General features: G+C 52.2%; 4 protein-coding genes across 8 annotated transcripts; 2 read left to right on the forward strand and 2 right to left on the reverse strand.

Annotated features, from left to right (window-relative positions):
• The first annotated feature begins 5869 nt into the window (after positions 1 to 5869).
• On the forward strand, positions 5870 to 22476 carry TMED6 (transmembrane p24 trafficking protein 6). The gene is made up of 4 exons (XM_063946241.1): positions 5870 to 6073; positions 21170 to 21296; positions 21732 to 21880; positions 22243 to 22476. Exons 1-4 carry the CDS (start codon positions 5873 to 5875, stop codon positions 22474 to 22476), a joined length of 711 nt encoding a protein of 236 aa, XP_063802311.1. The 5' UTR covers positions 5870 to 5872.
• Positions 22477 to 24363: 1887 nt separating this feature from the next.
• Positions 24364 to 38687, reverse strand: NIP7 (nucleolar pre-rRNA processing protein NIP7). Its single transcript, XM_063945916.1, has 5 exons — positions 38535 to 38687; positions 36259 to 36345; positions 30024 to 30162; positions 29721 to 29861; positions 24364 to 24962 (listed from the first exon to the last, which is right to left on the reverse strand). Exons 1-5 carry the CDS (start codon positions 38588 to 38590, stop codon positions 24843 to 24845), a joined length of 543 nt encoding a protein of 180 aa, XP_063801986.1. The 5' UTR covers positions 38591 to 38687; the 3' UTR covers positions 24364 to 24842.
• A 37-nt stretch (positions 38688 to 38724) lies between these two features.
• On the forward strand, positions 38725 to 71982 carry COG8 (component of oligomeric golgi complex 8). Of its 5 annotated transcripts, none has more exons than XM_063945915.1 (5): positions 38725 to 39108; positions 40373 to 40580; positions 45913 to 46743; positions 47165 to 47333; positions 71682 to 71982. In XM_063945915.1, the coding sequence occupies exons 1-5, from the start codon at positions 38744 to 38746 to the stop codon at positions 71837 to 71839; spliced, it is 1731 nt and encodes a 576-aa protein (XP_063801985.1). In that variant the 5' UTR covers positions 38725 to 38743; the 3' UTR covers positions 71840 to 71982. The 5 variants fall into 5 exon arrangements, with proteins under 5 accessions (XP_063801985.1, XP_063801981.1, XP_063801982.1 ...); XM_063945911.1 differs by lacking the exon at positions 71682 to 71982 and adding an exon at positions 47677 to 50275; XM_063945912.1 differs by lacking the exons at positions 38725 to 39108; positions 40373 to 40580; positions 45913 to 46743; positions 47165 to 47333 and adding exons at positions 60838 to 61041; positions 62790 to 63359.
• A 15697-nt stretch (positions 71983 to 87679) lies between these two features.
• On the reverse strand, positions 87680 to 133377 carry VPS4A (vacuolar protein sorting 4 homolog A). The gene is made up of 11 exons (XM_063945917.1): positions 133265 to 133377; positions 120113 to 120224; positions 113262 to 113406; positions 103333 to 103394; positions 90731 to 90850; positions 89526 to 89682; positions 89292 to 89440; positions 88995 to 89076; positions 88585 to 88804; positions 88351 to 88491; positions 87680 to 88255 (listed from the first exon to the last, which is right to left on the reverse strand). Exons 1-11 carry the CDS (start codon positions 133283 to 133285, stop codon positions 88154 to 88156), a joined length of 1311 nt encoding a protein of 436 aa, XP_063801987.1. The 5' UTR covers positions 133286 to 133377; the 3' UTR covers positions 87680 to 88153.
• Between the last annotated feature and the right edge of the window lie 9775 nt (positions 133378 to 143152).

Raw genomic sequence — 143152 nt, forward strand, 5'->3', positions numbered from 1 at the left:
ACATAGTGAATGGGAGTATGTGATAATTCGTACAGGCGGCACATAGTGAATGGGGGTATGTGATAATTCGTGCAGGCGGCACATAGTGAATGGGGGTATGTGATAATTCGTGCAGGCGGCACATAGTGAATGGGGGTATGTGATAATTCGTGCAGGCGGCACATAGTGAATGGGGGTATGTGATAATTAGTGCAGGCGGCACATAGTGAATGGGGATATGTGATAATAAGCGCAGGCAGCACATAGTGAATAGGGATATGTTATGAGCGCAGGCGGCACATAGTGAATGGGGGTATGTGATAATTAGTGCAGGCGGCACATAGTGAATGGAAGTATGTGATAATTATTGCAGGCAGCACAAAGTGAATGGGAGTATGTGATAATTAGTGCAGGCGGCACATAGTGAATGGGAGTATGTGATAATTCGTGCAGGCGGCACATAGTGAATGGGAGTATGTGATAATTAGTGCAGGCGGCACATAGTGAATGGGAGTATGTGATAATTCGTACAGGCGGCACATAGTGAATGGGAGTATGTGATAATTAGTGCAGGCGGCACATAGTGAATGGGGGTATGTGATAATTCGTGCAGGCGGCACATAGTGAATGGGGGTATGTGATAATTCGCGCAGGCGGCACATAGTGAATGGGAGTATGTGATAATTCGTGCAGGCGGCACATAGTGAATGGGGGTATGTGATAATTCGTGCAGGCGGCACATAGTGAATGGGGGTATGTGATAATTCGTGCAGGCGGCACATAGTGAATGGGGGTATGTGATAATTCGTGCAGGCGGCACATAGTGAATGGGGGTATGTGATAATTCGTGCAGACGGCACATAGTGAATGGGGGTATGTGATAATTCGTGCAGGCGGCACATAGTGAATGGGGGTATGTGATAATTCGTGCAGGCGGCACATAGTGAACGGGGGATATGTGATAATAAGCGCAGGCGGTACATAGTGAATGGGGGGTATGTGATAATTAGCACAGGCAGCACATAGTGAATAGAGATATGTGATAATGAGCGCAGGCGGCACATAGTGAATGGGAGTATGTGATAATTAGTGCAGGCGGCACATAGTGAATGGGAGTATGTGATAATTCGTGCAGGCGGCACATAGTGAATGGGAGTATGTGATAATTAGTGCAGGCGGCACATAGTGAATGGGAGTATGTGATAATTCGTACAGGCGGCACATAGTGAATGGGAGTATGTGATAATTAGTGCAGGCGGCACATAGTGAATGGGGGTATGTAATAATTCGTGCAGGCGGCACATAGTGAATGGGGTTATGTGATAATTCGTGCAGGCGGCACATAGTGAATGGGGGTATGTGATAATAAGCGCAGGCGGCACATAGTGAATGGGGGTATGTGATAATTCGTGCAGGCGGCACATAGTGAATGGGGGTATGTGATAATTCGTGCAGGCGGCACATAGTGAATGGAAGTATGTGATAATTCGTGCAGGCGGCACACAGTGAATGGGGGTATGTGATAATTCGTGCAGGCAGCACATAGTGAATGGGGGTATGTGATCATTCGTGCAGGCGGCACATAGTGAACGGGGGATATGTGATAATAAGCGCAGGTGGTACATAATGAATGGGGGGTATGTGATAATTAGCACAGGCAGCACATAGTGAATAGAGATATGTGATAATGAGCGCAGGCGGCACATAGTAAATGGAGGGTATGTGATAATAAGAGCAGGCGGCATATAGTGAATTGGGGGTATGTGATGATGAGTGCAGGCGGCACATAGTGAATGGGAGTATGTGATAATTAGTGCAGGCGGCACATAGTGAATGGGAGTATGTGATAATTAGTGCAGGCGGCACATAGTGAATGGGGGTATGTGATAATTCGTGCAGGCGGCACATAGTGAATGGGGGTATGTGATAATTCGTGCAGGCGGCACATAGTGAATGGGGGTATGTGATAATAAGCGCAGGCGGCACATAGTGAATGGGGGTATGTGATAATTCGTGCAGGCGGCACATAGTGAATGGAAGTATGTGATAATTCGTGCAGGCGGCACATAGTGAATGGGGGTATGTGATAATTCGTGCAGGCGGCACATAGTGAACGGGGGATATGTGATAATAAGCGCAGGCGGTACATAATGAATGGGGGGTATGTGATAATTAGCACAGGCAGCACATAGTGAATAGAGATATGTGATAATGAGCGCAGGCGGCACATAGTGAATGGAGGGTATGTGATAATTAGAGCAGGCGGCATATAGTGAATTGGGGGTATGTGATGATGAGTGCAGGTGGCACATAGTGAACGGCTGTGTGACCAGTGTAGGGTGTAGGCGCTGGCTCAGGGCGCCCCTCACAGCGCCGCACAATGTACCGCTGAGCCTCCAGGAGCGCAGTTAATACTGCGCTCCTACCCTGATGCCGCCATCTTCACACCGGCCCCCGCTTGCTAGGGTAATCGGTGTCTGACTCGCCACAATCTTCAGCTCTGCAAGGGGGTGGCGGTATGCTGCTGGGGTGAGCGATCCCCTGTGGCGGGGAACGATCTATCCCCTCAGGAGCTCAGTGTCCTGTCAGCGGAGATAGTGGCTTAGACCCAGCAGGGCGGACACTGCTCCCCTCCTAAGTCCCTCGCTGCAGGGAGGCTGTTGCCAGCAGCCTCCCTGTAAAACAATAAACTCTAAAAAATAACTTTTACATAAGGAAACTCTGGAGAGCTCCCCTAGCTGTGACCGGCTCCTCCGGGCACATTTTCTAAACTGAGTCTGGTAGGAGGGGCATAGAGGGAGGAGCCAGCACACACTATCAAACTCGGGGCAGTACGGATGGTGTAATGGTTAGCATTACTGCCTCACAGCACTGAGGTCATGGGTTCAATTCCCACCATGGCCCTAACTGTGGGGAGTTTGTATATTCTCCCCGTACTTGCGTGGGTTTCCTCCGGGTACTCCGGTTTCCTCCCACAATCCAAAAATATACTGGTAGGTTAATTGGCTCCCAACAAAATTAACCCTAGCATGAATGTGTGTGCGTGTACATGTGATAGGGAATATAGATTGTAAGCTCCACTGGGGCAGGGACTGATGTGAATGACTGAATATTCTCTGTAAAGCGCTGCGGAATATGTGTGCGCTATATAAATAACTGGTAATAAATAAATAAAATAAATAAATAACTCTTAAAGTGCCAATGGCTCCTGGTGGACCCGTCTATACCCCATGGTACTAATGTGGACCCCAGCATCCTCTAGGACGTAAGAGAAATAAAGAAGTCCGTATTTACCCTGCACAGACACAATATAACCCACCCAAATCTAACTCTCTCTGCACATGATCCATCTGCCCTACCTGCACTGCAACATGGTTTTGCCCAATTGCTAACTTTTTTGGTCCGCTAACAAACCTGAATAACCCCCATAAGATGCTATTATCCCAAATTCTGGGACTTATTGAACCCTCATTGTGGAATTTCATATACGGGGGGTGATTCAGATCTGATCATAGATGTGCGAAAAATAATACATCTATGATCAGAGTCTCTGACATGCGGGGGACGCCCAGCACAGGGCAAATTTGCCCCGCATGCCAAGCCCTCCCCCCCTCCCCGCAGAGGTGCGTAAGCATCACACGGTGGCGATGCTTTCACACCCGGCGAGTAGCTTCCTGCCTGCGCAGCCTAGCTGCGGAAGTAGGCAGATACCCACCATGTTTTGTGTCGCAGTGGCTGTGTGTGATGTCATGCAGCTGCCGCGGCCCGCCCCACAATGGTCCGGACACACTTGTGTTGTCAGACTGCGCTCCCCCAATGGCATTCAAACGCCGCTGGAACGCCCCCTCCCACCGCGCAACTGCCTCTGCCTCTCTATCAGGCAGAGGTGATAGCACCAGTGAGATGCTTCTGCGCATGTCCATACCACATAGGCAGTGCTTAAAGTGGTCCTAGAGAGGTGGTGGAACTCACCCCCCCCCTTCCCCGGCGCCCATGCAATAAAGGTAATATAGGCGTATGCACGCGCCCCAAAAAAGGGTACGTGGTCTCAAAAAGAAAGGGGTGTGGTCAAACAATATCAATAATGCCCACAGTAGTAGCACCCCGTAATACACATAATGCCCACAGCAGTAACGCCCCATAATACACATAATGCCCACAGTAGTAGTGCTCCTTATGCAATGTCCACTGTACTGGTAGTGCCCACAGTGGTAGTGCCCCTTATATAGAGCCCATAGTAGTGGTGCCCCTTATGCAATGCCCCCAGTAGTAGTGCCCCTTATGTCCCCAGGAGTGATGCCCCTTATGAAGTGCCCCCTTTACACTGCCCTCATTAGTAGTGCCAACATTAGTAATGCCCTTAATGGTAATGCCCCCAGTAGTTTAGCCCCTGTAGTTATGCCCCCAGTAGTAATGCGCCCCTGTAGTTTATCCCCATGTAATTTGCCCCAAGTAGTAATGCCCCCAGTAGCTTGCTCCCTTGTAGCTTGCCCCCTTGTAGTTTGCCCCCAGTAGTTAGCCCCATGTAGTTTGCCCCCAGTAGTTTAGCCTCCCTGTAGTTTAGTCCCCTGTAGTTATGCCCCCAGTAGCTTGCCCCCTTGTAGTTAGCCCCCCAGTAGCTTGCCCCCTTGTAGTTAGCCCCCCTGTAGTTATGCCCCCAGTAGTTTAGCCCCCCTGTAGTTTGCCCCCAGTAGTTTAGCCCCCCTGTAGTTATGCCCCCAGTAGTAGTCACACATGTTTAAAAACAAAACAAAAAATACACCATACTTACCAAGCCCCGCTCCCGCGTCTGTCCGCTGTGATCCTCCCAGTGTCCGGCTCCCCAGCACTATGAGAGACACGTCATGACATCTCTCCCATAGCGCGCACTGACAGAGGCGGGAGCCGGAGCTCAGTAGTGAGCTCCTTCCGCCGGCTGCCGCTGTGCAGGGAGAGCCGGGCGCCGCTGGTAACACAATCTCACCGGGTGTCCGGCATCTCCCTGTGGCGCCGGCACACATCGGGTGAGGTGGAACTGCGTTCCGTCTCCAAGTGGAACTGACTGAACGCAGTTTCGCCCTGTTCCGGCTCACTTTGACCCCTGCACATAGGGCTTCAGGGTGTGATCGCTGCTGTTGCTCAGCTCCCCCCCCCCCCCATCCCTTTATCCTTGTTTGTGCAAAAAAAAAATAATGGATGTGGTAAGGAGGGTCAATAGCAACTAGGTCGAAAGTGTCTAGGTCGACCTCTATTAGTCGACAGTAACTAGGTCGACAGGATCTGTAGGTCGACAGGGTCTAGGTCGACAGGTCAAAAGGTCAACATGAGTTTTTAACGGTTTTTTAGGTGCCGTTTTCTCCGTACAGTGACCGGGAACCCCAATTAATACACCATGTCCCGTCGCATGGCTCGGGCTTCAGGCAAGGTGCCTCGTTGCACTCAACACAGGTTACCATTCCCAATCGTAGTCCGTGTGGATCGGTAAGTATGAAAAAAAAAATGAAAAAAATTGTGAAAAACTCATGTCGACCGTTTGACCTGTCGACCTAGAACATGTTGATCTAGAGACCCTGTCGACCTACTTACTGTCAACCTAGAGACCGGATCCCAAAAAATAGCCAATATTTTATCATCAGAATGAAACATGTGCATAGCGTATTGCTATGTGGAAACCGGCATTAGCATAAGGTAGTAAATCAGGTTCCTGCAGCTGCGCCCCTCAATCAGCCCCAGTGCGAGCAGGCTGGCCCCGTTGCGCAGAGGGGATGTGAGTGTGATGTCACACAGCGCTGTCACGCTCCTCTCAGCCTGGGCTGCTCCTGTGTCAGTGCCACTCAGAGGGCTGGACAGGTTAATGATTGCTGAGGTGTACACCAGCTGCAGTGCTCAGTCCCTGCCTGTACCCGGGCACACCATGCTCTCCGTCGCCGTGCTCCTCCTGGTGCTGCTGTGCCCAGGCTTGCCGCAGAAGTCCGAGCCACTCAGCGGCCCCAACTCGCAGCCGGTATTCCGCGGAGCCGATCGCTACGACTTCGCCGTCTTGGTGGGACCTGCGGGGACGGAATGCGTCTGGCACTTTGCACATCAGAGTGGCAATTTCTACTTTGGCTACGAGGTAAGGGAACATTGCCACAACATATATGTCCTGTACGTCCAATGACTGCCCAGTCTCTGTATGTGCCAGCTGCTGGCTGAGACACGGCAGACGGGCACATGTAAACGCTGCTGGTGCCCCGCCATTCCAATACTTCATCCCTGCATTTATATTCCTGCATTTATCCCGGCGGCATTAGGGATTTGTGTACAAAATGCTGCGTTATACTAGAGATGTGCGGGTTCGGAATTACTTGGTTCTTAACGCCAAATTAGCGCCAGTTCGGATTTATCCGGATTTTCTTATTGGCTATCCAAAACACGTGACAGACGGATAGCCAAAGATCTACCTCCATCTGTTGCAATGGTTGTCAGGACATATTGGGACTTGTAGTTCCACAACAGCTGGCGAGATACAGGTCTACAGTCAATGTTACATGCCACTTAGACGTTACATGTGTTCCCCATAAGAGATGGTTTGTGTGCTGCACATATGGGTGACATGTTGCCTGTGAAGTCACTATGACGGGTCATGATTACAGGGATCTATAGCGTCCTCTTAGAGATCCAGTTATTAGGTCTCAGACAATGGATCTGTAGGACTACACGGTGCTTTCCTGTAGTAGCTCGTGCTGATGCAACGACTGAAGCCGCAACATCTGCTGCCAGCCAAAAACGTTCTCAGGAGCACCTTATCACTCCCAGCAAGGTGACCCCTCGCTTTCCCCAGCCCGCTGTGTGTGAGAACACCGTCCCTGAGCACAGATATTCTCTCACCTGCAAATAAGGTGTTTCTACAGCACCGAATACGTTATATTGTGTATCAATGGGAACAACGCAGATTTGTTCTGTTCTATGCGCCTGATTATGAGGTGGCAGTAAAGTAAAACAGAGCAAGTAACCCAAGTAACCATGCTGTAATGCAAGGGGGGCAAATACATTTGCTGCTTAATACTGGCGGCTTCTGCAGGCAAGGTAAATACTGGCGGCTTCTGCGTGCAGGGTAAATACTGGCGGCTTCTGCGTGCAGGGCAAATACTGGCGGCTTCTGCTCGCAGGGTAAATACTGGCGGCTTCTGCATGCAGGGTAAATACTGGCGGCTTTGCGTGCAGGGTAAATACTGGCGGCTTCTGCGTGCAGGGTAAATACTGGAGGATTCTGCATGCATGGTAAATACTAGCGGCTTCTGCGTGCAGGGTAAATACTGGCGGCTTCTGCGTGCAGGGTAAATACTGGCGGCTTCTGCGTGCAGGGTAAATACTGGCAGCTTCTGCACGCAGGGTGAATATGGCGGCTTCTGCACGCAGGGTGAATACTGGCAGCTTCTGCGTGCAGGGTAAATACTGGCGCTTTCTGCGTGCATGGTGAATACTGACGCTTTCTGTGTGCAGGGTGAATACTGTCGCTTTCTGCGTGCAGGGTGAATACTGGCGGCTTCTGCACGCAGGGTGAATACTGGCAGCTTCTGCACGCAGGGTAAATACTGGCAGCTTCTGCACGCAGGGTAAATACTGGTGGCTTCTGCACGCAGGGTGAATACTGGCAGCTTCTGCACGCAGGGTAAATACTGGCAGCTTCTGCACGCAGGGTAAATACTGTCAGCTTCTGCACGCAGGGTAAATACTGGTGGCTTCTGCACGCAGGGTAAATACTGGTGGCTTCTGCACGCAGGGTGAATACTGGCAGCTTCTGCGTGCAGGGTAAATACTGGCAGCTTCTGCACACAGGGTGAATACTGGCGGGTTCTGCATGCAGGGTAGATACTGGCGGTTTCTGCGTACAGGGTAAATACTGGCGGCTTCTGCACACAGGGTAGATACTGGAGGTTTCTGTATACAGGGTAAATACTGGCGGCTTCTGCATGCAGGGTAAACACTGGTGGCTTCTGCATGCAGGGTAAATACTGGCGGTTTGTAAATGCTGGCGGTTTCTGCATGCAGGGTAAATACTGGCGGCTTCTGCGTGCAGGGTAAATACTGGCGGCTTCTGCGTGCAGGGTAAATACTGGAGGATTCTGCGTGCATGGTAAATACTGGCGGCTTCTGCGTGCAGGGTAAATACTGGCGGCTTCTGCGTGCAGGGTAAATACTGGCGGCGTCTGCGTGCAGGGTAAATACTGGCGGCTTCTGCGTGCAGGGTGAATATGGCGGCTTCTGCACGCAGGGTGAATACTGGCAGCTTCTGCGTGCATGGTAAATACTGGCGCTTTCTGCGTGCAGGGTGAATACTGACGCTTTCTGCGTGCAGGGTGAATACTGGTGCTTTGTGCGTGCAGGGTGAATACTGGCGGCTTCTGCACGCAGGGTAAATACTGGCGGTTTCTGCACGCAGGGTTAATACTGGTGGCTTCTGCACGCAGGGTAAATACTGGTGGCTTCTGCACGCAGGGTGAATACTGGCAGCTTCTGCGTGCAGGGTAAATACTGGCAGCTTCTGCACACAGGGTGAATACTGGCGGGTTCTGCATGCAGGGTAGATACTGGCGGGTTCTGCGTACAGGGTAAATACTGGCGGCTTCTGCACACAGGGTAGATACTGGAGGTTGCTGTATACAGGGTAAATACTGGCGGCTTCTGCATGCAGAGTAAACACTGGCGGCTTCTGCATGCAGGGTAAATACTGGCGGTTTATAAATGCTGGCGGTTTCTGAATGCAGGGTAAATACTGGCGGCTTCTGCATGCAGGGTAAATACTGGCGGTTTCTGCATGCAGGGTAAATACTGGCGGTTTCTGCATACAGGGTAAATACTGGCGGTTTCTGCATGCAGGGTAAATACTGGAGGCTTCTGCATGCAGGGTAAATACTGGCGGCTTCTGCATGCAGGGTAAATGCTGGAGGCTTCTAGGAACATACTATACAACAATTAGGCCGATTTGGCAATAACCGGGTGTTCGGCCTGTTGTAGCGTGTAGGCTAGAGCGTATGGCAAATGGCAATAAAATGGTTTAGAGACGCTCGCCTTATCAAATCGGTCAGACCTGCCAGAAGATATCAGCCAAACAGTCCCGATATCCTGCAGTGTAAGTGTGGGCGTTCTCGGGAACCTGTCCGTATTTCCTACGGTTTATCCTGATGACCTCATCCTCCTTGTGGGCGGGCATATGCAAATGCAGCGTCGTGTGTCAGAAAACAGGTAACTTTAAAAAAAAATCACTTAAGCTGGGTACACGATATCATACGATATATTGTTCTGCCGCAGATCGCAAGATATATTGTACGCATTGTATAGTGTGCTAACCCCGTTGCTCGTTCATCGCATGTGCTGCACGTCAGATGGGAAGATGGGTGTTTACACCATGGCCCTCATTCCGAGTTGTTCGCTCGTTATTTTTTTTTCGCTACGGAGCGATTAGTCACAAACTGCGCATGCGCAATGTTCGCAGTGTGCCTGCGCCAAGTAAATTTGCACAAAAGTAAGTTTTACTCACGGCATAACAAGGTTTTTTCATCGTTCTGCTGATCGTAGTGTGATTGACAGGAAGTGGGTGTTTCTGGGCGGAAACTGACCGTTTTCTGGGAGTGTGCGAAAAAACGCATGCGTGTCAGGGAAAAACGCGTGAGTGTCTGGAGAAACGGGGGAGTGGCTGGGCGAACGCTGGGTGTGTTTGTGACGTCAAACCAGGAACGAAACTGACTGAACTGATCGCAGTGTAGGAGTAAGTCTCGAGCTACTCAGAAACTGCTAAGAAATTTCTATTCGCAATTCTGCTAAGCTAAGATACACTCCCAGAGGGCGGCGGCCTAGCGTGTGCAATGCTGCTAAAAGCAGCTAGCGAGCGAACAACTCGGAATGAGGGCCCATATCAAGTTGACGGCTGGTCAGTCCCACATCAGTAAAACAGAATGCAAGTTGCTCATATCAATTTTACAATATACTTCAGGTGATTGAAAGGGAGGGGTAATTCTAAGCAAGAGACAGAATGGGGATTAACCCCGGTGCCCCCAGCCCACCAAACTATACTATATACTGTATAATAGAAATGCAGAGGTCTTAGGGGTCTATTTACTAAGCCGTGGATGGAGATAAAGTTGCTGGAGATAAAGTACCAGCCAATCAGCTAATAACTGTTATTTTTCAAACACAGCATATGACATGACAGTTAGGAGCTGATTGACTGGTACTTTATCTCCATCCAAGGCCTAGTCAATAGACCCCTTAGTTACATATATCTGCAGAAATATGGAAAAGCCACCAGGCCCTGACAAAGCTCCTCTGATGCTGGTGGTTCCTAATACTATATCTGAGCCTGGGGTGCAGAACCCCACAAACAGACACAGGCCAGCCACCCCAGGGCAGCACCCCTGAGAGAGGGTAAAGTGTTAGTATGTGGCAAATGGAAAGCAAAATCTCTATACAAAAAGTGATACACTAGTGATGGTGTCATTAAAAGACCTATAGGATTAATTAAAGGGGGGGCTAAATAAATATTATAGTGTGCACAGCAGCCCGACCACTCCAATCCAGGGGGACCGCACCCCAGACCCATCCTCAGTACTAATAATAATAATAATAACAGCACTTCTGGGTCATATAAGATATGACAATGCCACATGATAATGGCACCTAACAAATATATCCAAATTGAGAGCTAACTTACCTGGAGCCACCCCTAGGATCTCCATATGGCACTGTAAGAACCAGCATGCCCTCCAAACACTGGTCCCATCTATGCCTCTTACACTAGCAAATCAGAATGCACGTTGCTCATATCAATTTTACAATCACATATCTGGCAATAGCGGCCAGTCCCATATCGGGCAATAGCGGCCAGTCCCATATCGGGCAATAGCGGCCAGTCCCATATCGGGCAATAGCGGTCAGTCCCATATCGGGCAATAGTGGCCAGTCTCATATCGAGCAATAGCGGTCAGTCCCATATCGGGCAATAGCGGTCAGTCCCATATCGGGCAATAGTGGCCAGTCTCATATCGGGCAATAGCGGCCAGTCTCATATCGAGCAATAGCGGGCAGTCTCATATCGGGCAATAGTGGCCAGTCTCATATCGAGCAATAGCGGCCAGTCTCATATCGGGCAATAGCGGCCAGTCCCATATCGAGCAATAGCGGCCAGTCCCATATCGAGCAATAGCGGCCAGTCCCATATCGAGCAATAGCGGCCAGTCCCATATCTGGCAATAGTGGTCAGTCCCATATCGGGCAATAGCGGTCAGTCCCATATCGGGCAATAGCGGTCAGTCCCATATCGGGCAATAGTGGTCAGTCCCATATCGGGCAATAGCGGTCAGTCCCATATCGGGCAATAGCGGTCAGTCCCATATCGAGCAATAGCGGTCAGTCCCATATCGGGCAATAGCGGCCAGTCTCATATCGGGCAATAGTGGTCACTCCCATATCGGGCAATAGTGGTCAGTCCCATATCGGGCAATAGCGGCCAGTCCCATATCGGGCAATAGCGGCCAGTCTCATATCGGGCAATAGCGGTCAGTCCCATATCGGGCAATAGCGGTCAGTCCCATATCTGGCAATAGCGGTCAGTCCCATATCCGGCAATAGCGGCCAGTCCCATATCGAGCAATAGCGGCCAGTCTCTTATCAGGCAATAGCGGCCAGTCCCATATCGAGCAATAGCGGCCAGTCCCATATCGAGCAATAGCGGCCAGTCCCATATCGAGCAACAGCGGCCAGTCCCATATCTGGCAATAGTGGCCAGTCCCATATCGAGCAATAGCGGCCAGTCTCATATCAGGCAATAGCGGCCAGTCCCATATCGAGCAATAGCGGCCAGTCCCATATGGAGCAATAGCGGCCAGTCCCATATCTGGCAATAGTGGTCAGTCCCATATCTGGCAATAGCGGTCAGTCCCATATCGGGCAATATCGGTCAGTCCCATATCGGGCAATAGCGGTCAGTCCCATATCAGGCAATATTGGCCAGTCCCATATCGGGCAATAGTGGCCAGTCTCATATCGGGCAATAGTGGTCAGTCCCATATCTGGCAATAGCGGCCACTCCCATATCGAGCAATAGCGGCCAGCCTTATATCGGACAATAGTGGCCAGTCCCATATCGGGCAATAGTGGCCAGTCCCATAGCTGGCAATAGCGGCCAGTCCCATATCTGGCAATAGTGGCCAGTCCCATAACGGGGAATAGTGGTCAGTCCCATATCTGGCAATAGTGGCCAGTCCCATATCTGGCAATAGCGGCCAGTCCCATATCTGGCAATAGTGGCCAGTCCCATAACGGGGAATAGTGGCCAGTCTCATATCGGGCAATAGTGGTCAGTCCCATATCTGGCAATAGTGGTCAGTCCCATATCGGGGAATAGCGGTCAGTCTCATATCGGGCAATAGCGGCCAGTCTCATATCAGGCAATAGCGGCCAGTCCCATATCGGTCAATAGCGGCCAGTCCCATATCGGGTAATAGCGGCCAGTCCCATATCGGTCAATAGTGGCCAGTCCCATATCGGTCAATAGTGGCCAGTCCCATATCGGTCAATAGTGGCCAGTCCCATATCTGGCAATAGTGGCCAGTCCCATATCTGGCAATAGTGGCCAGTCCCATATCTGGCAATAGTGGCCAGTCCCATATCTGGCAATAGTGGTCAGTCCCATATCGGGCAATAGCAGTCAGTCCCATATCCGGCAATAGCAGTCAGTGTCATACCGGATAATAGCAGTCAGTGTCATACCGGATAATAGCAGTCAGTGTCATATAGGGGAATAGCAGTCAGTCCCATGTCAGGCAATAGCGGTCAGTGTCATATTGGGTAATAGCAGTCAGTCTCATCGGGCAATAGTGGTCGGTCTCATATCGGAGTAAGCAATGTATTCTCTCACTGGTGCTGGATGTAAATTATTATTATTATTATCCTTTATATGGCGCCACAAGGGTTCCGCAGCGCCCAATTACAGAGTACATATGCACATAATCAAAACAGGAAAACAGTGACTTACAGTTGAAGACAATATAGGACAAGTACGGGGTAACTAAGCATAACTACACTAGTAAACGACATAGAGCTAAATTCCAAGGTGGCCAAAAAATAAGAATTTACTCACCGGTAATTCTATTTCTCGTAGTCCGTAGTGGATGCTGGGAACTCCGTAAGGACCATGGGGAATAGACGGGCTCCGCAGGAGACTGGGCACTCTATAAGAAAGATTTGGTACTATCTGGTGTGCACTGGCTCCTCCCTCTATGCCCCTCCTCCAGACCTCAGTTAGGATACTGTGCCCGGAAGAGCTGACACAATAAGGAAGGATTTTGAATCCCGGGTAAGACTCATACCAGCCACACCAATCACACCGTATAACTCGTGATATGAAACCCAGTTAACAGTATGAAATACAACTGAGCCTCTCAACAGATGGCTCAACAATAACCCTTTAGTTAGGCAATAACTATATACAAGTATTGCAGACAATCCGGACTTGGGATGGGCGCCCAGCATCCACTACGGACTACGAGAAATAGAATTACCAGTGAGTAAATTCTTATTTTCTCTAACGTCCTAGTAGATGCTGGGAACTCCGTAAGGACCATGGGGATTATACCAAAGCTCCCAAACGGGCGGGAGAGTGCGGATGACTCTGCAGCACCGAATGAGAGAACTCCAGGTCCTCCTCAGCCAGGGTATCAAACTTATAGAATTTAGCAAACGTGTTTGCCCCTGACCAAGTTGCAGCTTGGCAAAGTTGTAAAGCCGAGACCCCTCGGGCAGCCGCCCAAGATGAGCCCACCTTCCTCGTGGAATGGGCTTTCACTGATTTAGGATGCGGCAATCCAGCCGCAGAATGCGCCAGCTGAATTGTGCTACAAATCCAGCGAGCAATAGTCTGCTTAGAAGCAGGAGCACCTATCTTGTTGGGTGCATACAGGATAAAAAGCGAGTCAGTTTTTCTGACTACAGCCGTCCTGGAAACATAAATTTTCAAGGCCCTGACTACGTCCAGTAACTTGGCATCCTCCAAGTCCCTAGTAGCCGCAGGCACCACAATAGGTTGGTTCAAGTGAAAAGCTGATACCACCTTAGGGAGAAGCTGGGGACGAGTCCTCAATTCTGCCCTATCCATATGGAAAATCAGATAAGGGCTCTTACACGACAAAGCCGCCAATTCTGACACACGCCTGGCCGAAGCCAAGGCCAATAACATGACCACTTTCCACGTGAGATACTTCAGATCCACGGTTTTAAGTGGTTCAAACCAATGTGATTTTAGGAAACTCAATACCACATTGAGATCCCAAGGTGCCACAGGAGGCACAAAAGGGGGCTGAATATGAAGCACTCCCTTTACAAAAGTCTGAACTTCAGGCAGTGAAGCCAGTTCTTTCTGGAAGAAAATCGACAGAGCCGAAATCTGGACCTTAATGGAACCCAATTTTAGGCCTATAGTCACTCCTGACTGTAGGAAGTGCAGAAAACGACCCAGCTGAAATTCCTCTGTAGGGGCCTTCCTGGCCTCACACCACGCAACATATTTTCGCCAAATGCGGTGATAATGGTTTGCGGTTACTTCTTTCCTGGCTTTTATCAGCGTAGGAATGACTTCCTCCGGAATGCCCTTTTCCTTTAGGATCCGTAATTCAACCGCCATGCCGTCAAACGCAGCCGCGGTAAGTCTTGGAACAGACCGGGCCCCTGCTGTAGCAGATCCTGTCTGAGCGGTAGAGGCCATGGGTCCTCTGATAACATTTCTTGAAGTTCCGGGTACCAAGCTCTTCTTGGCCAATCCGGAACCACGAGTATCGTTCTTACTCCTCGCCTTCTTATTATTCTCAGTACCTTTGGTATGAGAGGCAGAGGAGGGAACACATAAACCGACTGGTACACCCACGGTGTTACTAGAGCGTCCACAGCTATCGCCTGAGGGTCCCTTGACCTGGCGCAATATCTCTTTAGCTTTTTGTTGAGGCGGGACGCCATCATGTCCACCTGTGGCCTTTTCCAACGGTTTACCAACAGTTGGAAGACTTCTGGATGAAGTCCCCACTCTCCCGGGTGTAGGTCGTGTCTGCTGAGGAAGTCTGCTTCCCAGTTGTCCACTCCCGGAATGAACACTGCTGACAGTGCTAGTATGTGATTTTCCGCCCATCGGAGAATCCTTGTGGCTTCTGCCATCGCCACCCTGCTTCTTGTGCCGCCCTGTCGGTTTACATGGGCGACTGCCGTGATGTTGTCTGATTGGATCAGAACTGGCTGGTTTTGAAGCAGAGGCCTTGCCTGACTTAGGGCATTGTAAATGGCCCTTAGTTCTAGAATGTTTATGTGTAGGGACGACTCCTGACTGGACCAAAGTCCCTGGAAATTTCTTCCCTGTGTGACTGCGCCCCAGCCCCGAAGGCTGGCATCCGTGGTCACCAGGACCCAGTCCTGTATGCCGAATCTGCGGCCCTCTAGAAGATGAGCACTCTGCAGCCACCACAGTAGAGACACCCTGGTCCTTGGAGACAGGGTTATCAGTTGATGCATCTGAAGATGCGATCCTGACCACTTGTCCAAGAGGTCCCACTGGAAGGTCCTTGCATGGAACCTGCCGAATGGAATTGCTTCGTATGAAGCCACCATTTTTCCCAGGACTCGTGTGCAGTGATGCACCGATACCCGTTTTGGTTTTAGGAGGTCTCTGACTAGAGATGACAGCTCCTTGGCTTTCTCCTGCGGGAGAAACACTTTTTTCTGTTCTGTATCCAGAATCATCCCCAGGAACAGTAAACGTGTGGAAGGAACCAGTTGTGACTTTGGAATGTTTAGAATCCAGCCATGTTGTTGTAGCACTTCCCGAGATAACGCTACTCCGACCAGTAACTGTTCCCTGGACCTCGCCTTTATTAGGAGATCGTCCAAGTACGGGATAATTAAAACTCCCTTTTTTCGAAGGAGTATCATCATCTCTGTCATTACCTTGGTAAACACCCTCGGTGCCGTGGACAGTCCAAACGGTAGTGTCTGGAATTGGTAATGGCAGTCCTGTACCACAAATCTGAGGTACTCCTGGTGAGGAAGGTAAATTGGGACATGCAGGTAAGCACCCTTGATGTCCAGGGATACCATGTAATCCCCCTCGTCTACGCTTGCAATAACCGCCCTGAGCGATTCCATCTTGAACTTGAATCTTTTTATGTATGTGTTCAAGGATTTTAAATTTAAAATGGGTCTTACCGAACCGTCCGGTTTCGGTACCACAAACAGTGTGGAATAGTAACCCCGTCCTTGTTGAAGTAGGGGTACTTTGACTATCACTTGCTGGGAATACAGCTTGTGAATTGCCTCTAGTACAGCCTCCCTGCCTGAGGGAGTTGTCGGTAAGGCCGATTTGAGGAAACGGCGGGGGGGAGGCGCCTCGAATTCCAGCTTGTACCCCTGAGATACTACTTGAAGGATCCAGGGATCCACCCGTGAGCGAACCCACTGATCGCTGAAATTTTTGAGGCGGCCCCCCACCCACCGTACCTGGCTCCGCCTGTGGAGCCCCACCGTCATGCGGTGGATTTGGATGAAGCGGGGGAGGACTTTTGTTCCTGGGAACCTGCTGCGTGGTGCAGCTTTTTTCCCCTTCCTCTGCCTCTAGACAGAAAGGACCCGCCTTTTCCCCGCCTGTTTTTCTGGGGTCGAAAGGACTGTACCTGATAATACGGCGCTTTCTTAGGCTGTGAGGGGACATGGGGCAAAAATGCTGACTTCCCAGCTGTTGCTGTGGAAACAAGGTCTGAGAGACCATCCCCGAATAACTCCTCACCCTTATAAGGCAAAACTTCCATGTGCCTTTTAGAATCTGCATCCCCTGTCCACTGCCGAGTCCATAAGCCTCTCCTAGCAGAAATGGACAATGCACTTATTCTAGATGCCAGCCGGCAGATCTCCCTCTGTGCATCTCTCATGTATAAGACTGAGTCTTTTATATGCTCTACGGTTAGCAATATAGTGTCCCTGTCTAGGGTGTCAATATTTTCTGACAGGGAATCTGACCAAGCAGCAGCAGCACTGCACATCCACGCTGAAGCAATAGCTGGTCTCAGTATAACACCAGTGTGTGTATATATAGACTTTAGGATAGCCTCCTGCTTTCTATCAGCAGGTTCCTTTAGGGCGGCCGTATCCGGAGACGGTAGTGCCACCTTCTTAGACAAACGTGTGAGCGCTTTATCCACCCTAGGGGGAGTTTCCCAACGTGACCTATCCTCTGGCGAGAAAGGGAACGCCATTAGTAATTTTTTTGAAATCACCAATTTTTTATCGGGGGAAGCCCACGCTTCTTCACACACTTCTTTTAATTCTTCAGATGGGGGAAAAACTATTGGTAGTTTTTTCTCCCCAAACATAATACCCTTTTTTGAGGTACCTGGGTTTATATCAGAAATGTGTAATACCTCTTTCATTGCCTCAATCATGCAACGAATGGCCCTAGTGGACATTAAACTTGACTCATCGTCGTCGACACTGGTATCAGTATCCGTGTCGACATCTGTGTCTGCCATCTGAGGTAGTGGGCGTTTTAGAGCCCCTGATGGCCTTTGAATTATCTGGGCAGGCACGAGCTGAGAAGCCGGCTGTCCCGTATTTGGCATGTCATCAAATTTTTTATGTAAGGAGTCGACACTTGCACGTAATTCCTTCCATAAGTCCATCCACTCAGGTGTCTGCCCCGCAGGGGGTGACATCACATTTATAGGTATCTGCTCCGCCTCCACATAAGCCTCCTCATCAAACATGTCGACACAGCCGTACCGACACACCGCACACACACAGGGAATGCTCTTAAAGGAGACAGGACCCCACAAAAGCCCTTTGGGGAGACAGAGAGAGAGTATGCCAGCACACACCAGAGCGCTATATAATGCAGGGACTAACTGAATTATGTCCCCTATAGCTGCTATAATATTTACTGCGCCTAAATTTAGTGCCCCCCCTCTCTTTTTTACCCTTTTCTATAGTGTAGACTGCAGGGGAGAGAGTCAGGGAGCTTCCTTCCAGCGGAACTGTGAGGGAAAAATGGCGCCAGTGTGCTGAAGGAGATGGCTCCGCCCCTTTTTCGGCTGACTTTTCTCCCGCTTTTTTCTGTATTCTGGCAGGGGTAATTATCACATATATAGCCTCTGGGGCTATATATTGTGATTATTTTGCCAGCCAAGGTGATTTTATTGCTGCTCAGGGCGCCCCCCCCCCAGCGCCCTGCACCCTCAGTGACCGGAGTGTGAAGTGTGTATGAGGAGCAATGGCGCACAGCTGCAGTGCTGTGCGCTACCTTGGTGAAGACTGAAGTCTTCTGCCGCCGATTTTCCGGACCATCTTCTTGCTTCTGGCTCTGTAAGGGGGGCGGCGGCGGCGCGGCTCCGGGAACGAACACCAAGGACGGGTCCTGCGGTCGATCCCTCTAGAGCTAATGGTGTCCAGTAGCCTAAGAAGCCCAAGCTAGCTGCAAGCAGGTAGGTTCGCTTCTTCTCCCCTTAGTCCCTCGATGCAGTGAGCCTGTTGCCAGCAGGTCTCACTGTAAAATAAAAAACCTAAATATATACTTTCTTTCTAGGAGCTCAGGAGAGCCCCTAGTGTGCATCCAGCTCGGCCGGGAACAGAAATCTAACTGAGGTCTGGAGGAGGGGCATAGAGGGAGGAGCCAGTGCACACCAGATAGTACCAAATCTTTCTTATAGAGTGCCCAGTCTCCTGCGGAGCCCGTCTATTCCCCATGGTCCTTACGGAGTTCCCAGCATCCACTAGGACGTTAGAGAAAACTGCGGGATCTGGGCAGTTGAGGATTATTAAAGTAAGAAAAGGATAAGCACATGAGGGAAGAGGGTCCTACTCGTGAGAGCTTACATTCTAAGGGGAGGGGTGGACAGATAGGGGTGACACAGATGGGGTACATAGAGAGCGTGGAACAAAGGGTTAGGATGAGATTTGGCTGGGTTTGGTGAAGAAGTGGGTCTTAAGAGCCCATTTGAAGTTTTGTAGAGAGGTGGAGAGTCTGAGGGGGAGAGGTAAAGAATTCCAGAGAAAGGGAGCAGCACGTGAAAAATCTTGGAGATAGGAGTGGGAGGAAGTAATCAGAAGACAGGAGAGTCGGCGTGCATTAGCAGAGCGAGGAGGACGGGTGGGAGTGTAAAGGGAGATAAGGTCAGAGATGTAGATGGGAGAGGAGTGGGTGAGGGCTTTGTAAGTGAGTGTGAGAAGTTTGAATTGGATTCTGAAAGGGAAGGGAAGCCAGTGAAGGACTTGTAGGAGAGGGGAGGTGGACGTAGTGCGTTTGGGGAGGAAGATGAGCCGGGCAGCAGCATTGAGGATTGATTGGAGTGGAGAGAAGTAATTGTCAGGGAGGCCAGTTAGGAGATTACAGTAGTCCAGTCTGGAAATAATCAGTGAGTGAATAATGATCTTAGTGGCATCCGGGGTGAGAAAAGGTCTGATAGTGGAAATGTTTTTGATATGAAAATTACAGGTTTGTGAGAGGTGCTGAATGTGTGGTTTGAAGGAGAGGGAGGAGTCAAGGATTACACCAAGACAGCGTATCTGGGGGCTAGAGGAGATAGTCGTGCCATCAATGGATAATGAGATTGTGGGAGGTGAGGCTGTGCGGGAGGGTGGGAAGATGATCAGCTCAGTCTTAGACATGTTGAGTTTAAAGGCCAGTACTCACGGGCCGATGTGGAAGAGATGTGTGCTGAGCGAACCGCTCAGCACACATCTCTCCCGCCGTTCAGCACAGCGCAATCTGTGCTGAGCGTGCGGGGGGAGACATGGGGGGGGGGGGAGGCGCTCATTTCACCCAGCGGGTGAAATGAGCGACCTGCTAGATTGGCCTGCATGCAGGCCAATCTAGCACCAGCTATAGCGATGCGCGGGGCTACGCATCACTATCGCTGTGAGGGGTACACACGGAGCGATCATGCTTAAAATCTAAGGAATCTAGTCAGATTGCTTAGATTTTAAGCAGCGATTGCTCCGTGAGTAACCCCCTTAAGAAAGCGCTGGGACATCCAGGAAGAGATAGCAGAAAGACAGTTGGAGGTACGAGTGAGGAGAGCAGGGGAGGACAGGTAGATTTGAGTGTCATCAGCATAGAGGTGGTAATGGAAGTTAAAAGAACTAATGAGTTCACCTAAAGAGGACGTATAGAGAGAGAAAAGGAGAGGACCAAGAACAGAGCCTTGGGGGACACCAACAGTTAGTGGAAGTGGGGGGGAGGTAGCATCATGAGAGGAGACAGAGAATGAACGGTCAGAGAGGTAGGAGGACAGCCAGGAGAGGGCAGTATCACGCAGACCAAGAGAATGAAGGATTTGCAGAAGGAGAGGGTGGTCCACAGCGTCAAAAGCAGCAGGGAGGTCAAGAAGAATAAGCAGAGAGTAGTGGCCCTTAGCTTTGGCTGCGTGGAGGTCACAGCATACTTTTGTGAGGGCAGTTTCAGTGGAGTGGAGAGAACGGAAACCAGACTGGAATGGGTCAAGCAGTGAGTGAGAGGAAAGAAAGGCAGTGAGGCGCTCAAGAAGTTTGGAGGCAAAGGGGAGGACAGAGATGGGTCGATAGTTGGAGAGAGTGTTTGGATCAAGGGTAGGTTTTTTAAGAATAGAGGAGACAAGAGCATGTTTAAAAGCAGAGGGCACAGTGCCTGGTGAGAGGGAGAGATTGAGAAGGTGGGCAAGGTTGGAACAGGCAGAAGGAGAGAGGTAGCGGAGGAGGTGGGAGGGGATAGGGTCAAGTGGGGAGGTTGTGGTGGGGGGGGGGGGGCATGACTTCCTCACCAAATACATGGGAGAAAGATGCCAGAGTTGGTAAGAGGGAAGGGGAGGGGTGGCAAGGGAAAGGTGGTGGCTGGTTGCTGGTCTGGTGGGATGTGATGACCTGACGTATGGAGTCAATCTTGGATGTGAAAAAAGTGGCAAAGCCAAGTGCAGACAATGAGGAAGGGAGAGGAGGTGGTGGTGGGCAGAGGAGGGAGTTAACAGTGGCAAAGAGGCGCCGGGGGTTGGAAGACTGGGTAGAGATGAGGATTTTGAAGTATGATTGTTTAGTGAGGGAAAGAGCAGCACTGAAAGATGAGAGCATAAATTTGAAATGGAGAAAGTCTGCCTTAGAGCGTGATTTCCTCCACTGTCGCTCGGCAGTACGTGAGCATTTTTGAAGATATCTTGTAAATAGATCATTCCTGCAGGTACAATGGACATCAGGAATAATGCAGGACAGATACGTCTCCGCCTCGGCTCACACTCCACAGGGATTTCTCATTGAGACCTCCAAGGATGTACGAGGACAAATCAACTTCCAGACCAAGGAGACTGGTAAGCTCACAGCCGGTCCCTTTCTTCTGACTGCGGCCCACCACCACACTCCGTGCTCCCATTAACTGCAGCCTCCAATGTTTTACAACCTCTTCTATCACTGTTTGGGGTAGTTCTTGCATTTAAGGGCATGTGGCCTGCGTATAATTTCTTTGATAAACTGTTGCAGACTTCATTCTTCATACAGTATTCTCAGGCCTGAGAATTGTCCCACCTCTAAGCATGTACCAGAGTAAGAGTGTGCAGAATAACGTGTTCCTGGTATGTAAAGGGCGGGAATACTTTTGTGTAGTGATAAATGGGGTGCATCAAAGAATTGGACAATGTTCATTATCCAAAAAATTACTTTTTTTTTTTTTTTAAAGACGGTTACTGGGCCCATTCTCCACGCTGTTGCTCCATCTCATGTCACTGCTCTCTCTGTGCTTGTTTTAGGATTTTACCAGCTGTGTGTGAATAACTGGCAGAACCACTTTGGCTCAGTCCAGGTGTACCTCAACTTTGGCGTATTTTACGATGGAGTAGGACCTGAGCATCCTGAGGACCACAGGCAGAAGCTCAACGACACACTGGCAACTATTGAGGTAAGTACTAAAGGTACCACAGTCAATGCGATGGACATTGAACGAGTAGATATCCCAGTACACTTAGTATGTTGGGGGAACAGCTGGAACACCATCTGCCTCCGGGCTTGCCAACCGCACATTAGGCCCCTAGCCGTTACTTATTGTATGCGAGCCACTTCCATGGGTTATAAATGTAGCACTTTTGGGGTGGTGCCACCAACATAGCTAGAACTTCCCCCATGGTCACAACAACGTCAGGAACGTACAACTCCCCAAAACACTTTGCTGATGGTGGACCATGAGAAGTGAAACATTAGGAAGGAGGACAACCCCAAGTTGAGGGCCTGTAATTCTAGCTTCTGCCCTTTGTTCTCCTCCAGGAAAGCGCCCATCTCGTACAGAATCGCGTTCTGCACATGTGGAGATACTATAACTTCGCCCGCATGAGGAGAGGCTCCGACTACTACAGGCTGATGTCCAACTATCACTACGTGAACTGGTGGTCGGCCGGTACCAGCCTGCTAATCGTGGTCTCCGGGGTCCTGCAGCTCCACTTCCTAAAACGCCTTTTCCTGGTGAAGCCCACCACGGAGACACAAAAGCCACGGTGCTGAGGACCCACAGCAGACAAAGAAGAACAACAAGGAATACTTTCTAGGCCTGCATGTAGTGACGTATTAATGTTCTGCTGAAGTTTGGTTTCACATGTGGTCTCTACATTTGTTAGTATTCATTACACCAGTCTTATCCATATTGCTGTCCATGATGGTGTCTATGTAAAGTTATGCTACAGCCGGACTGTCAACATTATTATCCTGCTGGTCCCGCTAGCCAGAGCAGTTTTCCTGGGACTCAGTCTTACAGCCTTCAAAAAAATCCAGATCGGAGTGATGTCGCGGTGACCTCCCCAGTGCCTGCTCGCGTTGGTCAGCTACCGGCTGGTTCTGTATTACCGCATTCCGCAGGGCTCTAAGCTAGGGGAGTAAGAGGGCAGTAACATGCAGTAGATGGCATGGCAGACTTACATATAGAGGAGCGTGGCTGGTGTGTAACACTGCAATCCAATGTAAAAATGTCTTTCACCATAAATGACTGCGTTTGGCTATTGTGCACTTTGTGTAGTGTTTGTCTGCAACCTTCCATTAATCACTTGCAGTAAAGTGGGCACTTCAGTTGGCCGATGTGCCGCAGTGACGTTCTGATAACACATGTTGCCATTCATTACCGCAATGGAGAAGTGACATGCCCCTCCTAAGGTCAATTATTTATTTTTATTACTTTTCATTTTTCTATATCGATTTTTATCAATTCCAGATCGATGAAAATCGATGTTGTGTTTCAGGAGAGAACACACACATACTAACTGGTGATTTTTTTAAATTCATTTTTACATGTCAGTAAATGTGTCTCAGCACTGGAACACAGAGTTAGGGGTCTATTTACTAAGCTTTGGTTGGAGATAAAGTATCAGCTAATCAGCTCCTAACTGTCATTTTTTCAAACACAGTCTGTGACATGGCAGTTAGGAGCTGATTGGCTGGTATTTTCTCTCTCTCCATACAAGGCTTAGTAAATATGCCCCTTAGTGTCGGGCAATTGCCATGGCAACCAGTTCTCACAGCTGATCCAACTTAATAACTGGGCTTATTCCAAGGTAATTCATTATGTCAGCAGCTGCAGATTTTGGGTTCTCTACACAAATAAACAAGAAAAATGAATATATGGAACCTCCGTCCCTTCTCTGCCAGCGTCCTGGCTGGCTCCGCTCCAAACAATAAATATATTATGGAGTGGAAACCAAACGCCGAGAACTTTCTTATAGCGTCAGCCATACCGTCTCCCTGCCAGCGTCCCCTGGCAAACTCACTGACTTATAGAAAGATCTCCTGGAATTCCAGCTTCACGTTAGAAAGCATTACCTTATCTCATTATCTGCCGCCATCTGTAAGAACATTTAGACCACACCTAAGTGGCAGGACCTAATAATTGTGGACCAACCCCCCCTCCCCGTTCGTCCGGCTCCGTCCCAGCAACGCTTCATCTCCTCCATGGAAACGGAGTGTTGCTTGACAGGCAGACGCGAATGCATTTTCTGTGGCCCCGCTGCAGAAAATGCGGGAGCATCTTTTTCTCAATAATTCCGGTTTCCGGTTGGATCAGCAATAAGGCGACGCTCAATGATACTTGCCTTCTGTTGTCCAATTCATATAAAACATTTCTCTTTGTCAGACTTTATAAAGAGAACAGATGTAAGGGATTTCCATAGGAAGCAATCAGACTAGCGATCCTTTATCGAACACATTCCGTAAAATGATAGCTAGGCTCTGATTGGCTGCCATGGTAACAGCTTCACTTTTACTCTTAAGTTTGATAAGTCACCCATAGCAACAGAGACATCTCCCTGGCTACAAGGACTATGCAGTCACATCATTGCGGATGTCAGGGCAGACCGTCACATCGCCCAACTTCAGCTAAAGCCATGAATAAAAGCTGTGACCAGATATTGTTAAGTCTTCCTTTAATGAAACCAGCCCCCTATGTCATGTTACAGAGTATTACAATATTATTACAGACACTTCCGGTGTATTATCTTGCTGCAGCCCTGGTCGCACAATGCAAAACGAGTTCAGTAGCGGCATCTATTATAGGAAACACGTTATACGCCCCAAATTATGTACACGGGTACCCTGACAGTAGCGACCAGACTGACTGCCCCCTGCCAACAGCCTGTGGCTCGCCCCGGTACACAGGGAGCAATGCACATGGCACTACTAAGGAGGGAATGACGGGCTCTATACAGGAAGGTGTACTCAGGGCGCTCTCCTGCGCACGGTCCCGGCAGTATGGCTGCGCTGCGGAGATTCAGTAGTTCAAGTTATTTCCCTGTCCAGACACAGCACATAGGAAAGATCCTGTACGGAGCACGTCCTCTGTCTGATTACGGTGGGCACCAGATTAGTCCGCCGGTGGTCTTGTGTTTCTATGTAAGCGTCTCCTCGTGCCTGATGTACTCTCCAACGTCAGCTTGGTGGAAAACCACAATTGCCATCGGGTCAAGTTTCCTACATTCCTGCGTGGACTTCGCAGCGACGCCAAAGCCCTGTAGTGAGAGAGAATGATCAGGAATGTATTGCTTTCAGCCACGGAGGATAATCAGCCAATGCTGCCATACACCCGATCACACATCACCATAAACTGACTCATCAAATGAACCATTAAAAGCAAAAACCTTACAAATAAAAGCCGCGCTGATTACTCCTAAGAGGCCGTCCCAAAACTGCAGGTTTTCATTTCACATTTGTAAACGTGAATTAGTGACCAATATCTGTTCTCCAAGGCACTATAGCTCCGTATGCACATCTTCCTCCCTCCTAACGCCCTGCTGCTGCACCATCCTTCCTCCTAACGCCCCGCGGCTGCATCTTATTCCCTCCAAACACCCCGCTGCTGCATCCTCCTCCCTCCTAATGCCCCGCTGCTGCATCATCCTCCCTCCTAACAAACCACTGCATCCTCCTCCCTCCTAACAAACCACTGCTGCATCCTCCTCCCTCCTAAAAAACCACTGCTGCATCCTCCTCCCTCCTAACAAACCACTGCTGCATCCTCCTCCCTCCTAACAAACCACTACTGCATCCTCCTCCCTCCTAACAAACCACTGCTGCATCCTCCTCCCTCCTAACAAACCACTGCTGCATCCTCCTCCCTCCTAACAAACCACTGCTGCATCCTCCTCCCTCCTAAAAAACCACTGCTGCATCCTCCTCCCTCCTAACAAACCACTGCTGCATCCTCCTCCCTCCTAACAAACCACTACTGCATCCTCCTCCCTCCTAACAAACCACTGCTGCATCCTCCTCCCTCCTAACAAACCACTGCTGCATCCTCCTCCCTCCTAAAAAAACACTGCTGCATCCTCCTCCCTCCTAACAAACCACTGCTGCATCCTCCTCCCTCCTAACAAACCACTGCTGCATCCTCCTCCCTCCTAACAAACTACTGCTGCATCCTCCTCCCTCCTAACAAACCACTGCTGCATCCTCCTCCCTCCTAACAAACCACTACTGCATCCTCCTCCCTCCTAACAAACCACTACTGCATCCTCCTCCCTCCTAACTACTGCTGCATCCTCCTCCCTCCTAACAAACTACTGCTGCATCCTCCTCCCTCCTAACAAACCACTGCTGCATCCTCCTCCCTCCTAAAGCCCCGCTGCTGCATCCTCCTCCCTCCTAACAAACCATTGCTGCATCCTCCTCCCTCCTAACAAACCGCTGCATCCTCCTCCCTCCTAAAGCCCCGCTGCATCCTCCTCCTTCCTAAAGCCCCGCTGCTGCATCCTCCTCCCTCCTAACAAACCATTGCTGCATCCTCCTCCCTCCTAAAGCCCCGCTGCTGCATCCTCCTCCCTCCTAACAAACCATTGCTGCATCCTCCTCCCTCCTAACAAACCATTGCTGCATCTTCCTCTCTCCTAACACCCCGCTGCATCCTCCTCCCTCCTAAAGCCCCGCTGCTGCATCCTCCTCCCTCCTAACAAACCACTGCTGCATCCTCCTCCCTCCTAACAAACCATTGCTGCATCCTCCTCCCTCCTAACAAACCGCTGCATCCTCCTCCCTCCTAAAGCCCGGCTGCTGCATCCTCCTCCCTCCTAACAAACCACTGCTGCATCCTCCTCCCTCCTAACAAACCATTGCTGCATCCTCCTCCCTCCTAACAAACCATTGCTGCATCTTCCTCTCTCCTAACACCCCGCTGCATCCTCCTCCCTCCTAAAGCCCCGCTGCTGCATCCTCCTCCCTCCTAACAAACCACTGCTGCATCCTCCTCCCTCCTAACAAACCATTGCTGCATCCTCCTCCCTCCTAACAAACCATTGCTGCATCTTCCTCTCTCCTAAAGCCCCGCTGCATCCTCCTCCCTCCTAAAGCCCCGCTGCTGCTGCATCCTCCTCCCTCCTAACAAACCATTGCTGCATCCTCCTCCCTCCTAACAAACCATTGCTGCATCTTCCTCTCTCCTAAAGACCCGCTGCATCCTCCTCCCTCCTAAAGCCCCGCTGCTGCATCCTCCTCCCTCCTAACAAACCATTGCTGCATCCTCCTCCCTCCTAAAGCCCTGCTGCATCCTCCTCCCTCCTAAAGCCCTGCTGCATCCTCCTCCCTCCTAAAGCCCCGCTGCTGCATCCTCCTCCCTCCTAACAAACCACTGCTGCATCCTCCTCCCTCCTAACAAACCACTGCTGCATCCTCCTCCCTCCTAACAAACCGCTGCATCCTCCTCCCTCCTAAAGCCCCGCTGCATCCTCCTCCCTCCTAAAGCCCCGCTGCTGCATCCTCCTCCCTCCTAACAAACCACTGCTGCATCCTCCTCCCTCCTAACAAACCACTGCTGCATCCTCCCCCCTCCTAACAAACCGCTGCATCCTCCTCCCTCCTAAAGCCCCGCTGCTGCATCCTCCTCCCTCCTAACAAACCACTGCTGCATCCTCCTCCCTCCTAACAAACCATTGCTGCATCCTCCTCCCTCCTAACAAACCATTGCTGCATCTTCCTCTCTCCTAACACCCCGCTGCATCCTCCTCCCTCCTAAAGCCCCGCTGCTGCATCCTCCTCCCTCCTAACAAACCACTGCTGCATCCTCCTCCCTCCTAACAAACCATTGCTGCATCCTCCTCCCTCCTAACAAACCGCTGCATCCTCCTCCCTCCTAAAGCCCCGCTGCTGCATCCTCCTCCCTCCTAACAAACCATTGCTGCATCCTCCTCCCTCCTAACAAACCGCTGCATCCTCCTCCCTCCTAAAGCCCCGCTGCATCCTCCTCCCTCCTAAAGCCCCGCTGCTGCATCCTCCTCCCTCCTAACAAACCACTGCTGCATCCTCCTCCCTCCTAACAAACCACTGCTGCATCATCCTCCCTCCTAACAAACCATTGCTGCATCCTCCTCCCTCCTAACAAACCGCTGCATCCTCCTCCCTCCTAAAGCCCCGCTGCTGCATCCTCCTCCCTCCTAAAGCCCCGCTGCTGCATCCTCCTCCCTCCTAACAAACCACTTCTGCATCCTCCTCCCTCCTAACACACCGCTGCATCCTCCTCCCTCCTAAAGCCCCGCTGCTGCATCCTCCTCCCTCCTAACACACCGCTGCATCCTCCTCCCTCCTAAAGCACCGCTGCTGCATCCTCCTCCCTCCTAACAAACCATTGCTGCATCCTCCTCCCTCCTAACAAACCGCTGCATCCTCCTCCCTTCTAAAGCCCCGCTGCTGCATCCTCCTCCCTAACAAACCACTGCTGCATCCTCCTCCCTCCTAACAAACCATTGCTGCATCCTCCTCCCTCCTAACAAACCGCTGCATCCTCCTCCCTCCTAAAGCCCCGCTGCATCCTCCTCCCTCCTAAAGCCCCGCTGCTGCATCCTCCTCCCTCCTAACAAACCACTGCTGCATCCTCCTCCCTCCAAACAAACCATTGCTGCATCCTCCTCCCTCCTAACAAACCGCTGCATCCTCCTCCCTCCCAAAGCCCCGCTGCTGCATCCTCCTCCCTCCCAAAGCCCCGCTGCTGCATCCTCCTCCCTCCTAACAAACCGCTGCTGCATCCTCCTCCCTCCTAACAAACCGCTACATCCTCCTCCCTCCTAAAGCCCCGCTGCTGCATCCTCCTCCCTCCTAACAAACCATTGCTGCATCCTCCTCCCTCCTAACAAACCGCTGCATCCTCCTCCCTCCTAAAGCCCCACTGCTGCATCCTCCTCCCTCCTAACAAACCACTGCTGCATCCTCCTCCCTCCTAACAAACCACTGCATCCTCCTCCCTCCTAACAAACCACTGCTGCATCATCCTCCCTCCTAACAAACCATTGCTGCATCCTCCTCCCTCCTAACAAACCACTGCTGCATCCTCCTCCCTCCTAAAGCCCCGCTGCTGCATCCTCCTCCCTCCTAACAAACCACTGCTGCATCCTCCTCCCTCATAACACACCGCTGCATCCTCCTCCCTCCTAAAGCCCCGCTGCTGCATCTTCCTCCCTCCTAACAAACCACTGCTGCATCCTCCTCCCTCCTAACAAACCACTGCTGCGTCATCCTCCCTCCTAACACCCCGCTGCTGCATCCTCCTCCCTCCTAACACCCCGCTGCTGCATCCTCCTCCCTCCTAACACCCCGCTGCTACATCTTCCTCCCTCCTAACAAACCGCTGCTACATCTTCCTCCCTCCTAACAAACCGCTGCATCCTCCTCCCTCCTAACAAACCACTGCTGCACCTTCCTCCCTCCTAACAAACCACTGCTGCATCTTCCTCCCTCCTAACAAACCGCTGCATCCTCCTCCCTCCTAACAAACCAATGCTGCATCCTCCTCCCTCCTAACACCCCGCTGCTACATCTTCCTCCCTCCTAACACCCCGCTGCTACATCTTCCTCCCTCCTAACAAACCGCTGCATCCTCCTCCCTCCTAACACCCCGCTGCTGCATCCTCCTCCCTCCTAGCGCCCCGCTACTGCTTCCTCCTCCCCCCTAGTGCCCCGCTGCTGCATCCTCCTCCCTCCTAGCGCCCCGCTACTGCTTCCTCCTCCCCCTAGCGCCCCGCTGCTGCATCCTCCTCCCCCTAGCGCCCCGCTGCTGCATCCTCCTCCTTCCTAGCGCACTGCTGCATCCTCCTCCTTCCTAGCGCACTGCTGCTGCATCCTCCTCCTCCCTCCTAGCGCCCCGCTGCTGCATCCTCCTAACACCTCACTGCTGCATCCTCCTCCCTCCTAACATACCGCGACACCCTCCTAGCACACCACTGCACCTGTAAGAGACCTTGTACACAGCTAAGTGGAACAAGTCACAGCAATACAATTGTACTCACCAAGGGAACGTCGGCCATGGAGTATACGATCACCCCTTGGTACTGAGCGGTGTTCTCGGTTATCCGCCCCAGGCCAGACTTCAGAACATGATTCCCATACAGGAAAGACTGCTCGGCCCCCGGCTTCACCCAGACCTTGTACTGAGAGAGGCAGAGAGGGGTGTCATGTACAGACGTGGTGGTGACACCACCGCAGGATGTGACTAGACTGCCTTACATACAGAACAAGACACGTGTGACATGCAGTCTGGGGGGAGGACGTCAGTAATAACACAATGGGGCCCACAGAAGAAGAGCAGTCACCTTTGCGTATGGCGCCAGGTAGTCCAAGGCCGTGATGTGCAGACGAAACTTCTGCGTCTTGGTAAACTTTCCAAAGCAGCTTCCTAAAGACACCAGCTTGTCCCGTGCAATGTTCGTGGCCAACTTCAAGATCTTCTCGCTGAAGGACAAGTAGTCAGGGGCTTCATAAACACATATTAAGAGGAGTCTCCATCGTCCAACACAAGATTTCCCAACCTCACACCTCAAGCACACTCCAGGTTTCAAGGATATCCATGCTTGAGCACAGATGGTTGAAAATAAGAATTTACTTACCGATAATTCTATTTCTCGTAGTCCGTAGTGGATGCTGGGGACTCCGTCAGGACCATGGGGAATAGCGGCTCCGCAGGAGACAGGGCACAAAAATAAAGCTTTAGGATTAGGTGGTGTGTACTGGCTCCTCCCCCTATGACCCTCCTCCAAGCCTCAGTTAGGATACTGTGCCCGGACGAGCGTACACAATAAGGAAGGATATTGAATCCCGGGTAAGACTCATACCAGCCACACCAATCACACCGTATAACTTGTGATCTGAACCCAGTTAACAGTATGACAAACGTAGGAGCCTCTGAACAGACGGCTCACAACAATAACAAACCCGAATTTGTTTGTAACAATAACTATGTACAAGTATTGCAGACAATCCGCACTTGGGATGGGCGCCCAGCATCCACTACGGACTACGAGAAATAGAATTATCGGTAAGTAAATTCTTATTTTCTCTAACGTCCTAAGTGGATGCTGGGGACTCCGTCAGGACCATGGGGATTATACCAAAGCTCCCAAACGGGCGGGAGAGTGCGGATGACTCTGCAGCACCGAATGAGAGAACTCAAGGTCCTCCTCAGCCAGGGTATCAAATTTGTAGAATTTTGCAAACGTGTTTGCCCCTGACCAAGTAGCAGCTCGGCAGAGTTGTAATGCCGAGACCCCCCGGGCAGCCGCCCAGGATGAGCCCACTTTCCTTGTGGAATGGGCCTTGACAGATTTAGGTTGTGGCAAGCCTGCCACAGAATGTGCAAGTTGAATTGTGCTACAAATCCAACGAGCAATCGTCTGCTTAGAAGCAGGAGCACCCATCTTGTTGGGTGCATACAATATAAACAGTGAGTCAGACTTTCTGACTCCCGCCGTTCTTGAAATATATATTTTCAATGCCCGGACCACGTCCAACAACTTGGAATCCTCCAACTCGTTAGTAGCCGCAGGCACCACAATAGGCTGGTTCAGGTGAAACGCTGACACCACCTTAGGCAGAAAATGAGGACGCGTCCGCAGTTCTGCCCTGTCCGTATGGAAAATCAGATATGGGCTCTTATATGATAAAGCCGCCAATTCTGATACTCTCCTGGCTGAAGCCAGGGCCAGTAGCATGGTTACTTTCCATGTAAGATACTTCAACTCCACCGATTTGAGCGGCTCAAACCAATGGGATTTGAGAAAATCCAAGACTACATTAAGATCCCACGGTGCCACTGGGGGCACAACCGGGGGCTGTATATGTAGTACTCCTTTTACAAAAGTCTGGACTTCAGGAACTGAAGCCAATTCTTTCTGGAAGAAAATCGACAGGGCCGAAATTTGAACCTTAATGGACCCCAATTTGAGGCCCATAGACAATCCTGTTTGCAGGAAATGTAGGAATCGACCCAGTTGAAATTCCTCCGTGGGGGCCTTCCTGGCCTCACACCACGCAACATATTTTCTCCAAATGCGGTGATAATGTTGTGCAGTCACCTCCTTCCTGGCTTTTACCAGGGTAGGGATGACCTCTTCCGGCATGCCTTTTTCCCTTAGAATTCGGCGTTCAACCGCCATGCCGTCAAACGCAGCCGCGGTAAGTCTTGGAATAGACACGGTCCCTGCTGAAGCAGGTCCCGTCTTAGAGGTAGAGGCCACGGATCCTCCGTGAGCATCTCTTGAAGTTCCGGGTACCAAGTTCTTCTTGGCCAATCCGGAGCCACTAGTATCGTTCTTACTCCCTTTTGCCGTATAATTCTCAGTACTTTTGGTATGAGAGGCAGAGGAGGGAACACATACACTGACTGGAACACCCACGGTGTTACCAGAGCGTCCACAGCTATTGCCTGAGGATCTCTTGACCTGGCGCAATACCTGTCCAGTTTTTTGTTGAGGCGGGACGCCATCATATCCACCATTGGTTTTTCCCAACGGTTCACAATCATGTGGAAGACTTCTGGATGAAGTCCCCACTCTCCCGGGTGTAGATCGTGTCTGCTGAGGAAGTCTGCTTCCCAGTTGTCCACTCCCGGAATGAATACTGCTGACAGTGCTATCACATGATCTTCCGCCCAGCGAAGAATCCTTGCAGCTTCTGCCATTGCTGTCCTGCTTCTTGTGCCGCCCTGTCTGTTTACGTGGGCGACTGCCGTGATGTTGTCCGACTGGATCAACACCGGCTGACCCTGAAGCAGGGGTTTTGCCAGACTTAGAGCATTGTAAATCGCTCTTAGCTCCAGTATATTTATGTGAAGAGACATCTCCAGGCTTGACCATACTCCCTGGAAGTTTCTTCCCTGTGTGACCGCTCCCCAGCCTCTCAGACTGGCATCCGTGGTCACCAGGACCCAGTCCTGTATACCGAATCTGCGGCCCTCTAACAGATGAGCACTCTGCAACCACCACAGAAGAGACACCCTTGTCCGTGGCGATAAGGTTATCCGCTGATGCATCTGCAGATGCGATCCGGACCATTTGTCCAGCAGATCCCACTGAAAAGTTTGTGCGTGGAATCTGCCGAATGGAATCGCTTCGTAAGAAGCCACCATCTTTCCCAGGACTCTTGTGCATTGATGCACAGACACTGTCCCTGGTTTTAGGAGGTTCCTGACAAGTTCGGATAACTCCCTGGCTTTCTCCTCCGGAAGAAACACCTTTTTCTGAACCGTGTCCAGAATCATTCCCAGGAACAGCAGACGTGTCGTCGGGGTCAACTGAGATTTTGGAAAATTCAGAATCCACCCGTGTTGTTGCAGCACTAGTTGGGTTAGTGCTACTCCGTCTTCCAGCTGTTCTCTGGACCTTGCCCTTATCAGGAGATCGTCCAAGTAAGGGATAATTAATACGCCTCTTCTTCGTAGAAGGATCATCATTTCGGCCATTACCTTGGTAAAGACCCGAGGTGCCGTGGACAATCCAAACGGCAGCGTCTGAAACTGATAATGACAGTTTTGCACCACGAACCTGAGGTACCCTTGATGTGAAGGGCAAATTGGGACATGCAGGTAAGCATCCTTTATGTCCAGGGACACCATAAAGTCCCCTTCTTCCAGATTCGCTATCACTGCTCTGAGTGACTCCATCTTGAACTTGAATTTTTGTATGTACAGGTTCAAAGATTTCAGATTTAGAATAGGTCTTACCGAGCCGTCCGGCTTCGGTACCACAAATAGCGTGGAGTAATACCCCTTTCCCTGTTGTAGGAGGGGTACCTTGACTATCACCTGCTGAGAAAACAGCTTGTGAATGGCTTCCAATACCGTCGCCCTGTCTGAGGGAGACGTTGGCAAAGCAGACTTTAGGAACCGGCGAGGGGGAGACTTCTCGAATTCCAACCTGTAACCCTGAGATACTACCTGCAGAATCCAGGGGTCCACCTGTGAGCAAGCCCACTGTGCGCTGAAATTCTTGAGTCGACCCCCCACCGCTCCTGAGTCCGCTTGTAAGGCCCCAGCGTCATGCTGAGGGCTTTGCAGAACCCTGGGAGGGCTTCTGTTCCTGGGCAGGGGCTGCTTGCTGCCCTCTCTTACCCCTTCCTCTGCCCCGAGGCAGATATGACTGTCCTTTTGTCCGCTTGTTCTTATAGGACCGAAAGGACTGCGGCTGAAAAGACGGTGTCTTTTTCTGTTGGGAGGGGGTCTGAGGTAAAAAAGTGGATTTCCCGGCAGTTGCCGTGGCCACCAGATCCGATAGACCGACGCCAAATAATTCCTCCCCTTTATACGGCAATACTTCCATATGTCGTTTGGAATCCGCATCACCTGACCACTGTCGCGTCCATAAACTCCTTCTGGCAGATATGTACATCGCATTTACTCTCGATGCCAGAGTGCAAATATCTCTCTGCGCATCTCGCATATAAAGGAAAGCATCCTTTAATTGCTCTATAGTCAATAAAATACTGTCCCTATCCAGGGTATCAATATTTTCAGTCAGGGAATCCAACCAGACGACCCCAGCACTGCACATCCAGGCTGAGGCGATGGCTGGTCGCAGTATAACACCAGTATGTGTGTATATACTTTTTAGGGTAGTTTCCAGTCTCCTATCCGCTGGATCCCTGAGGGCGGCCGTATCAGGAGACGGTAACGCCACTTGTTTTGATAAGCGTGTGAGCGCCTTATCCACCCTAGGGGGTGTTTCCCAGCGCGCCCTAACCTCTGGCGGGAAAGGGTATAATGCTAATAACTTTTTTGAAATTAGCATTTTTCTATCTGGGTTAACCCACGCTTCATCACATACATCATTTAATTCCTCTGATTCAGGAAAAACTACAGGTAGTTTTTTCACCCCCCACATAATACCCCTTTTTGTGGTACTTGCAGTATCAGAGATATGCAAAGCCTCCTTCATTGCCGTGATCATATAACGTGTGGCCCTACTTGAAAATACGTTTGTTTCATCACCGTCGACACTAGATTCAGTGTCTGTGTCTGGGTCTGTGTCGACCGACTGAGGTAAAGGGTGCTTTACAGCCCCTGACGGTGTCTGAGACGCCTGGGCAGGTACTAACTGGTTTGCCGGCCGTCTCATGTCGTCAACTGATTTTTGTAATGTGCTGACATTATCACGTAATTCCATAAACAAAGCCATCCATTCCGGTGTCGACTCCCTGGGGGGTGACATCACCATTATCGGCAATTGCTCTGCCTCCACGCCAACATCGTCCTCATACATGTCGACACACACGTACCGACACACAGCAGACACACAGGGAATGCTCTTATCGAAGACAGGACCCCACTAGCCCTTTGGGGAGACAGAGGGAGAGTTTGCCAGCACACACCCAAGCGCTATAATATATATGGGAACAACCTTATATAAGTGTTGTTCCTTATAGCAGCTTAAATATATCCAATATATCGCCAAAAAATGCCCCCCCTCTCTGTTTTACCCTGTTTCTGTAGTGCAGTGCAGGGGAGAGTCCTGGGAGCCTTCCTCACAGCGGAGCTGAGCAGGAAAATGGCGCTGTGTGCTGAGGAGAATAAGCCCCGCCCCCTATTTCGACAGGCTTTCCTCCCGTAGTTTTAGATAACTGGCATGGGTTAAATACATACATATAGCCTTAATGGCTATATGTGATGTATTCTTTTGCCATAAGGTATTAAAATATTGCTGCCCAGGGCGCCCCCAGCAGCGCCCTGCACCCTCCGTGACCGCTTGGTGTGAAGTGTGTGACCACAATGGCGCACAGCTGCAGTGCTGTGCGCTACCTTCATGAAGACTGAAGAGCCTTCTGCCGCCTGTTTCCGGACCTTCAATCTTCAGCATCTGTAAGGGGGGTCGGCGGCGCGGCTCCGGGACGAACCCCAGGGTGAGACCTGTGTTCCGACTCCCTCTGGAGCTAATGGTGTCCAGTAGCCTAAGAATCCAATCCATCCTGCACGCAGGTGAGTTGAAATTCTCTCCCCTAAGTCCCTCGATGCAGTGAGCCTGTTGCCAGCAGGACTCACTGAAAATAAAAAACCTAAAAAACTTTTTCTAAGCAGCTCTTTAGGAGAGCCACCTAGATTGCACCCTGCTCGGACGGGCACAAAAACCTAACTGAGGCTTGGAGGAGGGTCATAGGGGGAGGAGCCAGTACACACCACCTAATCCTAAAGCTTTATTTTTGTGCCCTGTCTCCTGCGGAGCCGCTATTCCCCATGGTCCTGACGGAGTCCCCAGCATCCACTTAGGACGTTAGAGAAATAAAAATAACCGAGGTACTAATTAAGTAACCTGTGTTCAAGTATAGCTGGACTATTGGCAAGCCTTGAGGACCGTGGCTGGGAACCTCTGCTCTGACAGCTTACTGACACATGGGAGGGGGGGTAGTATGGGGAGCAGACGCCGGTGAGATCTCGTTTACACAACCAGGATACGGTCATTATTGTGTATACTAATTTGCACTATGACCCAGGTCTGTTTTCTAGCTCTATAGTGACGCCCCGTTATGTGCACCAGGAACACTTGATATTAGAGATGACCTTACCTTACGTAATATACACGGTCATTGTGTAGCCGGAAGCAATAGGTCCCGTCAGGGCGATCCACAAGCAGCTTTATGTTCTCCCCAATGCTGAAGGAGACATGGGAGAAGACCATGTTAATAAGACACAGCACACGATCCACAAGCCAAGGGACAAACAGCTCAGCCGTTACCACACAGAACTCCCCACATTCATATCATGTATTTGTAGAACCACTGATAGTACACTGAATGTAGATGTAAAGAGCTGGGATACGGAGAACATGTAAATCCCAGAGACAGGGAGAATAAGGAAGGCATTCAATGCGGCAGCATCGTGCGCTTTACAAGAGAGCGGCTGGGTGAACAGAGGTGTCGATCCGCGGCTATGTGGCGGAACTGCCCTTATACATGCGCTTGTGAGAGCAGCCGCCATCATTATCACCGCGCAATTCCTTCACCATGTCCACGACACACTGATCCGCCATCTTTATTACCAAGCAATTCCTTCACCATGCCCAAGAAACACGACCCCTTGCAGCCCAGTCACACCTACTCCGCTACATGTGCTGGTCCAGCTGACTTTGCGCAGCTGTGACTAGCCCGCAGACTAAGGCCTCCACCAGTGTCTACCCTGATCCCCCCACCAGCGTCTACCCTGATCCCCCCACATCTCCTCCACCAGCGTCTACCCTGATCCCCCCACATCTCCTCCACCACTAGTGTTTACCCCTGATCAACCAACATCTCCTCCACCAGTGTCTACCCTGATCCCCCCACATCTCCTCCACCAGTGTCTACCCTGATCCCCCACATCTCCTTCACCAGTGTCTACCCTGATCCCCCCACATCTCCACCAGTGTCTACCCCTGATCAACCAACATCTCCTTCCCCAGTGTCTACCCTGATCCCCCCACATCTCCTCCACCAGTGTCTACCCTGATCCCCCCACATCTCCTCCACCAGTGTCTACCCTGATCCCCCCACATCTCCTCCACCAGTGTCTACCCTGATCCCCCCACATCTCCTCCACCAGTGTCTACCCCTGATCAACCAACATCTCCTCCACCAGTGTCTACCCCTGATCAACCAACATCTCCTCCACCAGTGTCTACCCTGATACCCCACATCTCCTCCACCAGTGTCTACCCTGATCCCCCCACATCTCCTCCACCAGTGTCTATCCCTGATCAACCAACATCTCCTCCACCAGTGTCTACCCCTGATCCCTCCACATCTCCTCCCCCAGTGTCTACCCCTGATCCCCCCACATCTCCTCCACCAGTGTCTATCCCTGATCCCCCCACATCTCCTCCACCAGTGTCTACCCCTGATCAACCAACATCTCCTTCCCCAGTGTCTACCCCTGATCAACCAACATCTCCTTCCCCAGTGTCTACCCTGATCCGCCCACATCTACTCCACCAGTGTCTACCCTGATCCCCCCACATCTCCTCCACCAGTGTCTACCCTGATCCCCCCACATCTCCTCCACCAGTGTCTACCCTGATCCCCCCACATCTCCTCCACCAGTGTCTACCCCTGATCAACCAACATCTCCTCCACCAGTGTCTACCCCTGATCAACCAACATCTCCTCCACCAGTGTCTACCCTGATCACCCACATCTCCTCCACCAGTGTCTACCCTGATCCCCCCACATCTCCTCCACCAGTGTCTATCCCTGATCAACCAACATCTCCTCCACCAGTGTCTACCCCTGATCCCTCCACATCTCCTCCCCCAGTGTCTACCCCTGATCCCCCCACATCTCCTCCACCAGTGTCTATCCCTGATCCCCCCACATCTCCTCCACCAGTGTCTACCCCTGATCCCCCCACATCTCCACCAGTGTCTACCCCTGATCCCCCCACATCTCCACCAGTGTCTACCCCTGATCCCACCACATCTCCTCCACCAGTGTCTATCCCTGATCCACCCACATCTCCTCCACCAGTGTCTACCCCTGATCCCCCCACATCTCCACCAGTGTCTACCCTGATCCCCCCACATCTCCTCCACCAGTGTCTACCCCTGATCCCCCCACATCTCCACCAGTGTCTACCCCTGATCCCCCCACATCTCCACCAGTGTCTACCCCTGATCCCACCACATCTCCTCCACCAGTGTCTACCCTGATCCCCCCACATCTCCTCCACCAGTGTCTACCCTGATCCCCCCACATCTCTACCACTGTCTACCCCTGATCCCCCCACATCTCCACCAGTGTCTACCCCTGATCCCCCCACATCTCTTCCACCAGTGTCTACCCCCGGCACTGTGTGACCCCTCCGCACTCACTACTTGGAGAGCTTCTGGAACATAGTCCTGGTCTCCTCCTCAGTGAGCGGCCTCATCCTCCTCCTGCTGCTGCCACCTCCACGTGGGACAGACTGGAGCCCCGGCTGCAGCGACACTCGCGGTGCACTCTGGGAAACGGGCTCTGCACCAATCACGCGGCACTGTCTGTTTGCAATAAAGCTTGATGATGACGCTGTGCCTGCACCAAGATGGCGGACGTCCTCTCTGGAAACATGGCGGCGGCGGCGGTGGTGGACGTGGAGGAGGAGGAGAGCCTCCTGGCCGCGGTGTTCAGGGACAGCTTCCCGGAGAGCTGGAGGGACAGCCCGGACTTTGCCGCCTACCTGCTGGAGCTGAGCTCCTTCGGGGTGGAGACGCTGCGGCGGGAGCCGGAGAGGCTGTGCGAGGAGCGGGCGCAGATCCTGCAGCAGACCCGGGACCTGGCCTTCACCCACTACAAGACGTTCATCCGCACCGCCGAGTGCACCGAGCTCATCTACCGGGACTTCAGCCAGGTGGAGGGCAGCGTGTCCCGGCTGCTCGGCAAGCTGCCCGGCTTCCAGGAGAGCTGCAGGTACCCTCCCCCGCCCCCTTACCTGTCACCCCCTATTACCCCACTGTCCCCCGCCGTCCCAAGCCCTGTTACCGCCCCTACCACTGATACCCCCTACCCTCTGCTCTGTCACTACTAATACCCCTGCTCTGTCACTACTAATACCCCCTGTCACCCCCTAATACCCCCGCTGTCCCAGGCCCTGTCACCACTAATACAGCCTCCCTCTGTCACCCCTAATACCCCCCGCTGTCCCAAGCCCTGTCACCGCCCCTACCACTGATACCCCCTGCCCTCTGCTCTGTCACTACTAATACCCCTGCTGTCCCAAGCCGTCATCTCCGTCACCGCCCCTACCACTCTGTCACCACTAATACCCCCGCCCCCTGACGTCCCAAGCCCTGTCATTTCCCTGTCACCCCTCCTCCTACCCCCCCCCTCGTCACCTACCTGTGTTCCCCTAATACCCCGTCACTCCCCTGCCCCCCTCTCCTCCCCAGCTGTCGTCCAGCGCTGCCTCCCCTTCCCAGCTGTCGTCCCACGCGGCCGCTGCCTCCCCTTCCCAGCTGTCGTCCCACGCGGCCGCTGCCTCCCCTTCCCAGCTGTCGTCCAGCGCTGCCTCCCCTTCCCAGCTGTCGTCCCACGCGGCCGCTGCCTCCCCTTCCCAGCTGTCGTCCCACGCGGCCGCTGCCTCCCCTTCCCAGCTGTCGTTCAGCGCTGCCTCCCCTTCCCAGCTGTCGTTCAGCGCTGCCTCCCCTTCCCAGCTGTCGTCCCACGCGACCGCTGCCTCCCCTTCCCAGCTGTCGTCCCACGCGGCCGCTGCCTCCCCTTCCCAGCTATCGTTCAGCGCTGCCTCCCCTTCCCAGCTGTCGTCCCACGCGGCCGCTGCCTCCCCTCCCCAGCTGTCGTCCATTGCTGCCTCCCCTTCCCAGCTATCGTTCAGCGCTGCCTCCCCTTCCCAGCTGTCGTCCCACGCGGCCGCTGCCTCCCCTCCCCAGCTGTCGTCCATTGCTGCCTCCCCTTCCCAACTGTCGTCCCACGCGGCCGCTGCCTCCCCTCCCCAGCTGTCATCCAGCGCTGCCTCCCCTTCCCAGCTGTCGTCCCACGCGACCGCTGCCTCCCCTCCCCAGCTGTCGTCCAGCGCTGCCTCCCCTACCCAGCTGTCGTCCCTACCCCTTGTGGGCTGTCACCTGTTTCACTGCCTTCTCCCATTATGATATGCGTTTGCTCTGCGCTTGTTGTACCCTCTAATGTGACATGAAAACTATTCTCTGTACATTTGTAGGGGGTTTGTGAAGCAGGCAGAGGACATTAGCTCCAGTCGGCGTATGAACACCCTGACCCTGAACCGACACACCGAGATACTGGAAATCCTGGAGATCCCGCAGCTGATGGACACTTGTGTCCGTAACGGATACTATGAGGAGGCTCTAGAACTTGCTGCATATGTCAGGCGCCTGGAGAAGAAACACTCCTCTATTCCTGTCATACAGGTGTGTTCCTGCTCTGCTGCTACATGTGCACAATACTGAGAGAGGACTGTATATAGGACACAGATCACTAGTACACTATATGCGGTCCTCATAGAGGGCTTGTGTTCCTGCTCTGCTGCTACATGTGCACAGTACTGTGAGAGAGGACTGTATATAGGACACAGATCACTGCTATGCTATATGCAGTCCTCATAGAGGGATTGTGTTCCTGCTCTGCTGCTACCAGTGCACAATACTGTGAGAGAGGACTGTATATAGGACACAGATCACTGGTACACTATATGTGGTCCTCATAGAGGGATTGTGTTCCTGCTCTGCTGCTACATGTGCACAATACTGTGAGAGAGGACTGTATATAGGACACAGATCACTGTTACACTATATGCAGTCCTCATCGAGGGATTGTGTTCCTGCTCTGCTGCTACATGTGCAGTAATACTGAGAGAGAGAGGACTGTATATAGGACACAGATCACTGCTACGCTATATGCAGTCCTCATAGAGGGATTGTGTTCCTGCTCTGCTGCTACATGTGCAGTAATACTGTGAGAGAGGACTGTATATAGGACACAGATCACTGGTACACTATATGCTGTATTCATAGAGGGATTGTGTTCCTGCTCTGCTGCTACATGTGCACAATACTGAGAGAGGACTGTATATAGGACACAGATCACTGGTACACTATATGTGGTCCTCATAGAGGGATTGTGTTCCTGCTCTGCTGCTACATGTGCACAATACTGTGAGAGAGGACTGTATATAGGACACAGATCACTGTTACACTATATGCAGTCCTCATCGAGGGATTGTGTTCCTGCTCTGCTGCTACATGTGCAGTAATACTGAGAGAGAGAGGACTGTATATAGGACACAGATCACTGCTACGCTATATGCAGTCCTCATAGAGGGATTGTGTTCCTGCTCTGCTGCTACATGTGCAGTAATACTGTGAGAGAGGACTGTATATAGGACACAGATCACTGGTACACTATATGCTGTATTCATAGAGGGATTGTGTTCCTGCTCTGCTGCTACATGTGCACAGTACTGTGAGAGAGGACTGTATATAGGACACAGATCACTGGTACGCTATATGTGGTCCTCATAGAGGGATTGTGTTCCTGCTCTGCTGCTACATGTGCACAGTACTGTGAGAGAGGACTGTATATAGGACACAGATCACTGCTACGCTATATGCAGTCCTCCTAGAGGGATTGTGTTCCTGCTCTGCTGCTACATGTGCACAATACTGAGAGAGGACTGTATATAGGACACAGATCACTGCTACGCTATATGCAGTCCTCATAGAGGGATTGTGTTCCTGCTCTGCTGCTACATGTGCACAATACTGAGAGAGGACTGTATATAGGACACATATTACTGCTACGCTATATGCTGTATTCATAGAGGGCTTGTGTTCCTGCTCTGCTGCTACTAGTGCACAATACTGTAAGAGAGGACTGTATATAGGACACAGATCACCACTATATGCTGTATTCATAGAGGGATTGTGTTCCTGCTCTGCTGCTACTAGTGCACAGTACTGAGAGAGGACTGTATATAGGACACAGATCACTGTTACACTATATGCAGTCCTCATAGATGGATTGTGTTCCTGCTCTGCTGCTACTAGTGCACAGTACTGTGAGAGAGGACTGTATATAGGACACAGATCACTGCTACGCTATATGCAGTCCTCATAGATGGATTGTGTTCCTGCTCTGCTGCTACTAGTGCACAGTACTGTGAGAGAGGACTGTATATAGGACACAGATCACTGGTACACTATATGTGGTCCTCATAGAGGGATTGTGTTCCTGCTCTGCTGCTACATGTGCACAATACTGAGAGAGGACTGTATATAGGACACAGATCACTGCTATGCTATATGCAGTCCTCATAGAGGGATTGTGTTCCTGCTCTGCTGCTACATGTGCACAATACTGAGAGAGGACTGTATATAAGACACAGATCACTGGTACACTATATGCTGTATTCATAGAGGGCTTGTGTTCCTCCTCTGCTGCTACATGTGCACAATACTGAGAGAGGACTGTATATAGGACACAGATCACTAGTACACTATGGCCCTCATTCCGAGTTGTTCGCTCGCAAGGCGATTTTAGCAGAGTTACACACGCTAAGCCACCGCCTACTGGGAGTGTATCTTCGCTTCTTAAAATTGCGAACGATGTATTCGCAATATTGCGATTACAAACTACTTAGCAGTTTCAGAGTAGCTTCAGACTTACTCGACATCTGCGATCAGTTCAGTGCTTGTCGTTCCTGGTTTGACGTCACAAACACACCCAGCGTTCGCCCAGACACTCCTCCGTTTCTCCAGCCACTCCTGCGTTTTTTCCGGAAACGGTAGCGTTTTCATCCACACGCCCATAAAACGCCGTGTTTCCGCCCAGTAACACCCATTTCCTGTGAATCACATTACGTTCGCCGGAGCGAAGAAAAAGCCGTGAGTAAAAAAACTATCTTCATAGCAAAATTACTTGGCGCAGTCGCAGTGCGAACATTGCGCATGCGTACTAAGCAGAAAAACGCTGCGATGCGAAGAAAATTACCGAGCGAACGACTCGGAATGAGGGCCTATATGCAGTCCTCAAAGAGGGATTGTGTTCCTGCTCTGCTGCTACTAGTGCACAGTACTGTGAGAGAGGACTGTATATAGGACACAGATCACTGCTACACTATATGCTGTATTCATAGAGGGCTTGTGTTCCTGCTCTGCTGCTACATGTGCAGTAATACTGTGAGAGAGGACTGTATATAGGACACAGATCACTGCTATGCTATATGCAGTCCTCATAGAGGGATTGTGTTCCTGCTCTGCTGCTACTAGTGCACAGTACTGTGAGAGAGGACTGTATATAGGACACAGATCACTGGTACACTATGGCCCTCATTCCGAGTTGTTCGCTCGCAAGTGAATTTTAGCAGATTTGCTCATGCTAAGCCGCCGCCTACTGGGAGTGAATCTTAGCATCTTAAAATTGCGAACGATGTATTCGCAATATTGCGATTACACACCTCGTAGCGGTTTCTGAGTAGCTTTTCAGACTTACTCGGCATCTGCGATCACTGCTTGTCGTTCCTGGTTTGACGTCACAAACACACCCAGCGTTCGCCCAGACACTCCCCCGTTTCTCCAGCCACTCCTGCGTTTTTTCCGGAAACGGTAGCGTTTTTTCCCACACGCCCATAAAACGGCCTGTTTCCGCCCAGTAACACCCATTTCCTGTCAATTACATTACGATCGCCAGAACGATGAAAATGCCGTGAGTAAAATTCCTAAGTGCATAGCAAATTTACTTGGCGCAGTCGCAGTGCGGCCATTGCGCATGTGCATTAAGCGGAAAATCGCTGCGATGCGAAGATTTTTACCGAGCGAACAACTCGGAATGACCCCCAATATGCGGTCCTCATAGAGGGATTGTGTTCCTGCTCTGCTGCTACATGTGCAGTAATACTGTGAGAGAGGACTGTATATAGGGGGTAATTCCAAGTTGATCGCAGCAGGATTTTTGATAGCAACTGGGCAAAACCATGTGCACTGCAGGGGAGGCAGATATAACATGTGCAGAAAGAGTTAGATTTGGGTATGGTATGTTCAATCTGCAATCTAATTTGCAGTGTAAAAATAAAGCAGCCAGTATTTACCCTGCACAGAAACAATATAACCCACCCAAATCTAACTCTTTCTGCACATGTTATATCTGCCTCCCCTGCAGTGCACATGGTTTTGCCCAGTTGCTATCAAAAATCCTGCTGCGATCAACTTGGAATTACCCCCCATAGGACACGGATCACTGCTACGCTATATGTGGTCCTCATAGAGGGATTGTGTTCCTGCTCTGCTGCTACATGTGCACAATACTGAGAGAGGACTGTATATAGGACACAGATCACTGCTACGCTATATGTGGTCCTCATAGAGGGATTGTGTTCCTGCTCTGCTGCTACATGTGCAGTAATACTGTGAGAGAGGACTGTATATAGAACACAGATCACTACTACGCTATATGCAGTCCTCATAGAGGGATTGTGTTCCTGCTCTGCTGCTACCAGTGCACAATACTGTGAGAGAGGACTGTATATAGGGGTCATTCCGAGTTGTTCGCTTGTTTTTTTTTTTTTTTTTCCCGCTACGGAGCGATTAGTCGCAAACTGCGCATGCGCAATGTACGCAGTGCGCCTGCGTCAAGTAAATTAGCACAAAAGTTTGGTATTTTACTCACGGCGTAACAAAGTTTTTTTTCATCGTTCTGCTGATCGACTGATAGGAAGTGGGTGTTTCTGGGTGGAAACTGGCCGTTTTCTGTGAGTGTGCGGAAAAACGCAGGCGTTTCAGGGAAAAACGCGGGAGTGTCTGGGCGAACGCTGGGTGTGTTTGTGACGTCAAACCAGGAACGAAACTGACTGAACTGATCGCTATTTGTAAGTAGGTCTGGAGCTACTCAAACTGCTAAGAAGTGTCTATTCGCAATTCTGCTAATCTTTCGTTCGCAATTCTGCTAAGCTAAGATACACTCCCAGTAGGCGGCGGCTTAGCGTGTGCAATGCTGCTAAAAGCAGCTAGCGAGCGATCAACTCGGAATCACCCCCATGGGACACAGATCACTGCTACGCTATGGGGATAATTCCAAGTTGATCGCAGCAGGAGATTTTTTAGCAGTTGGGCAAACCATGTGCACTGCAGGGGAGGCAGATGTAACATGTGCAGAGAGAGTTAGATTTGGGTGTGGTGTGTTTAATCTGAAATCTGAATTGCAGTGTAAAAATAAAGCAGCCAGTATTTACCCTGCACAGAAACAAAATAACCCACCCAAATCTAACTCTTTCTGCACATGTTCTATCTGCCTCCCCTGCAGTGCACATGGTTTTGCCCAACTGCTAAAAAATTTCCTGCTGCGATCAACTTGGAATTACCCCCTATATGCGGTCCTCATAGAGGGCTTGTTTTCCTGCTCTGCTGCTACCAGTGCACAATACTATGAGAGAGGACTGTATATAGTGCTCAGATCACTGCTACGCTATATACAGTCCTCATAGAGGGATTGTATCAATTGCATGTAATACAGCTGCAATCTCTAGCACTGTGTATGCGTTTAGGGTGGACATGCGCAGGTGAAAAAGAATTGCTCCGCTGTGTGAACGTCTGCATGGCGTGTGGCTGTGAATCAGCCCTTAGTGTAATCTGCTAGGCACCTTCTGTCACCTGTAATATACCTGGAGAGGCATGTTCTAATAAGCGAAGGAGTAATTGTTAGCGCGGTACAAGGTTCCCCTGTGTTGATCTGGTGTTCTCTTCTCCGCAGGGCATAGTAAATGAGGTGCGTCAATCTGCACAGCTTATGCTGAACCAGCTCCTCCAGCAGCTCCGCAGTAACATCCAGCTCCCCGCCTGCTTGCGTGTGATTGGCTACCTGCGTAGGATGGATGTCTTCACTGAAGCAGAGCTGCGTATAAAGTTCCTGCAGGCCCGGGACGCCTGGCTCCGCTCGCTGCAGAGCGCCATCCCCCAGGACGATCCCTATTTCCACCTCACAAAAACTATCGAGAGCTGCCGTGTTAACTTGTTTGATGTGATCACTCAGTACCGGGCCATCTTCTCGGATGAAGACCCCCTCCTACTCCCACTTACAGGCACCTTACCTGTCAGCGAGGGGGCTATATTCCATGGGTGGGTGTTGCAGAAGGTAAGTGACTTTCTGCAGGTGCTGGAAGGTGACCTTCAGAGAGGCGTGGGTAGCAGGCTGGACTCCCTTTTGGGTCAGTGCATGTACTTTGGACTCTCCTTCAGCCGCGTGGGTGCAGATTTCCGTGGCCAGCTGGCGCCCATCTTCCAGCGGGTAGCAGCTGAGAACTTCACACGAGCCGCAAAGGAGGCCGTGGAGAAATTCCAGGAGGAGATGAACATGTATACCCTGATCTCTTCCCCCATGGGCCTAGGCAGCAGCAACATCACGTCTGTCCCTACACCCCCTACTCAGCCAGGAACCCTACAGCCCCCCATGGTGCTACTGGATTTCCCTCCCCTTGCTTGTTTCCTCAACAACATTCTGGTGGCCTTCAATGACCTGCGTCTGTGCTGTCCGGTAGGTCTAACGCAGGAAGTGACCGATACGCTGCAGGACGCTTTGGGCAAGGTAAGTGCTGTATACTGCAGATTGGAAGCCTACAAGGCCTTAAATGGTCATTTTTGCCCAATCAAAATCTATTAGCGAGAATTCTGGATTTTGATTGGACAGCAGGAAACTTGATGTCCTTGTTATGTGTGTTTTATCAACCGAGAGTGCTGAGTGGGGCCCCCCTGCGATCAGTACTGCTGAGTGGGGCCCCCCTGCGATCAGTACTGCTGAGTGGGGCCCCCCTGCGATCTGGGATTACGGTTACCGTTCTAGAACCTGTTATTTGCAGTTTGGGATTCGGAGCTTTCTGGATAATAGATCATTGTGGAATTTAGACACTGATGCCCCTTACCCTACTGAATCGCATTTAGGAAGGAGCCCGGTCCTCCCCACTCCTTCATATACTGCACTTAGTTATTTTCTCTTCTTTTACGTTCAGGTTGTTGGCATCATCTTGTTGTTCCATCGCACGGAAGAAGCTGCATTCAGCCCCCAGGAACGTGAACTCTTTATCCAGTTCTGCACCGCCTTCTTAGAGGATCTGACACCGTACCTGAATCGCTGCTTGCAGATCCTCTTCCCCCCTGCACAGAGGGCCCAGATCTTTGGTATAAGTCTTTTGTGTGGTCCATATGAGAATTGTGATTTATTTTAGCCACGTCTGTGTGTGAATCTGCATAGAGCTGAGTGGTATTTAATCTATAATGAAAGGAGACTTGTATAGCGGTGGTTTGTATGGGTTGGTAATTATTGGAGTGGCTGAGCAGGTTCCTTTTACATAGCCTGTCCCTCTCCCTTCTGGTATGTGAGCTGCTGCAGTAGGATGGACATTATACAGCTTTAACAAGTAAAAGTTAAAAAATAAAATAAAAAAAATTTGCATAGAATTATTTTATTTTTGTAAATCAATGTGGTTTATGCAGTGACTGAGTGCTCTGTTTGTTCCTGCAGGTGTGGCCCCGACACATCTCTCCCGTTACGGCAATCTGGGTTCTATCGATGTCGCCGTGCTGCATGCCGCCTTGGAAGGAGTACTACCACAGAAGGAGACTGTTCTTGTGTCGGACAGGGATTTATTGCCCACACCGCTGGCTCACTCTGACCCAGAGAAACACCTTCCACCCACAGACAGTGTGCAGCTGCAGCCAGAGGCGCATGTACCAGTACTGACCCCAGTCACTGAGCCGGACGTCCCTGCGGGAGATGATCAGTGACTGTATTAAGAACTGAGCTGTGGCAAGTGGGTTCTGTCTGCTGTCAATCAGGAATTTATAAAGTGACGTGATCTCAGCATAGGGGCATTGGCTATAATGAGTATGCAATGATGTTTATAATCATTACTCAGATAATAATTATTTGCACTAATCTTACTGATAACCTCTGTCTCGGTACTGATCTGGCAGAATCGCACAATCCTGTGTTTCTAGGGCCTCGAAAGAATCCGCATGTTATCTCGCAGTCACGTTGGGCTCTGGTTCTGTGTATTTATATACTTTTAGATTTTGAAAACAAAGTAAGACGCCTTCACGGAATAATGACCTTTAGAACACCTAGAATTATTATAATGGTCTGTCCGCTAATCCTGGAATCCGTTCTGCAGAGTACTCTGTGTAGATGAGCCATTGACCTGATTGTGGGTGAATAATTAGCACAGCACAATGTTCCTGTTCTGTTGGCTCATAAACCTATCGAGGGATGAATCCTCTGCACAATGTAAGATAGGTCTGGTGTAAACTGCGTCTGGCAATGGGCTTTTTTTTCCCCAGAATGGTTTTATCACCCGAAACAGAATTTCCTTGGCAGAATAAGGTTCTGTATGAAAGGTTAGAGCCTTTTGTACAGCCAGCAGTCCCACTCTGCGGCCAGCAGGGTACCAGAGCGACCTCTGAACACGATGGAACACCTGCCAGGCCTTTCGCACGGATAAGGCAGTTTGCCCCCTCATGTTAGAGGGACTGAGAGGGTTATTCGGACCTGGTCGTCGCTAACGTTTTTTGCAGCGCTGCGCTCAGTTCAAAACTGCACATGCGTATGCACCGCAATGCTCAGGTGCGTCACACTGGTACAAAGCGGTTTGTTGCTCTGCAATGGGTTTGTACGAAGAATCCATTCGCACGGGCGATCGCAAGGAGATTGACAGGAAGAGGGCGTTTGTGGGTGTCAACTGACCCTTTTCTGGGAGTGGTTTGAAAAACGCAGGCGTGTCCAAGCGTTTGCAGGGCGGGTGTCTGATGTCAATTCTGGCCCCGGACAGGCTGAAGTGATCGCAGCGGCTGAGTAAGTTCTGGGCTACTCAGAGACTGCACGAGATCTTTTTGTACTGCTCGGCTGCACATGCACAGCAAAAATACACTCCCCTATGGGCAGCGACTATGCGAATGTAGGACAGCAAAAAAACCCTAACGAGCGGTCAGGCCTGAATGACCTACTATGTTGTGTTGGTGCAAATGGCGCCTTAAATCTCCTTCCCACGGCCTTGGTGGTGTTTACATAGCTAACGGAGGGAGCTGGACTCAGGATAACTAAACCAGAAAACACCTGTAATTACGACGTAGGAGTATTTAATTAAACCTCCTTTCTAAATCTCCTTTCCTAAAAATAAAACCCCGGCAGTTATTTATTATGGGGGATTGAGGTGGTTTTAGTGCAGGATTACATATTCTCTAGAAGGGTATTCAGAGCTATTGCGGTCGGGACGGATTCAGTCCTGCTGTGTCGTGGGCTGTAGGTGGCTCTTGGCAGTTTAGAGGGGTCTACTGGGGAATTTATCTATTTGGCTGGTTCAGTAATGAACAACCTGTTACCACAGAGGTAAGTCATCTAAACATAACCTGTTGTGTTTCCAAGACAGTCCGCGTCATTCAGCTGGTGTTGCTTATGTGTCTGTGCCAAATCTGCCTTTACCCCTCCATTACGTTACCTGAGAACGGGTGACTGACAGTGAGCGATTAGGAAAAATAACGCGTCTGGTATGGAAGATACAGCTGGGAGAGGTGCACTTACCTTCGTGGTGAGCCAGTAATCATTTATGGATTTTTTGTTTGGGTCACGGCACAAAATATTAGTGTGACCTGAATGATATTTCAAAGAAAAAATAATCCGTGATTAATTGGATAAAGTAACTGTGTTTTCTACGTTTTTAGTTACAGAGACCGAGGGGCATATTTACTAAGTGTACGGTTGCAAAATCTGACGCTTCTGCTTGTGGTTATGTCCGTGATTTAAAAGGCAATGCTTTTATTAGCTGTGTTTTGCTAGTATAATTATTGCCCCCTTAAATTTAAAATTCCCAAAAGTGCCGAGTGTGGTAACAGAACCAGTGAGAGCGGAGTAATCGGTGTTATAGTCGGGGCTTATAAATAAAGGCACGTAGAGCTCAGAATTGATTTGGTTTTACCTTGTTTTTTTATATTGCATTAAACAAAAAGTTATGACTGTGTTACCACTGGTGCAGGGAGTACCGGTGTCACGTCTGAGGTGGTTGTGGCTTCCCTGCAAATGCTTCCCAAAATATAGCTGATAATAAAAAAATAAGGACAATTAAAAGCTGTCCCGAGGTGGCGTCTAGTTATTGTGTCTGTACAAGCAGAATGCACTGGTGTAGGGCTCACTTGGTAACCTCTATCTTCCGCTAACGACCAGCAGCTAGGGTGGGGGAGTTCACCTGCTGCACGCACCTGTACCATAAAATGGCCCCACCTCTATCTTCCGCTAACGACCAGCAGGTAGGGGGGGGGAGTTCACCTGCTGCACGCACCTGTCTCATACAGTGGTCCCATCTCTATCTTCCGCAGGTAGGGTGGGGGAGCTCGGGTATGGGTCGACAAAACAGGGTCACTAGGTTGACATATCGTCAGGTCGACATGTACTAGGTCAACAGGCCGACATGACTTTTTGTTTTGTTTTTACTTTTTTTGGTGTTTTCTTCGTAAAGTGACTGGGAACCCCAATTAGTGCACTGTGTCCCCTCGCATGGCTCGCAAAGCGAAGTTACTGTTCTCAATTGTAGTCCTCGTGGATTGTAAAGTATGAAAAAGTTAAAATCTCATGTCGACCTTTTGAACTGTTGACCTAGTACATGTTGCCCTAATAACCATATTGACCTAGTGACCCTGTCGACCTAATGACCGTATTCCGGGAGCTCACCTGCCGCACGCACCTGTACCATACAGTGGCCCCACCTCTATCTTCCGCTAACAACCATACACCTCTGTCTTCTGCTGGCGGACATTTTTGGTGTGACATTTTCAGATGTGTGCCAATCTTTCTGAATATATCATCAGAAAGATATCGGCAGATAAGGGGTTGCTGTTTGGCACACAATGGGGTCCATCTGGGGTCAGGGTGGGCGACATTGGGCCCAGATGCACCCAACAGTACATATGCCACTAAGTAACCTAGGTCATTAATATACTGGCAAATTATAAATCAAAAAAGATTGGGGCTGCTGAAGAGCTGTCATCACCCGCAGAGCTAGCTGCTGTGGACGGCATGTGAATTGGCTGCTAAGTGCTAGTATGAATGACGCAGCACCATAAATGTGTATACGCTACAACTATCCACGTCACACAGCATTTCAATGGGGGTGGGGGGTGATGATGATGATGATGAGGTAGGTACATAACAAGTCTGCCCAGGGGTACAATGGTGATGAGGCAGGTACATATCACGTCTGCCTGGGGGGTAAGATGAGGTGGGGGTACATAGCACGTGTGTCTGGGGGGTAAGATGAGGTGGGGGTACATAGCACGTCTGTCTGGGGAGGGAGGGGTAAGATGGTGATGAGGCGGGTACATATCACGTCTGCCTGGGGGGTAAGATGGTGATGAGGCGGGGGTACAGATCACGTCTGCCTAGGGGGTAAGATGGCGAGGCGGGGGTACATATCACGTCTGCCTGGGGGGTAAAATAGCGATGAGGTGGGGGTACATAGCATGTCTGTCTGGGGAGGGGGGTAAGATGGCAATGAGGTGGTAGTACATATCACGTCTGCCTCGGGGGTAAGATGGTGCAGACGTGGGGGTACAAGCACGTCTGCCTGGGGGGGTAAGATGGCGATGAGGTGGGGGTAGATAGCACGTCTGTCTGGGGAGGCGGGTAAGATGGCAATGAGGTGGGGGTACATAGCACGTCTGTCTGGTGAGGGGGGTAAGATGGTGATGAGGTGAGGGTACATAGCACGTCTGGATGTGTGTGTGGGGGGAGGGGGTAAGATGGTGAGGAGGTGGGGGTACATAGCATGTCTGTCTGGATGTGTGGGGGGAGGGGGTAAGATGGCGATGAGGTGGCGGTACATAGCACGTCTGTCTGGGGAGGGGGGTAAGATGGCGATGAGGGTACATAGCACGTCTGTCGGGGGAGGGGGGTAAAATGGCGATGAGGTGGGGGTACATAACACGTCTGTCTGGGGAGGGGGGTAAGATGGTGATGAGGTGAGGGTACATAGCACGTCTGTCGGGGGAGGGGGGTAAGAAGGCGATGAGGTGGGGGTGCATAGCACGTCTGCCTGGGGGGTAAGATGACGATGAGCTGGGTGTACATATGTCTGCCTGGGGTAAGATGGTGATGAGGTGGGGGTACATAGCATGTCTGTCTGGGGTAAGATGGTGATGAGGTGGGGGTGCATAGTATGTCTGTCTGGGGTAAGATGGTGATGAGGTGGGGGTGCATAGTATGTCTGTCTGGGGGGGGGTAAGATGGCGATGAGGTGCGGGTACATAGCACGTCTGTCTGGGGAGGGGGGTAAGATGGTGATGAGGTGGGGGCACATATCACGTTTGCTTAGGGGGTAAGATGGCGAGGCGGGGGTACATATCACGTCTGCCTGGGGTGTAAGATAGCGATGAGGTGGGGGTACATAGCACGTCTGTCTGAGGAGGGGGGTAAGAGCGATGAGGTGGGGGTACATAGCGCGTCTGTCTGGGGGGGTAAGATGGTGATGAGGTGGGGGTACATAGCACATCTGTCTGGGGGGTAAGATGGTGATGAGGCGAGGGTACATAGCACGTCTGTCGGGGGAGGGGGGTAAGATGGTGATGAGGTGGGGGTACATAGCACGTCTGTCTGAGGAGGGGGGTAAGATGGCGATGAGGTGGGGGTACATAGCACGTCTGCTGTCTGGGGGGGGTAAGATGGTGATGAGGTGGGAGCACATAGCACGTCTGTCTGGGGGGGTAAGATGGTGATGAGGTGAGGGTACATAGCACGTCTGTCGGGGGAGGGGGGAAAGATGGTGATGAGGTGGGGGTACATAGCACGTCTGGGGGGTAAGATGGTGATGAGGTGGGGGTACATAGCACGTCTGTCTGGGGGGTAAGATAGCGATGAGGTGGGGGTACATAGCACGTCTGTCTGAGGAGGGGGGTAAGATGGTGATGAGGTGGGGGTACATAGCACATCTGTCTGGGGGGTAAGATGGCGATGAGGTGGGGGTACATAGCACATCTGTCTGGGGGGTAAGATGGCGATGAGGTGGAGGTACATAGCACATCTGTCTGGGGGGTAAGATGGCGATGAGGTGGGGGTACATAGCACGTCTGTCTGGGGGGTAAGATGGCGATGAGGTGGGGGTACATAGCACGTCTGTCTGGGGGGTAAGATGGCGATGAGGTGGGGGTACATAGCACGTCTGTCTGGGGGGTAAGATGGCGATGAGGTGGGGGTACATAGCACGTCTGTCTGGGGGGTAAGATGGCGATGAGGTGGGGGTACATAGCACGTCTGTCTGGGGGGTAAGATGGCGATGAGGTGGGGGTACATAGCACGTCTGTCTGGGGGGTAAGATGGCGATGAGGTGGGGGTACATAGCACGTCTGTCTGGGGGGTAAGATGGTGATGAGGTGGGGGTACATAGCACATCTGTCTGGGGGCGTAAGATGGCGATGAGGTGGGGGGAGGAGGTAAGATGGCGATGAGGTGGGGGGAGGAGGTAAGATGGCGATGAGGTGGGGGTACATAGCACATCTGTCTGGGGGGTAAGATGGCGATGAGGTGGGGGTACATAGCACATCTGTCTGGGGGGTAAGATGGCGATGAGGTGGGGGTACATAGCACGTCTGTCTGGGGGGTAAGATGGCGATGAGGTGGGGGTACATAGCACGTCTGTCTGGGGGGTAAGATGGTGATGAGGTGGGGGTACATAGCACGTCTGTCTGGGGGGTAAGATGGCGATGAGGTGGGGGTACATAGCACGTCTGTCTGGGGGGTAAGATGGTGATGAGGTGGGGGTACATAGCACATCTGTCTGGGGGCGTAAGATGGCGATGAGGTGGGGGGAGGAGGTAAGATGGCGATGAGGTGGGGGGAGGAGGTAAGATGGCGATGAGGTGGGGGGAGGAGGTAAGATGGCGATGAGCAGGGCACTCTCCCCTCATGTGCCTTTCCTTCTCTTACACCAGCGGTGGCCAACCTGTGGCTCTTGAGCCTCATGTGGCTCTTTCTTTATTCAAATGTGGCTCCCGACACTCAAAGTTATGTGACCCCAACAGATCCGGAAACTGCTGCACTCCAGCCAGACAGTCAACAGCAGCACTACGGGGACTGAGAACTGAGAGAGCCAGATACTTGAGGTGAGACACCCACTGTTAAACAGAGGACACATAAGGGGATGCTGCAATTGCACGAGGTGTGTGGTTTTTTTTTTGTTTGTTGTTTTTTTTTGGGGGGGGGGATATAGTAACATGAGGTTCCTGGCAGGAGTGACATACTGTATGAGTGTGCTAGCAGGAGTGACACATGAGGTAGCTGGCTGAAGTGACACAGCAGGGTACTGGTTGGAGTGACACATGGGGGAGCTGGCTGAAGTGACACAGCAGGGTACTCGCTGGAGTGACACATGGGGGAGCTGAAGTGTATTATGTGAATCTGGCTTTTTCAATATATTTTATGTGGCTCTTTCTTTCTCAATTGTTTTATGTGGAAGCGGCTTTTTAAATGTATTTTATGTTGGATCTGGCTTTAAAAATGTATTATATGTGGATCTGATTTTTGAAATGTATTTTATACCAGAGGCGTGGCCTAGCAGGCACAAGGCCACACCCCAGTTTCTCTGACGTCCTAGTGGATGCTGGGACTCCGTAAGGACCATGGGGATATAGCGGCTCCGCAGGAGACAGGGCACAAAATAAAAGCTTAAGGATCAGGTGGTGTGCACTGGCTCCTCCCCCCATGACCCTCCTCCAAGCCCCAGTTAGATTTTTGTGCCCGGCCGAGAAGGGTGCAATCTAGGTGGCTCTCCTGAGCTGCTTAGAATAAAAGTTTAGTTAGGTTTTTTTATTTTCAGTGAGTCCTGCTGGCAACAGGCTCACTGCATCGTGGGACTAAGGGGAGAAGAAACGGACTCACCTGAGTGCAGAGTGGATCGGGTTTCTTAGGCTACTGGACACTAGCTCCAGAGGGACGATCACAGGTTCAGCCTGGATGGGTCACCGGAGCCGCGCCGCCGTCCCCCTTACAGAGCCAGAAGAGACGAAGAGGTCCGGTGAAATCGGCGGCAGAAGACATCCTGTCTTCAGACTAAGGTAGCGCACAGCACCGCAGCTGTGCGCCATTGCTCTCAGCACACTTCACACTCCGGTCACTGAGGGTGCAGGGCGCTGGGGGGGGAGCGCCCTGAGACGCAATATAACAGAATACCTTAGGTGGCAAAACAGAATACATCACATATAGCTCCTGGGCTATATGGATGTATTTTAATCCCCTGCCATTTTACACAAAAAAGCGGGAGATAAGGACGTCGTGAAGGGGCGGAGCCTATCTCCTCAGCACACAAGCGCCATTTTCCCTCACAGCTCCGCTGGAAGGACGGCTCCCTGACTCTCCCCTGCAGTCCTGCTTCAGAATCAGGGTAAAAAAGAGAAGGGGGGGCATTGTTGGCAGCAAATAACAATAATTAACAGCAGCTATAAGGGAATAACACTTATATAAGGTTATCCCTGTATATATATATATAGCGCTGGGTGTGTGCTGGCAGACTCTCCCTCTGTCTCTCCAAAGGGCTAAGTGGGGTCCTGTCCTCTATCAGAGCATTCCCGGTGTGTGTGTGCTGTGTGTCGGTACGCGTGTGTCGACATGTATGAGGAGGAAAATTATGTGGAGGCGGAGCAGTTGCCTGCGTTGGTGATGTCACCCCCTAGGGAGTCGACACCTGACTGGATGATTGTATTTAAACAATTAAGTGATAATGTCAGCAATTTGCAAAAAACTGTTGACGACATGAGACAGCCGGCAAATCAGTTAGTGCCTGTCCAGGCGTCTCAGACACCGTCAGGGGCGCTAAAACGCCCGTTACCTCAGTGGGTCGACACAGACCCTGACACAGATACTGAGTCTAGTGTCGACGGTGACGAGACAAACGTAATGTCCAGTAGGGCCACACGTTACATGATCACGGCAATGAAAGAGGCATTGAACCTTTCTGACACTACAAGTACCACAAAGAAGGGTATTATGTGGGGTGAGAAAAAACTACCAATATTTTTTCCTGAGTCAGAGGAAATAAATGAGGTGTGTGAAAAAGCGTGGGTTTCTCCCGATAAAAAACAGCTAATTTCTAAAAAATTATTAGCATTATATCCTTTCCCGCCAGAGGTTAGGGCGCGTTGGGAAACACCCCCTAGGGTAGATAAGGCGCTCACACGTTTATCTAAACAAGTAGCGTTACCGTCTCCTGATACGGCTACCCTCAAAGAACCAGCTGATAGAAGGCTGGAAAATATCCTAAAAAGTATATACACACATACTGGTGTTATACTGCGACCAGCAATCGCCTCAGCCTGGATGTGCAGTGCTGGAGTCGCATGGTCGGATTCCCTGACTGAGAATATTGATACCCTGGATAGGGACAATATTTTGTTAACTATAGAACATTTAAAGGATGCATTATTATATATGCGTGATGCACAGAGGGATATTTGCACCCTGGCATCAAGAGTAAGTGCTATGTCCATCTCTGCCAGAAGAGCGTTGTGGACGCGACAGTGGTCAGGGGATGCGGATTCCAAACGGCACATGGAAGTATTGCCGTATAAAGGGGAGGAGTTATTTGGGGCTGGTCTATCGGACCTGGTGGCCACGGCAACGGCTGGAAAATCCACCTTTTTACCCCAGGTCACTCCACATCAGCAGAAAAAGACGCCGTCTTTTCAATCTCAGTCCTTTCGTTCCCATAAGTACAAGCGAGCAAAAGGCCACTCCTTTCTGCCCCGGGGCAGAGGAAGAGGAAAAAGACTGCACCATGCAGCCGCTTCCCAAGAGCAGAAGCCCTCCCCTGCTTCTGCCAAGTCTTCAGCATGACGCTGGGGCTTTACAAGCAGACTCAGATATGGTGGGGGCCCGTCTCAAAAATTTCAACGCGCAGTGGGCTCACTCGCAAGTGGATCCCTGGATTCTACAGGTAGTATCGCAGGGGTACAAACTGGAATTCGAGGCGTTTCCTCCTCATCGTTTCCTGAAGTCTGCTTTACCAAAGTCTCCCTCCGACAGGGAGGCAGTTCTAGAAGCCATTCACAAGCTGTATTCCCAGCAGGTGATAATCAAGGTACCCCTCCTGCAACAAGGAAAGGGGTATTATTCCACGCTGTTTGTGGTACCGAAGCCGGACGGCTCGGTGAGACCAATTTTAAATCTGAAATCCTTGAACACTTACATAAAAAGGTTCAAATTCAAGATGGAGTCACTCAGAGCAGTGATAGCGAACCTGGAAGAAGGGGACTATATGGTGTCTCTGGACATCAAAGATGCTTATCTCCACGTCCCGATATACCCTTCTCACCAAGGGTACCTCAGGTTTGTGGTACAAAACTGTCATTATCAGTTTCAGACGCTGCCGTTTGGATTGTCCACGGCACCTCGGGTCTTTACCAAGGTAATGGCCGAAATGATGATTCTTCTACGAAGAAAAGGCATTTCAATTATCCCTTACTTGGACGATCTCCTGATAAGGGCAAGATCCAGGGAACAGTTAGAAGTCGGAGTAGCACTATCTCAGGTAGTGTTACGTCAGCACGGGTGGATTCTAAATATTCCAAAATCGCAGCTGATTCCAACGACACGTCTACTGTTCCTAGGAATGATTCTGGACACAGTCCAGAAGAAGGTGTTTCTCCCGGAGGAGAAGGCCAGGGAGTTATCCGAGCTAGTCAGGAACCTCCTAAAACCAGGACAGGTCTCAGTGCATCAGTGCACGAGGGTCCTGGGGAAAATGGTGGCTTCTTACGAAGCGATTCCATTCGGAAGATTCCATGCAAGAACATTTCAGTGGGATCTACTGGACAAATGGTCCGGATCGCATCTGCAGATGCATCAGCGGATAACCCTGTCGCCAAGGACAAGGGTGTCTCTCCTGTGGTGGCTGCAGAGTGCTCATCTACTAGAGGGCCGCAGATTTGGCATTCAGGATTGGATCCTGGTAACCACGGATGCCAGCCTGAGAGGCTGGGGAGCAGTCACACAGGGAAGGAATTTCCAGGGCCTGTGGTCAAGCTTGGAAACGTCTCTTCATATAAACATTCTGGAACTAAGGGCCATTTACAATGCCCTAAGTCAAGCAAAACCTCTGCTTCAGGGTCAGGCGGTGTTGATCCAATCGGACAACATCACGTCAGTCGCCCACGTAAACAGACAGGGCGGCACGAGAAGCAGGAGGGCAATGGCAGAAGCTGCAAGGATTCTTCGCTGGGCGGAAAATCATGTGATAGCACTGTCAGCAATATTCATTCCGGGAGTGGACAACTGGGAAGCAGACTTCCTCAGCAGACACGACCTTCACCCGGGAGAGTGGGGACTTCACCCAGAAGTCTTCCACCTGATTGTAAACCGTTGGGAAAAACCAAAGGTGGACATGATGGCGTCACGTCTAAACAAAAAACTGGACAGATATTGCGCCAGGTCAAGGGACCCTCAGGCAATAGCAGTGGACGCTCTGGTAACGCCGTGGGTGTACCAGTCAGTGTATGTGTTCCCTCCTCTGCCTCTCATACCAAAAGTACTGAGAATCATAAGAAGGAGAGGAGTAAGAACTATACTCGTGGTTCCGGATTGGCCAAGACGGACTTGGTACCCGGAACTTCAAGAGATGCTCACGGACGAACCGTGGCCTCTACCTCTAAGAAAGGACCTGCTACTGCAGGGGCCTTGTCTGTTCCAAGACTTACCGCGGCTGCGTTTGACGGCATGGCGGTTGAACGCCGGATCCTGAGGGAAAAAGGCATTCCAGAAGAAGTCATCCCTACTCTGGTCAAAGCCAGGAAGGACGTAACCGCAAAACATTATCACCGCATTTGGCGTAAATATGTTGCGTGGTGTGAGGCCAAGAAGGCCCCTACAGAGGAATTTCAACTGGGTCGTTTCCTTCATTTCCTGCAAACAGGACTGTCTATGGGCCTAAAATTAGGGTCCATTAAGGTTCAAATTTCGGCCCTGTCGATTTTCTTCCAGAAAGAACTGGCTTCAGTACCTGAAGTTCAGACATTTGTAAAAGGGGTGCTGCACATACAGCCTCCTTTTGTGCCTCCAGTGGCACCTTGGGATCTCAATGTGGTGTTGAGTTTTCTAAAGTCACATTGGTTTGAACCACTTTCCACTGTGGACTTAAAATATCTCACATGGAAGGTGTCGATGCTGTTAGCCTTGGCTTCAGCCAGGCGTGTGTCAGAATTGGCGGCTTTATCATATAAAAGCCCTTACTTGATATTTCATTCTGACAGGGCGGAATTGAGGACTCGTCCTCAATTTCTACCTAAGGTGGTTTCTGCATTTCACATGAACCAACCTATTGTGGTACCTGCGGCTACCAGGGACTTAGAGGACTCTAAGTTGCTTGACGTTGTCAGGGCCTTGAAAATATATGTTTCCAGGACGGCTGGAGTCAGAAAATCTGACTCGCTGTTTATCCTGTATGCACCCAACAAGCTGGGTGCTCCTGCTTCTAAGCAGACGATTGCTCGTTAGATTTGTAGTACAATTCAGCTTGCACATTCTGTGGCAGGATTGCCACAGCCAAAATCAGTAAAAGCCCATTCCACACGGAAAGTGGGCTCATCTTGGGCGGCTGCCCGAGGGGTCTCGGCTTTACAACTTTGCCGAGCAGCTACTTGGTCAGGGGCAAACACGTTTGCTAAATTCTACAAATTTGATACCCTGGCTGAGGAGGACCTGGAGTTCTCTCATTTGGTGCTGCAGAGTCATCCGCACTCTCCCGCCCGTTTGGGAGCTTTGGTATAATCCCCATGGTCCTTACGGAGTCCCAGCATCCACTAGGACGTCAGAGAAAATAAGATTTTACTTACCGATAAATCTATTTCTCGTAGTCCGTAGTGGATGCTGGGCGCCCATCCCTAGTGCGGATTGTCTGCAATACTTGTATATAGTTATTGTTACAAAAATTCGGGTTATTATTGTTGTGAGCCATCTTTTCAGAGGCTCCTTTGCGTTTATCATACTGTTAACTGGGTTCAGATCACAAGTTGTACGGTGTGATTGGTGTGGCTGGTATGAGTCTTACCCGGGATTCAATATCCTTCCTTATTATGTACGCTCGTCCGGGCACAGTGTCCTAACTGAGGCTTGGAGGAGGGTCATGGGGGGAGGAGCCAGTGCACACCACCTGATCCTTAAGCTTTTATTTTGTGCCCTGTCTCCTGCAGAGCCGCTATATCCCCATGGTCCTTACGGAGTCCCAGCATCCACTACGGACTACGAGAAATAGATTTATCGGTAAGTAAAATCTTATTTTTGCATGTGCGCCTGCGGCTCGATGTCGGCTCTTTGACGTGCCTAACAAAATGTTTGGCTCTTTGTTTCTGACTGGTTGGCCACCCCTGTCTTACACTGTTATACTCTATGCTCCCTGTGAGGGCACCTGACCCTGGTGTCTGACACTCTCTGTGTATACCATGTACTTGCCCTATATTGTCTCAGACTATGCTCATGTATGTGCTGTGTGACTGGGCGCTGCGCACTCCTTGTGGCGCCATATAAGGGGTAATAATAATAATACATAGCCCGTGTGCTGCCCCGGGGGGGGGGGTGAGGAGGAGGGTGATGGGCTCCCAGCTGTTGGACACATGTATATAATAACACACAGTGCGCGCTCAGGTGACAGACACCAGCTGAGAGTGAGACAGGACTCTGGTGCAGCACTTTCGGCCACTCTCCCGGGCCGGCGCCGCTCGGGTCAGTGACGCCGCAGCGCTGAGCGCAGAGAGCGAGGCGCGTGCCCGGAGCGGGAACTACAGCTCCCGAGTGGCCTTGCGGCAGTTTGACGTGTGAGCAGCGCGCCGCCGGCCAGAGAATGCCGCTGCTGCCGTGCATGTGAGGGTGAGTGAGGGCAGCTGCTGCCTCCTGTGTTACTGTGTGCAGACGTGCTGCTGCCGCCGAGCCCTGCTGTCAGTGCAACATGATTGGCGTAGTGGTCAGTATTACTGACTCTCAGCACTGAGGTCATGAGATCAACACCCAGTTATGGTGAATGGGTGTGGAGTTTGTACGTTCTCCTCCCATGCTGTCAGTGCAGGGTTGAGGCTAAATTTAAACAGGCTAAAGGACCTCTGATGTCACAGCCATGTCACCCTGCAGGGGAGGAGCACAGCCAGAACATGGGACCCCAAATGTACCCTCACAAGCTCAGTGGCTCACTCCACTCCACCAGCTGCCAATCTACTAAGGGGAATAGATGTCGGCATAGATGGTGAAACTGCTGACCCGCCGACCTTGCTCCTCCCCCTGCCGTCGCGGGTTACATGTGGCGTCAGAGGTCCTTCCAGGCAGAGGTACATGCAGGGGACTGTGGGCTGATCACACTCCTATCCCTGCCATTCAGGTCAGTCATGTCTCCACATTGCTAGTGTCAGTGTCCCCATCCATTATCTGATGGCTCAGTCCACTCTCCCTCATGCCAGCGCTCTGTAATCTTCTCCCAATGTCTGTTCATTCATCTATATCAGGAATTTTCCACCAGATGCTCCCACACCATTGCTCCTGCTCAGTGCTCCCGTCCCTGGCTGCCGTATCACTGCGCTGCACCCCTAGGCCCGACTGCGTAATCACTGCGCCGCACACCTAGGCCCAACTGCGGTATCACTGCGCTGCACCCCTAGGCCCGACTGCGGTATCACTGCGCTGCACCCCTAGGCCCGACTGCGTAATCACTGCGCCGCACACCTAGGCCCAACTGCGGTATCACTGCGCTGCACCCCCAGGCCCGACTGCGGTATCACTGCGCTGCACCCCTAGGCCCAACTGCGGTATCACTGCGCTGCACCCCCAGGCCCGACTGTGGTATCACTGCGCTGCACCCCCAGGCCCGACTGCAGTATCACTGCGCTGCACCCCTAGGCCCGACTGCGGTATCACTGCGCTGCACCCCTAGGCCCGACTGCAGTATCGCTGCGCTGCACCCCTAGGCCCGACTGCGGTATCACTGCGCTGCACCCCCAGGCCCGACTGTGGTATCACTGCGCTGCACCCCTAGGCCCGACTGCTGTATCACTGCGCCGCACCCCTAGGCCCGACTGCGGTATCACTGCTGTCCTATCACCTCACTAGCAGCCATCGCCTCATGAGTCATGTTATGAAAAGCAGTCATATCGCCAGCTCCCATGGTTCGTTCTCATTGTCCTCCGGTCCTCGTACAGAATGGCTGCCTCCGCTGGGAATACGCAGCTTTGTGCAGGAGACCGATGTTCTATAAAGCAGTATTCCCAATTTCCCAGTCAGTTTTCACCAAGTAAGTTCTCTTCCGTAGTGGATCCCTGGATAATCTGCATGGTGACAGATGTTCTCTGGGGGTTCTAGGTGGCAGAGGTACAGCACCCACAGAGTGATGAAGGCAGCGTAGACGTGAGGTGCAGTAACAAGCTACAGTCTCCGTGGCTGCAGTTACTTATTGGTACTCGCCATCGCCCTCTTGTGGCTTTATGTGTCACCTGGCTTTTGCCCTCTGAGAAGAATGACAGCAGGGAGAAGCCCCAGTGGCTCCTACGATGACACCGCTGCCATAACTGATATTGTCATGGAGGACACTATCTACGAGCTCCTCACTGAGTTGAGTATGTTTTTCCCTGCAGGTAATCCAGTCATGTTGATGACAAGAGGTTGCCGGATCCTGGGGCTCCTGTCCCGGTACTCCCCCAGTCTAATCTCCGGTATCGGCCGGCAGTCTTCCCGTCTGTGTGCCTCCTGGACCGGTGTAAAGACGCGCAGCTACTGGAGGTACTTTAAGAGGTCTGTGCTGGGAGCCTCCTCCCCGCCCTACAAGCGGGTGGCTCAGACAGGGGATCCGGTGTTGCGCAGCCAGGCCCAGCCTGTTCCCCCAGAGCACATCTCACACCCGGACACCCAGGCTGTGCTGAAGCGAATGCTGGCGGTTCTGAAGTCAGGGGGCTGTGTAGGGTTAAGTGCCCCTCAGCTTGGGGTTCCTCTGCGGATAATGGCGATGGAGCTCCCAGAGGACATGTGCCAGGTGGTGCCCTCTGAAGTGCGAGTGATGCGTGAGATGGAACCTTTCCCGCTGACCATCTTCATTAACCCGTCTATGCGCATCCTGGACTCTCGGAAACTCCATTTCCCGGAGGGCTGCAGCAGCTTACGGGGATTCTCCGCCGTCGTACCTAGATTCTACGCTGTGGAGATATCAGGTAACTTACACGTTCCGTGCCAGGACGTCAGTATGTCCTGATTTGCTGCGCAGTCTGCCGTCAGCCAAGTCCGCCTCACACAGGATATAGGGGGTAATTCTGAGATGATCGCAGCAGGAATTTTGTTAGCAGTTGGGCAAAACCATGTGCACTGCAGGGGGGGGCAGATGTAACATGTGCAGAGAGTTAGATTTGGGTGGGTTATTTTGTTTCTGTGCAGGGTAAATACTGGCTGCTTTATTTTACACTACAATTTAGATTGCACATTGAACACACCACACCCAAATCTAACTCTCTCTGCACATGTTACATCTGCCACACCTGCAGTGCACATGGTTTTGCCCAACTGCTAACAAAATTCCTGCTGCGATCTACTCTAAATTACCCCCCATGTGCAATGCAGGGGGAGGGGGTGTTTGAGGGGGCAGATGTAACATGTGCAGAGAGAGTTAGATTTGGGTGGGTTATTTTGTTTCTGTGCAGGGTAAATACTGGCTGCTTTATTTCTACACTGCAATTTAGATTTCAGTTTGAACACACCACACCCAAATCTAACTCTCTCTGCACATGTTACATCTGCCCCACCTGCAGTGCACATGGTTTTGCCCAACTGCTAACAAATTTGTTGCTGCGATCAACTCTGAATTAAGTCCATAGTCAGTCCATGTGTCTCAGATTCTGCCATCCTAATGAGATCTGAAACCTTTACATATATTTATTGCTAGCTCAGTTATGACAGCTGAACTTTTACATGACGACTGTGGCGAAAATCGGGGATAGACCGAATCCATATTTTTTTTTAAAGAATTTTGAATCCTGCTGCCAAAGACATTTCAGAATATTAGTCAAAATTCTAGTTCCCATATTAATATTCAGGAACAGGATCGCAGTGAGCTAAATAGAAGAGCTTGCTTACGACTTCAGATCTGGTCGCAACAGCAAACTTTTTGTATGATGGGCAAAACCATGTGCACTGCAGGGGGGGGGGGGGGGGGCGCGCAGATGTAACATGTGCAGAGAGAGTTAGATTTGGGTGGGGTGTGTTCAAACTGAAATCTAAATTGCAGTGTAAAAATAAAGCAGCCAGTATTTACCCTGCACAGAAACAATATAACCCACCCAATTCTAACTCTCTCTGCACGTTACATCTGCCACACCTGCAGTGCACATGGTTTTGCTTATTAGAGAGTTTTTTTGCTGCTGCGATCAGGTCTGAATTAGGCCCTTTGGGTGTTGCGGTGTAACAGTCATGGCGCAGGTTTAGCGGAGTGCGGGGCATAACTGGTCATCGCTTATTTCAGCTCGGCTCCAGCAGAAATAATTGCAGAAACCCTGATAAGTGGCAGTCGTAGAACGTAAGGCGCGGGGTTCCGATGGATCCTTGTGGCCACAGGAATTAGCCCCAAAGAATGGACCCTTACCCTTTAGCCCTGTACCTTCTGGCTTGGTCTGTACCTGTGCAGAAGTCATGTGACCCTCTTATTAAATGTACAGTGCCGTCATCCTGGATAATGAGTTCTCTCAGCAGCACAGACACAACTTATCCATGTTCATGGACCTCTGTTTCCAGGGGTATCCTATGGAGAAAGCGGACTCCTGTGAACTATATATCGGGCACATAAAGCACATGCATTTCTCTAACGTCCTAAGTGGATGCTGGGACTCCGTAAGGACCATGGGGAATAGCGGCTCCGCAGGAGACTGGGCACAACTATAAAGAAAGCTTTAGACTACTGGTGTGCACTGGCTCCTCCCACTATGACCCTCCTCCAGACCTCAGTTAGAATCCTGTGCCCGGCTGAACTGGATGCACACTAGGGGCTCTCCTGAGCTCCTAGAAAGAAAGTATATTTAGGTTTTTTATTTTACAGTGAGATCTGCTGGCAACAGACTCACTGCAGCGAGGAACTAAGGGGAGAAGAAGCGAACCTACCTAACAGGTGGTAGTTTGGGCTTCTTAGGCTACTGGACACCATTAGCTCCAGAGGGATCGACCGCAGGACCCGACCTTGATGTTCGTTCCCGGAGCCGCGCCGCCGTCCCCCTTACAGAGCCAGAAGCATGAAGAGGTCCGGAAAATCGGCGGCAGAAGACTTCGGTCTTCACCAAGGTAGCGTGCAGCTGTGCGCCATTGCTCCTCATACACACTTCACACTCCGGTCACTGAGGGTGCAGGGCGCTGGGGGGGGGGGGGGGGGGGCGGGCGCCCTGAGGGCAATATTACACACCTTGGCTGGCAAATATACATCATATATAGTCCCAGAGGCTATATAGGTGTAAATTAATACCCCTGCCAGAGTTTCAAAAACGCGGGAGAAGTCCGCCGAAAAAGGGGCGGGGCTAACTCCCTCAGCACACTGGCGCCATTTTTCCCTCACAGCTCCGCTGGAAGGAAGCTCCCCGGCTCTCCCCTGCAGTCTACAACTACAGAAGGGTAAAAAAGAGAGGGGGGGCACTAAATTTAGGCGCAGTATATATATATATATATATATATATATATATATATATATATATATATGTAGCAGCTATAAGGGGATATAATTCAGTTAGTCCCTGTATTATATAGCGCTCTGGTGTGTGCTGGCATACTCTCTCTCTGTCTCCCCAAAGGGCTTTGTGGGGTCCTGTCCTCTGTCAGAGCATTCCCTGTGTGTATGCGGTGTGTCGGTACGGCTGTGTCGACATGTTTGATGAGGAGGCTTATGTGGAGGCGGAGCAAATGCCTGTAAATGTGATGTCACCCCCTGCGGGGTCGACACCTGAGTGGATGGTTCTGTGGAAGGAATTACGCGACAGTGTCGACTCCTTGCATAAAAGGTTTGACGACATACCTACTATGGGACAGTCGGCTTCTCAGCCTGTGCCTGCCCAGGCGTCTCAAAAGCCATCAGGGGCTCTAAAACGCCCGCTACCTCAGATGGCAGACACAGATGTCGACACGGATACTGACTCCAGTGTCGACGACGATGAGACTAATGTAACTTCCAATAGGGCCACACGTTACATGATTGAGGCAATGAAAAATGTGTTGCACATTTCTGATGTTACCCCCGGTACCACAAAAAAGGGTATTATGTTTGGAGAGAAAAAACTACCAGTAGCTTTTCCTCCATCTGAGGAGTTAAATGACGTGTGTGAAGAAGCGTGGGCTTCTCCTGATAAGAAACTGGTAATTTCTAAGAGGTTACTAATGGCGTACCCTTTCCCGCCAGAGGATAGGTCACGTTGGGAAACATCCCCTAGGGTGGATAAAGCGCTCAGACGCTTGTCAAAAAAGGTGGCACTACCGTCTCCGGATACGGCCGCCCTGAAGGAATCTGCTGATAGAAAGCAGGAGGCTATCCTGAAGTCTATATATACACACACAGGTGTTATACTGAGACCAGCTATTGCGTCAGCATGGATGTGCAGTGCTGCAGCTGCGTGGTCAGATTCCCTGTCGGAAAATATTGATACCCTAGACAGGGACACTATATTGCTAACCGTAGAGCATATTAAAGACGCACTTTTATACATGAGGGATATTTGCCGGCTGGCATCCAAAATTAGTGCAATGTCCATTTCTGCCAGGAGAGGGTTATGGACTCGGCCGTGGACAGGAGATGCAGATTCCAAAAGGCACATGGAAGTTCTGCCTTATAAGGGTGAGGAGTTGTTCGGGGATGGTCTCTCGGACCTCGTTTCCACAGCAACAGCTGGGAAGTCTACATTTTTACCCCATGTTCCCTCACAGCCAAAGAAAGCACCGTATTATCAGGTACAGTCCTTTCGGCCCAATAGGGGCAAGCGGGTAAAGGGCGCGTCCTTTCTGCCCAGAGGCAGAGGTAGGGGGAAAAAGCTGCAGCATACAGCCAGATCCCAGGAGCAAAAGTCCTCCCCCGCTTCCTCTAAGTCCACAGCATGACGCTGGGGCTCCACAGGCGGAGCCAGGTACGGTGGGGGCCCGTCTCAAATATTTCAGCAATCAGTGGGCTCGCTCACGGGTGGATCCCTGGATCTTTCAAATAGTATCTCAGGGGTACAAGCTGGAATTCGAGACGTCTCCCCCCTGCCGTTTCCTCAAATCTGCCTTACCAACCACTCCCTCAGGCAGGGAGGCAGTGTTACAGGCAATTCACAAGCTGTATTCACAACAGGTGATAGTAAAGGTGCCCCTACTTCAATAAGGACGGGGTTACTATTCCACAATGTTTGTGGTACCGAAACCGGACGGTTCGGTGAGACCCATTTTAAATTTGAAATCCTTGAACACATATATAAAAAAATTCAAGTTCAAGATGGAATCGCTCAGGGCGATTATTGCAAGCCTGGACGAGGGGGATTACATGGTATCACTGGACATCAAGGATGCTTACCTGCATGTTCCCATTTACCATCCTCACCAGGAGTACCTCAGATTTGTGGTACAGGATTGTCATTATCAATTCCAGACGTTGCCGTTCGGTCTATCCACGGCTCCGAGGGTCTTTACCAAGGTAATGGCCGAAATGATGATACTCCTTCGAAAGAAGGGAGTTTTAATTATCCCGTACTTGGACGATCTCCTGATAAAGTCGAGGTCCAGGGAGCAGTTGTTGGTCGGGGTAGCACTATCTCGGGAGGTGCTACAACAGCACGGCTGGGCTCTAAATATTCCAAAGTCACAGCTGATCCCTACGACACGTCTACTGTTCCTGGGGATGGTTCTGGACACAGAACAGAAAAAAGTGTTTCTCCCGGAGGAGAAGGCCAAGGAGCTGCCATCTCTAGTCAGAGGCCTCCTAAAACCAAAACAGGCGTCTGTGCATCACTGCACGCGGATCCTGGGAAAGATGGTAGCTTCCTACGAAGCAATTCCATTCAGCAGGTTCCATGCAAGAACCTTTCAGTGGGACCTATTGGACAAGTGGTCCGGATCGCATCTTCAGATGCATCGGCTGATAACCCTGTCTCCAAGGACCAGGGTGTCTCTGCTGTGGTGGCTGCAGAGTGCTCATCTTCAAGAGGGCCGCAGATTCGGCATACAGGACTGGGTCCTGGTGACCACGGATGCCAGCCTTCGAGGCTGGGGGGCAGTCACACAGGGAAGAAACTTCCAAGGACTATGGTCAAGTCAGGAGACTTCCCTGCACATAAATATTCTGGAACTGAGGGCCATTTACAATGCCCTAAGTCAGGCAAAACCCCTGCTTCAAAACCAGCCGGTACTGATCCAGTCAGACAACATCACGGCGGTCGCCCATGTAAACCGGCAGGGCGGCACGAGAAGCAGGACGGCGATGGCAGAAGCCACAAGGATTCTCCGATGGGCGGAAAATCACGTGTTAGCACTGTCAGCAGTGTTCATTCCGGGAGTGGACAACTGGGAAGCAGACTTCCTCAGCAGGCACGACCTCCACCCGGGAGAGTGGGGACTTCATCCAGAAGTCTTCCAAATGATTGTAAACCGTTGGGAAAGGCCACAGGTGGACATGATGGCGTCCCGCCTAAACAAAAAGCTAGAAAGATATTGCGCCAGGTCGAGAGACCCTCAGGCGATAGCTGTGGACGCTCTAGTGACACCGTGGGTGTACCGGTCGGTTTGTGTTCCCTCCTCTTCCTCTCATACCAAAGGTACTGAGGATAATGAGGAGAAGAGGAGTAAGGACTATACTCATTGTTCCGGATTGGCCAAGAAGAGCTTGGTACCCGGAACTTCAAGAAGTGATCTCAGAGGACCCATGGCCTCTGCCGCTCAGACAGGACCTGCTGCAGCAGGGGCCCTGTCTGTTCCAAGACTTACCGCGGCTGCGTTTGACGGCATGGCGGTTGAACACCGGATCCTGAAGGAAAAGGGCATTCTGGAGGAAGTCATTCCTACGCTGATTAAAGCTAGGAAAGAAGTAACCGCAAACCATTATCACCGCATATGGCGAAAATATGTTGCGTGGTATGAGGCCAGGAAGGCCCCAACGGAGGAATTTCAGCTGGGCCGTTTCCTGCACTTCCTACAGTCAGGGGTGACTATGGGCCTAAAATTGGGTTCCATTAAGGTCCAGATTTCGGCTCTATCGATTTTCTTCCAGAGAGAACTGGCTTCTCTACCTGAAGTTCAAACTTTTGTTAAGGGAGTCCTGCATATTCAGCCCCTTTTGTGCCTCCAGTGGCACCTTGGGATCTCAACGTGGTGTTGAATTTCCTAAAATCACATTGGTTTGAGCCACTGAAAACCGTGGAATTGAAATATCTCACGTTGAAAGTGGTCATGTTGTTGGCCTTGGCTTCGGCCAGGCGTGTATCAGAATTGGCGGCTTTGTCTTGTAAAAGCCCTTATCTGATTTTCCATATGGATAGGGCAGAATTGAGGACTCGTCCCCAATTTCTCCCTAAGGTGGTATCAGCCTTTCATCTGAACCAACCTATCGTGGTGCCTGCGGCTACTAGTGACTTGGAGGCTTCCAAGTTGGTGGACGTAGTCAGGGCCCTGAAAATTTATGTTTCCAGGACGGCGGGAGTCAGAAAGACTGACTCGCTGTTTATCCTGTATGCGCCCAACAAGTTGGGTGCACCTGCTTCAAAGCAGACTATTGCTCGCTGGATCTGTAGTACGATTCAGCTTGCACATTCTGCGGCTGGACTGCCGCATCCTAAATCAATAAAAGCCCATTCCACGAGGAAGGTGGGCTCTTCTTGGGCGGCTGCCCGAGGGGTCTCGGCTCTACAACTTTGCCGAGCAGCTACTTGGTCGGGGTCAAACACGTTTGCTAAATTCTACAAGTTTGACACCCTGGCTGAGGAGGACCTAGAGTTTGCCCATTCGGTGCTGCAGAGTCATCCGCACTCCCCCGCCCGTTTGGGAGCTTTGGTATAATCCCCATGGTCCTTACGGAGTCCCAGCATCCACTTAGGACGTTAGAGAAAATAAGAATTTACTCACCGGTAATTCTATTTCTCGTAGTCCGTAGTGGATGCTGGGCGCCCATCCCAAGTGCGGATTGTCTGCAATACTTGTATATAGTTATTGCCTAACTAAAGGGTTATTGTTGAGCCATCTGTTGAGAGGCTCAGTTGTTATCATACTGTTAACTGGGTATTGTATCACGAGTTATACGGTGTGATTGGTGTGGCTAGTATGAGTCTTACCCGGGATTCAAAATCCTTCCTTCTTGTGTCAGCTCTTCCGGGCACAGTATCCTAACTGAAGTCTGGAGGAGGGCCATATTGGGAGGAGCCAGTGCACACCAGTAGTCTAAAGCTTTCTTTATAGTTGTGCCCAGTCTCCTGCGGAGCCGCTATTCCCCATGGTCCTTACGGAGTCCCAGCATCCACTACGGACTACGAGAAATAGAATTACCGGTGAGTAAATTCTTATTTTATGGGTAATAGAGATCTACCGACTGATATTATTATAGTTCCTTCACTGTTGACCACTAGAACCAGCTGTTTATGGACAGGCTGTAATGAAGCCCGACCGAGCGCGGGGGCCGTGAGGGATGCCGGCCGAATGAAATTTTTATTTGCATTAACGTGCAAGGCTGAACCATACCTTGTTCATGATTGCTCCTTTAAAAGAAAAAAGTCCAAGTTCGTCCGGCATCCCTCACGGCCCCGGAACCCGGTGAGAGATCATATTGGGGACTGTGTGATGTAAATCACCATAAAATATAACGGTTCTTCATCTAAATATCAGAAAACACAGAATTCAAAACGTCAGAGATCGGGAGGGACGCCGTCATTACATTACATGTATTTTATACGCACTGACGTGTCATATACTAGAATCCATTTAATCCTTTCCTCCAAGCATGGTGATTGGAGCGTAAGCACTTTCACACTTACCTGCAGAAGCTCAAGCTCCTCCCCCTCAATCTCATTGGCTGCCTGGGACTGTGTCGCTTCACGCCAGGCAATGTAAATTTCCCATACCTGTTGATAATTCTTAGCCGACACAGTCTTTCACGCTGGTTTGAAGCACACTGGACTACGAATGGGAATAGTAACGTTGCCTGAAGCGTGGTGAGCGAATCGAGCCTTTGAGGGTCTACGTTTCCACTGACTGTGGTCACATATGATGAAACATACATAATGACACACAAAAAAACGTGTCGACCTTTTGTCCCTGTCAAACTAATGCATGTCGACTTAATGACTGTCTACCTAGCCACTGTCGGTCTTCTGTACCGCGGCCCTTTATAGTGTGAGATGTTTGATGCTTCAGATACACCTAAAGCCGCCCGTTATCCTCCTGTAGTTCCTTACAGCGGCAGAATGCAGTGTAGACGGGTATTACAGCCACTTACCTTAGTTTACGCTCCGCAGGTGTGCACTGTCCATTCCTTATCACTAACCCGCCCGCTCTCCTAGGTCTGAATGAGAAAGGGGAGCCGACAACATGGAAAGCGCAAGGCTGGGCTGCTCGGATTATCCAACATGAGATGGACCATTTGGACGGGGTCCTCTACTGTGACAAAATGGACCCTCGGACCTTTATAAACGTGAACTGGATGGAAGTGAACGACTGATGTAAAATCACTTCCTCCGATGCTGTGATCATGGACAATACCAGACTCAGGGTGCCCTCTAGTGGCAAGGGTAATCATTGCAACACACACTGTTCTTACAAACTGTTAAATGCTGATTAAAATGTAAGTGTCTCGTGCACGTATTCAGTTGTTTTCTTGTGGTTGCAGCCTGTATACCCATTATTACTGACAGTCTGCATTCCATGTGTGCATGTTAACCAGTTATAATATAATATATATAACTGGTTTCATTTTAAGCTCTAGTAGGTTAATAGATAGAAAGTAATTTGTTTGTACTTTAATATGATCCGCTAAACACATTTATTTAGGCTTACCATACCATCCCTAATCTGGGACATTCATGAAATTACACAGGTTCTGTGGCTGGTTTAATTCAAGCCTGCATGTCAGCCACAGAGGTCGTGTAATTTACGAGTGTCCCGGTGTAAAGGGATAGTATGGTAAGGCTACATTTATTGTTGTAGCTATGGGTCCACTGTGCATCACACTGAGGAACGCACCGCTGGATGGTGACGGCACAGATACGGATAATGTCAGCGTCCTAGCACACCAGGATTACAGCTGTAGATGTCAGCAATGTTTTCAGTCAGCCACACTTAAACACTCTCTGCCTCTAGCCATGTAAAGACTACAACTCCCATAATGCTTTTGCCAAATCAGAGACTATTTTGTCCAGGGAACAGCAAGAATAGGAGTTTTGGTCTGTAAGGTTTCCGGTGACAATCTATGGAACACTGTCACCTATGTAGTGTGCAAGTGCTATCCTCCGATATGGCAATAGTTCCTTGTGGCTCCACGGGTGGCATGTCTAGAAATATTGGCTCAGAGGACAGGTGCTGGCCCACCACTATAACCACTACATTGGTGCTCAGACACTGACTGGGAGGTAGGTCCAGCAGAGCATGTATGTAATACAGTGTGGTGGCCATTCATATTTCCAATCTAAAAATCTGTGATCTAATGTGGTAATATCAGGGGAGCACAGCTCAGGTGGGAATCTACTGTGATCTAATCTGGCAATATCAGAAATCTACTGTGATCTAATCTGGCAATATCAGAAGTCTACTGTGATCTAATCTGGCAATATCAGGACAGCACAGCACAGGTGGGAATCTACTATGATCTAATCTGATATCAGGGGAGCACAGGTGGGAATCTGCGATCTAATCTGGCAATATCAGAAATCTACTGTGATCTAATCTGATATCAGGGGAGCACAGGTGAGAATCTGCGATCTAATCTGGCACTATCAGGGCAGCACAGCGTGGGTGGGAATCTACTGTCATCTACTTTGGCAATATCATTGGAGCATATCAAAGTGGGGAATCTACTGTGATCTAATCTAGCGATATCAGAGGGGCAGGGTGCAGGTGGGAATTTACTGTGATCTAATCTGATAATTTCAGGGGAGCACAGCACATGTGGGTATCTGATCTAATCTGGTAATATCAGGGGAGTACAGCATGGGTGGGAATTCACTGGTGGGAATCTACTGTGATCTAATCTGGCAATATCAGAGGGGCACAGTGCAGGTGGGAATCTACTGTGATCTAATCTGGTAATATCGGGAGCACAGTGCAGGTGGGACTCTACTATGATCTAATCTGGCAATATCATTGGAGCAAATCAAGGTGGGAATCTACTGTGATCTAATCTGGCAATATCAGAGGGGCTCAGTGCAGGTGGGACTCTACTGTGATCTAATCTGGCAGTATCAGAGGGGCACAGCACAATCAGGATTTTGGTACTTACCGATAAATCCCTTTCTCCGATTCCACAGGGGCCACTGGAGTGCAGATACAATGGGGATATAGTAGGTAGTAACTGGGAGCTGGCACTTTAAATTAATAACCATGTGACTAGCTCCTCCCCTACTATGTCCCCCCTCTAAGCCAGTCTAGTTTAAACTGTGCCCGAGGAGAGCTGGAAAAGACCTACGTCAGGACTGCAGGGGAGAGTCAGGGAGACGTCCTTCCAGCGGAGCTGTGAGGGAAAATGGCGCCTGTGTGCTGAGGAGATAGGCTCCGCCCCCTTCTCGGCGGCCTTTCTCCCGCTTTTTTGTGAAAATCTGGCAGGGGTTAAAATTCATCCATATAGCCCAGGAGCTATATGTGATGTATTTTTAGCCAGCCAAGGTGTTTCTATTGCTGCTCAGGGCGCCCCCCCCTAGCGCCCTGCACCCTCAGTGACCGGAGTGTGTAGTGTGCTGAGAAGCAATGGCGCACAGCTGCAGTGCTGTGCGCTACCTTGTGGAAGACAGGATGTCTTCTGCCGCCGATTTGCCGGACTCTTCTTGCTTCTGGCTCTGTAAGGGGGCCGGCGGCGCGGCTCCGGGACCGAGCTCCAAGGCTGGGCCTGTGAGCTGTCCCTCTGGAGCTAATGGTGTCCAGTAGCCAAGAAGCCCAATCCACTCTGCACGCAGGTGAGTTCGCTTCTTCTCCCCTTAGTCCCTCGATGCAGTGAGCCTGTTGCCAGCAGGTCTCACTGAAAATAAAAAACCTAAACTAAAACTTTCACTAAGAAGCTCAGGAGAGCCCCTAGTGTGCACCCTTCTCGTTCGGGCACAAAACTCTAACTGAGGCTTGGAGGAGGGTCATAGGGGGAGGAGCCAGTGCACACCAGGTAGTACTAAAGCTTTCTATTTGTGCCCAGTCTCCTGCGGAGCCGCTATTCCCCATGGTCCTTACGGAGTTCCCAGCATCCACTAGGACGTCAGAGAAAAGAAAAGTGGACTTACCCCCAATGGCCTGAGAGATCCAGGCAGGAAGATCCTTTCCGACCAGGCCCGTAATGAACCTGCTGCTCTTAGGATTCAATATCCGCCTGTCACTGTCGCAGCCCCAAAGGTCTTCGGGCTAAAACAGCCCAAGCGGAAATGCATGCTCCAAGTATACAGACGTTCTTGGAGACCTCAAAAGAATATAATGCAGAATCGTGACACTGATCTGCCCAAGGAATCAGTTGATCCCGATGCAAACCATCCGGTAACCTAGAGGACCATTGTTCCACAAACTACCTGCTCCGGACAAGGTAGAACCCCTGCTGCCGCATAGTTCTCTCAGATGGCTCCCTCAGCAAGGTTGCCCCAGGAAATGGCAGCTTCTTGGGCCGGCGATACATCTAGGGGTATACCTTTGGAGAGGTCTGATATAGTTTCCTGCTATCTGCGGGGAAAGGATAGGAAAACAAACATTGTTTGATACCTGAAATCTTAGATGTCTCCAGGCCGCCTACCGGAGCATATCCAGCTCATCCGAAACTGGAAAAGTCGTTGTCATTTCTTCATTGGCGCCGAACTCAGAGGTACGTGAAGTGTCCGACTCCTTTACCTGTAGTACCAGATGAACTGCTGTACAATGTGCCTCGATATCCTGAGCTACTGGTTCAGACTACACCGAAAACGGACATCACCAGAATCCCGGACATCTCTCACCTCCTCCAAGAGAGGCCTCTCGTGTAACATGGAGGGTATCAAGCTCCCTTTAAAGACCTGTAGAGGAGAAATGACGTACAAGGTCTCTGGTTAACAGCGACATTACCTGCATAAACTGAGCTGTTCAAACAGGAGCGTGCTGTAGCTGCGTTGAGGGCTAAGCAGATGGTTCCACCGCACAATCCACACCTAACAGGGATTTCACTAACTGTCTTGGGTGATACGTTCAGTAAAACGAAAGGAGAAAAATAAGATTTTACTTACCGATAAATCTATTTCTCGTAGTCCGTAGTGGATGCTGGGACTCCGTAAGGACCATGGGGATATAGCGGCTCCGCAGGAGACAGGGCACAAAATAAAAGCTTAAGGATCAGGTGGTGTGCACTGGCTCCTCCCCCTATGACCCTCCTCCAAGCCTCAGTTAGGATACTGTGCCCGGACGAGCGTACATAATAAGGAAGGATATTGAATCCCGGGTAAGACTCATACCAGCCACACCAATCACACCGTACAACTTGTGATCTGAACCCAGTTAACAGTATGATAAACGCAAAGGAGCCTCTGAAAAGATGGCTCACAACAATAATAACCCGAATTTTTGTAACAATAACTATATACAAGTATTGCAGACAATCCGCACTAGGGATGGGCGCCCAGCATCCACTACGGACTACGAGAAATAGATTTATCGGTAAGTAAAATCTTATTTTCTCTGACGTCCTAGTGGATGCTGGGACTCCGTAAGGACCATGGGGATTATACCAAAGCTCCCAAACGGGCGGGAGAGTGCGGATGACTCTGCAGCACCGAATGAGAGAACTCCAGGTCCTCCTCAGCCAGGGTATCAAATTTGTAGAATTTAGCAAACGTGTTTGCCCCTGACCAAGTAGCTGCTCGGCAAAGTTGTAAAGCCGAGACCCCTCGGGCAGCCGCCCAAGATGAGCCCACCTTCCTTGTGGAATGGGCTTTTACTGATTTTGGCTGTGGCAATCCTGCCACAGAATGTGCAAGCTGAATTGTACTACAAATCCAACGAGCAATCGTCTGCTTAGAAGCAGGAGCACCCAGCTTGTTGGGTGCATACAGGATAAACAGCGAGTCAGATTTTCTGACTCCAGCCGTCCTGGAAACATATATTTTCAAGGCCCTGACAACGTCAAGCAACTTAGAGTCCTCTAAGTCCCTGGTAGCCGCAGGTACCACAATAGGTTGGTTCATGTGAAATGCAGAAACCACCTTAGGTAGAAATTGAGGACGAGTCCTCAATTCCGCCCTGTCAGAATGAAATATCAAGTAAGGGCTTTTATATGATAAAGCCGCCAATTCTGACACACGCCTGGCTGAAGCCAAGGCTAACAGCATCGACACCTTCCATGTGAGATATTTTAAGTCCACAGTGGAAAGTGGTTCAAACCAATGTGACTTTAGAAAACTCAACACCACATTGAGATCCCAAGGTGCCACTGGAGGCACAAAAGGAGGCTGTATGTGCAGCACCCCTTTTACAAATGTCTGAACTTCAGGTACTGAAGCCAGTTCTTTCTGGAAGAAAATCGACAGGGCCGAAATTTGAACCTTAATGGACCCTAATTTTAGGCCCATAGACAGTCCTGTTTGCAGGAAATGAAGGAAACGACCCAGTTGAAATTCCTCTGTAGGGGCCTTCTTGGCCTCACACCACGCAACATATTTACGCCAAATGCGGTGATAATGTTTTGCGGTTACGTCCTTCCTGGCTTTGACCAGAGTAGGGATGACTTCTTCTGGAATGCCTTTTTCCCTCAGGATCCGGCGTTCAACCGCCATGCCGTCAAACGCAGCCGCGGTAAGTCTTGGAACAGACAAGGCCCCTGCAGTAGCAGGTCCTTTCTTAGAGGTAGAGGCCACGGTTCGTCCGTGAGCATCTCTTGAAGTTCCGGGTACCAAGTCCGTCTTGGCCAATCCGGAACCACGAGTATAGTTCTTACTCCTCTCCTTCTTATGATTCTCAGTACTTTTGGTATGAGAGGCAGAGGAGGGAACACATACACTGACTGGTACACCCACGGCGTTACCAGAGCGTCCACTGCTATTGCCTGAGGGTCCCTTGACCTGGCGCAATATCTGTCCAGTTTTTTGTTTAGACGTGACGCCATCATGTCCACCTTTGGTTTTTCCCAACGGTTTACAATCAGGTGGAAGACTTCTGGGTGAAGTCCCCACTCTCCCGGGTGAAGGTCGTGTCTGCTGAGGAAGTCTGCTTCCCAGTTGTCCACTCCCGGAATGAATACTGCTGACAGTGCTATCACATGATTTTCCGCCCAGCGAAGAATCCTTGCAGCTTCTGCCATTGCCCTCCTGCTTCTCGTGCCGCCCTGTCTGTTTACGTGGGCGACTGACGTGATGTTGTCCGATTGGATCAACACCGCCTGACCCTGAAGCAGAGGTTTTGCTTGACTTAGGGCATTGTAAATGGCCCTTAGTTCCAGAATGTTTATATGAAGAGACGTTTCCAAGCTTGACCACAGGCCCTGGAAATTCCTTCCCTGTGTGACTGCTCCCCAGCCTCTCAGGCTGGCATCCGTGGTTACCAGGATCCAATCCTGAATGCCAAATCTGCGGCCCTCTAGTAGATGAGCACTCTGCAGCCACCACAGGAGAGACACCCTTGTCCTTGGCGACAGGGTTATCCGCTGATGCATCTGCAGATGCGATCCGGACCATTTGTCCAGTAGATCCCACTGAAATGTTCTTGCATGGAATCTTCCGAATGGAATCGCTTCGTAAGAAGCCACCATTTTCCCCAGGACCCTCGTGCACTGATGCACTGAGACCTGTCCTGGTTTTAGGAGGTTCCTGACTAGCTCGGATAACTCCCTGGCCTTCTCCTCCGGGAGAAACACCTTCTTCTGGACTGTGTCCAGAATCATTCCTAGGAACAGTAGACGTGTCGTTGGAATCAGCTGCGATTTTGGAATATTTAGAATCCACCCGTGCTGACGTAACACTACCTGAGATAGTGCTACTCCGACTTCTAACTGTTCCCTGGATCTTGCCCTTATCAGGAGATCGTCCAAGTAAGGGATAATTGAAATGCCTTTTCTTCGTAGAAGAATCATCATTTCGGCCATTACCTTGGTAAAGACCCGAGGTGCCGTGGACAATCCAAACGGCAGCGTCTGAAACTGATAATGACAGTTTAGTACTACAAACCTGAGGTACCCTTTGTGAGAAGGGTATATCGGGACGTGGAGATAAGCATCTTTGATGTCCAGAGACACCATATAGTCCCCTTCTTCCAGGTTCGCTATCACTGCTCTGAGTGACTCCATCTTGAATTTGAACCTTTTTATGTAAGTGTTCAAGGATTTCAGATTTAAAATTGGTCTCACCGAGCCGTCCGGCTTCGGTACCACAAACAGCGTGGAATAATACCCCTTTCCTTGTTGCAGGAGGGGTACCTTGATTATCACCTGCTGGGAATACAGCTTGTGAATGGCTTCTAGAACTGCCTCCCTGTCGGAGGGAGACTTTGGTAAAGCAGACTTCAGGAAACGATGAGGGGGAAACGCCTCGAATTCCAGTTTGTACCCCTGCGATACTACCTGTAGAATCCAGGGATCCACTTGCGAGTGAGCCCACTGCGCGTTGAAATTTTTGAGACGGGCCCCCACCATATCTGAGTCTGCTTGTAAAGCCCCAGCGTCATGCTGAAGACTTGGCAGAAGCAGGGGAGGGCTTCTGCTCTTGGGAAGCGGCTGCATGGTGCAGTCTTTTTCCTCTTCCTCTGCCCCGGGCAGAAAGGAGTGGCCTTTTGCTCGCTTGTACTTATGGGAACGAAAGGACTGAGATTGAAAAGACGGTGTCTTTTTCTGCTGATGTGGAGTGACCTGGGGTAAAAAGGTGGATTTTCCAGCCGTTGCCGTGGCCACCAGGTCCGATAGACCAGCCCCAAATAACTCCTCCCCTTTATACGGCAATACTTCCATGTGCCGTTTGGAATCCGCATCCCCTGACCACTGTCGCGTCCACAACGCTCTTCTGGCAGAGATGGACATAGCACTTACTCTTGATGCCAGGGTGCAAATATCCCTCTGTGCATCACGCATATATAATAATGCATCCTTTAAATGTTCTATAGTTAACAAAATATTGTCCCTATCCAGGGTATCAATATTCTCAGTCAGGGAATCCGACCATGCGACTCCAGCACTGCACATCCAGGCTGAGGCGATTGCTGGTCGCAGTATAACACCAGTATGTGTGTATATACTTTTTAGGATATTTTCCAGCCTTCTATCAGCTGGTTCTTTGAGGGTAGCCGTATCAGGAGACGGTAACGCTACTTGTTTAGATAAACGTGTGAGCGCCTTATCTACCCTAGGGGGTGTTTCCCAACGCGCCCTAACCTCTGGCGGGAAAGGATATAATGCTAATAATTTTTTAGAAATTAGCTGTTTTTTATCGGGAGAAACCCACGCTTTTTCACACACCTCATTTATTTCCTCTGACTCAGGAAAAAATATTGGTAGTTTTTTCTCACCCCACATAATACCCTTCTTTGTGGTACTTGTAGTGTCAGAAAGGTTCAATGCCTCTTTCATTGCCGTGATCATGTAACGTGTGGCCCTACTGGACATTACGTTTGTCTCGTCACCGTCGACACTAGACTCAGTATCTGTGTCAGGGTCTGTGTCGACCCACTGAGGTAACGGGCGTTTTAGCGCCCCTGACGGTGTCTGAGACGCCTGGACAGGCACTAACTGATTTGCCGGCTGTCTCATGTCGTCAACAGTTTTTTGCAAATTGCTGACATTATCACTTAATTGTTTAAATACAATCATCCAGTCAGGTGTCGACTCCCTAGGGGGTGACATCACCAACGCAGGCAACTGCTCCGCCTCCACATAATTTTCCTCCTCATACATGTCGACACACGCGTACCGACACACAGCACACACACACCGGGAATGCTCTGATAGAGGACAGGACCCCACTTAGCCCTTTGGAGAGACAGAGGGAGAGTCTGCCAGCACACACCCAGCGCTATATATATATATATACAGGGATAACCTTATATAAGTGTTATTCCCTTATAGCTGCTGTTAATTATTGTTATTTGCTGCCAACAATGCCCCCCCTTCTCTTTTTTACCCTGATTCTGAAGCAGGACTGCAGGGGAGAGTCAGGGAGCCGTCCTTCCAGCGGAGCTGTGAGGGAAAATGGCGCTTGTGTGCTGAGGAGATAGGCTCCGCCCCTTCACGACGTCCTTATCTCCTGCTTTTTTGTGTAAAATGGCAGGGGATTAAAATACATCCATATAGCCCAGGAGCTATATGTGATGTATTCTGTTTTGCCACCTAAGGTATTCTGTTATATTGCGTCTCAGGGCGCTCCCCCCCCAGCGCCCTGCACCCTCAGTGACCGGAGTGTGAAGTGTGCTGAGAGCAATGGCGCACAGCTGCGGTGCTGTGCGCTACCTTAGTCTGAAGACAGGATGTCTTCTGCCGCCGATTTCACCGGACCTCTTCGTCTCTTCTGGCTCTGTAAGGGGGACGGCGGCGCGGCTCCGGTGACCCATCCAGGCTGAACCTGTGATCGTCCCTCTGGAGCTAGTGTCCAGTAGCCTAAGAAACCCGATCCACTCTGCACTCAGGTGAGTCCGTTTCTTCTCCCCTTAGTACCACGATGCAGTGAGCCTGTTGCCAGCAGGACTCACTGAAAATAAAAAAACCTAACTAAACTTTTATTCTAAGCAGCTCAGGAGAGCCACCTAGATTGCACCCTTCTCGGCCGGGCACAAAAATCTAACTAAGGCTTGGAGGAGGGTCATAGGGGGAGGAGCCAGTGCACACCACCTGATCCTTAAGCTTTTATTTTGTGCCCTGTCTCCTGCGGAGCCGCTATATCCCCATGGTCCTTACGGAGTCCCAGCATCCACTAGGACGTCAGAGAAAGGTGGGTTAAAGAAGCGTAGCCCTATGTAAGGTCTGCACTATAACGTTATAGTGCAGTGACAGACACGTTCCAAATCAACATTCTGAAGCAGCGGAGACTTGAACCGGTAGTGCTGCGCTGCGGGACACGAGTCTTAGCCACTAGGCTATAGGAGCTTTAAAGTAGGTTTTTGTTGGGATTCCAACCCTGGTCCCTGTGTTCAGATGTCCCCGCTACTAGCGTACTGAGCCACAGCGCTATTTGTCTGATGCCACACACATTCCCCAAATTACAAGTGAAACAAAGGAATAATAAACACCCGTCCTGTATGTAGTGTACTGCTAATTAGGAAGAAAAGGTGCAATATATGTTTCTCGGAGGCTCCGCTGGTTTCCCAAAATGGCGGTCAGTCAGTGATAAAAGCCGGGGGTAAATGTTATGTGGCAAGGTGGATGGAAATATGAACCCAGGTCTGTACCTGTATGTGTAGTTCCATCCACTATATATGGTATCGCAACAGCAATATAAATATATATATATATACACACATATACATATATACACATATATATATATATATACATACATACATACACATACAGTGTGTTCCTCAGCTTAATATGCTATGCTAATAGGCCACTAAGCCATAATGGCTCTCTATAAAGAAGACCATGCATACTGGAGTATTAATGAGCTGAGCCACAGCTCCTGTGGATAACTGAGGACCAGAACCCAGGATAAATGGACTGCAAGTCAGTACACTATTATAGCAGCTACTTCTCTAGTAAATGTAGCCGAGAGCGCCCTGCCTCCCCCGCCGGCAATGCGTGCTGCGGCCGGGGAGCGCTGAGCCCGCTGGACAGAGCGGGAGTTAGCTCCACCCCCCATTATGGCGCCTCATTTAAAACCAAGTCGCTGCAGTCAAACGAAGCGGGTAGCGTGTATCCCCGGCTGGCCATGCGAGCCGCGGCGCGCTGAGATCGCTATCAGAGCGGGAGTAAGCTCCATCTTTATCTTAAACTATTCCGCTGTATTCAAACGGAGCAGGGAGCGCCCTGCATCCCCCGCCGTCCATGCGAGCCGGGGATCGGGGAGCGCTAAGCCCGCTATACAGAGCGGGAGTGAGCTCCGCCCCCCCGCTGTTATGGCGCCTTATTTAAAACTAACCCGCAGTCAAACTAAGCGGGGAGCGCCCTGTGTCTGCGAGCCGCAGCTGGGGAGCGGGGAGTGCTGCGCTGTGCAGAGCGGGATGAGGCTCCGCCCCCCCCCCTCAATGGCGCCAAATTTAAAATAGTAAAGGCGCTTCTGCAGTGTAAAAGCTGGCTCAGGGAGTGAACTCGGGCCTCTGTCGGTAGCTGTTCTCGGCATTTAATGTGATAAGCCACTACAGTGCAGAGACCTATAATATGCCTGAGGAGGGGGGAGATTTGTACTCACCGTTTGCAGTCCTGATGGAGTGGCCCCGACACGCGCCGCACGCAGCGGTGTCCGGCCACTCACACCTGGAATCTTCGACGGAGCGGCCCTGACACACGCCGCACGCAGCGGTGTCCAGCCACTCTTACTCACTGCTGCCGGAATCTTCTGCCGACGGAGCGGCCCCGACAGGCCGCACGCAGCGGTGTCCGGCCAGCTCCGGAGAGCTCAGCGTCTCCTTCAGCCAGGGCCCATTCCGAGCCGCACGCAGCTGCGATGGGACCCTGCCGGCAGCCTCCCACGGTGCAGACTGGCAGTGGCAGAGCTGCCAGTCTGTGAGTGTAAGCAAGAATAATAAAAAATAATAAAATTCTTCAGAGAAGACCCAAGTGAACCAGCTCCCTTGGGCACTAAAATAAGACTGGCTTAGAGGGGGGACATAGTAGGGGAGGAGCTAGTCACATGGTTATAAATTTAAAGTGCCAGCTCCCAGTTACTGCCTACTATATCCCCATTGTATCTGCACTCCAGTGGCCCCTAGTGGATGAAGGAGAAATAGAATCTACTGTGATCTGATCTAGCAATATCAGAGGGGCACAGCGCGGGTGGGAATCCACTGTGATCTAATCTGATAATTTCAGAGAGGCACAGCACATGTGGGAATCTACTGTGATCTAATCTGGTAATATCAGAGGGGCACAGTGAAGGCGAGAATCTACTGTGATCTAATCTGATAATTTCAGAGGGGCACAGCACATGTGGGAATCTACTGTGGTCTAATCTGATAATTTCAGAGGGGCACAGCACATGTGGGAATCTACTGTGATCTAATCTGGTAATATCAGGGGAGCACAGTGTGGGTGGGAATTTACTGTGATCTAATCTGGCAATATCATGGGAGCACATCAATGTGGGAACCTACTGTGATCTAATCTGGCAATATCAAAGGGGCACAGCGCGGGTGGGAATCTACTGTGATCTAATCTGGTAATATCAGAGGGGCACAACGCGGGTAGGAATCTACTGTGATCTAGTCTGGCAATATCATGGGAACACGGGTGGGAATCTACTGTGATCTTATCTGGCACTATCATGGGGGCACATCAGGGTGGGAATCTACTGTGATCTAATGCTGGCAATATCATGGGAGCACATCAGGGTGGAAATCTACTGTGATCTAATCTGGTAATATCAGGGTAGCACAGCACAGGTGGGAATCTACTGTGATCTAATCAGGCAATAGCAGAGGGGCACATCACAGGTGGAAATCTACTGTTATCTAATCTGGTAATATCGGGAACACAGCGCGGGTGGGAATCTACTATGATCTAATCTGGCAATATCATTGGAGCACATCAAGGTGGGAATCTACTGTGATCTAATATAGCAATATCAGAGGCTCAGGGTGGAGGTGGGAATCTGTTAATATTATGGGAGCACAGCGTGTGGAAATTCACTGGTGGGAATCTACTATGATCTAATCTGGCAATATCAGAGGGGCACAGTGTGGGTGGGCATCTACTGTGATCTAATCTGGCAATATCAGGGGTACAGCGTGGGTGGGAATCTACTGTGATCTAATCTGGTAATATCATGGGGCACAGCGCTGGTGGGAATCTACTGTGATCTAGTCTGGCAATATCATGGGAGCACAGCACGGGTGGAATCTACTGTGATCTAATCTGGCAATAGCATGGGGGCACATCAGGGTGGGAATCTACTGTGATCTAATCTTGCAATATCAGAGGGGCACAGCACAATAGAATCTACTGTGTTCTGATCTAGCAATATCAGAGAGGCACAGTGCAGGTGGGAATCTACTGTGATCTAATCTGATATCAGGGGAGCACAGCGCGGGTGGGAATCCACTGTGATCTAATCTGATAATTTCAGAGAGGCACAGCACATGTGGGAATCTACTGTGGTCTAATCTGATAACATCAGAGGGGCACAGCACATGTGGGAATCTACTGTGATCTAATCTAATATCGGTTGCACAGTGTGGGTGGGAATCTACTGTGATCTAATCTGGCAATATCATGGGAGCACATCAATGTGGGAATCTACTGTGATCTAATCTGGCAATATCAGAGGGGCACAGCGCGGGTGGGACTCTACTGTGATCTAATCTGGTAATATCAGAGGGGCACAACGCGGGTAGGAATCTACTGTGATCTAGTCTGGCAATATCATGGGAGCACGGGTGGGAATCTACTGTGATCTAATATGGCACTATCATCGGCGCACATCAGGGTGGGAATCTACTGTGATCTAATGCTGGCAATATCATGGGAGCACATCAGGGTGGGAATCTACTGTGATCTAATCTGGTAATATCGGGAGCACAGCGCGGGTGGGAATCTACTTTGATCTAATCTGATAATTACAGAGGGGCACAGCACATGTGGGAATCTACTGTGGTCTAATCTGTTAATATCAGGGGAGCACTGCGTGTGGAAATTCACTGGTGGGAATCTACTGTGATCTAATCTGGCGATATCAGAGGGGCAGAGTGTGGGTGGGAATCTACCGTGGTCTAATATGGTAATATCAGGGGAGCACAGTGCAGGTGGGAATCTACTGTGATCTAATCTGGTAATATCAGGGGAACACAGTGCGGGTGGGAATCTACTGTGATCTAATCTGGCAATATCATAGGAGCACAGTGCGGGTAGAAATCTACTGTGATCTAATCTGGCAATATCATGGGGCACATCAGGGTGGGAATATACTGTGATCTAATCTGGTAATATCAGGAGAGCACAGCAGGGTGGGAATCTATTGTGATCTAATCCTGCAATATCAGAGGGGCACAGTGCGGGTGGGAATCTACTGTGATCTAATCTGGCAATATCAGAGGGGCACAGCACAGGTGGGAATTTACTGTGATCTAATCTGAATTTCAAAGGGGCACAGCACATGTGGGAATCTACTGTAATCTAATCTGGCAATATCTCATGGGAGCACATCAATGTGGGAATCTACTGTGATCTAATCTGGCAATATCAGAGTAGCACAGCGCAGGTGGGAATCTACTGTGATCTAATCTGGTAATATCGGGAGCACGGTGCAGGTGGGAATCTATTGTGATCTAATCTGGTAATATCAGGGGAGCACATCAGGGTGGGAATCTGCTGTGATCTAATATGGCAATACCAGGAGAAAATCAGGTTGGGAATCTACTGTGATCTAATCTGGTAATATAGGGGGAGCACAGTACGGGTGGGTATCTACTGCGATCTAAACTGGCTATATAAGGGGAGCACAACAGGGTGGGAATCTGATTTAAATGGTAATATCATGGTAGCACAGCACAGATGGGAATCTAAAGTGATCTAATCTGGTAATATCAGGGGAGCACAGCGCGGATAGGAATCTACTGTGATCTAATTTGGTAATATCATGGGAACACATCAGGGTGGGAATCTACTGTGATTTTATCTGGTAATATCGGGAGCACAGCGCAGGTGGGAATCTACTGTGATCTAATCTGGCAATATAAGAGGAGCACAGTGCGGGTGGGAATCTACTGTGATGTAATCCGGCAATATCAGGGGAGCACAGCGCGAGTGTGAATCTACTGTGATCTAATCTGGTAATATCAGGGGAGCACAGTGCTAATTGGAATCTACTGTGATCTAATCTGGTAATATCGTGAGCATAGCACGGGTGATAATCTACTGTTATCTAATCTGGTAATATCAGGGGAGCACATCAGGTTGGGAATCTACTGTGATCTAATCTGGTAATATCAGGGGAGCACAGCACGGGTGATAATCTACTGTTATCTAATCTGGTAATATCAGGGGAGCACATCAGGTTGGGAATCTACTGTGATCTAATCTGGTAATATCAGGGGAGCACAGCGTGGGTGGTAATCTACTGTGATCTAATCTGGTAATATCAGGGGAGCACAGCACGGGTGATAATCTACTGTTATCTAATCTGGTAATATCAGGGGAGAACATCAGGGTAGGAATCTACTGTGATCTAATCTGGTAATATCAGGGGAGCACAGCGTGGGTGGTAATCTACTGTGATCTAATCTGGTAATATCAGGGGAGCACAGCACGGGTGATAATCTACTGTTATCTAATCTGGTAATATCAGGGGAGCACATCAGGTTGGGAATCTACTGTGATCTAATCTGGTAATATCAGGGGAGCACAGCGTGGGTGGTAATCTACTGTGATCTAATCTGGTAATATCAGGGGAGCACAGCACGGGTGATAATCTACTGTTATCTAATCTGGTAATATCAGGGGAGAACATCAGGGTAGGAATCTACTGTGATTTAATCTGGTAATATCGGTAGCACAGCACAGGCGGGAATCTAATGTGATCTAATTTGGTAATATAAGGGGAGCACAGCACATGTGGGAATCTACTGTGAACTAATCTGGTAATATCAGGGGAGCACAGCGTGGATAGGAATCTACTGTGATCTAATTTGGTAATATAATGGGAGCACATCAGGGTGGGAATCTACTATGATCTAATTTGGTAATATCAAGGGAGCACAGCACAGGTGGTAATCTCTTGTGATCTAATCTGGTAATATCAGGTGAGAACAGCATGGGTGGGATCTACTGTGATCTAATCTGGCAATATCTAGGGAGCCCATCAGGGTGGTAATCTACTGTGATCTAATCTGGCAATATCAGGAGAGCACAGCACGGGTGGTAATCTACTGTGATTTAATCTGGCAATATCAGGAGAGCACAGCGCAGGTAGGAATCTACGGTGATCTAATCTGGCAATATCGGGAGCACAGCATGGGTGGGAATAGCAAACGTATACCAGATAAGAGGTACATGACATCTTCCCTGAATGTTTCAGAGACTTTCCATTCCAACAAGAAAAACCCTTCACTTAGCTCTTTATCCTGGTCCCACAAACGTAGAGTGGATCATTTTTGGCACCAATACTAAATTTTTTCACCGACAACCAACAGATGTCCCCTATCGTTACATGCGAGACCATAGTCCCACCTGGAACTGGAGCAGAAACAGGGGTGATCCTTTATTTTCACCCATCATCGGACCAGGTGGCAGTAACTGTCAGCAGTTTTATTTAATAACGAGTATCAGACAGAGAACATGAGAGGATATATTTACACAGCTGCACACTCATCCCCAGTAATGCACACGTCAGATACCAGCGGGAGCGGGGCCTGTGCTCCCAGGGGGGACAGAAGGAGAATGGGAATTTACAGCCAATTAGAAGTCAGTTGTCACTGCAAGTCAGGCAAGGAGAGCAGGAGGTTCCTGCAGTTTGGTTGGGGGGAGGCAGTCACATTGGGGGGGGTTGGTGACTGATGGCAAATGAATGTAAACCTCAGAGACAGGAGCTTGTTGAAGGTGGGTGGAGCCTCCCCTTTGGTGCAGGGCCCTAGGAGAGGGTAAAAGTCCTGAATATAGGAGAGGGTGGCCAGAGCCTGCAGATTCCTGCGATGTTACCGGTAGGGGCACTTAAATATAAGCAAGCAAACACGATGCCCCCCCTCCCTTCACGGTGCCCACTGCACCTCATCCTTCCTGCCCAAAGTCCTCTGTAAATTTCTTCACTTTCCACAGGTCTTCTGAGTTGACTGTGGGCCGGGTGGTAGCCAGAGACCGCAGCATATCAGACTAGGAGAGAAGAGGCGAGAGCGGATAGGAATGGTCACTGGTTGCGCAAGGAAGCTCTGGAAGTCACAACGGCGGTGACATAGGGTTCTACTCACCATGCAGATTACAGGCTCCAGCAGCTTATCACTGGGAACCTCCATCCAAGTCATCTCAATAGCCCCAGGTTCTCCAGGAGAGCACGGCGATAGGAGGTCATCTACTGTAACACCAGGGTTGGTGCGGGAAGGACCTCGTACCTAGCAGGGAAGAACAAGCACGTCAGTACTGATCTCACTCCCACCACCATGGGCTCCCCTCGTCTCTCCCCCTCCTGGGTTCTGGGGCTTTACCTTCTTGAAGTGCGTGGCTGATTGCACTTTGCGCACGGGCTGCATCAGTGCGTCCCTCACAATGACACTGATGTCGGCTCCTGAGTAACCGTCGGTTTTGTTGGCCAGCTCTCGGATGTTAGCTTCGCTCAGGCTGTGGGGCGTATTACCCAAGTGGAGCCGGAACATCTGGGCACGGGCTGCCTCCTCTGGCAGCGGGATGTATATCCGCTTCTCAAACCTGCAATTCAGATGCCACTGTGTAGGAAGGATTATTAGCTATTATGGGTCAGGAGAGCTGCCGGACAGGTAAGTAGCCTGGATGCTTCTACCGGAGCCACAGATCATGACTGTACTGATAACTATGTGCTACCTGTCCTTAGTACGAGCAACGTAGGGGGTTAGACATGGACAGCGGTGCCTGATCTCACCTTCTCCGGATTGCAGAGTCCAGCACCCACGGTATGTTGGTAGCTCCCAAAACCAAGACCCCATCATTGTTATTGCCGACACCTGAAAAAGAACGGGCGGCCGTGACCTGGTGTACGACTAATGGAACTGAATCTGCAACCTTTCCAGTCGCACTCATTTTATTGGCTAGCAAACGTAGAGGAAACGGGAGAACGTCACAGACAGACAATGTATGTACAATGGAACCTTTGAGCCATGGGGACATACGACAAGCCTAGGGGTGGGTAGGATTCATACAGCAGAGGAGCCAGTCTTACCCTGCATCTGCACCAGGAACTCGGTCTTGATCCTCCTGGCAGCCTCACTCTCGTTCTCGTTCCGAGAGCCGCACAGCGAGTCCACCTCATCAATGAATATGATGGACGGTTTGTGCTGTCTCGCCAGCTCAAACAGGTTTTTCACCAGCCTGTAAAACACCGGGTGTGAGTGGCGCGAGGTCCACAACAAACACTGGGATCCACCACATCGTACAACACTCTCTGCCCACTCACTTCTCGCTCTCTCCCAGCCACTTGGACATCAGATCAGAGGAGGACACAGAAAAGAACGTGGAGTTATTGGCTTCCGTTGCTACAGCTTTGGCCAGATAGGACTTTCCTGTTCCCGGAGGTCCGAAGAGCAGGATGCCGCGCCAGGGTGTGCGTTTTCCTGGGGAGAGGAGGGAAGAGTACACCGGTGTGCATGGAAGGAGAATAACAGGAGGAACACTCATGAGCGAGAAACTTTCATCCCATTAGCATCTGACGGAGTATATGGGAGGAACTGCAATAGATTATCACACTCAGTCCGTCTGACAACTTGTGGCTCTCCAGCTATTGTGGAACTACACATCCCAGCATGCCCTGCCACAGTTTAAGCATTCCCTAACCGCAAAACTGGCAGGGCATTCTGGGACTTGTAGTTTCACCATAGCTGGGGAGCCAAAAGTTGGTCAGGCCTGGTCTAGGCTGTCATTTTATGGCTGACCTCATAGTGAGCTGCGGTCAGGATTAGCAGCTAATCAGACACAGTATGTACGTCCATTTACAGGGGATCCCCATGCAATACTATTCCGAATAAGTATATCTGCGATCACTGTTATTTCTGTATCATTGTGGGTTGTGCTCGGGCTTTAGCCCTGAGACTGCCAACCAGCATCAAGCACTGGATTTCCAACCGTACCCCTTTTCCCAGCATCACTCAGTGATGCAGTCACCACCAAGTGGAACAGTCAGGATGATTCTATGGATGCAACCCAGAAGCTTTCCATCAGCTTATTATCAAATGGAGTTTTCACTCCCCCCGGTGGAAGCCCCTTTACTGGGACACCTTACAATCGGACAGAAAGAGGAGTTCAGAGATCAGCAGGGGCTGGAGAGACGGAGCCATTGGGTAGAATTCAAACAGCTGTCAGCAGGAAATGAGCCCTGGAGCCTGATTGGACCTTATCTGTACCATCCAATCCGATCTCAGTGCTCACTCACTGCTGACACCTCTCTGTACGTCACCTCTCCAGCACCTGGAAGTATGGCGGCTCCTGCTTCTATTTACATTGTGATTGGAAAGAAAGTAAAATAATTATTACAAAGAAGTGACAGTCGCATCTGCAGCAATACCACTCACATAGGCCAGTTATCTGAGTCACGCTGACCTCCAGCACATTGCAGGAGAATCCTGCACCAGAGGAAAGCATTGTGTATGGTTAGGGAATACGGACCTGTGAACAGATGGGGGAATTTAATGGGCAAAATCACAGCCTCTTTCAAAGCTTCCTTTGCTCCTTCCAGCCCTGCCACGTCATTCCACCGGACGTTTGGCTTCTCCATGACGATGGCACCTGCAGTAAATCACAGAGCATAATAGTGAGAGGAAGGAGAAGCAAGTCCCAATCCGCAGGACTATAATCAGAGTAAATGGGGACTGGAGAGCTTGTGATTACAATAATGATTCACCTCAGTAACCCACAGTGTGTCCTGCCACATCCAGAGCCTCCTCTTACTCTCCAATCACCTTCCAACTGTTCATCCTGTCTCTTCTCACATCCAGAGCCACTTCTTTCTCTCCAATCACCTTCCAACTGTTCATCCTGTCTCTTCTCACACCCAGAGCCACTTCTTACTCTCCAATCACCTTCCAACTGTTCATCCTGTCTCTTCTCACATCCAGAGCCTCCTCTTACTCTCCAATCACCTTCCAACTGTTCATCCTGTCTCTTCTCACACCCAGTGCCCCCTCTTACTCTCCAATCACCTTCCAACTGTTCATCCCGTCTCTTCTCACACCCAGAGCCTCCTCTTACTGTCATCATCTGCCAACTGTTCATCCTGTCTCTTCTCACACCCAGAGCCTCCTCTTACTCTCCAATCACCTTCCAACTGTTCATCCTGTCTCTTCTCACACCCAGAGCCTCCTCTTACTCTCCAATCACCTTCCAACTGTTCATCCTGTCTCTTCTCACACCCAGAGCCTCCTCTTACTCTCCAATCACCTTCCAATTGTTCATCCTGTCTCTTCTCACACCCAGAGCCTCCTCTTACTCTCCAATCACCTTCCAACTGTTCATCCTGTCTCTTCTCACACCCAAAGCCTCCTCTTACTCTCCAATCACCTTCCAACTGTTCATCCTGTCTCTTCTCACATCCAGAGCCACTTCTTTCTCTCCAATCACCTTCCAACTGTTCATCCTGTCTCTTCTCACACCCAGAGCCACTTCTTACTCTCCAATCACCTTCCAACTGTTCATCCTGTCTCTTCTCACATCCAGAGCCTCCTCTTACTCTCCAATCACCTTCCAACTGTTCATCCTGTCTCTTCTCACACCCAGTGCCCCCTCTTACTCTCCAATCACCTTCCAATTGTTCATCCTGTCTCTTCTCACACCCAGAGCCTCCTCTTACTCTCCAATCACCTTTCAACTGTTCATCCTGTCTCTTCTCACACCCAAAGCCTCCTCTTACTCTCCAATCACCTTCCAACTGTTCATCCTGTCTCTTCTCACACCCAGAGCGCCTCCTCTTACTCTCATCATCTGCAAACTGTTCATCCTGTCTCTTCTCAAACCCAGAGCCTCCTCTTACTCTCATCATCTGCAACTGTTCATCCTGTCTCTTCTCACACCCAGTGCCCCCTCTTACTCTCCAATCACCTTCCAACTGTTCATCCTGTCTCTTCTCACACCCAGTGCCGCCTCTTACTCTCCAATCACCTTCCAACTGTTCATCCTGTCTCTTCTCAAACCCAGTGCCCCCTCTTACTCTCCAATCACCTTCCAACTGTTCATCCTGTCTCTTCTCAAACCCAGAGCCTCCTCTTACTCTCCAATCAGCTTCCAACTGTTCATCCTGTCTCTTCTCAAACCCAGAGCCTCATCTTACTCTCCAATCAGCTTCCAACTGTTGATCCCGTCTCTTCTCATACCCAGAGCGCCGCCTCTTACTCTCATCATCTGCAACTGTTCATCCTGTCTCTTCTCACACCCAGTGCCTCCTCTTACTCTCATCATCTGCAACTGTTCATCCGGTCTCTTCTCCAACCCAGAGCCTCCTCTTACTCTCATCATCTGCAACTGTTCATCCAGTCTCTTCTCAAACCCAGAGCCTCCTCTTACTCTCATCACCTGCAACTGTTCATCCCGTCTACTCACACCCAGTGCCCCCTCTTACTCTCCAATCACCTTTCAACTGTTCATCCTGTCTCTTCTCATACCTAGTGCTCCCTCTTACTCTCCAATCACCTTCCAACTGTTCATCCTGTCTCTTCTCAAACCCAGAGCCTCCTCTTACTCTCCAATCACCTTCCAACTGTTCATCCTATCTCTTCTCAAACCCAGTTCCCCCTCTTACTCTCCAATCACCTTCCAACTGTTCATCCTGTCTCTTCTCACACCTAGAGCCTCCTCTTACTCTCCAATCACCTTCCAACTGTTCATCCTGTCTCTTCTCACACCCAGAGCGCCTCCTCTTACTCTCATCATCTGCAACTGTTCATCCTGTCTCTTCTCAAACCCAGAGACTCCTCTTACTGTCATCATCTGCAACTGTTCATCCTGTCTCTTCTCACACCCAGTGCCCCCTCTTACTCTCCAATCACCTTCTGTGGCCGGAGAGCCCCAGCCACGAGGCAAATGGCCGCCTGCGGCACTGAAGGGGTTAACCCCTAGTGCCCGGCGCCATTTTTAAAAGAACAAAGGGCGCTTGGCGCCAGATTTTAAATGTGTTGGGCGCTAGGCGCCGTGTTTGTAAAATATTGTAGAAATTGTATTTTATATGTGCCGTGGTCCCGGACCCCTCCGGAGACCACGGCAGGGAGCACAGCCCCCGGCGCGCTCAGCAGTGTGTGCGCGCCGGGGGAGAGGAGGCAGCCGCTGACCGCCGGAGTCCGGGAGCTCCGCTCCCGGCAGCGGTCAGTGTAGCCCCGGGCGCACTGGAGTGTGCGCGCCGGGGAGAAGGGTGAGCGCTGCGGCTGGGAGCTCGGCTCCCGCTGCAGTGCTCTCTGTGAGAGCCGCCGCTGGGGGCCGGGAGCTCTGCTCCCAGCGCCTCAGCCCAGCACGGGTGGCCAGCCGCAGCAGCCGGGACGGACGTCCCGGGCTGCTAGTCGGCGAGGGGGGTGCGCTGCAGCCCGGCTCCCCGCCGGACGCTGCAGCGAGGCCACACGACAGGCGCCGCTCAGGGGGGGACCGGGCTAGCCGGCTCCCTAGCGGCGTGGGCACATTAGGCGGGCGAGCAGGCTGATGAGCGCTGGGGTCCGGGAGCTACGCTCCCGGCGCCCCAGCACCACAACAAAGCCAGAGTCACGGCGGCCGGGACAAGTGTCCCGGGCCGCCGGGCTTAGGTACAGGGGGGTGCGCCGCTGCGTGCGGCGAGGCCACTGGTTAGTGCCACCCTGGGGGGACAGGGAGAGCCAGCTCCCTGGAACCCCAGAGGCAGGAAGGCAGGCTGGAGGATGGGGGAAGCCAGCCCCATACCTCCAGCACACAGAGAGCCCTAGCAGCCAGGCTGCAGGGCTAGGGAAGGCACTGCAGTGCCTGAGTATGTAGAGTCTGTGCAGGGCACAGGCTCAGTGTATATTTAAAAGGGGAAATGTACAGTGTGATTTTAAAATGTAATGTATTTAAAGATAAAATGCACTTACTTGATTGTGTGTCCCAGGAGGGGGGAATCCATAGCTGTGCAGGCTGATGGATTCTCCCAGACCTTTTCCCTAAAAACGGAATGCTTTCCCATCCAGCCTCACAGTTCCAATGGGGACAGGGAGAAAGAGAAGCAGCTTAGCTATAAAACAAGCTGAGTGGTTTCTTGGAGCTCCATGGAGATCAGCCGTAGTGGACCAGAGACCTGGACCGGGGAGCCAGGCTGCCCAGCTCTGGAGCCCAAATCCAGGCTGCAGGCAGTGAGAAGGGGTCCCGGGCAGGTTTCTGGAAGTCAGTTTAGGAGGGAAAACCTCCCCCCAGCCAGACTGAACGGCACCGTGGGAGTAGCCTGCTCTCCCAGATGGGAGAGACAAAGGAGACCGACCACTCCCCACTGTCCATAGGGAACAATGTTGTGTGTGCATGAGACCAGAGCATGCACAGCTCATGGGTAAACATTGATTGGTTGTACACCACAGGGCGGGCTTACCCCCTGTGGTAAGGGGTCTTGGAGAGGGATAAAAGAAGGGCAGTTGGCCCATAGGATTGTGTATTGTAACATCTTCTTCTGCTGAAACATCTTAATTGTATGCTGTTGCCCCTAGCAATAGGGAGGAGCCTTTTTAAAGGTTTTTGAGCAATAAACACCTTTGCCTCAAGAAGACTGCTTCATCTTGTGACCAACAGGGTTAGGCCAAACCTAGCCCCGTTCTCCGGCTGTCCAGGGAAGCACCTGACGTCTCCAAGCTCCGCCTTCCACCAGCTACCGGTAGAGGCCTAGCAAGTGGCTAGTGGGGATTCGTCGACACCGCACAGGTGTGGTAAAGCAGTGCGTCGGCACATACAGAGCAGAACCGTGGTTCCAAACGCCACGGCAGGTTAGGAGTTTGGTGGTGGCAGCGAGAACCCGCCCACAGCGCAGTGGGTGGAGTCAGTAACAGGCGGTTACTGACGGTAAGCGGGAATCCCCTATGTGGTCAGGCCTCGTGCGGCTTGACCTTCCATTCTGTGTGCAGTCAACGGGACGCGGAAGCTGCGAGTGCTTCCGTACGGTATCGTCCTGTCACAGAAATTGGTGGCATAGTGGTGGGATAATCCCAGGCGGCTTTTCATCACCCGATTGGAGAAGCCGAGTTACTCAGGAGAGGAGTAACTGCAGCGCAGGAGAACGCACAAGATGGCGGAATTCAGCGGAATGTCCAAGGAGGATCTGGAGATCGTATGCCAGGGGAAGGGTGTGGAAATCCCTTTCAACGCGTCCAGGAGCGTCATGCAGGCGGCGCTCAGGAGCTGGGAGGAGTCTCAGGTGGAGGTGGAAAACACTGACGGCGTCAGCATCGCAGAGGACGACCCAACAGTGGACCTTCGCACAGGACCGGTGAGATCCACAAGCCCCGCCCTCTCTCACAACAGCCATATTTCCCAGCAATCCCTAGCAGGGCCAGGATCCCAACGTCCCAGGGGGGGCGACCCGGATACCCTAGCAGATCGGCTAGCGGAATTGGGGGAAAGGGCAACGGAGCAAGAACGCATGCTTGTCATTCGGATGTGGCATGCGGAGCGGGCATCACAGGCCGTGGTACCCCGGGAGCCGTTGTCAGCTGTTGTACACAGATCAGGACGAGTTCAGTTTGCCAAGTTTGCAGACAGTGATGGGGACATTGATGGACATTTGCAAGTCTTTGAGAGGACTTGTAAACTACATGATCTACCCAAGTCAGAGTGGGTGAGACACCTTGTGCCCACTCTGCATGGAGAGGCCTTGGAGGCCTATCGAGGAGTGGCGACGGAGGACTGTGGGAACTATGACGAAGTCGAGAAGGCCCTCCTCCAGCGATTCTTCATCACTCCCGAGTCTTACAGGAAGAAATTCAGAGACTTGCCTAAGAATCCTAGCAGCACCCATGAGCAGTTCGCCACCCAGCTGCGGCAGTACGTGGTGAAGTGGGTGAAGGATTCGGAAGCCACTACATGGGACGCACTGATCGACCTGATCTGCAGGGAGCAGTTCTACCGCAGGTGCGCCCAAGAAGTGAAGGAGTGGGTGCTAGATCGGGAGCCACCCAGCTTAAAAATGGCTGCCCAATTAGCCGACAAATATGTGGCAATTCGGCCACGGGGCCAGAAGCGCCCAGCGAGCAGCCAGCTCCAAAAGACTGTACCACCAGGGGGACCCCCCTCTTCAACTCATCACCCCCAAAGACAAGCATCTTCCAACCCGGGTGCTCTTGGCCAGCAACCGCACCGCAGCGTCCCTGCAACTGATCAGAGATCATCGGTGCCACGACTGGAGAAGAAGTGCTACGGCTGTGGGAAAATCGGACATCTGAGGATGAACTGTCCTGCATCCCAAGCACCCCAGACTCGTGCCCCAAATCCGAGTGCTGGAGCCCGGATCGCTTGTTTGACGAGAGGAGATGAGCCTACAGAGACTGTTCCCCCTCCAGTCAGTCCGATGGAGTGTGGCGAGAGACAGGTGCACTCTGCGGAGAGAGTCACCTGCATGGCCAAACAGCCCCTACACAACATGTGGAGGCACCTGCAGCCGGTCCACGTGGGACCCCTGCAGGGGGAAGGCCTAAGAGACTCTGGGGCCTCAATCACTGTGGTGAGCCCCCACCTTATAGATCCTGCTGCAGTATTGCAGGGTCGCACTGCCACGATCACCCTGGCAGAAGGAACAGAAAAAGCGGTTCCCATGGCAAGAGTCTACCTGGACTGGGGAGCTGGACCCGAGTTGCGAGAAGTTGCCGTCATGGATGGTCTCCCAACTGATGTGGTCCTAGGAAATGATCTGGGTGGTGGGATCGTCACTATGTTTGTTGGCGCCATTCCCCGGAGTCAAGTTCCAAAACCACCATTGACATCAGCTACTCCAGCACCGCCCAGCCCAGAGGAAAAGACTACAGCTGCTAGACAACTGCCAGCACAGCCAACCACAGCATCAACCAGCCCAGAGGAAAAGATTACAGCGGCTAGATCAGCACATCGACCCCGCATGCCTTTTGCCTCTGGTATGCCCACGTCCCCTAGCAACGCAGAGGATGTCGGTTCCAGCTCGTTTGATCCTGTGGGGGTGCCCAATGATGTTCCTGACCCAAGTGGTTTGCCAACTCCGGCGGTGAGTATGAGAAACCACGTTGACTTTTCCATGACTGACCCCTACCAGACTGACCCTAGTAGTCCCCCCCTAGATCCCCCTGTAGAGTGTCCCAATTTAGGAGAGATTGAGGGCCACAGGCAGGAGTTTAGGGAGGCTCAACTCTCTGACCCATCCCCGAAAGGCATGAGGCGCCACTCCGGCAGCGGCCTTGACAGGGTTGGGGCGGGGAGGTTGACCTGGCGGGAAGGGTTAAGGTACAGGGTAGCCAGGAAAGTGGGAGGGGATAGACCAGATAGGGAATGTGTCCAACTGGTCCCCTCAGGGAACGTTCCTGCGCGACCGGTGTCGGTTGCCAGCGAAACCCCTTTGGACAGTAACCCGGAGACAGACCGTACCCTGAAGTGCCTGACACAGAGCTTACCCTGGTCTGGAATGTCGGATGACCCCCAGACCAAATGTAAGGCTGGTGCCATGCGTTGGCAGCCGGGGCACTCCAGCGTTTGTGTTGTCTCTGGGCCTCTGCCCATAGGAGAACCCTTGCAGCAAGTTGCTGTGGACATAGCAGGTCCCCTGCCTGTGCGCAGTAGATCGGGGAAGACACGCAGCCTCCCTGTAGTGGATTCCACACAGGATCCAGAGGCTGGTGGTCTGGCCGCCATCACTGAGGCACAGGTAACGGACGAGGAGGAAGAAGTAGGCCTAGGTGACAGGGTAGGTTTCCCGAGTCATAGGTCGACAGAAGAGGATTGGAGGGCAGGTCTGACAGTTAGGGCAGACAGTTGCCAGATAGGTATGACGGAGGTGCAGTGCCTGGGGCACCATGTGGGAGGAGACAGGGGTAGGCCCAACCCAGAGGGGGTGGAGGCAACCAGAGGCTGTCCCCGACCCACATCACCCAGACCGGTACTGACCTTAGAACCTGTAAGGCCCTACGGACATGTTGTCATTGACTTTAGTCCTGTAGTGAACCCCTTGACAGAGATGGCTAGGAAGGGCATTCCCAAGTCAGTGGACTTTGCACCCGCTTGCGAGTTGGCATTCCAGTCATTGAAGGAGGCTCGGGTACCCGCTCCAGTGCTGATGGCGCACATTCTTGACCAGGACTGTGCGTTACGAACTACTGCGCCACTGCACGGACTGGGAGCAGTACCGAGCCAGAAAGAGCCATATGGGCAGGAGCACCCTGTGGCCTGTTTGAGCAGAAAACTGCTATGGTGGGAGGTGGGGTATGCCACAATTGGGACACCTTGGGTGGCACTTGTTTGTAACCAGCCCCCCGCCGTGGTGACTTACCACCCACCTGTTAGGTGGCTGCAACCTACCTTGGGGGAATTGGACAGACTTTTGTGGTGGAGCCTTGAACTTGGACTTCAGGTGGACTACTTGAACATTGTGCACCCACGAAGAGAGGCCCACTACACTATGGATGAACTGTCTAGGCCAGAGCCTACACCCCCCAGGTAGCGTCCCCTTCACCCCAACGGACTGCGGGACCAGGACCCAAATCGTTGGGACATGGGTCCCTGGTTGACCCGCTTGAATGGGGGGGGAGGAGTGTGGCCGGAGAGCCCCAGCCACGAGGCAAATGGCCGCCTGCGGCACTGAAGGGGTTAACCCCTAGTGCCCGGCGCCATTTTTAAAAGAACAAAGGGCGCTTGGCGCCAGATTTTAAATGTGTTGGGCGCTAGGCGCCGTGTTTGTAAAATATTGTAGAAATTGTATTTTATATGTGCCGTGGTCCCGGACCCCTCCGGAGACCACGGCAGGGAGCACAGCCCCCGGCGCGCTCAGCAGTGTGTGCGCGCCGGGGGAGAGGAGGCAGCCGCTGACCGCCGGAGTCCGGGAGCTCCGCTCCCGGCAGCGGTCAGTGTAGCCCCGGGCGCACTGGAGTGTGCGCGCCGGGGAGAAGGGTGAGCGCTGCGGCTGGGAGCTCGGCTCCCGCTGCAGTGCTCTCTGTGAGAGCCGCCGCTGGGGGCCGGGAGCTCTGCTCCCAGCGCCTCAGCCCAGCACGGGTGGCCAGGACGTCCCGGGCTGCTAGTCGGCGAGGGGGGTGCGCTGCAGCCCGGCTCCCCGCCGGACGCTGCAGCGAGGCCACACGACAGGCGCCGCTCAGGGGGGGACCGGGCTAGCCGGCTCCCTAGCGGCGTGGGCACATTAGGCGGGCGAGCAGGCTGATGAGCGCTGGGGTCCGGGAGCTACGCTCCCGGCGCCCCAGCACCACAACAAAGCCAGAGTCACGGCGGCCGGGACAAGTGTCCCGGGCCGCCGGGCTTAGGTACAGGGGGGTGCGCCGCTGCGTGCGGCGAGGCCACTGGTTAGTGCCACCCTGGGGGGACAGGGAGAGCCAGCTCCCTGGAACCCCAGAGGCAGGAAGGCAGGCTGGAGGATGGGGGAAGCCAGCCCCATACCTCCAGCACACAGAGAGCCCTAGCAGCCAGGCTGCAGGGCTAGGGAAGGCACTGCAGTGCCTGAGTATGTAGAGTCTGTGCAGGGCACAGGCTCAGTGTATATTTAAAAGGGGAAATGTACAGTGTGATTTTAAAATGTAATGTATTTAAAGATAAAATGCACTTACTTGATTGTGTGTCCCAGGAGGGGGGAATCCATAGCTGTGCAGGCTGATGGATTCTCCCAGACCTTTTCCCTAAAAACGGAATGCTTTCCCATCCAGCCTCACAGTTCCAATGGGGACAGGGAGAAAGAGAAGCAGCTTAGCTATAAAACAAGCTGAGTGGTTTCTTGGAGCTCCATGGAGATCAGCCGTAGTGGACCAGAGACCTGGACCGGGGAGCCAGGCTGCCCAGCTCTGGAGCCCAAATCCAGGCTGCAGGCAGTGAGAAGGGGTCCCGGGCAGGTTTCTGGAAGTCAGTTTAGGAGGGAAAACCTCCCCCCAGCCAGACTGAACGGCACCGTGGGAGTAGCCTGCTCTCCCAGATGGGAGAGACAAAGGAGACCGACCACTCCCCACTGTCCATAGGGAACAATGTTGTGTGTGCATGAGACCAGAGCATGCACAGCTCATGGGTAAACATTGATTGGTTGTACACCACAGGGCGGGCTTACCCCCTGTGGTAAGGGGTCTTGGAGAGGGATAAAAGAAGGGCAGTTGGCCCATAGGATTGTGTATTGTAACATCTTCTTCTGCTGAAACATCTTAATTGTATGCTGTTGCCCCTAGCAATAGGGAGGAGCCTTTTTAAAGGTTTTTGAGCAATAAACACCTTTGCCTCAAGAAGACTGCTTCATCTTGTGACCAACAGGGTTAGGCCAAACCTAGCCCCGTTCTCCGGCTGTCCAGGGAAGCACCTGACGTCTCCAAGCTCCGCCTTCCGCCAGCTACCGGTAGAGGCCTAGCAAGTGGCTAGTGGGGATTCGTCGACACCGCACAGGTGTGGTAAAGCAGTGCGTCGGCACATACAGAGCAGAACCGTGGTTCCAAACGCCACGGCAGGTTAGGAGTTTGGTGGTGGCAGCGAGAACCCGCCCACAGCGCAGTGGGTGGAGTCAGTAACAGGCGGTTACTGACGGTAAGCGGGAATCCCCTATGTGGTCAGGCCTCGTGCGGCTTGACCTTCCATTCTGTGTGCAGTCAACGGGACGCGGAAGCTGCGAGTGCTTCCGTACGGTATCGTCCTGTCACACCTTCCAACTGTTCATCCTGTCTCTTCTCAAACCCAGTGCCCCCTCTTACTCTCCAATCACCTTCCAACTGTTCATCCTGTCTCTTCTCACACCCAGAGCATTCTCTCACTCTCATCATCTGCAACTGTTCAACCTGTCTCTTCTCACACCCAGTGCCCCCTCTTACTCTCATCATCTGCAACTCTTCATCCTGTCTCCTCACACCCAGAGCCTCCGCTTACTCTCCAATCACCTTCCAACTGTTCATCCTGTCTCTTCTCACACCCAGAGCCTTCTCTTACTCTCATCATCTGCAACTGTTCATCCTGTCTCTTCTCAAACCCAGAGCCTCCTCTTACTGTCATCATCTGCAACTGTTCATCCTGTCTCTTCTCACACCCAGTTCCCCCCTTACTCTCCAATCACCTTCCAACTGTTCATCCTATCTCGTCTCACACCCAGAGCCTCCTCTTACTCTCCAATCACCTTCCAACTGTTCATCCTGTCTCTTCTCAAACCCAGTTCCCCCTCTTACTCTCCAATCACCTTCCAACTGTTCATCCTGTCTCTTCTCACACCCAGAGCATTCTCTTACTCTCATCATCTGCAACTGTTCATCCTGTCTCTTCTCACACCCAGTGCCCCCTCTTACTCTCATCATCTGCAACTGTTCATCCTGTCTCTTCTCACACCCAGAGCCTCCGCTTACTCTCCAATCACCTTCCAACTGTTCATCCTGTCTCTTATCACACCCAGAGCCTTCTCTTACTCTCATTATCTGCAACTGTTCATCCTGTCTCTTCTCAAACCCAGAGCCTCCTCTTACTGTCATCATCTGCAACTGTTCATCCTGTCTCTTCTCACACCCAGTTCCCCCCTTACTCTCCAATCACCTTCCAACTGTTCATCCTGTCTCTTCTCAAACCCAGAGCCTCCTCTTACTCTCCAATCACCTTCCAACTGTTCATCCTGTCTCTTCTCACACCCAGTTCCCCCTCTTACTCTCCAATCACCTTCCAACTGTTCATCCTGTCTCTTTTATCACACCCAGTGCCTCCTCTTACTCTCCAATCACCTTCCAACTGTTCATCCTGTCTCTTCTCACACCCAGAGCCTCCTCTTACTCTCCAATCACCTTCCAACTGTTCATCCTGTCTCTTCTCACACCCAGTGCCCCCTCTTACTCTCATCATCTGCAACTGTTCATCCTGTCTCTTCTCACACCCAGAACCTCCTCTTACTCTCCAATCACCTTCCAACTGTTCATCCTGTCTCTTCTCACACCCAGAGACTCCTCTTACTCTCATCATCTGCAACTGTTCATCCTGTCTCTTCTCACACCCAGAACCTCCTCTTACTCTCCAATCACCTTCCAACTGTTCATCCTGTCTCTTCTCACACCCAGAGACTCCTCTTACTCTCATCATCTGCAACTGTTCATCCTGTCTCTTCTCACATCCAGAGCCTCCTCTTACTCTCATCATCTGCAACTGTTCATCCTGTCTCTTCTCACACCCAGAGACTCTTCTTACTCTCATCATCTGCCAACTGTTCATCCCGTCTCTTCTCACACCCAGATGCACAACAACATGGATCCTCCACTCCAGACTGATTACTCTTACATCCGGAATCACCTCGCCCATTCATTCCCCCATCCAGTCTCCTGTCCAACTCACAGAAACCTCTACACCCCATCACACCCCCCATCCAGTTTCCTGTCCAACTCCCAGAAACCTCTACTCCCGATCACACCCCATCCAGTCTCCTGTCCAGCTCACAGAAACCTCTACACCCCATCACACACCCCATCCAGTCTCCTGTCCAGCTCACAGAAACCTCTACACCCCATCACACACCCCATCCAGTCTCCTGTCCCACTCACAGAAACCTCTACACCCCATCCAGTCTCCTGTCTCACTCACAGAAACCTCTACACCCCATCACACACCCCCATCCAGTCTCCTGTCCCACTCACAGAAACCTCTACACCCCATAACACCCCCATCCAGTCTCCTGTCCCACTCACAGAAACCTCTACACCCCATAACACCCCCATCCAGTCTCCTGTCCCACTCACAGAAACCTCTACACCCCATAACACACCCCATCCAGTCTCCTGTCCAACTCACAGAAACCTCTACACCCCATCACACCCCATCCAGTCTCCTGTCCCACTCACAGAAACCTCTACACCCCATCACACTCCCATCCAGTCTCCTGTCCCACTCACAGAAACCTCTACACCCCATAACACATCCCATCCAGTCTCCTGTCCAACTCACAGAAACCTCTACACCCCATCACACACCCCCATCCAGTCTCCTGTCCCACTCACAGAAACCTCTACACCCCATCACACTCCCATCCAGTCTCCTGTCCCAACCGCTACGCCCCATCACCCACCACCCGGTTTCCTGTCCCACGAAACCTGTGAGTGGGACAGGTGACTACACCCCATCACACATACCCATTAGTTGTTCCTGTAGCTTCTTTTTTTCTGGATTTTCACCTTCGCTATCACTGTCACTTCTGAGGAGATAGAAAATAATGTTACAATGATCACCCAACAGGTTCTGTATACAGTTCCGATACAGATGGAACAAATATATATATACACCTTCTAAAGTCAGAAACCACTGATAAAAAATGTAATTCTAAATTCTAAACACTTTTCTGTTTCCAGTAACAATTTTCTTTTCTTCTCTTTTTTTATTTATTGATTTTTTTTATTTAAATAAAGAACAAAAGAAGGTACCGGAATAATCTAGATTATGAATCGTGTCACCATTTATCTGATTACATATAGATATTGTATTATTGGATTGGATAGGTGAATAAATTTTTTTTTTAAATCAACACAATATGATTTAGTCATACACCAGCATGAACGGGATTAGATCAGAAAAGTATTTAGTAAGAGACTTTCGCCAGTAGAGGCAGAATCTTATACAGCTCTCCCTGTGCTCACACCTGCCTCCTCCCCCTACCCTAAGGCCGGCGCTCACCCGTCTCCTCCCCTAAGGCCGGCTGTGACAGGACGGTACCGTACGGAAGCACTCGCCGCTTGCCGCGTCCCGTCGACTGCGCACAGACTGGAAGGTCAAGCCGCACGAGGCCTGACCACATAGGGGATTCCCGCTTACCGTCAGTAACCGCCTGTTACTGACTCCACCCACTGCGTTGTGGGCGGGTTCTTGCTGCCACCACCAAACTCCTAACCTGCCGTGGCGTTTGGAACCACGGTTCTGCTCTGTATGTGCCGACGCACTGCCTTACCACAGCTGTGTGGTGCTGACGAATCCCCACTAGCCACTTGCTAGGCCTCTACCGGTAGCTGGCGGAAGGCGGAGCTTGGAGACGTCAGGTGCTTCCCTGGACAGCCGGAGAACGGGGCTAGGTTTGGCCTAACCCTGTAGGTCACAAGATGAAGCAGTCTTCTTGAGGCAAAGGTGTTTATTGCTCAAATAACCTTTAAAAAGGCTCCTCCCTATTGCTAGGGGCAACAGCATACAATCAAGATGTTTTTCAGCAGAAGATGTTACAATACACCCTCCTATGGGCCAACTGCCCTTCTTTTATCCCTCTCCAAGACCCCTTACCACAGGGGGTAAGCCCGCCCTGTGGTGCACAACCAATCAATGTTTACCCATGAGCTGTGCATGCTCTGGTCTCATGCACACCTAACATTGTTCCCTATGGACAGTGGGGAGTGGTCGGTCTCCTTTGTCTCTCCCATCTGGGAGAGCAGGGTACTCCCACGGTGCCGTTCAGTCTGGCTGGGGGGAGGTTTTCCCTCCTTAACTGACTTCCAGAAACCTGCCCGGGACCCCTCTCACTGCCTGCAGCCTGGATTTGGGCTCCAGAGCTGGGCAGCCTGGCTCCCTGGTCCAGGTTTCTTGGCACTACGGCTGATCTCCATGGAGCTCCAAGAAACCACTCAGCTTGTTTCATAGCTAAGCTGCTTCTCTTTCTCCCTGTACCTCTTGGAACTGTGAGGCTGGATGGGAAAACATTCCGTTTTTGGGGAAAAGGTCTGGGAGAATCCATCAGCCTGCACAGCTATGGATTCCCCCCTCCTGGGACACACAATCAAGTAAGTGCACTTTCTCTTTAAATACATTACATTTTAAATCACACTGTACATTTCCCTCTAAATATACACTGAGCCTGTGCCTTGCACAGACTCTATATACTCAGGCACTGCAGTGCCTTCCCTAGCCCTGCAGCCTGGCTGCTAGGGCTCTCCCTCTCAGTGCTGGAGGTATGGGGCTGGCTTCCCCCATCCTCCAGCCTGCTTTCCTGCCTCTGGGGTTCCAGGGAGCTGGCTCTCCCTGTCCCCCCAGTGTGGCACTAACCAGTGGCCTCGCCGCACGCAGCGGCGCACCCCCCTGTACCGAAGTCCGGCGGCCCGGGACACTTGTCCCGGCCGCCGGGACCCTGGCTTGTTTCAGCGCTGAGGCGCCGGGAGCGTAGCTCCCGGACCCCAGTGCTTCACCATCCTGCTCGGCAGCCTAATTTGCCCACGCTGCTAGGGAGCCGGCTAGCCCGGTCCCCCACGAGCGGCGCCTGTCTTGTGGCCTCGCTGCAGCGTCCGGCGGGGAGCCGGGCTGCAGCGCACCCCCCTCGCCGACTAGCAGCCCGGGACGTCCGTCCCGGCTGCTGCGGCTGGCCACCTGTGCTGGGCTGAGGCGCTGGGAGCAAAGCTCCCGGCCCCCAGCGGCGGCTCTCACAGAGAGCACTGCAGCGGGAGCCGAGCTCCCAGCCGCAGCGCTCACCCTTCTCCCCGGCGCGCACACTCCAGTGCGCCCGGGGCTACACTGACCGCTGCCGGGAGCGGAGCTCCCGGACTCCGGCGGTCAGCGGCTGCCTCCTCTCCCCCGGCGCGCACACACTGCTGAGCGCGCCGGGGGGGCTGTCCTCCCTGCCGTGGTCTCCGGAGAGGTCCGGGACCACGGCACACTTAAAAATACATTTTTACACATTTTACACATCACGGCGCCTAGCGCCCAACATAATTCAAATTTGGCGCCAAGCGCCCCTTTGTCTTTACAAATGGCGCCGGGCACTAGGGGTTAACCCCTTCAGTGCCGCAGGCGGCCATTTGCCTCGTGGCTGGGGCTCTCCGGCCACACTCCCCCCCCCCCCCCCCATTCAAGCGGGTCAACCAGGGACCCATGTCCCAACGATTTGGGTCCTGGTCCCGCAGTCCGTTGGGGTGAAGGGGACGCTACCTGGGGGGTGTAGGCTCTGGCCTAGACAGTTCATCCATAGTGTAGTGGGCCTCTCTTCGTGGGTGCACAATGTTCAAATAGTCCACCTGAAGTCCAAGTTCAAGGCTCCACCACAAAAGTCTGTCCAATTCCCCCAAGGTCGGTTGCAGCCACCTAACAGGTAGGTGGTAAGTCACCACGGTGGGGGGCCGGTTACAAACAAGTGCCACCCACGGTGTCCCAACTGTGGCATACCCCACCTCCCACAATAGCAGTTTTCTGCTCAAACAGGCCACAGGGTGCTCCTGCCCATATGGCTCTTTCTGGCTCGGTACTGCTCCCAGTCCGTGCAGTGGCGCAATAGTTCGTAACACACAGTCCTGGTCAAGAATGTGCGCCATCAGCACTGGAGCGGGTACCCGAGCCTCCTTCAATGACTGGAATGTCAACTCGCAAGCGGGTGCAAAGTCCACTGACTTGGGAATGCCCTTCCTAGCCATCTCTGTCAAGGGGTTCACTACAGGACTAAAGTCAATGACAACATGTCCGTAGGGCCTTACAGGTTCTAAGGTCAGTACCGGTCTGGGTGATGTGGGTCGGGGACAGCCTCTGGTTGCCTCCACCCCCTCTGGGTTGGGCCTACCCCGGTCTCCTCCCACATGGTGCCCCAGGCACTGCACCTCCATCATACCTATCTGGCAACTGTCTGCTCTAACTGTCAGACCTGCCCTCCAATCCTCCTCCGTCGACCTAGGACTCGGGAAACCTACCTTGTCACCTAGGCCTACTCCTTCCTCCTCGTCCGCTACCTGTGCCACAGTGATGGCGGCCAGACCACCAGCCTCTGGATCCTGTGTGGCATCCACTACAGGGAGGCTGCGTGTCTTCCCCGATCTACTGCGCACAGGCAGGGGACCTGCTATGTCCACAGCAACTTGCTGCAAGGGTTCTCCTATGGGCAGAGGCCCAGAGACAACACAACCGCTGGAGTGCCCCGGCTGCCTACGCATGGCACCAGCCTTACAGTTGGTCTGGGCGTCATCCGACATTCCAGACCAGGGTAAGCTCTGTGTCAGGCACTTCAGGGTACGGTCTGTCTCCGGGTTACTGTCCAAAGGGGTTTCGCTGGCAACCGACACCGGTTGCGCAGGAACGTTCCCTGAGGGGACCAGTTGGACACATTCCCTATCTGGTCTATCCCCTCCCACTTTCCTGTCTACCCTGTACCTTAACCCTTCCCGCCCGGTCAAACTTCCTGCCCCAACCCTGTCAAGGCCGCTGCCAGAGTGGCGCCTCATGCCTTTCAGGGATGGGTCAGAGAGTTGAGCCTCCCTAAACTCCTGCCTGCGGCCCTCAATCTCTCCTAAATTGGGACACACTACAGGGGGATCTAGGTGGGGACTACTAGGGTCAGTCTGGTAGGGGTCAGTCATGGAAAAGTCAGTGTGGTTTCTCATACTCACCGCCGGAGTTGGCAAACCACTTGGGTCAGGAGCATCATTGGGCACCCCCACAGGATCACACGAGCTGGAACCGACATCCTCTGCGTTGCTAGGGGACGTAGGCATACCAGAGGCAAAAGGCATGCGGGGTCGATGTACTGATCTAGCCGCTGTGATCTTTTCCTCTGGGCTGGTTGATGCTGTGGTTGGCTGTGCTGGCAGTTGTCTAGCAGCTGTCGTCTTTTCCTCTGGGCTGGGCTGTGCTGGAGTAGCTGATGTCAACGGTGGTTTTGGAACTTGACTCCGGGAAATGGCGCCAACAAACGTAGTGACGATCCCACCACCCAGATCATTTCCTAGGACCACATCAGTTGGGAGACCATCCATGACGGCAACTTCTCGCAACTCTGGTCCAGCTCCCCAGTCCAGGTAGACTCTTGCCATGGGAACCGCTTTTTCTGTTCCTTCTGCCAGGGTGATCGTGGCAGTGCGACCCTGCAATACTGCAGCAGGATCTATAAGGTGGGGGCTCACCACAGTGATTGAGGCCCCAGAGTCTCTTAGGCCTTCTCCCTGCAGGGGTCCCACGTGGACCGGCTGCAGGTGCCTCCACATGTTGTGTAGGGGCTGTTTGGCCATGCAGGTGACTCTCTCCGCAGAGTGCACCTGTCTCTCGCCACACTCCATCGGACTGACTGGAGGGGGAACAGTCTCTGTAGGCTCATCTCCTCTCGTCAAACAAGCGATCCGGGCTCCAGCACTCGGATTTGGGGCACGAGTCTGGGGTGTTTGGGATGCAGGACAGTTCATCCTCAGATGTCCGATTTTCCCACAGCCGTAGCACTTCTTCTCCAGTCGTGGCACCGATGATCTCTGATCAGTTGCAGGGACGCTGCGGTGCGGTTGCTGGCCAAGAGCACCCGGGTTGGACGATGCTTGTCTTTGGGGTTGATGAGCTGAAGAGGGTGGTCCCCTTGGTGGTACAGTCTGTTGGAGCTGGCTGCTGGCGGGGTGCTTCTGCCCCCGTGGCCGAATTGCCACATATTTGTCAGCTAATTGGGCAGCCATTTTTAAGCTGGGTGGCTCCCGATCTAGCACCCACTCCTTCACTTCTTGGGCGCACCTGCGGTAGAACTGCTCCCTGCAGATCAGGTCGATCAGCGCGTCCCATGTAGTGGCTTCCGAATCCTTCACCCACTTCACCACGTACTGCCGCAGCTGGGTGGCGAACTGCTCATGGGTGCTGCTAGGATTCTTGGGCAAGTCTCTGAACTTCTTCCTGTAAGACTCTGGAGTGATGAAGAATCGCTGGAGGAGGGCCTTCGCGACTTCGTCGTAGTTCCCGCAGTCCTCCGTCGCCACTCCTCGATAGGCCTCCAAGGCCTCTCCATGCAGAGTGGGCACAAGGTGTCTCACCCACTCTGACTTGGGTAGATCGTGTAGTTTACAAGTCCTTTCAAAAACTTGCAAATGTCCATCAATGTCCCCATCACTGTCTGCAAACTTGACAAACTGTATACGTCCTGATCTGTGTACAACAGCTGACAACGGCTCCCGGGGTACCACGGCTTGTGATGCCCGCTCCGCATGCCACATCCGAATGACAAGCATGCGTTCTTGCTCCGTTGCCCTTTCCCCCAATTCCGCTAGCCGATCTGCTAGGGTATCCGGGTCGCCCCCCCTGGGACGTTGGGATCCTGGCCCTGCTAGGGATTGCTGGGAAACATTGCTGCTGTGAGAGAGGGCGGGGCTTGTGGTTCTCACCGGTTCCTCACGAAGGTCCACTGGTGGGCCGTCCTCTGCGATGCTGACGCCGTCAGTGCTTTCCACCTCCGCCCGATGAGACTCCTCCCAGCTCCTGAGCGCTGCCTTCATGACGCTTCTGGACGCGTTGGAAGGGATATCCACACCCTTCCCCTGGCATACGATCTCCAGATCCTCCTTGGACATTCCGCTGAATTCCGCCATCTTGTGCGTTCTCCTGCGCTGCAGTTACTCCTCTCCTGAGTAACTCGGCTTCTCCAATCGGGTGATGAAAAGCCGCCTGGGAATATCCCACCGCTATGCCACCAATTTCTGTGACAGGACGGTACCGTACGGAAGCACTCGCCGCTTGCCGCGTCCCGTCGACTGCGCACAGACTGGAAGGTCAAGCCGCACGAGGCCTGACCACATAGGGGATTCCCGCTTACCGTCAGTAACCGCCTGTTACTGACTCCACCCACTGCGTTGTGGGCGGGTTCTTGCTGCCACCACCAAACTCCTAACCTGCCGTGGCGTTTGGAACCACGGTTCTGCTCTGTATGTGCCGACGCACTGCCTTACCACAGCTGTGTGGTGCTGACGAATCCCCACTAGCCACTTGCTAGGCCTCTACCGGTAGCTGGTGGAAGGCGGAGCTTGGAGACGTCAGGTGCTTCCCTGGACAGCCGGAGAACGGGGCTAGGTTTGGCCTAACCCTGTAGGTCACAAGATGAAGCAGTCTTCTTGAGGCAAAGGTGTTTATTGCTCAAATAACCTTTAAAAAGGCTCCTCCCTATTGCTAGGGGCAACAGCATACAATCAAGATGTTTTTCAGCAGAAGAAGATGTTACAATACACCCTCCTATGGGCCAACTGCCCTTCTTTTATCCCTCTCCAAGACCCCTTACCACAGGGGGTAAGCCCGCCCTGTGGTGCACAACCAATCAATGTTTACCCATGAGCTGTGCATGCTCTGGTCTCATGCACACCTAACATTGTTCCCTATGGACAGTGGGGAGTGGTCGGTCTCCTTTGTCTCTCCCATCTGGGAGAGCAGGGTACTCCCACGGTGCCGTTCAGTCTGGCTGGGGGGAGGTTTTCCCTCCTTAACTGACTTCCAGAAACCTGCCCGGGACCCCTCTCACTGCCTGCAGCCTGGATTTGGGCTCCAGAGCTGGGCAGCCTGGCTCCCTGGTCCAGGTTTCTTGGCACTACGGCTGATCTCCATGGAGCTCCAAGAAACCACTCAGCTTGTTTCATAGCTAAGCTGCTTCTCTTTCTCCCTGTACCTCTTGGAACTGTGAGGCTGGATGGGAAAACATTCCGTTTTTGGGGAAAAGGTCTGGGAGAATCCATCAGCCTGCACAGCTATGGATTCCCCCCTCCTGGGACACACAATCAAGTAAGTGCACTTTCTCTTTAAATACATTACATTTTAAATCACACTGTACATTTCCCTCTAAATATACACTGAGCCTGTGCCTTGCACAGACTCTACATACTCAGGCACTGCAGTGCCTTCCCTAGCCCTGCAGCCTGGCTGCTAGGGCTCTCCCTCTCAGTGCTGGAGGTATGGGGCTGGCTTCCCCCATCCTCCAGCCTGCTTTCCTGCCTCTGGGGTTCCAGGGAGCTGGCTCTCCCTGTCCCCCCAGTGTGGCACTAACCAGTGGCCTCGCCGCACGCAGCGGCGCACCCCCCTGTACCGAAGTCCGGCGGCCCGGGACACTTGTCCCGGCCGCCGGGACCCTGGCTTGTTTCAGCGCTGAGGCGCCGGGAGCGTAGCTCCCGGACCCCAGTGCTTCACCATCCTGCTCGGCAGCCTAATTTGCCCACGCCGCTAGGGAGCCGGCTAGCCCGGTCCCCCACGAGCGGCGCCCGTCTTGTGGCCTCGCTGCAGTGTCCGGCGGGGAGCCGGGCTGCAGCGCACCCCCCTCGCCGGCTAGCAGCCCGGGACGTCCGTCCCGGCTGCTGCGGCTGGCCACCTGTGCTGGGCTGAGGCGCTGGGAGCAGAGCTCCCGGCCCCCAGCGGCGGCTCTCACAGAGAGCACTGCAGCGGGAGCCGAGCTCCCAGCCGCAGCGCTCACCCTTCTCCCCGGCGCGCACACTCCAGTGCGCCCGGGGCTACACTGACCGCTGCCGGGAGCGGAGCTCCCGGACTCCGGCGGTCAGCGGCTGCCTCCTCTCCCCCGGCGCGCACACACTGCTGAGTGCGCCGGGGGGCTGTCCTCCCTGCCGTGGTCTCCGGAGAGGTCCGGGACCACGGCACACTTAAAAATACATTTTTACACATTTTTTACACATCACGGCGCCTAGCGCCCAACATAATTCAAATTTGGCGCCAAGCGCCCCTTTGTCTTTAAAAATGGCGCCGGGCACTAGGGGTTAACCCCTTCAGTGCCGCAGGCGGCCATTTGCCTCGTGGCTGGGGCTCTCCGGCCACACCAGCCCTCACCCGTCTCCTCCCCTAAGGCCGGCGCTCACCCGTCTCCTCCCCTAAGGCCGGCGCTCACCCGTCTCCTCCCCTAAGGCCGGCGCTCACCCGTCTCCTCCCCTAAGGCCGGCGCTCACCCGTCTCCTCCCTTAAGGCCGGCGCTCACCCGTCTCCTACCCCATGGCTGGCGTTCACCTGCCTTCTCCCCCTACCCTAAGGCCGGCGCTCACCCGTCTCCTCCCCTCCCCTATGGCTGGCGCTCACCTGTTTCCGCACCCTCCCCTCCAGCTATCGCTCTCCCAACTCCTCCCCCTCCCCAAAGGCCAGCGCTCACCTACCTCCTCTCCCTCCCCTAAGGCCAGCGCTCACCTACCTCCTCTCCCTCCCCTAAGGCCAGCGCTCACCTACCTCCTCTCCCTCCCCTAAGGCCAGCGCTCACCTACCTCCTCTCCCTCCCCTAAGGCCAGCGCTCACCTACCTCCTCTCCCTCCCTTAACGGTGCTCACCTGTCTTTGCCCCCTTCTCTATGGCTGGTGCTCACCTGCCTCCTTCCACTTCCCTAAGGCTGGCGCTCACCAGCCTCCTCCCCCTCCTCTAGAGCCAGCGCTCACCAGCCTCCTCCCCCTCCTCTAAGGCCAGCGCTCACCAGCCTCCTTCACCCCTCCTCTACAGCCAGCGCTCACCAGCCTCCTCCCCCTCCTCTAAGGCCAGCGCTCACCAGCCTCCTCCCCCTCCTCTAAGGCCAGCGCTCACCAGCCTCCTCCCCCTCCTCTAGAGCCAGCGCTCACCAGCCTCCTTCACCCCTCCTCTAGAGCCAGCGCTCACCAGCCTCCTCTCCCTCCTCTAAGGCCAGCGCTCACCAGCCTCCTCCCCCTCCTCTAGAGCCAGCGCTCACCAGCCTCCTCCCCCTCCTCTAAGGCCAGCGCTCAACAGCCTCCTCCCCCTCCTCTAAGGCCAGCGCTCACCAGCCTCCTCCCCCTCCTCTAGAGCCAGCGCTCACCAGCCTCCTCCCCCTCCTCTAGAGCCAGCGCTCACCAGCCTCCTCCCCCTCCTCTAGAGCCAGCGCTCACCAGCCTCCTCCCCCTCCTCTAAGGCCAGCGCTCACCAGCCTCCTCCCCCTGCTCTAAGGCCAGCGCTCACCAGCCTCCTTCCCCCTCCCTTAAGGCCGGTGTTCACCTGCCTCCACTTCCTCCTCCCCTAAGGCCGGCGCTCACCTACCTCCTCCTCCCCCCCTAAGGGCGGCGCTCACCTGCCTCTGCCTCTTCCCCTAAGGGCGGCGCTCACCTGCCTCCTCCCCTAAGGGTGGCACTCACCTGCCTCCTCTCCACCCCTATTGCACGAGGCATCATTAAGCCTGGCAGTAATACCGCAGCCCGGGTAACCGTCTCTCTCTGAATATGGATATTGCTGAATTCCCCCCCGCGGCTGCCTTGGCTGTTCTGATGTAAGGGCTGATTAGGGGCCATGGGAACGCTGTATAAGAATCTATATAAAAGAGTTAAAACCTAACAAGTCACCTGTAAGAGGGGGTCCCCTCACACCCCCATGCAGTATGCAGAGAATATCTCACCCCTTCTCATTCTGCGACTCCTTCACGGGTTTTTTGCTTTGCTTGTCCTTTGTTTTTAGATAATCCTTAAGTTTCTCTGCGCGATCCAGGTACTGCATGCACTTGGCTCGGATGCTCTCTTTGGCCTTGTCACTATGAGCTTCATCTGTTGTCATAAAACAAGGACGTACTTAGGAAGAGCAGGGTTCTCATTCATGTCATCTGCAAACCCGTCCCAGCCTGGCAGCCCGGGATAGTCCTGCATCGCCTCTCACCCAGCCTGGCACCCTGTGTATACAGCATCTCCTCTCACCCAGCCTGGCACCCTGTGTATGCAGCATCGCCTCTCACCCAGCCTGGCACCCTGTGAATGCAGCATCTCCTCTCACCCAGCCTGGCACCCTGTGTATATAGCATCTCCTCTCACCCAGCCTGGCACCCTGTGAATGCAGCATCTCCTCTCACCCAGCCTGGCACCCTGTGTATATAGTATCTCCTCTCACCCAGCCTGGCACCCTGTGTATATAGCATCTCCTCTCACCCAGCCTGGCACCCTGTGTATATAGCATCTCCTCTCACCCAGCCTGGCACCCTGTGTATATAGCATCTCCTCTCACCCAGCCTGGCACCCTGTGTATATAGCATCTCCTCTCACCCAGCCTGGCACCCTGTGTATATAGCATCTCCCCACACCCAGCCTGGCACCCTGTGTATATAGCACCTCCTCTCACCCAGCCTGGCACCCTGTGTATGCAGCATCTCCTCTCACCCAGCCTGGTACCCTGTGTATTTAGCATCTCCTCACACCCAGCCTGGCACCCTGTGTATATAGCACCTCCTCTCACCCAGCCTGCCACCCTGTGTATATAGCATCTCCACTCACCCAGCCTGGCACCCTGTGTATATAGCATCTCCACTCACCCAGCCTGCCACCCTGTGTATATAGCATCTCCACTCACCCAGCCTGGCACCCTGTGTATGCAGCACCTCCTCTCACCCAGCCTGGCACCCTGTGTATGCAGCATCTCCTCTCACCCAGCCTGGCACCCTGTGTATGCAGCACCTCCTCTCACCCAGCCTGGCACCCTGTGTATATAGCATCTCCTCTCACTCAGCCTGGCACCCTGTATATACAGCATCTCCTCTCACCCAGCCTGGCACCCTGTGTATATAGCATCTCCTCACACCCAGCCTGGCACCCTGTGTATGGAGCATCTCCTCTCACCCAGCCTGGCACCCTGTGTATGCAGCATCTCCTCTCACCCAGCCTGGCACCCTGTGTATGCAGCAGCTCCTCTCACCCAGCCTGGCACCCTGTGTATATAGCATCTCCTCACACCAAGCCTGGCACCCTGTATATACAGCATCTCCTCTCACCCAGCCTGGCACCCTGTGTATATAGCATCTCCTCTCACCCAGCCTGGCACTCTGTGTATATAGCATCTCCTCTCACCCAGCCTGGCACCCTGTGTATATAGCACCTCCTCTCACCCAGCCTGGCACCCTGTGTATGCAGCATCTCTTCTCACCCAGCCTGGCACCCTGTGTATGTAGCATCTCCTCTCACCCAGCCTGGCACCCTGTGTATATAGCATCTCCTCTCACCCAGCCTGGCACCCTGTGTATGCAGCATCTCTTCTCACCCAGCCTGGCACCCTGTGTATATAGCATCTCCTCTCACCCAGCCTGGCACCCTGTGTATATAGCATCTCCTCACACCAAGCCTGGCACCCTGTGTATGCAGCATCTCTTCTCACCCAGCCTGGCACCCTGTGTATATAGCATCTCCTCTCACCCAGTCTGGCACCCTGTGTATATAGCATCTCCTCACACCCAGCCTGGTACCCTGTGTATATAGCATCTCCTCTCACCCAGCCTGGCACCCTGTGTATATAGCATCTCCTCTCACCCAGCCTGGCACCCTGTGTATGCAGCATCTCCTCTCACCCAGCCTGGCACCCTGTGTATGCAGCACCTCCTCTCACCCAGCCTGGCACCCTGTGTATGCAGCATCTCCTCTCACCCAGCCTGGCACCCTGTGTATATAGCATCTCCTCTCATCCAGCCTGGCACCCTGTGTATATAGCTTCTCCTCTCACCCAGCCTGGCACCCTGTGTATATAGCATCTCCTCTCACCCAGCCTGGCACCCTGTGTATATAGCATCTCCTCTCACCCAGCCTGGCACCCTGTGTATATATAGCATCTCCTCTCACCCAGCCTGGCACCCTGTGTATATAGCATCTCCTCTCACCCAGCCTGGCACCCTGTGTATGCAGCATCTCCTCTCACCCAGCCTGGCACCCTGTGTATATAGCACCTCCTCTCACCCAGCCTGGCACCCTGTGTATGCAGCATCTCCTCTCCCCCAGCCTGGCACCCTGTATATATAGCATCTCCTCTCACCCAGCCTGGCACCCTGTGTATGCAGCATCTCCTCTCACCCAGCCTGGCACCCTGTATATATAGCATCTCCTCACACCCAGCCTGGCACCCTGTGTATATAGCATCTCCTCTCACCCAGCCTGGCACCCTGCGTATGCAGCTTCTCCTCTCACACAGCCTGGCACCCTGTGTATGCAGCATCTCCTCTCACCCAGCCTGGCACCCTGTGTATATAGCATCTCCTCTCACCCAGCCTGGCACCCTGTGTATAAAGCATCTCCTCTCACCCAGCCTGGCACCCTGTGTATGCAGCACCTCCTCTCACCCAGCCTGGCACCCTGTGTATGCAGCATCTCCTCTCACCCAGCCTGGCACCCTGTGTATGCAGCACCTCCTCTCACCCAGCCTGGCACCCTGTGTATGCAGCACCTCCTCTCACCCAGCCTGGCACCCTGTGTATATAGCATCTCCTCTCACCCAGCCTGGCACCCTGTGTATGCAGCACCTCCTCTCACCCAGCCTGGCACCCTGTGTATATAGCATCTCCTCTCACCCAGCCTGGCACCCTGTGTATATAGCATCTCCTCTCACCCAGCCTGCCACCCTGTGTATATAGCATCTCCTCTCACCCAGCCTGGTACCCTGTGTATTTAGCATCTCCTCTCACCCAGCCTGGCACCCTGTGTATGCAGCATTTCCTCACACCCAGCCTGGCACCCTGTGTATGCAGCATCCCCTCTCACCCAGCCTGGCACCCTGTGTATGCAGCATCTCCTCTCACCCAGCCTGGCACCCTGTGTATATAGCATCTCCTCTCACCCAGCCTGGCACCCTGTGTATATAGCATCTCCTCTCACCCAGCCTGGCACCCTGTGTATATAGCATCTCCTCACACCCAGCCTGGAACCCTGTGTATGCAGCATCTCCTCTCACCCAGCCTGGCACCCTGTGTATGCAGCATCTCCTCTCACCCAGCCTGGCACCCTGTGTATAAAGTATCTCCTCACACCCAGCCTGGCACCCTGTATATACAGCATCTCCTCTCACCCAGCCTGGCACCCTGTGTATATAGCATCTCCTCTCACCCAGCCTGGCACCCTGTGTATATAGCATCTCCTCGCACCCAGCCTGGCACCCTGTGTATATAGCACCTCCTCTCACCCAGCCTGGCACCCTGTGTATATAGCATCTCCTCTCACCCAGCCTGGCACCCTGTGTATACAGCATCTCCTCTCACCCAGCCTGGCACCCTGTGTATACAGCATCTCCTCTCACCCAGCCTGGCACCCTGTGTATACAGCATCTCCTCTCACCCAGCCTGGCACCCTGTGTATACAGCATCTCCTCTCACCCAGCCTGGCACCCTGTGTATACAGCATCTCCTCACACCCAGCCTGGCACCTTGTGTATGCAGCATCTCCTCTCACCCAGCCTGGCACCCTGTGTATACAGCATCTCCTCTCACCCAGTCTGGCACCCTGTGTATATAGCATCTCCTCTCACTCAGCCTGGCACCCTGTATATACAGCATCTCCTCTCACCCAGCCTGGCACCCTGTGTATATAGCATCTCCTCACACCCAGCCTGGAACCCTGTGTATGCAGCATCTCCTCTCACCCAGCCTGGCACCCTGTGTATGCAGCATCTCCTCTCACCCAGCCTGGCACCCTGTGTATATGCAGCATCTCCTCTCACCCAGCCTGGCACCCTGTGTATATGCAGCATCTCCTCTCACCCAGTCTGGCACCCTGTGTATATAGCATCTCCTCTCACTCAGCCTGGCACCCTGTATATACAGCATCTCCTCTCACCCAGCCTGGCACCCTGTGTATATAGCATCTCCTCTCACCCAGCCTGGCACCCTGTGTATATGCAGCATCTCCTCTCACCCAGCCTGGCACCCTGTGTATGCAGCACCTCCTCTCACCCAGCCTGGCACCCTGTGTATGCAGCATCTCCTCTCACCCAACCTGGCACCCTGTGTATATAGCATCTCCTCACACCAAGCCTGGCACCCTGTGTATGCAGCATCTCCTCTCACCCAGCCTGGCACCCTGTGTATGCAGCATCTCTTCTCACCCAGCCTGGCACCCTGTGTATATAGCATCTCCTCTCACCCAGCCTGGCACCCTGTGTATATAGCATCTCCTCACACCCAGCCTGGCACCCTGTGTATATAGCATCTCCTCTCACCCAGCCTGGCACCCTGTGTATGCAGCATCTCCTCTCACCCAGCCTGGCACCCTGTGTATGCAGCATCTCCTCTCACCCAGACTGGCACCCTGTGTATATGCAGCATCTCCTCTCACCCAGCCTGGCACCCTGTGTATATGCAGCATCTCCTCTCACCCAGCCTGGCACCATGTGTATGCAGCATCTCCTCTCACCCAGCCTGGCACCCTGTGTATGCAGCATCTCCTCTCACCCAGCCTGGCACCCTGTGTATATAGCATCTCCTCACACCAAGCCTGGCACCCTGTGTATGCAGCTTCTCCTCACACCCAGCCTGGCATCCTGTGTATGCAGTTTCTCCTCTCACCCAGCCTGGCACCCTGTGTATATATAGCATCTCCTCTCACCCAGCCTGGCACCCTGTGTATATAGCATCTCCTCTCACCCAGCCTGGTACCCTGTGTATGCAGCATCTCCTCTCACCCAGCCTGGCACCCTGTGTATATAGCACCTCCTCTCACCCAGCCTGGCACCCTGTGTATATAGCATCTCCTCTCACCCAGCCTGGCACCCTGTGTATGCAGCACCTCCTCTCACCCAGCCTGGCACCCTGTGTATATAGCATCTCCTCTCATCCAGCCTGGCACCCTGTGTATATAGCATCTCCTCTCACCCAGCCTGGCACCCTGTGTATATAGCATCTCCTCTCTCCCAGCCTGGCACCCTGTGTATGCAGCATCTCCTCTCACCCAGCCTGGCACCCTGTGTATATAGCATCTCCTCTCACCCAGCCTGGCACCCTGTGTATGCATCTCCTCTCACCCAGCCTGGCACCCTGTGTATGCAGCATCTCCTCTCACCCAGCCTGGCACCCTGTATATATAGCATCTCCTCACACCCAGCCTGGCACCTTGTGTATATAGCATCTCCTCTCACCCAGCCTAGCACCCTGTGTATATAGCATCTCCTCACACCCAGCCTGGCACCCTGTGTATATAGCATCTCCTCTCACCCAGCCTGGCACCCTGTGTATATAGCATCTCCTCTCACCCAGCCTGGCACCCTGTGTATGCAGCATCTCCTCTCACCCAGCCTGGCACCCTGTGTATGCAGCACCTCCTCTCACCCAGCCTGGCACCCTGTGTATGCAGCATCTCCTCTCACCCAGCCTGGCACCCTGTGTATATAGCATCTCCTCTCACCCAGCCTGGCACCCTGCGTATGCAGCTTCTCCTCACACCCAGCCTGGCATCCTGTGTATGCAGTTTCTCCTCTTACCCAGCCTGGCACCCTGTGTATATATAGCATCTCCTCTCACCCAGCCTGGCACCCTGTGTATATAGCATCTCCTCTCACCCAGCCTGGTACCCTGTGTATGCAGCATCTCCTCTCACCCAGCCTGGCACCCTGTGTATATAGCACCTCCTCTCACCCAGCCTGGCACCCTGTGTATATAGCATCTCCTCTCATCCAGCCTGGCACCCTGTGTATGCAGCATCTCCTCTCACCCAGCCTGGCACCCTGTGTATGCAGCATCTCCTCTCACCCAGCCTGGCACCCTGTGTATATAGCATCTCCTCTCTCCCAGCCTGGCACCCTGTGTATGCAGCATCTCCTCTCACCCAGCCTGGCACCCTGTGTATATAGCATCTCCTCTCACCCAGCCTGGCACCCTGTGTATGCAGCATCTCCTCTCACCCAGCCTGGCACCCTGTGTATATAGCATCTCCTCTCACCCAGCCTGGCACCCTGTGTATGCAGCATCTCCTCTCACCCAGCCTGGCACCCTGTGTATATAGCATCTCCTCTCACCCAGCCTGGCACCCTGTGTATATAGCATCTCCTCTCTCCCAGCCTGGCACCCTGTGTATGCAGCATCTCCTCTCACCCAGCCTGGCACCCTGTGTATATAGCATCTCCTCTCACCCAGCCTGGCACCCTGTGTATGCAGCATCTCCTCTCACCCAGCCTGGCACCCTGTGTATATAGCATCTCCTCTCACCCAGCCTGGCACCCTGTATATATAGCATCTCCTCACACCCAGCCTGGCACCCTGTGTATGCAGTATCTCCTAGAAACGTGTATGCTTACACCCCCTTTACCTAGCCTGGCATACCACGAATGCCTACACCCATTCTCCCCCAGCCTGGCATCAGTTATTTCTATAGCCCCTGTCACCCAGCCTGCTAGCCAGTGTAGCCAACCATACCTTCTCTCTGCGCCTGGCAGACTATGGAACCCTTTGTGAGTTCTCTCCCCACATGGCGCCATTACTTGTACCTGCGTCTCGTCACCCAGTACGGCCCAGGGACTTACACTTAATGGCATGCAGGAAATACTCCACGGCATGCTGGTATAACCTCAGGGCCTCGTCATAGTTCTTGTTTTTGTCCTCCTCTGTGGCCTTGGTCACCAGATCGATGGCTTTCTGTAACAGATAATAAATACTGTGTCATCTGTCCAAGCTATGTACTATAATAATAACAGCAGCCATTTTATTTGTATGGGGATTTCTTCAGTAGGACTCACGGGATGCAGTCAATATACTGCTGGGATTGCGGCGTCTGTCTCTTGAACGCCAGAATTCCGACAGCTGACATTTTACTGACATACGGAATACAGACACACGCCATGTATTCCCACTCGGTTGGTGGGTCAACGCCACCAGCCAAGTAGGAATAGAACCAGAGCCCAATGCGCGGCAAGCACAGCAAGCCTGCGAGACGATTCGCTGCCGGCAGACGGTGTACCGCTGTCGGCATAGTGACAGCTGGCATATCGTATGTGTGTGCTTTACAGAGACCATGGACATAATTAGGGAGGCAGCCATTCTGAGCGTACATCAATTCCAAGGATATTCTTCCTACTTATGAGAGGGCGAGCGACAGAGGCAGGGCACCAGAGAGGGAGGGGAGGGCGAGCGACAGAGGCAGGGCACCAGAGAGGAAGGAGAGGGCGAGCGACAGAGGCAGGGCCCCAGAGAGGGAGAGGAGGGCGAGCGACAGAGGCAGGGCACCGCAGAGGGAGGGGAGGGCGAGCGACAGAGGCAGGGCACCGCAGAGGGAGGGGAGGGCGAGCGACAGAGGCAGGGCACCGCAGAGGGAGGGGAGGGCGAGCGACAGAGGCAGGGCACCAGAGAGGGAGGGGAGGGCGAGCGACAGAGGCAGGGCACCAGAGAGGGAGGGGAGGGCGAGCGACAGAGGCAGGGCACCAGAGAGGGAGGGAAGGGCGAGCGACAGAGGCAGGGCACCAGAGAGGGAGGGGAGGGCGAGCGACAGAGGCAGGGCACCAGAGAGGAAGGGGAGGGCGAGCGACAGAGGCAGGGCACCAGAGAGGGAGGGGAGGGTGAGCGACAGAGGCAGGGCACCAGAGAGGGAGGGGAGGGTGAGCGACAGAGGCAGGGCACCAGAGAGGGAGGGGAGGGCGAGCGACGGAGGCAGGGCACCAGAGAGGAAGGGGAGGGTGAGCGACAGAGGCAGGGCACCAGAGAGAAAGGGGAGGGCGAGCGACAGAGGCAGGGCACCGGACCCAAATCTAACTCTCTCTGCACATGTTACACCTGTCCTCCCTGCACTGTACATGGTTTTGCGCAACTGCTAACAAATTTGCTGCTGCGATCAACTTGGAATTAGGCCCTTAGTCAAAATCTGTACAATCTGTGCTATCTGGGCTCTGGGGGAGTTCAAGGGAAATCGCATAGTCAAAATCGAACATAGCAAAGATCTCACCGTGTGTACACACCCTTAATCAGATTGTGTTTGGGAAAGCCACTGGTTTGGTTCATATGTGAAAAGGAGCAGAACATTGCTTTATCTGATTCTTAACTCTTTTGAAATGTAACTGGTATTTATTTATATTTTGTGCAATAACCTGATTGGTTGGAGAAGACAGAGGGCTGTCCAGGGTGCACCCAGTGTCTCCAAGCTCCGCCTCCAGCCAGCTACTGGGTAGAGACCTAGTCAAGCGACTAGTGGGGATTCGTCAACACAACACAGGTGTGGTAAGACAGGGTGTCGACGCATACCGAGCAGAACCTTGGTTCCAGACGCCACGGCAGGGTAGGAGTCTGGTGGTAGCAGTGTAGTACCTGCTCACTGCGCAGTGGGTGGAGTCAGTAACAGGCAGTTACTGACGGTAAGCGGGAATGCCCTATGTGGCCAGGTCCTGTGTGACCTAAAACTCCATTTTGTGACTGGGGGCGGGACGCGAAGCGGTGGGGGCTTTCGCACGGGACCATCCGGTCACAGGGAGGCACTGTGTATGTGTAGGGGGGAAGGGACGGGGGCACTGTGTATGGGGAAGGGACGGGGGGACTGTGTATGGGGAAGGGACGGGGACACTAGGGATAGGGACAGGGGCACTGTGTATGTATAGGAGGGGAGGTGAAGGGACTGGGGGCACTGTGTATGTGTAGGGGGGAAGGGACAGGGGCACTGTGTATGGGGAAGGGATGGGGACACTGTATGTATAGGAGGGGAAGGGATGGGGACAGGGGCACTGTGTATGTATAGGAGGGGAGGTGAAGGGACTGGGGGCACTGTGTATGTGTAGGGGGGAAGGGAAGGGGGCACTGTGTAGGGGGAAGGGACGGGGACACTGTATGTCTAGGGGGTAGGGACTGGAGGCACTGTGTATGTGTAGGAGGGGAGGGATGGGTATGGAGGGCACTGTGTATGTATAGGGGGGAAGGGACAGGGCACTGTGTATGTGTAGGGCGGAAGGGACAGGGCACCGTGTATGTATAGGAGGGCAAGGGATGGGGACTGGGGCACTGTGTACGTATAAGAGGGTAAGGGATGGGTACGGGGGCACTGTGTATTATATAAGGGGAGGGATGGGGGCGGGGGCACTGTGTATTATAGGAGGGGAGGGATGGGCACGGGGGGGGGGGGCACTGTGTATGTATAGGAGGGGAAGGGATGGGGACGGGGGCACTGTATGTATAGAACGGGAGGGATGGGCACGGGGGGCACTGTATGTGTAGAGGGGAAGGGACGGGGGTCACTGTGTATGTATAGGACGGGAGGGATGGGCACGGGGGGCACTGTATGTGTAGAGGGTGTCAAAGTCGAAAAATATCGTGATCCACAATGCCTTGTACTAACCCCATGCACATGCCCGCTGCGCGTGCACACGCCGTGCCGTGCGTGCGCATATTCGCACTTTGCGTAACGGAGGCCGTGTGCTTTGGCGCGTGGTATGCGCATTTACGGTAGGATTTGTGAGCATGTAGCGGGCGACTCGATCGTAACATATTTATCCCAAATAGTTTTATAGATGATATTCCCCTTAACAATATCAGCAAGTATGTTTAGTTTAAATGGTTCGTGGACAGAGAGATTCCTCTTTGCATGATAGGAAGGGTCAGATAAAGGTTGAACGGTGGTGTTTAGTATCCAGCTGTAGCGTATTTTAATAGTAACATTTTGGTGTTGGTTAGGAAGAGATTGTTCGCTCCAGCGTATAGTTATGTGTAAAAGTAGTTTATAGACATTTACTGTATTTGCTGTTCATTATCCATGCGGTGGGAATCCTGAGGATACCTCCCACCTGAGCAGTTGGAGACAGACACATCCCACCTGTTCGAACCCACCTATGACCTTTTGTTATAATGCAGAGACACATTCCTGTGTCCAATGAACAATGAGATTGTAGGGACCATTGTATTGTTACTGTATGTTGTGAATATAAGGACCACCATTGCTGGGCCAGTCACTCACTCTCTCTGCAAGGTTTTCGTCATTGAAGGCTGAGGGCTGGTTTCCAGGACTGCGCTTGCAATTCATTCCCACGTGTGTAAGTTCTCTGTGGCCATTTTGTTATCCTTTGTGTTTGCCAATTATTCTCTGTTTGCTTGTATTGCGATCGCTTCGCTATTGTTTATATTATGTCTTGTTATTCTGTTTAGATATTAATGTTAGGTCTGTAGTGTATGAACTGTACGGTTATCCCCTTTTATACTAAAAGAATCTTCCACGAGGGTGTTAGAGCCTGAGTGGTCGTTTAAACCCATATCAGGTCTTGTGTATTTCACCATTTATTACAAAGGGTTTCTGAGCGTCTCAATCGCTCAAACAGCTTTCATATTATCAAGGTCAAAAAGCGTTACATCGTTCTAGTATTACAGTACTAAGGTTTACAGTATAAGCATACCCTTACAGTGTCTATTTAAAAGGTCTAAAGGCTACCAACTGTGTGTGCGCCCACTGTGTGTATTCCGTACACTCAGCGCAGCGTGTGTACACTACGTGTGTACCACGTGCGAAGTCTTTGTACGCAAATAGCGTACAAAGTGCGTAGCACGTGCACGTGGTCTGGCGGCCATTACAGCTCCACGGTATTAGTACATAGCTTAATGTTTTAAGTATAGATTTGACTTTATCAAGGGGAAGGGACGGGGGTCACTGTGTATGTATAGGACGGGAGGGATGGGTACGGGGGCACTGTATGTGTAGAGGGGAAGGGACGGGGGGCACTGTGTATGTATAGGACGGGAGGGATGGGCACGGGGGGCACTGTACGTGTAGAGGGAAAGGGACGGGGGTCACTGTGTATGTATAGGAGGGGAAGGGACGGGGGGCACTGTGTATGTATAGGAGGGAAGGGACGGGGGGCACTGTGTATGTATAGGACGGGAGGGATGGGCACGGGGGCACTGTGTATGTGTAGGAGGAAGGGATGGGCACGGGGGTGTGACCGGAGACCCCGTAAGCCACATGGACAATGGCAGTCGTGGCAGGTAAGGGGTTAACCTTCCGCGCCCAACAATTTTTCTCTGACGTCCTAGTGGATGCTGGGAACTCCGTAAGGACCATGGGGATTAGCGGCTCCGCAGGAGACTGGGCACAAAAAGAAAGCTTTAGGACTACCTGGTGTGCACTGGCTCCTCCCCCTATGACCCTCCTCCAAGCCTCAGTTAGATTTTTGTGCCCGACCGAGCAGGGTGCAACCGGAGACCCCGTAAGCCACATGGACAATGGCAGTCGTGGCAGGTAAGGGGTTAACCTTCCGCGCCCAACAATTTTTAAATGGACGAATTGGCGCTTGGTGCCACGTTCTACAAATGCATGTTTAATAATGTGTTATATGTTATATCTCTGTGCTGTGTGTAGTTGGAGAATGACAGACTGCAGTGTTATAGAACTGCATGGACAAAGCACTTATGAGAAAAGTACAGTATGAGTTATTTTGTTTCTAACCAGCTGTGGCAATTGTTCTTCAGCAACCTGTACATAACAAGTCATATGGTAATTGGCCTAGCTCCAGCAGGGGATAGGTGTCGATTAGCAGGCCTTTTGGTGAGCAAACATTTTCTTTCAGATACAAACTAACAGGGCCGTAACTACGTGCGTGCCAGCGGTGCCTGGCACACAGCGCAGTCGCCCTGAGGGCGCAAAGTCTGCGGCATTGTAATGAGTCAGACTGACTCATTACAAGCCGCTTCTGTGCTGCCTGACCCCCACTGCCTGGCTCCAGCTCCATGCTAAGGCTGCCGGCTCCCGCCTCCCGACCTCAACTGCCCGGCTCTGGCTGCCACACTTAAGCTGCCGGCTCCCGCTTTCAGAACCCCGCTGCCCAGCTTCCGCTGCCAGACCCCCCGCTGTCCGGTTGACGCACCCACACTACGGCTGCCAGCTCCCGCTTCCAGACCCCTGCTGCCCGGCTTCTGCATCCAGACCCCCGCTGCCCAGCTGCTGCATCCACACATCGGATGCCATGCCTCGCCTCCTGACCCCAGCTGCCCGGCTCCGAGTCTCCGACACCCAAACTTCAGCTGCCGGCTCCCACCTCCTGACCCTCGATGCCTGGCTCCTGCACCCACTGTCTGGCTCACGCACGCAGAGCCAGTTCTATGAGGAGAGGTGAGAAGAGATGAGACTGACAGGGCAAAGTGCCGGGGTGGGGATAGACAGAGTATATATGTGGCAGATACATATATATATATCTATGTGTGTGGCTGGGTGTGTGTATATGTGGCTGGGTGTGTGTGTGTATATTTGGGTGTGTGTGTATATTTGCCTGTGTATGTGTGTATATATATATATATATATATATATATATATATATATATATATAACTGTGTATATATGTAATTGTGTGTATCTATGTATATATGTCCGGGAATCTGGTATGTACTTATGCCCCTAGCCTGTCGTTATGTGTAAAAGGGGGACTCTGCCTGCTGCAATGTGTAAAAAGAGGATTCTGTCTGCCGTAATGTGTAAAAAGAGGATTCTGTCTGCCGTAATGTGTAAAAAAGGGGGACGCTGTCTGCCGTAATGTGTAAAAAAGGGGACGCTGTCTGCCGTAATGTGTAAAAAAGGGGACGCTGTCTGCCGTAATGTGTAAAAAAGGGGACGCTGTCTGCCGTAATGTGTAAAAAAGGGGACGCTGTCTGCCGTAATGTGTAAAAAAGGGGACGCTGTCTGCCGTAATGTGTAAAAAAGGGGACGCTGTCTGCCGTAATGTGTAAAAAAGGGGACGCTGTCTGCTGTAATGTGTAAAAAGGGGATGCTGTCTGCCGTAATGTGTAAGGGGACGCTGTCTGCCGTAATGTGTAAAAAGGAGGCACTGTCTGCTGTAATGTGTAAAAAGGCGATGCTATCTGCCGTAATGTGTAAGAAGGGGACGCTGTCTGCCGTAATGTGTAAGAAGGGGACGCTGTCTGCCGTAATGTGTAAAAAAAAGGGACGCTGTCTGCCGTAATGTGTAAAAAAGGGGACGCTGTCTGCCGTAATGTGTAAAAAAGGGGACGCTGTCTGTCGTAATGTGTAAAAAAGGGGACGCTGTCTGCCGTAATGTGTAAAAAAGGGGGCGCTGTCTGCTGTAATGTGTAAAAAAGGGGACGCTATCTGCTGTAATGTGTAAAAAGGGGATGCTGTCTGCCGTAATGTGTAAAAAAGGGGACGCTGTCTGCCGTAATGTGTAAAAAAGGGGGCGCTGTCTGCTGTAATGTGTAAAAAAGGGGACGCTGTCTGCTGTAATGTGTAAAAAGGGGATGCTGTCTGCCGTAATGTGTAAGGGGACGCTGTCTGCCGTAATGTGTAAGAAGGGGACGCTGTCTGCCGTAATGTGTAAGAAGGGGACGCTGTCTGCCGTAATATGTAAAAAAAAAGGGACGCTGTCTGCCGTAATGTGTAAAAAAAGGGACTCTGTCTGTCATAATGTGTAAAAAAGCGGACGCTGTCTGCCGTAATGTGTAAAAAGGGGATGCTGTCTGCCGTAATGTGTAAAAAAGGGGACGCTGTCTGCCGTAATGTGTAAAAAGCGGACGCTGTCTGCCGTAATGTGTAAAAAGGGGATGCTGTCTGTCATAATGTGTAAAAAAGCGGACGCTGTCTGCCGTAATGTGTAAAAAGGGGATGCTGTCTGCCGTAATGTGTAAAAAAGGGGACGCTGTCTGCCGTAATGTGTAAAAAGGGGACACTGTCTGCTGTAATGTGTAAAAAAGGGAACGCTGTCTGCCGTAATGTGTAAAAAGGAGCCGCTGTCTGCCGTAATGTGTAAGAAGGGGCTCTACCTGGTGTAGTGGCGCTACTGTGCCACGTACTTTGAATAATGGAGACTACTGTGCACCATTACATGAATTGGTATTATTTTGTGGCCACACCCCTCTCCTGTGAAGCCACGCCCCTATATTTTTTGCGCGGCGCGCACTGCCGTTTCTTGCACACAGCGCTAAAATGTCTAGTTACGGCACTGCAAACTAAGGTTTGGAAAGATGATTGTTTGTGCTTTCAGCATCTCCTGTTGTGTGATAAGCCAAAACTGGTTTTACATGGAGATGTGAAAGAGAAAAGTGGCTGCTAAATCAGATTGTGTTTTACGAATACAAACTAGTGAGTTTCGTGTAACAACAGTTTGATGTAATAATCCGATTGTGTTTGGGAAAGCCACTGGTTTGGTTCATATGTGAAAAGGAGCAGAACATTGCTTTATCTAATTCTTAACTCTTTTGAAATGTAACTTGTATTTATTTATATTTTGTGCGATAACCTGATTGGTTGGAGAATATGGAGGGCTGTCCAGGGTGCACCCAGTGTCTCCAAGCTCCGCCTCCAGCCAGCTACTGGGTAGAGACCTAGTCAAGCGACTAGTGGGGATTCGTCAACACAACACAGGTGTGGTAAGGTGTGGCATACCGAGCAGAACCTTGGTTCCAGACGCCACGGCAGGGTAGGAGTCTGGTGGTGGCAGTGTAGTACCTGCTCACTGCGCAGTGGGTGGAGTCAGTAACAGGCAGTTACTGATGGTAAGCGGGAATGCCCTATGTGGCCAGGTCCTGTGTGACCTAAAACTCCAGTCTGTGACTGGGGTCGGGACGCGAAGCGGTGGGGGCTTTCGCACGGGACCATCCGGTCACAGGGAGGCACTGTGTATGTGTAGGGGGGAAGGGACGGGGGCACTGTGTATGGGGAAGGGACGGGGACACTGTATGTATAGGAGGGGAAGGGATAGGGACAGGGGCACTGTGTATGTATAGGAGGGGAGGTGAAGGGACTGGGGGCACTGTGTATGTGTAGGGGGGAAGGGACGGGGGCACTGTGTATGGGGAAGGGACGGGGACACTGTATGTACAGGAGGGGAAGGGATGGGGACAGGGGCACTGTGTATGTATAGGATGGGAGGGGAAGGGACTGGGGGCACTGTGTATGTGTAGGGGGGAAGGGACGGGGCACTGTGTAGGGGGAAGGGACGGGGACACTGTAAGTCTAGGGGGAAGGCACTGGAGGCACTGTGTATGTGTAGGGGGGAAGGGGGCACTGTGTATGTATAGGAGGGGAAGGGATGGGGACGGGGCACTGTGTATGTATAGGAGGGGAGGGATGGGTACGGAGGGCACTGTGTATGTGTAGGGGGGAAGGGAAGGGGGCACTGTGTATGTATAGGAGGGGAAGGGATGGGGACAGGGGCACTGTATGTATAGGAGGGGAGGAGAAGGGACTGGGGGCACTGTGTATGTGTAGGGGGGAAGGGACGGGGGGCACTGTGTATGTGTAGGGGGGAAGGGACAGGGCACCGTGTATGTATAGGGGGGAAGGGACAGGGCACCGTGTATGTATAGGGGGAAGGGACAGGGCACCGTGTATGTATAGGAAGGAAGGGACAGGGCACCGTGTATGTATAGGAGGGCAAGGGATGGGGACTGGGGCACTGTGTACGTATAAGAGGGTAAGGGATGGGTACGGGGGCACTGTATTATAGGAGGGGAGGGATGGGGGCGGGGGCACTGTGTATGTATAGGACGGGAGGCATGTGCACGGGGGGCACTGTATGTGTAGAGGGGAAAGGACGGGGGCACTGTATGTATAGGACGGGAAGGATGGGCATGGGGGGCACTGTATGTGTAGAGGGGAAAGGACGGGGGCACTGTATGTATAGGACGGGAGGGATGGGCATGGGGGGCACTGTATGTGTAGAGGGGAAGGGACGGGGGTCACTGTGTATGTATAGGACGGGAGGGATGGGCACGGGGGGCACTGTATGTGTAGAGGGGAAGGGACGGGGACGGGGGCACTGTGTATTATAGGAGGGGAGGGATGGGGGCGGGGCACTGTGTATTATAGGAGGGGAGGGATGGGCACGGGGGGCACTGTGTATGTGTAGGGGGGAAGGGACAGGGGGCACTGTGTATGTGTAGGAGGAAAGGGACGGGGGTACTGTGTATTATAGGAGGGAGGAAAGGGACGGGGGGCACTGTGTATGTGTAGGGGGGAAGGGACGGGGACACTGTATGTATAGGAGGGGAAGGGATGGGGACAGGGGCACTGTTTATGTATAGGAGGGAGGGGAAGGGACTGGGGGCACTGTGTATGTGTAGGGGGAAGGGACGGGGGGCACTGTGTATGTGTAGGGGGGAAGGGACGGGGGCGCTGTGTAAGTGTAGGAGGAAAGGGACGGGGGTACTGTGTATTATAGGAGGGAGGAATGGGACGGGGGGCACTGTGTATGTGTAGGGGGGAAGGGACGGGGACACTGTATGTATAGGAGGGGAGGGATGGGGTCGGGGCACTGTGTATTATAGGAGGGGAGGGATGGGCACGGGGGGCACTGTGTATGTGTAGGGGGGAAGGGACGGGGGCACTGTGTATGTGTAGGGGGGAAGGGACGGGGGTACTGTGTATTATAGGAGGAAGGAAAGGGACGGGGGGCACTGTGTATGTGTAGGGGGGAAGGGACGGGGACACTGTATGTATAGGAGGGGAAGGGATGGGGACAGGGGCACTGTATTTTAGGAGGGGAGGGATGGGTACGGGGGGCACTGTGTATGTGTAGGGGGAAAGGGACGGGGGGCACTGTGTATGTGTAAGGGGAAAGGGACGGGGGGCACTGTGTATGTGTAGGGGGAAGGGACGGGGACACTGTATGTGTAGGGGGAAGGGATGGGGACGGGGGCACTGTGTATTATAGGGTATGCTCCCAAGTGTTTGTACACTATTCATATAGATTAAATAGAAACACAGCACTATTCCTTCCTAGATGTGAATACCACTCATATAGGAGGAGACCACTATACGATCAGCCGTCACCAACCAGGAAGGAACTCTGAAGAGCTAGATCAGGACGGAAGCCACTAGTATCTATATATATGCCTATAATTAGCCACCAGTAGTATATCCTCAGGCATTGCCGATACCAGGCAGTCTCTCCAACCTATAATTACACCTGTGCTGTCATATCAGCACGTGACTCCTACTCACGAGCAGCACCTGAGTCACCGCACAAAGCCACAGGGTCACATGACGTACTGGACACCTTTACCTGGATGTTTGGGTGAAACCCGATCAATGTGAGGGGGGGATGTAACAAAGCTTGGAGAGAGATAAAGGAGCAGATGTATTAAGCCTGGAGAAGTGATAAAGAAGTGATAAGTGGAAGGTGTCGCACAAGCCAATCAGCTGGGTTTGAAAAATTACAGTCAGGAGCTGATTGGCTGGTGCGTTATCACCTTCTACTTACCACTTCTTTATCACTTCTCCCCAAAGTACCAGCCAATCAGCTCCTAACTGTCACTTCTCATACACACAGCCTGTCACAATGAATAACAGAAGTGATTTCTGGGGCATCTGACCTCGTAAAGAGAGGAGGCCCGTAGTAGCCAGCCAGCAAAATGATAGCTAGGTGATTGTTGGTTGCTCCACTTGTCCTTTTTAGCAGGTTTGATACATCTTCCCGTGTCATAAACCAGGTGTCCTTCTCTCAGACATAGTGCCCACTGCTCCGCTCTCAGACAGTGTCGTCCCCTCTGCTCACAGACATAGTGCCCCCTGCTCCGCTCTCAGACAGTGTCGTCCCCTCTGCTCACAGACATAGTGCCCCCTGCTCCGCTCTCAGACAGTGTCGTCCCCTCTGCTCACAGACATAGTGCCCCCTGCTCCGCTCTCAGACAGTGTCGTCCCCTCTGCTCACAGACATAGTGCCCCCTGCTCCGCTCTCAGACAGTGTCGTCCCCTCTGCTCACAGACATAGTGCCCCCTGCTCCGCTCTCAGACAGTGTTGTCCTCCTCTGCTCACAAACATAGTGCCCCCCCCCCCGCTCTGCTCCCAGACACAGTACCATCCCCTCTGTTCCCAGACATAGTGCCCCCTGCTCTGCTCCCAGACACAGTACCATCCCCTCTGCTCTCAGACATAGTGCCCCCCCGCTCTGCTCCCAGACACAGTACCATCCCCTCTGTTCCCAGACATAGTGCCCCCTGCTCTGCTCCCAGACACAGTACCATCCCCTCTGCTCACAGACATAGTGCTCCCCCGCTCTGCTCCCAGACACAGTACCATCCCCTCTGTTGCCAGACATAGTGCCCCCTGCTCCGCTCTCAGACACAGTGTCGTCCCTTCTGCTCACAGATATAGTGCCCTCTGCTCCACTCTCACAGTGCCATCCATCTGCCCATAGATATAGTGCCCCCTGCTTCGCTCTGCTCCCAGGCACAGTGCCCTCCACTCTGCTCTGCTCCCAGGCACAGTGCCCTCCACTCCGCTCCCAGGTATAGTACCCACCGCCCTGCTTCAATAGTGCCCCCCCTCTCCCCTGCTCCGCTCTGCGCTGACTGTATGTTCTATTGCCTGGCGTCTACCCAAGCCTCTTCTTGGCAATCCCTTCCCTCTCTATAATTCCTCTACCACAGGCTCCCTACCTTCCCTGGACCTTACACAGCTCTCTCTGCACTCTGGCTAAGCACATGATTCTCTCTTGCACCCTTCTGACAACTATAGGCCTCATTACCAGCTATAGTCCCCACCCCCTTGCCAGTTATAGGCTTCACTCTGCCATTTATAAACCCCCCCACTCTGCCCACTATAGACGTCCCCCTCTACTAAACCACACCCACTCTGCCAACTACAAGACACCCTCCCCCATCGGTGATCCATCAGAATGTGTTGTTGCCCCACCTGCCCACAAACTTGTCCCCACCTCCGGGCTGGGTATCTGAGCCTGCTCTTCCCCCTGGTCGGGGATCTGACCCTCCTCTCACCCTATGGCCCGGACATCTGACCCTCCTCTCACCCTATGGCCGGGCATTTTGGCCAGGGATCTGACCCTCATCTCACCCTAAGGCCGGGGATCTGACCCTCCTCTCACCCTATGGCCGGGCATTTTGGCCAGGGATCTGACCCTCCTCTCACCCTAAGGCCAGGCATATGACCCTCCTCTCACCCTATGGCCGGGCATTTTGGCCGGGCATCTGACCCTCCTCTCACCCTAAGGCCGGGGATCTGACCCTCCTCTCACCCTATGGCCGGGGATCTGACCCTCCTCTCACCCTATGGCCGGGGATCTGACCCTCCTCTCACCCTATGGCCGGGGATCTGACCCTCCTCTCACCCTATGGCCGGGGATCTGACCCTCCTCTCACCCTATGGCCCGGGATCTCACCCTCCTCTCACCCTATGGCCCGGGAACTCACCCTCCTCTGACCGGGGATCTGACCCTCTTCTCACCCTATGACCGGGGATCTCACCCTCCTCTCACCCTATGGCCGGGCATCTGACCCTCCTCTCACCCTATGGCCGGGGTTCTCACCCTCCTCTCACCCTATGGCCGGGGATCTGATCTACTCTCACCCTATGGCACGGGAACCCACCCTCCTCTCACCCTATGGCCGGGCATCTGACCCTCCTCTGACCCTATGGCCGGGGATCTCACCCTCCTCTCACCCTATGGCCGGCCATCTGACCCTCCTCTCACCCTATGGCCGGGGTTCTCACCCTCCTCTCACCCTATGGCAGGGGAACTCACCCTCCTATCACCCTATGGCAGGGGAACTCACCCTCCTCTCACCCTATGGCCGGCCATCTGACCTCCTCTCGCCCTATGGCCGGGGTTCTCACCCTATGACCGGGCATCTGACCCTCTCACCCTATGGCAGGGGATCTGACCCTCCTCAGGGCTTAATCCTGCCCTCACATCACACAGATCGCAATACCCTCCACTACGCGCCCCGCCCTCCCCGATCCCTCCGCTACCTGCAGGGTTGACGTTGTCATCTCATCTCCCGGTCCCGGTATCTCAGGGGTTTCTGCGGATTCCGGGGCCTGTCACTTAGCCGGAACCGGAAGTGACGACTGGCTGAAACCATCCCGGGAAAGCGGAAGCGGCGGTCAGGTGACAGCTGAGCGGGTGACTGCGGGGTTACCATGGCGACCGTGACGCTCCGCCGGCCGGGACTGCAGTGCACTTGCCGCGATGCAACTCGCCCAGGCCGCAGTGCCGACGCATAGTGCAGCTGTTGTGGAACCACAAGTCCCAGCGGGCTAGAGAGCGCGTGGGAAGGGGCTGGTGCTATATCTCTCTCCCAGGCTTAGTACATACAGCAGAGATTTTCAACCTTTTACAACTCGCAGCACACTGAACAAGATCTACATATTAAAAATAGAAAAAGTGATACCACAGGGCGCTAAGACCAATATAGCTCTTAATATGCGAAGAAGCTTTTTTCTTTTTCCAGAAGATATTCTAAGGAACAAAGAAATACACACAATTGTGCAATACAGAGAGACAGAGATAAGATCCAAGAGAGTTTTTATTGGTCCCGCTCACAATGATACAGGTTATTGATTGCGTGTCACCCTTAGGGGGTAAGTCATCCTCAGAAGGAATGATTCTCCTTTAAGGCTAAAATTAAAAAAAAAAAGACATATATAGTGCAATATTGTCTAATATAAAAAACGGATTTTAATACACAAATGCACTCGCAAGATTCAAAAATCAACAAGCATTTCACCAAACTGTAATCCTCTCCAAAGACACCGTTTTAGTCCAATCTGGCACAATGAATTCCTCCACAACTCCGGAATCGTGGGAGATGGCACCAGTTCGTGAACATCCGTAGCGTCCTTTATAGAGGTCTTTCAGGAGGTGAGAAGTCCCACAGCTTAAACGCGTTTTCAGACCCAATGGTCCTTCATCAGAAGCATGTATATGTATATATAAATATTGCCAAGGCACATTCAAATATAATGGTGATGCGTGGCGCAGTTGCAGGTTCTAGGATGTCATGTCACAGCTTCTCCATAGGTAACGCCTGAGCCGCATGTGAGAAAGCCAGAAGTGCCCAACACTGCCCGGGCCTGAAATTAGAACTGGCTCTGCAACCACTAAACCCACCAGTATTGATCGTTCCAGGGCCTCAGTAGCGGCAGCAGACTGACGGGCTGCCTCTGATTCTATGGCGGCACACCTGGAGACTGCTCAGGGCACAATAGTGTGCCACGCAACAGTGGTTGAGAGGGTAGCATCTAGTTTCCCTTCGTGAAGAGGACCTTTCCCATAAGCCCCTGGCTCCATGTCACAAACTATTTGGAATAGTAACCTGTGGCCAGCGTCCAATGGTGCATAGAAAAAAACGAAATAACCTCAAACAGAGAAAACATTCAGGTGCTGTAAGGGCGGAAGTTATCTACTGCCCTCTCGTGCTGTCACTTCCTGGTCCTGATCACGAAGGGAACATAGACACAACCGTACATAGGGGGTCATTCGGACCCGATCGCACGCTGCAGTTTATCGCAGCGGTGCGATTGGGTCATAAATGCGCTACGATCACTGAGGGGGCGGGGCAGAATGGCGGCGTTTGGCACCATCTTTAAACTGTATAGGCATTAGGCGCCGTGTATTTAATGGGAGGGAGCCCCCCGGCGCTCTGAGCTGTGTGTGCGCGCCTGGGGGAGCAGGGAGAGCCGCTGCAGCCGGGAGATCAGCTCCAGCTGCAGCGCTCAGACTGTGCCGCTGCTGGGGCTCCCAACGCCTCAGCACTATCTAGGTGGCCAGCCGGGCTGCAAGGGCGGGTGCGCTGCTCACGGGGAACTGGGCTAGCCTGCTCCCTATGCGGCAGGAGGTGTGTAGGATGTTGAGCGCTGGGATCCGGTAGCTATGCCCCCGGCGCCTCAGCGCTATGCTACTGGCGCCTCAGCACTACAGGAGCACTGAACTGCGGCGGCCAGGACCAGCGTCTTGAGCCGCCGGGATTCAGAGAGGGGGGTGCGCCGCAGCCCGGATGACCTCTGAGGGCTGCGGCTAGGCACTGAAGTGGAGACCTGCCCTGGAGGGAAGGGGGCAGCCAGGTGCAGGGAAGCCAGCCCCCCAGCACTGAGAGAGCCCTAGCAGCCAGGTTGCAGGGCTCAGGGAGCCCAGCGCTGAGCATTGGGCACAGTAAAGTAAAAACAATGGTCTTAAATGAAATAATATATATGTTGTGATGTGAAGCACTGAGCTGGGGATAGCAGACCCCCCAGCTGCAGTGCCTGGGTATGTGGAGCCTGTGCAGGGCACCGGCTCAGCGTATATTTAAAGAGAAACGTACCGTGTATTTCTCTGACGTCCTAGTGGATGCTGGGAACTCCGTAAGGACCATGGGGAATAGCGGCTCCGCAGGAGACTGGGCACAAAAGTAAAGCTTTAGGACTACCTGGTGTGCACTGGCTCCTCCCCCTATGACCCTCCTCCAAGCCTCAGTTAGATTTTTGTGCCCGGCCGAGAAGGGTGCACACTAGGGGCTCTCCTGAGCTTCTTAGTGAAAGTTTAGTTTTAGTTTTTTTATTTTCAGTGAGACCTGCTGGCAACAGGCTCACTGCATCGAGGGACTAAGGGGAGAAGAAGCGAACTCGCCTGCTTGCAGAGCGGATTGGGCTTCTTAGGCTACTGGACACCATTAGCTCCAGAGGGACCGAACACAGGCCCAGCCTCGGAGTCCGGTCCCAGAGCCGCGCCGCCGGCCCCCTTACAGAGCCAGAAGCAAGAAGAGGTCCGGAAAATCGGCGGCAGAAGACATCCTGTCTTCACCAAGGTAGCGCACAGCACTGCAGCTGTGCGCCATTGCTCCTCAGCACACTTCACACTTCGGTCACTGAGGGTGCAGGGCGCTAGGGGGGGGCGCCCTGAGCAGCAATAAAAACACCTTGGCTGGCGAAAATACATCACATATAGCCCCCAGGGCTATATGGATGAATTTTAACCCCTGCCAGAATCCATAAAAAAGCAGGAGAAAAGTCCGCGAAAAAGGGGCGGAGCCTATCTCCTCAGCACACTGGCGCCATTTTCCCTCACAGCTCCGTTGGAGGGAAGCTCCCTGGCTCTCCCCTGCAGTTACTACACTACAGAAAGGGGTTAAAAAAGAGAGGGGGGCACTAATTAGGCGCAGTATTAATAAAACAGCAGCTATAAGGGGAAAAACACTTCTATAAGGTTATCCCTGTATATATATATAGCGCTCTGGTGTGTGCTGGCATACTCTCCCTCTGTCTCCCCAAATGGCTAGTGGGGTCCTGTCCTCTATCAGAGCATTCCCTGTGTGTGTGCTGTGTGTCGGTACGATTGTGTCGACATATAAGAGGAGGAAAATGGTGTGGAGGCGGAGCAATTGCCTGTAATGGAGATGTCACCCCCTAGGGAGTCGACACCTGAGTGGCTGAGCTTATGGAAGGAATTACGTGACAGTGTCAGCTCTTTACAAAAGATTGATGACATGAAACAGCCGGCTACTTAGCCTGTGCCTGTCCAGGTGTCTCAAAAGCCATCAGGGGCTCTAAAACGCCCGTTACCTCAGATGGCAGATACAGACGCCGACACGGATACTGACTCCAGTGTCGACGATTAAGAGACGAATGTGACTTCCAGTAGGGCCACACGTTACATGATTGAGGCTATGAAAAATGTTTTACATATTTCTCTATCGTCCTAGTGGATGCTGGGGTTCCTGAAAGGACCATGGGGAATAGCGGCTCCGCAGGAGACAGGGCACAAAAAGTAAAGCTTTATGATCAGGTGGTGTGTACTGGCTCCTCCCCCTATGACCCTCCTCCAAGCCTCAGTTAGGTTTTTGTGCCCGTCCGAGAAGGGTGCAATCTAGGTGGCTCTCCTAAAGAGCTGCTTAGAAAAGTTTAGCTTAGGTTTTTTATTTTACAGTGAGTCCTGCTGGCAACAGGATCACTGCAACGAGGGACTTAGGGGAGAAGAAGTGAACTCACCTGCGTGCAGGATGGATTGGCTTCTTTGGCTACTGGACATTAGCTCCAGAGGGACGATCACAGGTACAGCCTGGATGGTCACCGGAGCCTCGCCGCCGGCCCCCTTGCAGATGCTGAAAAGAGAAGAAGGTCCAGAATCGGCGGCAGAAGACTCCTCAGTCTTCTTAAGGTAGCGCACAGCACTGCAGCTGTGCGCCATTGCTCTCAGCACACTTCACACGGCAGTCACTGAGGGTGCAGGGCGCTGGGGGGGGGGCGCCCTGGGAAGCAATGTAAACCTATTTTTTGGCATAAAATACCTCACATATAGCCTCCGGGGGCTATATGGAGATATTTAACCCCTGCCAGAATCCGTTAAAGAGCGGGAGACGAGCCCGCCGAAAAAGGGGCGGGGCCTATCTCCTCAGCACACAGCGCCATTTTCCTCACACAGCTCCGCTGGTCAGGAAGGCTCCCAGGCTCTCCCCTGCACTGCACTACAGAAACAGGGTAAAACAAGAGAGGGGGGGCAAAATTGTGGCAAAATTATATATATTAAAGCAGCTATATAGGGAGCACTTATTATAAGGCTATCCCTGTCATATATAGCGCTTTTGGTGTGTGCTGGCAAACTCTCCCTCTGTCTCCCCAAAGGGCTAGTGGGGTCCTGTCTTCTTTAAGAGCATTCCCTGTGTGTCTGCTGTGTGTCGGTACGTGTGTGTCGACATGTATGAGGACGATATTGGTGTGGAGGCGGAGCAATTGCCAAATATGGGGATGTCACCCCCTAGGGAGTCGACACCAGAATGGATGGCTTTATTTATGGAATTACGGGATAGTGTCAACACGCTAAAGCAGTCGTTTGACGACATGAGACGGCGGACAATCAATCAGCACCTGTCCAGGCGCCTCAAACACCGTCAGGGGCTGTAAAACGCCCGTTACCTCAGTCGGTCGACATGGACCCAGACACAGGCACTGATTCCAGTGGCGACGGTGACGAATCAACCGTATTTTCCAGTAGGGCCACACGTTATATGATTTTGGCAATGAAGGAGGCGTTACATATTGCTGATACTACAGGTACCACAAAACAGGGTATTATGTGGGGTGTGAAAAAACTACCTATAGTTTTTCCTGAATCAGATGAATTAAATGAGGTGTGTGATGAAGCGTGGGTTGCCCCCGATAAAAAACTGCTAATTTCAAAGAAGTTATTGGCTTTATACCCTTTCCCGCCAGAGGTTAGGGCGCGCTGGGAAACACCTCCTAGGGTGGACAAGGCGCTCACACGCTTATCAAAACAAGTGGCGTTACCCTCTCCTGAGACGGCCGCACTTAAAGATCCAGCAGATAGGAGGATGGAAAATATCCAAAAAAGTATATACACACATACAGGTGTTATACTACGACCAGCTATAGCGACAGCCTGGATGTGCAGTGCTGGGGTAGCTTGGTCAGAGTCCCTGATTGAAAATATTGATACCCTGGATAGGGACAATGTTTTACTGTCTTTAGAGCAAATAAAGGATGCGTTTCTTTATATGCGTGATGCACAGAGGGATATTTGCACACTGGCATCACGGGTAAGTGCTATGTCCATTTCGGCCAGAAGAAGTTATGGACGCGACAGTGGTCAGGTGATGCGGACTCAAAACGGCATATGGAAGTTTTGCCGTATAAAGGGGAGGAGTTATTTGGTGTTGGTCTATCGGATTTGGTGGCCACGGCTACAGCCGGGAAATCCACCTTTTTACCTCAAGTCACTCCCCAACAGAAAAAGACACCGACTTTTCAGCCGCAGCCCTTTCGTTCCTTTAAAAACAAGAGAGCAAAGGGATATTCATATCTGCCACGAGGCAGAGGAAAGGGGAAGAGACTGCAACAGGCAGCTCCTTCCCAGGAACAGAAGCCCTCCCCCGCTTCTACAAAAGCCTCAGCATGACGCTGGGGCTTCTCAAGCGGACTCGGGGGCGGTGGGGGGTCGTCTCAAGAATTTCAGCGCGCAGTGGGCTCACTCGCAGGTGGATCCCTGGATCCTGCAGATAATATCTCAGGGTTACAGGTTGGAACTAGAGACGTCTCCACCTCGCCGTTTCCTGAAGTCTGCTTTACCAACGTCCCCCTCCGACAGGGTGACGGTTTTGGAAGCCATTCACAAGCTGTACTCTCAGCAGGTGATAGTCAAGGTACCCCTTTTACAACAAGGAAAGGGGTATTATTCCACTCTATTTGTGGTACCGAAGCCGGATGGCTCGGTAAGACCTATTCTAAATCTGAAATCCTTGAACCTGTACATAAAAAAGTTCAAGATGGAGTCACTCAGAGCGGTGATAGCGAACCTGGAAGAAGGGGACTTTATGGTATCCTTGGACATCAAGGATGCGTATCTCCACGTTCCAATTTACCCCTCACACCAGGGGTACCTCAGGTTCGTCGTACAGAACTGTCACTATCAGTTTCAGACGCTGCCGTTTGGATTGTCCACGGCACCTCGGGTCTTTACCAAGGTAATGGCCGAGATGATGATTCTTCTTCGAAGAAAAGGCGTATTAATTATCCCATACTTGGACGATCTCCTAATAAGGGCAAGGTCCAGAGAACAGCTAGAGATGGGACTAGCACTGTCTCAAGAAGTGCTAAAGCAGCACGGGTGGATTCTGAATATTCCAAAATCCCAGTTAATTCCGACAACACGTCTGCTGTTCTTAGGGATGATTCTGGACACGGTTCAGAAAAAGGTTTTTCTCCCGGAGGAAAAAGCCAAGGAGTTATCCGAACTTGTCAGGAACCTCCTAAAACCAGGAAAGGTGTCTGTACATCAATGCACAAGAGTCCTGGGAAAAATGGTGGCTTCTTACGAAGCAATTCCATTCGGCAGATTCCACGCAAGAGTTTTCCAGAGGGATCTGCTGGACAAATGGCCAGGGTCGCATCTTCAGATGCACCAGCGGATAACCCTGTCTCCAAGGACAAGGGTATCTCTTCTGTGGTGGTTGCAGAGTGCTCATCTATTGGAGGGCCGCAGATTCGGCATACAGGATTGGATCCTGGTGACCACGGACGCCAGCCTGAGAGGCTGGGGAGCAGTCACACAAGGAAGAAACTTCCAGGGCGTGTGGTCGAGCCTGGAAGCGTCTCTTCACATAAACATTCTGGAACTAAGAGCAATCTACAATGCTCTAAGCCAGGCAGAACCTCTGCTTCAAGGAAAACCGGTGTTGATCCAGTCGGACAACATCACGGCAGTCGCCCATGTAAACAGACAGGGCGGCACAAGAAGCAGGAGTGCAATGGCAGAAGCTGCAAGGATTCTTCGCTGGGCGGAGAATCATGTGATAGCACTGTCAGCAGTGTTCATCCCGGGAGTGGACAACTGGGAAGCAGACTTCCTCAGCAGACACGACCTTCACCCGGGAGAGTGGGGACTTCATCCAGAAGTTTTCCACATGCTTGTAACCCGTTGGGAAAGACCAATGGTGGACATGATGGCGTCTCGCCTCAACAAAAAACTGGACAGGTATTGCGCCAGGTCAAGAGATCCGCAGGCAATAGCTGTGGACGCGCTGGTAACGCCTTGGGTGTACCAGTCGGTGTATGTGTTTCCTCCTCTGCCTCTCATACCAAAAGTATTGAGAATTATACGGCAAAGAGGCGTAAGAACGATACTAGTGGCTCCGGATTGGCCAAGAAGGACTTGGTACCCGGAACTTCAAGAGATGATCACGGAGGATCCGTGGCCTCTACCTCTGAGAAGGGACCTGCTTCAGCAGGGTCCCTGTCTGTTTCAAGACTTACCGCGGCTGCGTTTGACGGCATGGCGGTTGAACGCCGGATCCTAAAGGGAAAAGGCATTCCGGAAGAAGTCATTCCTACCTTGATTAAAGCAAGGAAGGAAGTAACCGCGCAACATTATCACCGCATTTGGCGAAAATATGTTGCGTGGTGCGAGGATCGGAGTGCTCCGACGGAGGAATTTCAACTGGGTCGATTCCTACATTTCCTGCAATCAGGATTGTCTATGGGTCTCAAATTGGGATCTATTAAGGTTCAAATTTCGGCCCTGTCGATTTTCTTCCAGAAAGAATTGGCTTCAGTTCCTGAAGTCCAGACCTTTGTTAAGGGAGTACTGCATATACAGCCCCCTGTGGTGCCTCCAGTGGCACCGTGGGATCTCAATGTTGTTTTGGACTTTCTCAAATCTCATTGGTTTGAACCACTAAAAAATGTGGATTTGAAATATCTCACATGGAAAGTGACCATGCTACTAGCCCTGGCTTCGGCCAGGAGAGTGTCAGAACTGGCAGCTTTATCTTACAAAAGCCATATCTGATTTTCCATTCGGACAGGGCAGAACTGCGGACTCGTCCGCATTTTCTCCCTAAGGTGGTGTCAGCATTTCATCTGAACCAGCCTATTGTGGTGCCTGCGGCTACAAGCGACTTGGAGGACTCCAAGTTGTTGGACGTTGTCAGAGCTTTAAAAATATACATTTCAAGGACAGCTGGAGTCAGGAAATCTGACTCACTGTTTATACTATATGCTCCCAACAAGTTGGGCGCTCCTGCGTCTAAGCAGACTATTGCGCGCTGGATTTGTAGTACGATTCAGCTTGCACATTCTGTGGCAGGCCTGCCACAGCCAAAATCGGTAAATGCCCACTCCACAAGGAAGGTGGGTTCTTCTTGGGCGGCTGCCCGAGGGGTCTCGGCTTTACAACTCTGCCGAGCGGCTACGTGGTCGGGGGAGAACACGTTTGTAAAATTCTACAAATTTGATACCCTGGCTAAGGAGGACCTGGAGTTCTCTCATTCGGTGCTGCAGAGTCATCCGCACTCTCCCGCCCGTTTGGGAGCTTTGGTATAATCCCCATGGTCCTTTCAGGAACCCCAGCATCCACTAGGACGATAGAGAAAATAAGAATTTACTTACCGATAATTCTATTTCTCGGAGTCCGTAGTGGATGCTGGGCGCCCATCCCAAGTGCGGATTATCTGCAATAATTGTACATAGTTATTGTTACCTAAATCGGGTTATTGTTGTAGGGAGCCATCTTTCAGAGGCTCCTCTGTTATCATACTGTTAACTGGGTTTAGATCACAGGTTGTACGGTGTGATTGGTGTGGCTGGTATGAGTCTTACCCGGGATTCATAAATCCTTCCTTATTGTGTACGCTCGTCCGGGCACAGTATCCTAACTGAGGCTTGGAGGAGGGTCATAGGGGGAGGAGCCAGTACACACCACCTGATCATAAAGCTTTACTTTTTGTGCCCTGTCTCCTGCGGAGCCGCTATTCCCCATGGTCCTTTCAGGAACCCCAGCATCCACTACGGACTCCGAGAAATAGAATTATCGGTAAGTAAATTCTTATTTTCTGATAATACAAGTACCACTAAAAAGGGTATTATGTTGGGTGAGAAAAAACTGCCTGTAGTTTTTCCTGCATCTGAGGAATTAAATGAAGTGTGTGATGATGCGTGGGTTTCCCCCGATAAAAACTGTTAATTCCTAAAAAGTTATTAGCATCATACCCCTTCCCGCCAGAGGATAGGGCACGTTGGGAAACACCCCTTAGGGTGGATAAAGCGCTCACACGCTTGTCTAAACAGGTGGCACTACCGTTCCCGGATACGGCCGCCCTTAAGGAACCTGCTGACAGAAAGCAGGAAAATATCCTAAAATGTATATACACTCACACGGGTGTGATACTGCGACCAGCAATCGCCTCAGCCTGGATGTGCAGTGCTGGGGTGGCTTGGTCGGATTCCCTGACTGACAATATTGATACCCTAGATAGGGACAGTATATTACTGACTATAGAGCATTTAAAAGATGCATTTCTATATATGCGTGATGCACAGAGGGATATTTGCCGACTGGCATCAAGAGTAAGTGCGCTGTCCATTTCTGCC

This window comes from Pseudophryne corroboree, chromosome 11 (genome assembly GCF_028390025.1).
Source record: "Pseudophryne corroboree isolate aPseCor3 chromosome 11, aPseCor3.hap2, whole genome shotgun sequence".
Classification (NCBI taxonomy): domain Eukaryota; kingdom Metazoa; phylum Chordata; class Amphibia; order Anura; family Myobatrachidae; genus Pseudophryne; species Pseudophryne corroboree.

Bases quoted from the DNA above. Each gene is read 5' to 3' on its own strand.
- VPS4A (XM_063945917.1), bottom strand. From the start codon at position 133,285: ATGACAACGTCAACCCTGCAG. The intron at 89,683-90,730 runs GTCCGTATTCCC...TCCTCTCCCCAG, and splicing joins ATTCCCCCATCTGTTCACAG to GAAAACGCACACCCTGGCGC. The intron at 88,805-88,994 runs GTGAGATCAGGC...TCTGAATTGCAG, and splicing joins GACTCTGCAATCCGGAGAAG to GTTTGAGAAGCGGATATACA.
- TMED6 (XM_063946241.1), top strand. From the start codon at position 5,873: ATGCTCTCCGTCGCCGTGCTCCTCCTGGTGCTGCTGTGCCCAGGCTTG. The intron at 21,297-21,731 runs GTAAGCTCACAG...TGCTTGTTTTAG, and splicing joins CTTCCAGACCAAGGAGACTG to GATTTTACCAGCTGTGTGTG. The intron at 21,881-22,242 runs GTAAGTACTAAA...GTTCTCCTCCAG, and splicing joins ACACACTGGCAACTATTGAG to GAAAGCGCCCATCTCGTACA.
- NIP7 (XM_063945916.1), bottom strand. From the start codon at position 38,590: ATGAGGCCGCTCACTGAGGAGGAGACCAGGACTATGTTCCAGAAGCTC. The intron at 36,346-38,534 runs GTGAGTGCGGAG...TGTCTCCTTCAG, and splicing joins TTCCAGAAGCTCTCCAAGTA to CATTGGGGAGAACATAAAGC. The intron at 24,963-29,720 runs GTGAGTACAATT...CTCTCACTACAG, and splicing joins CCATGGCCGACGTTCCCTTG to GGCTTTGGCGTCGCTGCGAA.
- COG8 (XM_063945911.1), top strand. From the start codon at position 38,744: ATGGCGGACGTCCTCTCTGGAAACATGGCGGCGGCGGCGGTGGTGGAC. The intron at 39,109-40,372 runs GTACCCTCCCCC...GTACATTTGTAG, and splicing joins GGCTTCCAGGAGAGCTGCAG to GGGGTTTGTGAAGCAGGCAG. The intron at 47,334-47,676 runs GTATAAGTCTTT...TTGTTCCTGCAG, and splicing joins ACAGAGGGCCCAGATCTTTG to GTGTGGCCCCGACACATCTC.